The following is a 128727-nucleotide window of genomic DNA, read 5'->3' on the forward strand; positions in this document are numbered from 1 at the left end:
AGAAGAAGAAAAAAAATGAATAATGTACAGAACAAAAAATGTTATATTTAGATAAGAATTGAATCACTACGAAGTATATATATACATATACATATATTTATGGAACCTCCCAACCTTCTAAACGTAAGCGAGAAAGCGGTTGAAACGAACCATAACTTTATGATGATTATATTCTCAATTAAAATAAAATTACACAAAATCAATTGAAACATAAAATAACGGTTCCAGTATTCGATCGATGATCTGTCCGAAATGGGATGCTGTCAAATTGACAGTTCGTGTTGGTGATGTGCGTACGCTGTGTTTCATTTGCTTTCCTGTGTGTGATAAGAGCGTTTATCATAATCGGTGTAAGATAATCAGTAGTAATTATCACAATTAATAACATTGTTGGCATCCTTTTACGGTGTAGAAAAGTGATTGAATGAACAAAAGTGCGGGCGACATAACAATTAGTTATGTTGGAAGACAATAAAACGCGTGTGGTGATCGGTAAATCTGCAGCGGAATAAATACATCGAATGACGCGCGCATGATGGCTACCGCAAAATGGTGGTGTGAGGTACGGGTAAGCGAAATTTGGGTTTTGATAAATGTTTCATGTCTTCCTTGTGCGTGTGCTCTAGTAAGCTGGTAAGGAGGAAGAGAGAAAAAGCGGACAAACCGTATCGGGGGTGTTTACCATTTCAAATGATCGGTCGACTGATCGATTGAAACACTTCGCCAGTTGCAGTTCGCACACGCACGTACGTCGATATGATACGGCTTTATTAAATATTTATTTGCTTACTTTTTGTTTTGCAGCAAATACTTGCGGTGAGCAATGTTGTGCGGCTTAAAGCAAATCGAGACCCGGTCGGTAGTCGTGTCGGCTACTCGCAAATAGTGTGTTTACAGCGATCGTTGCTAGCACCCGTGCATCATCTAGATGAGTTCCGCAGGCCAAAAAACAAAGGTAAGGTACCTTTTACGGTTCCGAAGTTCGATATCCAAATATTGACTACTGTCTGGTTTCGTTCGGTTCTTGTGTTACGCAGCTCAGCACTAGTTCGCTCACTCGCACTGTCCGCTGCTACATCCCAAAAGCAGCAAAAAAACCCTCCACTCCATCCCGGGGCAGGTTCACACCACCCGGGATTACGCCTGAATTCCGAAACGTGTGAAGGCATCGGTGCTCTCGGGAGCGGACGTTCTCTACCACGCCTACACGCCGGGAAGGTTTTGGGCCTTCTAGCTGGCAGCGCGATCGGTGGTATGATGATGCCCGCGCGTCACGGTTTTTCGGGTCGGTCTGGGTAATGGCGAAACAAAGCACCATTAGTTGGCGCTTGGATACAAAAACTATCGGGCGTGTATGTGCAACGTGGTTTGCTGTTGCGTTCCCTCCAAAAAAAAAAAACAGTTCCGAGGCTCCTGTTTTTTTATTATTTGTTTAGTTTTTTTGAGTGCCTTTTACAACAAACTCCGCGTGGAGAAGGGTGCGCACATATCGAAACTTGTGCGTAACAAGCGTACGAACCCCCCCCCGGGGGCCTAGATCCTCGTGTGATCCTGCATATACAACTTCGATCGTCCATCAACCATTCTGTTTGCCGACGTCCATCAAAAGCGAGCCTGACCAGATCTCGAGGATCCTTCGGTTTTACAGTGGCAAACTTTTGTAGACTCATGCTGCTAAATAAGCGACCGGGGAGCGTCTAACCAACTATTCACAAAGCATTGCGAACTACAGCCGACACCCACACAGCCTGGTTTGGGGAGGGGAAGGGCCTGCTGACGGCAATGAAGCTGGTTGTTTAATTATGAGCAGCGAAGGGCTGTGCCATTTGCACATGAATAGTAAATAGGACCGGCTAAAGGAGCAAAAGGTTTCCCGGTGCAGCAGGAGCACAAGTCAGCCGATTTGTGATGTTGAGTGAGCCCTCGCAAAAAAGGCTGCATAATACAATGGAAATGCGTCCAGCGTCCGGTGTCCTGGAGGTTATCCTTTCGCGCTTGAACGTTATACTGACTGTCATCGATTAGTTTGTCCGTGGGTAGGAACTATTGTTCGGTTATAATTGGTGAACTGGACGTATTGAAGTGTTAGTCCCTAGTGATTTAGTAGTGACGTCGTTGTGTGAAGTGAAGTTGACCCAGGGAGTGTCCCTATTTGTGAGTCCATCTAGAAAACTGTACCAGATGGAGCGACACGATCCACGCCATTTCTACTACAATGAGGATATGCTCACGGTAAGTAAGCCACCTTAGTATCATGTCTGTACGTATCGTCAAAATAGGCTAAGAATTGAAAAGCAAAAATCAAAATTAATTATTTTAGTTGGCCCCACATAACTCCTTCCACGTGTAAGATGATATCGCCACCCAAGTAGTGGATTTTAGGTAGCACTATATTGTTGATGACTATTGCGTCAAATGACTTCCTGTGTGCGGTGGGGCTCGATCGCGCCCACCCTGATGGATTAGTGTGCGTGCTAATTGTTTCGCACTGCTGGACGCAAAACTTGACCGGGTGGTCCTTTGAATGACTCCAGATCTAGAGAAGATCACATCCACAAGAGAGAGAGAGGGGGGTCTGAACACATTATTTCCGGCCGTTGCACAGCGGAAGCAAGCTGATCTTGTTGAACAACGATCGGTTTTGCGCCGCTGCTTCAGTGCCAACTCCGTGTGGTCTCGGGGATGTGATTAATACTTCGTCATTGCTGTGTGGCACACATTTTTTCAAGTGTCACCAGCAATTCCGATTACGCTGCCTTTGGGGGGGCGGGTAGACGTGACGAGAGCAAAAAGGGAGATGAAGGTAAAAGGGGTTTATGATGAAAAAATCTCATCATTCCCATCACAACTTCGTGCAGTTATCAGCGAAAAATGAACAATTTGGCATTTTTCCTTCACTACCGAATGTAATCAGCGAGCAATAAGCGCACGCAGCAAGTGAAAATTAGTTGTACCATCTTACCAAACCCGCCCTTTCCTTCGGCCGGAACACGGTTCGGTGTCGGTCTCTCTCTCGGGTCTTTTGTCAGTCTCGTGTGGTGAACTCGCATCCCCGCACGACAAGCAAGCGTACCCAATTTCTTCCCCCCTCGCTGAACATCCAGCGGTCACAAAGACGACATCATCCCATCGTTTAGGTTTCAAATTGCGCGCTGCTTTATTTCGTTGTGTCCCCCCCCCCCCCGCTTTTTCCCTACGTTTGTTTTGAAATTTTTTTTCTTCCCCCGTTTCGTCCATTCAACGCACTGTTGAAAGCAACAACAACAACAAAAAACCACCCGGTGTGTGGGGTGTGGTGCACCACCTCTTGCCGTGGTGGTGCTCGTAAACATCACACTGCTCTCACATCGGAAAATGGGGAGATAAAAAATCCATAAAAATGAAAACCCGTGTACCGAATGAAATTAAATTCACTCCCAGTTTTTTTTTTGGTTGTTGTTGTTGCTGTTGTGTCGTTACTTCACGTCCATTTGCGCTGTTCACATCGCGCGCCATGATCGTAAAAAGGGAACTCGGTTAGTCGGCGAAGAAGTCCGGGTCGCGGGCACTATGCTGAGTTTGGTGAAAATTACTGGCAGCAAAAAAAAAATAAAATAAAACAGATAGCATCGTGATGGGCAGGGTAACGTTAGTGGTTGATGATTGGAAAAAGAAACAGATTGTTATCAACGGGTAAAAGCACTGTCATACAGGTTAGTAATCTGTGGTAGAGTTGCAATGAGCCCGAGCTATATGTTTTTTTTTGCAAAGAAAGGGGGTAAAGATGCAGTTAAGATACAGAAGTTTGAACTTATCTTAAGCAACGTTTCCGATTGCATCTTGCATCAACTGTGTGCAAATAAGTAGCACGTTCTGTATTTGCAAGATTGACATTCGATTGATGCTCTGTTCAGTCGGCTAAGCGTTGGGCCTATCAACGCATCAATCTAGCCTTTTTAACATCGAAAAACCTCGACCCCTTCCTTCACTTGCGGGGGGACGTGAAAAAAAACGGGGAAACAAAACAAAACCGAAAAAGAAGAGAGAGAGGTAAAAAAAATCAACACTAGTTACCGATTAGTTTTAACAGCAATTACACTCCGAAGCGATTGCTAGGCGTTGATTGAGCCGAAGATGGATGGCTTGATTAAACCCTCGGCACACGGGCATCCCGGGCATCCCATACCAAACGATAATGAGCGCTTAACATTGTAGGAACGTTGGGGGAACGAAAGAAAGTAAAATAAAATAAATTTATAAAAAAAACACACACACCCAGGCCGGCCTGGGCAGAGTGGCGTAAGTGCAAGTGCAAGTGCCTGCAGTGTGCCGACGTTTTTCATTCATATGCGCGGTGCAAATGTTTCCCACCCCCCCCCATCTTCCTCATCGGTTTACGACCTTCTCTTCCAATCTCTTCGTCACCACGACAAAAGCGTTTATGGTTTATTTTGTTTTACTTTATGTTGTGGAAAACATAACAATCATCCCGTCAGTATCACTATCATCAGCGTGATCATCATCATCATCAATAACATGATCGGCTCGGTATAATAATCAACATCTTCACTCGCCGCGCGCATCATTCAATAGGCTACAATTTCGACCGAAGTGACGAAATGAAAGTGATGATAAAAATTAAGTGGTTGCAGGCGAAACGGCTAAACGTTACCGGTATATGGCAGGCAAACCTGGTAGGCACACAGCAGCAGCAGCAGCAAGAACGGAAACAAAACAACAACAACAAAATGCAATAAATACAATAAAAAACACACACACACGCGCGCGCGCATACGCAAGAGGAAGGAAACACGTGGTGATCGCGTTTGCGTGTGCTGAACGACAAAAAAAAAAACGCTGTTTGCTGCATCACTAGTAAGCAGGTTGTTATGGGTTTCAGCCACGATCAGTTGAACTAATTTTAAAAGAAATATTAATTTAATTTTAATTTAACTACAATGCCTTTATAATGTGTGCCGGGGGCCGTACGACTTGTGGACGTGGTTGTTGCGGGGATGAACGCTTAAATGCGATATTATTAAACTCATCCTCCCCCCCGCAGCTAGTAGCTAACCGTAACGAATGGGTTTGGATAATTGTGTTTTTAATGTGTTTTTTTTCTGCTCCTTCTTGCCACTTCGTTTCATCTACGTTAACAGGATTCGATGTAGCTGATAAGGTGTACGCGGTTTTTCTTTGCCTGCTAACCTTATCCTCAGCGAAGTGGCTTCGTGGTGTGATTGGTAAATGCACCTGATCGTACCGCCGCCTAGGTATGCGGTTCAAATCTCACACGGAGAGAGAGCAGTGCGAGTGCGCGCGCGAGTTCTTTTCACTGCGTTAAAGTAAATGACACAGTATCAGAAGCTCTCTCCCTCTCCTCCGGGAGAGTTTTAATGAGGAGAGTTAAATTACAGGACAGGGAGAGTTTTAATGAAAACACACTCTTTTAAGCCTCTCATTATCATTGGGGACTTTCACGGCGGTTTGTTAAAAATGCAATATTTTCTGCATTCCAACTTTGAGTGAACTCGCAAAGACTAAGCTCTGCGAAAATTTTGTTTAACTCGCACGAAAAAAATTGCAATGAGTTCCTCCAGTCTTCATTGAGTGGTATATATTAGTTACTGTAATTGCAAAAATTGATGCAAAAATGATTTGAGCTCTTGCAAATATAATTTGAGTGCCAGACAGATGCCGTAGCCGCGTGCTTTCACAAACAATTGGGTGAAACTTTTCAACTTTGAAGTATAAACGATAAGGTTACTCATTATTAGCGCATTTATCAGTAACTACCTGTCAAAGATAATGCTCTTTTAAAAAAAACACAGAACATAAACCAAATTACGTTAGCCATTTTACCGAATGGTTAGAGAAACATTTGCGCCTTATCAACTGCAGCTCATCACCAGTTTGAGCAGCGAGAGGGGAAATACTTAATCCCATAGCAGTTGGCGCCGCACTAAGGCGCAAATCGGTTTCGTCCGATCGCGCGCGCACTTCATTTCTGCGTTATAAAATATCGATAGATCGATTGTTGAAGAAACACGGGTGCTACCAGTTACGGACCAATGGGGCCAAAAGTAACCGGGCCCGTCCCGAATGCCGCCTCGCACCACGATATGGGTTTAATGGATAGCCGGGCTTTTTTTTGTTTTGGAAGATCCGGCACCCGGGGGGAACGGGGTCGACCTCGGGGCGCGCGCGTCCCGGTAGCCAGGCTGCGCTGGTCGAAGGGGGGGGGGGGGGGGGGAAGGTGATGGTAGCTGCGCTTAAGTGGGTCCCAAAGTGCACGACGGCCAGGCAAATGGATCCCGATCCAAACGATCGATAGTGTGCGATTGCGATCTACTATTGGAAACGGGGCAGCTTCGGTGGGAGATGCTCCAAACTGATGCGATGTGGAGCAGCACTTAAACAGACTGCTGCGCCACCGTATGCCGACAGCAATTCCAAACCCATTGCTGCTTGCCACCAAAAAAAAATAAAAGAAGTTGCACGAATGGTAAAACTTTCATTAGAAAAGAAGAAAGAAACGAGCGCCAGCGTTTGGCGGTCCGCCGGGACCGGGGGTAAAAGAGTAGTCACGACTCGTATGCTCCGAACACGGTAAGCCCCGTAATTAGGATAGAAATGCGAACGGTGCGGCAGCGCCTTCTACGCCGCAACCTTACGAGTAGGATGGTCTTTGCTTCCCATCATGCCGCCTAAACGAGCATAAACCTAGCAGCAGCCAGCAACAGCTTCTTAGAGAGAGAGCTCGCGCGCGCGCGCGCAGTCCCTCTGTCCGCCTCTTTGCCAGCCGAGGTAAAGATGAAACGGTGGAAAAACTGCCAGTTCATCGTTGTGCCTCGGCACACGGGACCGGACCTAGGCAGCCCAGCTAGCAACGCTCCGTTCCCGTGTCCAAATATAAAAAAAAAATCCAAAATTCTCCCAAAACACGCTGGCCGGCTGGCCGAGAATTTCGGAGCATTGCAACGCCGTCAGGTTTGGCGCGCCGAAAGGACTACGGGTATGTGGCCGCAAACGTGTATAAAGGGGTCTTTCGGATCTAGGTCTAGCAAATTGATAAATAATTACAGGGCCTCCGGGGCCGGTGTGTACCTTCGGGTATGCCGGAGGGCGCCCGGTCCGATCGCGCTAGCGCCACGGTCGCGTCCGTACGGACCGACGAAACCGTAAGCCTTGATTTGCCGCCGGTTTGCTTTCTTCCGCTTTTCTTTCCCATCCTTTTCGGCCCGGTCCGGTGCTCGCGCGCACGCCCGTCCCGTCCAGGTTGATGCCCTTTTTCGCTAACCTGTCAAGTAAGTGCATGGTATCGGTGGTGTGTTTGTGGCCCTCACCGAATGCCGGTTTGCCCGCTTCGAATGGTAGTCGGGAACCGCCGAAACGAATAGCTTGGTCATCTACGGTCATCACCGGCATCCGAATGCCGCATCTAGGGTCCGGTTTTGCCCTGTTTCTGCCCCGGCGTGTATCGATGGTGTGCGCCGATCAATTTCTGAAGATTCATCGGATGAGATTACACGAGACGTAAGAGCCCTGAGCATTTCGAGGGTTACTCCCCCCCTCCCGGGGTTTTGCTTTCGCATATGCGTAATGGCCTTTATTGTGGCTATAAGATGCAGACGAAGCGATAGAGAAACCCGAGGGGAAGGTTGGCGTGTAAGGCGGGTTTGAAAAAAAAAACGGCCCTGTATAAAGCAGAAAGTCACACAAAAACCCTCTCATACACGGGGCTTGCTCTCTGGTAGCTTAACCTCCGAACTTTTCGACGCACCGCTTTCGTACCGCAAATAGTTGTCGAGTCATGCTCGGTAGTTGTCCTGCGGTCTGTTTTAACTCCATCTTTTGTGTGTGTATGGGTCGGATGCTGTGTTTACTTTACGCTCCTCTTTTCATCGCCTCGAACGCCACGAGATCCCACTTACGTCAGTCAGAGCAGGCAGAGTCGAAATGCGGGACCAAAGGCGCCAATGGGTATCCTGGCAATAAAGCAGCTTTGAAAGTGTATCCTACCATATTGGATGAGGAACTGAAGAAATTGGCAAAGAAACTGAAGAAATTGTTAAATACGTAATTGTATGGATGAGATAGTTATAAGATATTGCGATACCTACCAAAAGATGTCATTATGAGATTCTAGACATGTTGAAGATGTGTTAAGTCAACTCTGCCATACATTCTACAATGTCTTTTTATATCTGAGCTAGAGTTCTTACTTTTAAGTTTCAGAATTGGGAATTCTGGAATCTCCAGCTTGGTGTACATACTTGGACTTCTATAGAATTTCTATACTTGACGCTTTCATACCTGATTGGAGTGTTGTCTACAACTCTTGGTTGTTTTAGTATTATCTCTGAGGATTTCTAAAGTTCAGCAATAAACACCAAAGCACCTGTGACGACTCAACAAATCTTGAGTTTTGCTAGATATGTTAGGCATTTCACTGATGCATTCAATCGTTTCTCGACCGAAGACATAATTACGCTCCGGCTAATGTGTGCCCTCCGTCCACAAAGGTGCGGTCCGCTCAGCTTCGATTTAGCACAAGCAGAGCATGGTCGCGAAGTGGAACGCCGCCACCACGCACCAATCCAAATCACATCATACCTAAAACCAAAACAACAGGCAAAAAAAAAGGAAATGTTAGGAAAATGGCCAAAGTCAATGATGGCACGAAGCAAAACGGGACGGCACCGGTACATGGGGTCATTTTTGCGGTTCACCCGTTCCGATAAATGGCCACCAAAGCGCCGAAATGAAGAGGAGCTGCAATATCAGCAGTTTGATTAATGGTCCAAAAAACGAGCAAGCTCCGGGCGACGTCGGTAAGTTTCGGGACCCAGAAAAGCAAAAAAGCATGCTCTCATCCCGTACAGATATATGGGTGTGTGTGTGTGTATGTGCACTTTTTTTTCTTCTGCCTACCTCTCGTCAGATTTTCATCTACGGGACGTGTGTCTTTACTCTTTCTTTACCGTTTCCCTCTGTGATGTGTGTGCGCTTCGGTTTTGTGTTGTGTTGCGTCCCGGCTGCCAAAAGATGGATGGATGGTTTGGGCTTTTGTTTTTCCTCTTCCCTTTCGGCTCCTTTTTGGCCTTGATGGGGTCCCGGGAATAAGCGAAATCGGTTCGCTCTCCTCAAAACACAAAAAAAATACACCCTGACCTGGCAGTATGGCCGAACCATTCGGTGGAAAAGGGAAACCCATAACCGGCGACGGCCACGGACAGAAACATTTATTAAAGTAGATTGATGATGAGAATTGTTTTAATGTCTTGTGAACGATCTAATTTACTTCTGTCTGCCGAGTCTTTAACGCCGACGCCAACGCCGCAGACGACGATGACGAACGATTCCAGGATATTTGACGACGACTCACAGAGGGACGTTGAGAGCCAAGTGTGTGCGAGTGTGTGTGTGCGCATCGGGGAATGATTGAGTTTTTGATTTATTTCGCGTTAGAGCAACCTTTTGATGGTGCCGTACGTTTGTTTTTCCCTTGTTTGGGGGGAAACCACTTCTTGTTTTTTTTTTCGTGAAATTCCCAACACAAATGGATCCTGGCCGGAAAAATGGCCGTGAAAAATCTCGGTGAAGGAATCTTGATAAGTTTGAAGGCAATGATAAAGAAGATCTGTTTCCTTATTGTTATTCTTTTAGTCATTTGGAATCTTTTTCTTTACAGTGTTGGGGGATCACATAACAAGAGATGTGCAAATTTAGTAAGAGTGAAATAGTGCGTTGAAACGTCGTATTGAACGAGTTTCGTTCACTCGCTTTCTTTCGTATGAATTTCGCCTTTTAAAATTTTCGTATTTTTGGAATTTTTGTATTTTTTTCTATTTTTTTATTCTTTTTTCAATTTAAAACATTATTTGAGTGAAAAGAAACTTATTTCAACCAATTGACATTAAAATAAATCAATTTAATTTTTTTTGCAAAATTTCTCAAAAAATCGTAAGGGGTAAGCCTTATGAAATTTTCGAGCTGAAATTTTTTTTGAATTTTGTTTCTGATTTTTTATTCTTTTTTTAACTTAAAGCATTATTTGAGTGAAAAGAAACTTATTGCAACAAATTCGCATTAAAAATTATCACATTTAAAATTTTTGCTGAGTTGCAGAAAAAATGAGGAAAATTTTACAATTTTTCATACAGGGTATGGAACTTAGTTCCTCAAATAACTTCTGGCAGAGACATCTGAGGCCATGGCCGTCCAAGAAGAAAATGTAGCCATTGGTGCCATCTATCGACCACGGGTTGAAGATTGGCGATCCGTTAGATACCGACCGAGTTATAGGCAAAAGTTGGTGCAAAAATGAGGAAAATTTTACATTTTCTCAAACAGGGTAAGGAACTTGGTTTCTCGAATAACTTCTGGCACAGACATCTGAGGGCATGGCCGTCCAAGAAGAAAATGTAGCCATTGGTGCCATCTATCGACCACAGGTTAAAGATTGGCGATCCGTTAGATATAGATCGAGTTATAGGCAAAATTTGGTGCAAAAATGAGCCTTAGTAAATTTTCATTTTTTTGAATTTTTTGATTTTTTAATTATTTTTCACTCTTTTTTTTATTTGAAACATTACTTGAGTGAAAAGAAACTCATTGCAACCAATTGGCATTAAAATAAATCAATTTTATTTTTTTTGCAAAATTTCCCAAAAAAATCGTAAGGGGTAAGCCTTATGAAATTTTCGAGTTGAAATTTTTTTGAAAATTTATTTTCGATTTTTTATTTTTTTTTTAGTTTAAGGCATTATTTGAGTGAAAAGAAACTCATTGCAACTGATTGGGATTAAAATAAATCAATTTATAAAATTTTGCAAAATTACCCCAAAAAGAAGGTAAGGCCTATAGCCTTATGAAATTTTACATTACAATACATTACATTTGCGGATTCTCCCATCCGTTGGATGAAGTTGTCACAATCGATGGCACACGTTTAAGAACACTGAAGTCACCGTGAAGAACAACCAAAGTTAATCAATTTCCCTATCAAAAGAAACGACTCTGCTACTCTGCATGTTCGAGCTTCTGTAGCTCTTAATGTTGGCAGGGTTTAGTGTAATCTCCCTCCACAAGTCACCCGATCTATAGACACCGAATGCCACCCGCGATGTTCCGAACGGAAACGATATTGCAAAAAAAAAAACAGGAGGATGAAATAAGAACAAAATCTCTGCTCAGCATACAACAACAACAAAAAAAACCTACCACCGGGTGGAAGACCAATGATGTTGGGGCGTCGCCAGTCGAAGCCGCCCATTTTGTGCTACTTAATTTAATTATCTTTTATGTTTGAGCTGTATTAAAAACGAAGCGAATGGTAAACAACAACAACAACAGCAAAACTTACCGTCTTCTCAATCACGGTACCGCGTGGAAATGGGAGAATGCCTTTGAAGGACTTTCTAATAACTTCACCTAAAAGTATTTATGGTTACGTAATTATGGGATTTCGAGTACATTTAACCATCCTGATGTATTATTTGCTTACTATCAATAGAAGAATAAACCCTCAGTGGGAATAGGGAGGAAAGCATAAGGGAACTTCGCACACTTGCAACTATCAATTGGTCGTTTCGGTGACCGTTGGTAGCCACCGTTTTTCGGGTGGGTTTTAGGGTGGGTTAGGTTGAAATTATAATTTAGATTTACTGCAATGCCGTTACCCCTTGGGAGTTGTAATGAAATTTACTGCCATTTCACACTAATGAATTTGATAACGACTTCAAATCCGCAATTGACTTCCTCGAAGTGTCGGGACTCGGAAAAAAGGTACGAAACCATTGCCAGAGTCCCCTCATACCAGCGTTGTGTTTTGGGAAAATTGAAATGAAATTTTTATCTCATTACCGCTACCGTCGATGGTTGGTGAGGATTTTTGGGACGGAGTTCCCCACGCACCAGAGCCCTCCTGCCGGGCATCGTAAAGTACCCGTTGATAAGATGTACGCGGTTGTCTTTTAGTATGATTTCTACTGATATCCCTACCGCTTGGTAAGGGTTTTCGGGGGATAATGTTCGCGCCGAAAATCGATCGACTTGTACCAGCTTGTATATGTGTGTGTTTGTGTTTTTAGCAAGATGGTAATAAATTTAAAAATTACTCTCCATTTTAGACGCGCTAGAACGCGGAACCACACCCAGCAATTGATGGTGGAAAAATGTCGTACCAAAAATCACTGCACTCTGTGGCTTGCGTACGGTTGAGAACGCATGCGAAATGTGGCGACACCGATCGCCGGAAAAACCTCGCCAACCCCGGGTTAGGGGAGGGGGGAGGTGTGGGAGGCTAAGGATTGCTTTATTTATTTTAATGTAACAAATGAAAAGCAATAAATAAATCGCAAACCCGGGGGCGGTCTGTTTTGATCTCGGTCTTGGCCCCTTTGCGTTCTCCCTCTCGTCGTCGTTCGGCTTTTAAATTTTGTGCACCGTGCGTTTGGAGGGTTGCGTGAAATGGTGCGCAATGTGAGGGTTTTTATGTGGGGGGGGAGGTTTGGGAAAGGTTGGAAAAGAATGTGTATTTTTTCTTCTTGCCTTCCTTAACCTTTCCTAGGTTCGCTCGGCATCTCTCAAACGCGAAAAACCGCATATTGCACGATTGAGCTGGTACCGCCCTTTACTCGACGATGGCTCTTGTTTGATGAAGTTGATGAAGTGGGTGAAGGTGTGCGCTGAAGTGGTTGATAAATGGAGGGAGGAAAAAAAAACTGATGCAAGTTTTCCATCGCAACGATTCACACTACGCCTACGCCACGTTTCAGTGTTAACGTGGCAGTTTTGATAAGAGATATACTTAGATTTGATGAGATTAGTAGTACCGGTTGGTTGTAACGTCACGATGGGAAAATATTTCCCTTCGAAGCAGTTCCGGTGTTTCCACCATTTTATGAGTGGAAAAACACATTTAGCACGAACAAAAGCCATCAAAAGAGCAACATTTAGGGGGGGTTTGAAAGTATTGTAACGCCGGATTGGATTTTTCTTCATTACACTCGCGCATTTCCCGTTAACGTTTGCGTGACGTAATGAGATGAATCGGACATGGTTTTGTGGCCGGCAACCTTTTGCTTCTGGAACCACTTGACATCTGGCCATCTAAAGTAAAGGACTCCCCCCAACCCCCCAAAAACCCCGGTCCGTCAAACTTAACTGTTTGTTTTGCCCTTTTCAGGGGCTTCACATCTTGAAGTATCTTGAGTTGTAAGCGAAACGAATTGCAAAAGGAAATTGGAAAAATAGACGTAATAGCCTTACGACGAAGTTCCAAAAGCGATCCACGCTTCGTGATATTCGATTGATGAGACGTACGTTTCCGTTCGTTTTACGGAAGTGTAAAATCAATTTTCTGTATCATAAATCACAACAGCTACTTTCGCTTTTCAAGCGGTCTTATTCCATCTTCTGTACGGTTTTTGGTATGTGTCACCATATGTCACCATAACTTTGCGACGTCGGGTGCAAATGGTCGGAACAAATGGCTACTCCGAATGGCGCTAGTTTTGCATCGTCGCGAATAGCAAGTAACTAACCAAACACGGTACGGTAATATATTTTCCAAATAATCGTAAAGCACTGCTTGCGTACCGCAGTGTACCTGAACTGGTAGAGTGGTTGGGAGTTATCCAGGACGTCGAACATGTATATCCCGGTTTGCCGGAAGTGTATCGGATTTCCGAAACTCGCTTCATTCCGAGTGTGGATCTTGGATGTTGAGCTTCAGGAGGTCCCCCGGTCCATTACCCATTCAGTATGTTAGTGAAACATCCGCTCGGCAAGTCAAGTAGCTCGATCTCACGCAAGTAACACACACTCACCATATTCATGACATTGCAGGATATACATTTAGGCGTATAAATAACTCAACTTTCACCCCACGGTTCTAGTAGATTTTGCAATATCTTACACACAGAAAAGAGACGGGAAGGAAGATAAAGTAGAAGGACAATAACAACAACGAAAAAAAAGCGAATGATGGTTAGATAAAAAAGTACTCCGAAGCGGAAGTCATCAAATGCGTCCCGTACCAGGGGAGGGCTTCTGACCCGCTAATACCGGAAGTAATGCTTCCGTTTGTCACACCGAATCAAACCACGCACAAAAAAAAATAGCGACACAAAAATGCAGCAAGAAAGCGAGCCAGCAGACCGAGCGGAGGGATCTGGTTTGTGCAAAATAGGAGAAAAAAAAGTCGTAGTCAAACAAAAAGAACAACCAACAAAAAAAGAAGCGAAAGGGATTTCCCATTATTTCGCAACGAATCACCGGGTGGACGATGGAAACGATGTATCTGTTTTTCTTCCTCGTCCTTATTTGTGTCCAGCGTTCCCTTTAGCATTGCGTACCCATTGTTGGGTATATTGCGACAATTGTTGGAAACTGCTGCTACGGGCAGGGTTGGCAGACCCTGTTAAGTGTGTCCTTGTTAAGAAGACTGTTCGGTACTGGTTTTGTTGGGTTGTGTTTATGAGATTGGCAAACTACAAGACGTAAAGTGAAGCACTAGAAGGGAGGAAAAAAAATCTCACCAACATGATATGCCGGAAAGAGCATAAGAGGAAGGGTGGTGGTACCCTGAAGGGAGCGGAACGCGGGAAACGTCCGGAACGTTTGACAGCGTCATCTCCATTTGGCCGAAACCGTGAGCAGTGGGACTTCCGTGTGGGCAATAAAACAGCTGTATTAAAAAAAATACACACACACAAGCGAAACGTAAAAAAAAGTATAGAAAACTGGAAAGGAAAACTGCTAGGCGCTCATGTATCCCCGTGGAGTGCCAATCGTCCTGGTTAATGTTTTTTTTTTTCGTTGTTGCTTCTTTCGTTTTGTTACTCAGCCCAAAGGCTCGTGGCTTTTAGGATGCGGTACATTAGAATGTTGGTTGTGCTTTTCTTTATGTTTGCTTTCGGTTGTTTGCGTTTTGGGTACTGCTGGGACGTACAGAAGCAGTCATCCAATTTTTATGGTGAACACAATGAGGTTGTACTTACGGGGTGATATTTCTTTTTTTTACCATGGTTTAATAGCCAGCATGTCCGCTTGCTTGTCGGCGAAATGAAAGTGTTTTGCGTAGTTTTAATGGTTTTATGGATGGTTTTAGCGCTTGCATTCATTGTGGGGTAACGCAGACCCTTTGTCAGCGTTTATAGGCTTGCAGAGAAGAATGGGGAACCTTTAACGACAAGCGCATCTTTAAAAACGTTTAACATCATTAAGTGTCTTGATGATCTCTTATTAGCGCTGAGCGGATAGATTCATTTGAGGTGGGTGCTGGGCTGAAGAAGATGTATCAAGGTTTTGAAGATGGTTTACAATCAATTAAACATGACGAACTTTAAAAATTGTTTGGTTGAAGAAGCAGGAAGCAAAAGTTGAATGAGTCAAATAACTCATTCGATTTAGCTTCTATTAGTTAGAACTCAAGGTACTTGATTCAATCAGAACTCTTTTTGAGATGTTTAGCCGTAGTGAAGGGTTCAGATCAGGTGAGAGGGAATTCGTAATGGATTCACGTAATTTCGCTCTGGACTACTCCTGATTGATGGGGACTGCTTCGCCAACTTCAAATGCCACTGAAATGCACTGTACATCTGCAAAGTAACTGTTGGTGTTACTTCACAATGCTACAGAGTACTTCAAAAACTCCAAAAACATTGTAAGTAAACATACCACAGGGAGATCCTATTGCCAGGAATCTCAGTTTCCAAAGAATAACGAGGACTCTCTCCACTGGCTAATCTGATCGTATTGCTGTATATTGATTAGCATTATAGTGGATCGCCGATCATTCGGGTGCTTCTAAACTGAAGTTTCGGACTATTCGTTGCTACTCGAAATGAACTAGCTACTTGTTGGAACTCAAAGTACCTGACTCAATAGGAATTCTTTTAGTGATGTTTAGTGGAATGAAAATCAAGGGATCAGAACTGGTTGGAGGGAATTCCCTCTACTCCTGACTATTAGGGACTACTCCGGCAACTCCGGATTTTTGGAAACTGCGCTCTACATCTTCGAAGTCATAATTGGTGTATCTTCACAATCTCGGTTCTCTGTCTCGGCGATGAGGATACTATCCAAGATCTCAAACAGCGCATTGAGACTTTACGAACTTATCCACCAACACATTTTATTCTCCATAATGATCTCCTTGTATCTTAATTACTCAAAGTTTACTAATATACGGAGCGACTCCATCCCAAAATTTGCGGTACATTCAGCAGCTTTATACCGTACCGTGAATGGTTGCTGCAAGCGGATTATAACTGCGCAAAAAAAAAAACCAGCTTCCCAACAGCATCAGCTTAGCACCGACCAATCGGTTGATGGTTGTATAAATAAGCGCGTTTCTAGCTTATTCGTACGAACAGAAGCTACACCTTTTAAGCAGCACCGGTAGCACGAACCTGCAAATGCGTGCCGCTCTACAGAAAAAAAAGGAAAAACAAAAAATCCGCAAGTGTAATCATTAAAATGCTACCGCACGATCAAACTACAGCGTGTACTGCGTCCACTATACGAACGTGCTGAGTTTATAGGCCCTTCCACATAGATCGCAGCATACACGCAGACCCACATAGAGGCAGCCACATCGGATCAATGTATCTGGATCCCGTAATAAAAAGACTCGGCACAGCCCCGCGCAAACCGCGCACCGCGTCCAACCAAATACGATCCTGTACTGTTTTCTATCTCTTCCACGCACGCATTCACCCACGCCACTATCGAGCGAAGGGTTTTTTGCTGCTGTTGTTGTGTGCGCGTTTTTTATTTCGACTCGTTATTCGCTCCACTCCGCGTACCGGCATCGCGCAAAAAAGCTGGTTTGTTGAGGCACAATTAATTCAATCCGCAGCAATTGATTACCGGCCGTGTAATAGTCTGTAATCAGTTTCGGAGGATAATTTGCTCTCGTTTGCTGCTTACAACGCTGCGCGCGATGGTATACCCAGTTCACCTTCTGCGGTTGGCGCCTGGTACCTCCTGGTCCTCCCGCCTCCGCCTTTTCCGATCGTCTTTCCCCGGGTCTCCCTTCATCATCGGTAGCGCATGATCATGGTGCTCAGTGAGCACCCACACCCCGGGTGCAGCTGGCCGTACTGACGCGGGTGGACAGAAAAGACGTAGCATGTTTTTCTTTCATTTCGTTGCTTTTTTATTGGGCACCTAGAGCACCGTGCACAGCTTAGTGTGCTTGCTCTGCTGTGGGGATACCGCTAGATCCAACCAGCAGTTGGCAGTAAAATTGTCGGCTGTCGGCTAGTGTATATCACGGTGTGCGCGCACCGATCCCCTTAGATCCAAGGGGATCGCCGTCGACGGCGAATGGGCCATTTTCCAGGCGTTAGCTACCGCTGCCGAGTGACGTAAAGAATATTATAAATTGCTCTACAATCAATGGTACACGTTCGCGTGATTGCTGAAACGGTAGTTTCTTTCTTTTTTTCCTCCCCCCCGATGGAACGGTCCTATTTACGGATCGAATCTGTGATGCTTCGGCAGCACGCGTTCCATAACGTAGGGAAGGCGCGGTTCGGATTTTCCCTGAAGTGCCTGAAGGCTGCAATGGTCCAGCTGACTGTTTGCTGGAGGACGCTTCCAGGCAGGCGCTTCCTAGGCGGACGGTATCTGGATGGGCAACAGCAGCAACAAAATGGAGGAGACCAAGAAGAAGAAAAAAAGAAAATATCCCCCCATCGATAAAGCGGACCCGTGCATCTCTCGGAAGCGCAAAACGCGTCTCCGATCAGACCATAATCGGTGCCTCGTATTCGGGCTTATTTATTTAAATTCCATTCCCCGACCGTACCCGAGTAGCTCGCTCTCTCAGGTGTCGCTGGAACTCGGCTCCCGATAAGAGCCCCGGCCAGAAGCGGGCGACAGCACTTCTGATGCACTCGGGACGAAACGAAACAAATCAATTCACCTTCGCCACTACCCGCACCAACCAACGCGCCAAAGCTCCAACGGATAGCTTGGTAACGGATGCATTTCGTTTTTTTTCCCCCATTCTCCCCGCCGTTGGAACGACGGGTTGGAACCGATCGGTTCGCTCTTGTGTTAGTTTTCGCCGATTCCGCACGTTTCAGATGGAAGCGCACTCACCGGACGAATAGTAGTGACGTGCAAATGACTATTATCAGTGCCAGATAACGTGCAGGCTGTGGATCGCGAGAACACGGGCGTACGGACGTATACGCGGCCGGGACGAAAGCATCGACACACGTTACACCCGGTAGAAACTTCCAACCTGAAGCGAGCTATCTTCTCGCGCAGTACAAAATTAGCCCAGGTGCGCGCTGGGTATCCTGGAACGGGGGGAGACGGACGCGCCGGGGTTCGGATCGTCTCCGATTCCGATCAGGAGATTTTTTTCCCTCCTCCCCACATGTTCCGCACACGGGCATCGGTTGGTATGTTTGGGGGGGGGGGGGGGGGGGGGGGGGATGTATGAAATGTGCGCAACAACCTCTGGCTTGCAATAAAGTGGCAGATAATCGGCACCGATTATGTGGATGCCGGTTCGAGGTTTTAAGGTCCCTGGCATCTAGCCCCAGACTACGGCGAAGAAGAGATTGGGAAGAATCTCGTGGCGAGGGGGGGTTTAGGTAAAGAGGTACAACCGAAACGGAAGCTACGGTAGAAGTCTGAGCATTTGGTGGTTTGTTTCGGTCAGCGATACTTATCCGCGGGCACGCTTGTCGCTTGTTCCAGCAAACTTCAACCGCTTGCCAGCCCGTGACATGACATGCTCCGGACGGTCATCAGTTGGTATTGCCTATTGGGTGTACCAATAAGTACTCTACGTTTTACAAAAGTGTACACTATTTGGTACATTCCAAACAGGAATTGTTAGAAAATATCGTTCTTTGGATAATTTCTAACTTTTAGACCGTTTTTTTTGCCTACCCTCTGGGTTTTCTGGTCTTTGATTGGCGATTTCGTCTTAAGAGCCCTCCGCAGGCGCACCTTCTGATAGGTCGTTGAGACTAGTGATGGGTCATACGATTCATTTAATGGCTCGGCCCGGAGTCGGATGCAGCAGAATCGCAATCGACTCCGACCCGTGGGTGCAGCGGGTTCGAGTCGACCCGTAAATATAGGCAGATTTAGTAGTTTCGACCCGAACTCGCTGTAGAGTCGTTTGTGGTAGATTCCACCTACCGGAATCTCTGCACCTACTGAACCGACTGAACCTACTTCGACCCGAATCGGAGTCCCTTATGGTAGCTTGCACCTACGGGAATCGCTGCACCTACTGCACCTACTTGTATTTACGGGTCGATCCGAACCGGTTCGGGTCGCTTAGGGATGGCTCCGTCCCGGTAGGTTCGGATCGGTTCCAGCCCATCACTAGTTGGGACCTTATCGTCCAACCCCCGATTGTCGATACCCGAATAGGACCGATCGAAAAACCCGATTATCGATACCAAAGCGAAATATTCAATCGCGGAACATTAGTTCTGCTCTACATACGGTGGGACCAGAAGGACGTCATATATTAAGAGCTATTTTTCAGTAGTGAAAACTATCCGACCAATTGGAAAAAACAAGCACTTTCTAATGGACAATTCTCTGAAAAACACAATGTTATTCGCAGAAAGTCATGCTCTACGTACGGTGGGACCAAAAGGACGTCATATATTAAGAGCTATTTTTCAGTAGTGAAAACTATCCGACCAATTGAAAAAAAAACAAGTAATTTGTAATGGACAATTCTCTGAAAAAACACAATGTTATTCGCAGAAAGTCATGCTCTGCATACGGTGGGACCAGAAGGACGTCATATATTAAGAGCTAATTTTCAGTAGTGAAAACTATCCGACCAATTGGAAAAAAACAAGCACTTTCTAATGGACAATTCTCTGAAAAAAAAACACAATGTTCTTCATAATGAAGTCTCAAATATTAAAAAAACCACTTTAAACTTTCTTGTGCACCCCAAAATTAAGGAATTGTTTTCAGTTTCCATAAACAAAACTGCTTTCACTGGTGTTTATTTCCTTACTGTTACTTTTCTAGCGCGTTTGCTTTCTCGTTGTTGTCATGATTGTTCCCTTCATTTAAACACCGCGAGGGGTTAAAGGTTCGGGCTGCGAATTTCGTACACAGAACAGAGCAAACGGTTCTGGGTGAAAACGAAGAAAAACACACACACAGACACACACACATAAACACCCTTCGGAAAGTAAATGATGAGCCTGATTATAGTAATGAGAAGATTTAAAATCAATTTGTCAGTTTATTTAGTTCCCTCGGTTTTTATCTTCTTTGAGGCGAGGTTTCACCATTAGATCTGGTATCTGGTATTGGTTTTCCGATTCATACGATTCGTTGCCATACCTACGCGTATGCCAACATACGCTCTGCTGCCTTTAATGTTCTATCGTTCACCCTAAAATCATGCATCCACATAAAGGATGCGCGCGTGTGTGCCCCGATTTGTCAGGACGATCGCACAGCACAACGAGACAATGATGCCCGGCCGGCAGGGAACTTAGATTGCTGTTTGACTTTAAAATTTTTGGCACGTGAACGTACGGCGCTAATGAATTTCCATTCGTGAAAATCCATTCTTGCATATTTTTTTTCTTTTGTGGGTGGGTAAGGGGATGAAAGGATGAGAGCGAGGGGAGGAGGGCGGGAAGGAGGAGAAGAGGAAGGGAGGAGGTAATCGGTTACTATATAGGGAATTTTTCTGATTTTTCTTCCAAATTTTCATGCACATTACGGTGAGTGCGATGACACGTGGCGCTGTGTTTCCAACAAGGCGTCGCACGCGTGTGACGTTTGTGTTGCTGAAATTTGTCGCCATCGCCTCTCGCCCGTTGTGACCGCCGGTTGTTTTGTGTGTCAGGTCGCTGACGCTAATGTTCCGGGAGGGTGGTTTGGTAACCATTTGTGTTGACAGCAAATCTGTCCATGGTGCGTTCCACGGTTGGAACCATTTGTACCGATTGGGTGATGCAAATTTTGAAGGTTACCTTTGGTACGTCAAAACGACCTTACCTTAACGGAGCGTATGCGAATGTGGGGGTGAGGCAGAGAAATAAAACAAAAAAAGGTACCGTGAGGATGGAAAATGGTGAGTTAAGAAATGGCATGGCTACTTAAGTTAACGCGCAACACGCGGAAGATCTAGATCAAGCATCATTTGAAGTCGCCCGTCGACAATTGAACGCATCGGTTTGGCGCCATCGCAACCACACACTAATGGGACCATCACCAGTGCGGCAAAACGGTGAAACAGAAAGCATCAATGAAGCAGGTCTTTTTCAACAAAACAGGGGCCACGAAAAGGATATATCGATCGTACGGAATCGATAAGCCGGGGGAATCACTAAAGTGGCCTCCGGGCATCCCATTGGCATTAAGGGTGTGTCGGAGTGAGACAGAGCGAGAGAGAGAGAGAAAGAAAGATAGAGAGCAAACGACAACAAGCACAGAAATGGATGAAACTAGCCCTTTTTGCTTGGCCTTCTTTGCTTCTATGATGCGGACACCGCTAGAGATTGCGCTCTCAGTCTTCCAAACCCCCGATTGTGCCGCGTTCCGCCAGGCCGTAACGAAATAAAAGCGCAAAAAGGAGCGGTAGTTTGGAAAAGCGAGACCTGACTGTTCCTCAAAACTCCCCATTCACAGTGGAGAGGAAAAAAAAAGACGCACCTAAATTGGGCGAAAGAAAATGAATAATTGGGCGAAAAATTCATAAGCTAACTCGGTGCACAAACACACACCTGAGAGAAAGCCATGTACCGAGGGTCTGGAACCAAAGGAAAAACAAACATTACGGCTGTGGGATAGAAATTTTCAAAGAAAGCCACCCTTCGCACCCTCCGCGCCCCACGCACTTAAGCGGGAAAGCCGCCAATGGTGAATGTTGACCCAAAGGTTGCGGTCAGCCACCGGCACCCCGGCGGGGGGAGGGGGGGGGGCATGAGGGAAAAAGCGTCCACGAAACGGCGGCACAACCGCCGCGGTACCTTAACAAAAAACCGGTGAGCCTTGTAAAGCCTCTGCTGCCGCATCAACAATAGCCGCAAAATTGCCACAAATTAATTAGATTTAATCTAGTGAAATCAATCGAAGCACCTATCGCTGGCCCCTATTATTCCCTCCCCCCGCGTCCGTCTCTATCTTCCCCTCTTTTTTTCGCTTCTTCCCCTTCCTTTCCTCCCTTTTTCTCTCTCTCTCTCTTCTCTTCAACTCCCCCCCCCCCTCCCCCCCCCCTAACGCCCCATCAGTATACGTTGTAACCCAACAACCTTTAGCGCCTTGGTTGTTTTTCGCTTTTTGGAGCGTGGAGCTTCTACTTGCCGAATTTCGGAACAAAATGATGAAACCTGCCATGACGGAGCATGTTTCTTTTCCTCCGCTTCTTCTCATTTTGCTGCCTTTTTTTTTGCTTTCTACGCCATCGGGCAAAGGGCAGAAGTGGAAAGAAGTGAAACAGGGGGATGCGAATGATTTTCTCATTTTTTAAAGAGCCTTTACAAACGCTTCCGATGACGCAACGCTTCAAATGGCGTATAAGAAATTAATATGATCGTTAAAGAAATCAGCGGGTTTTGGTGGCAAACGCAATCGGGATGGGATAAAGAGTCAAGTGGTGTTTGGAACGGGAATACACAGGAGGGGTTTTTTTGTTGGGACGGAGAGGAAAAGAATTAAGTGAGTAAACAAGGTTAGAATTGTGAGACTAAAAAAAGCAACATATCTCGAAGTGATGCACTTGGGAGTATGTTAATAGTACATATCAGACTTTATACTTAGCTCAAGTATTGAAGTACTGAAGTCTGCAACTTTATATTTAGCTCAAGTATTGAAGTATTGAAGTTGTCTGTCGAAGTATACTTTACTGTTTGATTGGCTATCAATATCAGGATAACCTTTTAAGAGGGTTGACCTTACAGTTCATAATATTAAATTGAAAATAAGCAATGCAGATGAAGATAAACCTCGTTTATGTAAAGAAAGGCTATCGGATTGTATCGGTCGGTATACCTTTGAATTGGAACATTAACGCTATTAGTAGTCTCTCGCTTGGTCTCGTTTCATGGTCTCGTGTACAACACTCGCTCTAATACACTAAAGGTCATAAATCAAATCTTATCTTTGACCCATCTCAAGCTTCCATCTATATGGCTTCATTATATAGTATAACCTGTCACAGACACATCTATACTTGCAAGAGTATACTATTTTGAACGGAATGAATCAATAAAGATGAAGATAAATTGCACCAAAATTTAGTCAAGCTACCGTATTAAACTCCTTCTTTTTTAATGGAGAATTGACGTCAGAAAATTGAGTAAATGTAGGTCCCTTGGACTCGAGGTACTACGTTCAATCCAACACGCTGAAGGTCATGGATCAAATCTCATATCAGCTTGTTAACACATTATTAACAATTAATTTACGGAGCATCACACCACTACTAGCCTCGCAAAAATATTGCAATTGTCAATAAACTACTGTAAAAAGATTTTTGACTCATTTTTGCACCAAGTTTTGCCTATAACTCGGTCTGTATCCAACGGATCGCCAATCTTTATGGCATGGTCGATAGATGGCACCAATGGCTACATTTTCTTCTTGGACAGCCATGCCCTCAGATGTCTGTGCCAGAAGTTATTCGAGGAACCAAGTTCCTTACCCTGTTTGAGAAAATGTAAAATTTTCCTCATTTTTGCACCAAATTTTGCCTATAACTCGGTCGGTATCCAACGGATCGCCAATCTTTTACTTGTGGTCGATAGATGGCACCAATGGCTACATTTTCTTCTTGGACGGCCATGCCCTCAGATGTCTGTGCCAGAAGTTATTCGAGGAACCAAGTTCCTTACCCTGTTTGAGAAAATGTAAAATTTTCCTCATTTTTGCACCAAATTTTGCCTATAACTCGTTCGGTATCCAACGGATCGCCAATCTTTAACCTGTGGTCGATAGATGGCACCAATGGCTACATTTTCTTCTTGGACGGCCATGCCCTCAGATGTCTGTGCCAGAAGTTATTCGAGGAATCAAGTTCTTTACCCTGTTTGAGAAAATGTAAAATTTTCCTCATTTTTGAGCAATGTAGCAAAAATTTTAAATGTGATATATTTTGATGGGAATTTGTTGCAATAAGTTTCTTTTCACTTAAATAGTGCTTTAAAGTAAAAAAATAATAAAAAATCAGAAAAAAAATTTTTAAAAAATTTTCAACTCGAAAATTTCATAAGGGGTACCCCTTGCCATTTTTTTGAGAAATTTTGCAAAAAAAATTAAATTGATTTATTTTAATGCCAATTGGTTGCAATAAGTTTCTTTTCACTCATTTAATGCTTTAAATTAAAAAAAGAGTAAAAAATAATAAAAAATCACACATTTTCGTTCAACTCACTCTCACATTTTCGTTTCAACTCACGTATTTACTATTTTTGCGACTCACTTACATGGTTACACTATACCGGGTTTTTTATGACACCGAAACGAGTCTTTAAACGAGCTGACTCCTAATAACGACTCATTCACTCTGAGTTGACTCACTAAAAAGAGTTGTAATTCTCATCTGTAGTGTAAAGAGATACTAAATAATTAGTTTCTTTCCTGCTTTTGTCTTTAAAACGAAATTGAGTACACCTGTGCATATTCTTAATGATCACTGTGGTGCGTTATTAAGTGAGTACGTGTGAGTAAATTTTTTTTAACTTTAATCGATTTAAAATAAGGTAAAGAAAGTGTTTAGCAAGCCATTGAGCCCATTTTCAAATAATTCGTTCATCCACATTTTCTTCAATTCTCTTTCATTTCATACGTTATCCTTGTCTGGTGCACTCTTGGCACTGTTAACTGTTTGATCAAATGGTTTTTTTTATGTTGCTAAAGTAAATTATTCCCGCCGCTGCATTGCTTCTATCGCTTACCTTAAGGGTGATGGTAGCGTCCCGATTTTAACGATTAATCACGATCAAAATGGATTGAACACTGCCCAACGTACTGCGCACTCGGTGCGACACCGGGCTCGGTCAGGAGTCGCAAACGGTTTAGTTTGATAAGTTGCAGATGATTGTTTATCACGATGGAGCGGGGACGAAAAATCCCATCTTCAAACATGAAAATTAAACCAGCAAAAACCGAATCTCCGGTACGGAAGCGAGTAAGCGTTTGCGGAAAATCTTTTGATCACAAGTAGTTTCCTTTCTGTTTTTTTTGTTGCTCTTGCTTTTCTCATAACGTTGTGTACCGTTTGTTGTCTTTACCTTTTTCACCTTTGCCAATACCTTAACTTCACGTACGAAATCGGTAGTAAACGGAAAAGGCGAGCTTTGGGGCACAGAAAGGGCCAGAAAGGGGATGGAAAAGTTATTATCTTTTTTAATTATAATTATTATCAATAATAACAGGGTTGCAAGCAGCGCGCGATGCGTGGTGGTAATTTTTCCAATGTCCAACACCATTTACCTTTTAGGAACGTCAATCGTCAATAGTGCATATGTGTGACGGGTAGTAACGGGTGCATTGGGGGGGTTCCCATTTGTGGCACACCAGGACATGCAAACCGGGAGCTCGTGTTAGGGAACATGTCAAAACAGTGCAAAAACAAATTGTTCCATACTGATCGGGCGGAAACCCGGTGGCTTGGTAGGGATGAAATGGTGGAAAAACTCTGATTGAAACTTGTAAGCAATAATCTTGGCCAGGTCCTGTCGAAAGGGTGGAGCATAGGGGAAGGAGTTTTAATTGAGCTTTGAAGGTCGTTTAGGGTCTGCTTGTAAGCTGTTGTATTAGTTTTAGGTCACACGCTCTGCAATGCGCTCATCTCTTCATTACTGAGACCATTTTATTTGATCTCTGAATTTTAATAGCAACTATAGCTATGATATCGCTATGATAGACGAGCGACAATTGTTTGGATAGAATCGTGGATAATTAATAATATCACTTTTGACGAGTTGTTAGTACCAGAGTCATCCAGTCGAAACAGAGTACCTCAAACCTGTGTTTTAGCTCGAGCCTGATGAAAGGACTAAACTTGAGATGTGCCAAAGAACTCTAGTAACGAATTTGAAGTCAAAGTGTCGGAGATGGACATAAAGCCCACCCTGAATATAGAGACCTCGATACAGGTGTGATTTGACCCTCGGCTGGATGTACTGTCTAATCGTTCTTTATAGACTCCTTTATTCATAGAGATTTTAGAGACTATGGAGACCTTCAGGTCTCGTGGATTAGTGAATTTAAATTCCTGGAAACTCCTCCTTTGATTCAGTCAGGAGCTTGAGGACACCTTGTACACCTTGTTGTGCCTCCTGTCGTAATACGACTTCAGTTTCCTAATGACTACAGATGTCCATGGGTGACTTGAAGTAGTTTTGCCGAATGAGTCTTTGTATAAGACTGAGTCGGTGTGTGGAAGCAGGACATGTGGAGAAGGAGAATGAACCACGAGCTAGCTGAGCTGTTTGGCAGGGCAGATATCTTGAGGGTTGTCAAAACCGGAAGGATACGATGGTTGGGAATATCGAGGATGAGGATACCGGACTCATGCCCCACTAGGAAGGTGCTCTTCAGCGACGCTTTCGAAACGAGACGTAGAGGAGTACAGCCAGCTCGATGTTTGGATCAGGTGGAGTCGAACCTGTCGGAGATCGGATTCATAGGAGTGCAGCCCTAGGCCGAGTTTCCTGGAAACGAATTGACGACCTGACCATGTCTTCACGATATGCTGGGCCATGAGCAGGCCAAGAGAAAGGAAGATGAGACTGAGCAAGTTATTGAGCTGTAAGCTGTCAATTTCTCTCCTCAATCTTTTCCTAATATTCGGACGTTGGGTGAAAGAATTTTTAGCATATAATCTATAAAAACCTCAATAAAAGGAAAACTCTTTTTGTATACGTCTAGAACCTAACGTACTCTGTGTAGTGCCGTTGTGTAGCTCTATACTCAGGAGCCGATTAACTAGTTACCATAAAACATTGTATTCAAACTTACGTTAAGTTTTGAAAACTGGTCCAGGCAAGTTAGCAGACATCAGTTAGCGCACCGTCCAGTACCAGAAACCATTAAATAATGTTAATAGTCACATGGGCAAAGCTGTCATCATTGGCTTTGATAATGATGCGGCGCTGATGATGGGTTTGCTGAGTAAAAGCGTGACGGATGGTTTGCTGTAGTAGTACCGGCAGCGAACTATCATTACATCCACTGTTACAACTATTACAAATCGTAGCACGTGTTTTTTGGGGGGCAAGAAGGAAAACAAAAGTACTGAACCACCGAAAAAAAAAGCGGGAGAAAAAGGGGGCACTAAGAAAACGAATTTTAACGGACAGTGCAGTGACTTCTACCGTGTGCGGTCCACCGGTTGGTACCGGCTCGGTACAGGCTGATTGTCGGTATGCATCACATGATTATGATATTTAGATAAAGTAATTACACATTACAAAACAAACAATCGTTTCATAATGCTTCAACATGCCCCGCTACCGTTTCCATATACCTTTCGGCTCGTTCATTTACCACTTCGGAGGTTCGCAAAACGGTGCTCTGTGGCTCAAACCGCAGAAATGTAGGCATTTTTAATGATAGTTCGTTTTGAGGTTTCGTTTCGCCTGCTTTCGCCTTGGCCAACGAGACACCGGTTTAGAGAGACTCGTTGTGCATGAGAAGCTATAATGGTAAGCAACCGCGCACTTACTGCCTTCTAACCGACCGAGGTAATGATAGGACACCGATCGGAACATGTCACTTAGTAGCTGCATATGTATATAAAAACACACAAATACACATCTATATATGTATAAACATACAAGCGCAATGGAGGAATTGTTTGTTTTTTTTATTTGGTTCTTTTCCCCCCGCATCACGGAGCCTGGCTCTGAAGAAAGCATCATTTTGGCTGCTCCAGAAACAACATGGTGCCACCTGACAGTTATCGAGACGGAACCGAGCAAACTCCATGCACGACGGAACCATCATTTGTGGCCGTTTCAATGCAGGCACGCTAATTGTTCGCTGTTAGGGAACGTTGCAGAAAAATGCCATTTTTCCGCCCTTTTGCATAAATGCTGAATGCTGGATGGTGCAAAATTAGTTTGCTGTGGCGTAAATAAGCAACGGAAGATGTAAATGCACTGGAAGAGATGAAGTGAGACATTTCATTTCTAAATAGTCTATTAAACAATGAATATGTAAGGCCGGGTCGAGTTTTACGCCAGTTAACCGGACATTTAGTAATGGTCGAAGAAAAGGAGGAATGTCGGCAGATTCTTTGGGTTCTTTATGATTAGCTGGGTTTGACCATAAAATTATTAGAACAGTTTGGATAATGATACTATCTTTCTACTCTAGTGAGCATTGGAGTGGTTGGAGTTCTTGTCTTAAACCAAACCATTCCGTCCATCTGGATCTCTTGGGTGTATGGTATGTTCAGACCAGACCATCAAGTCCTCCTCCGTTTTCATACTTCTATACAAGTATTGGGGAATTATTGTATGAGTAATTGTTAGATTCAGCGATGCGTTTAGTACATTTACATCAGAAACATACGAAATTTCACTAATATTATTTGATACTAGCATTCTTCCTCTGCTTACTAACACATCCGCACTAATGACAGCTGCGGTTAATCTACTAAACAGCGAGCTGTCAAAAAAGGCAGGGTTACTTAACACTCTTACACGGCACACGTTGACACTTGTCTATCAATTAGCAGCCAAATACGGGCATGTTGCGAACCGGGAATGTGGAAAACTGTGCTCACACTTCACGATGACCATTTCCAGCTATGCAAACCGTAATTCGTAACCAATAATTTCGGCTCTCCGTCTTTCCCCGTGGCCCCAAACAGTTGCCCGGCACGGGGTTGCTTAACGTTGGTGGGGCTCGGTAACCATCATTAGCCGGTAACCATCGTTTTGTTACTACCGCACGGCAGAACGATTTGTTTCTGTTTTGCCGCTGCTTAGTGGCATTAGATAACGCAAATTATCGCCCGGCTGCAGTAGTAGTTTCACCATTCAACATTCTACTGCTGCCACAACCGGCCAACAAGAAACCGGTCTAATCGGTGCGCGCGGGCCAAAGCAGAGCACGGTGAGCGCGGGTGGTGCAGAAACGCTGGCACAAATGCACAGTGCAAATTTGCATTCCCGCTGAATAATGAATTCGATAAACATTCGCAAACTACCACTCTTGGCCACAATTGGACCGGCACAATCCATGGAATACCGGAACCCCTTGTTGTTATTTTTTTTTTGTTGCGTTATTGCGCGGTGTGATAAACCTGTCAATTACCTTCCTCACTATTACTGCCATGTCAATACTCTTCTCCGCCTTGGTGAAGGGGTTTTCTGCATCGACACTAGTTGGAACTTCTTCGGTATTTATCGAACAACGATCGGTCGGGACAAAACCAAACGGGCTGCGAATTGAAGACTGCATCGATTATCATCAAGCATTCTAGTTCCATAATTTTTTTTCTTGCTAAAATCGAATACAAAAAAAAATTATCACCCATCCCGTCCTTCTGTGGACTCCACTCCAGCGAAACGCACTACTATAAATTGTTCACAAAATGGCTGTTTTTTTCCACAACGCAGCACGAAATATATGACCAGCCAAAATATGCCGATTGCGATATCGATCATATGAATTATTTTTCGAATGCAACGAACCAGAGAGCGGAGCAATCGCACTCGCTCGCATCTGCTCCTCCCACACGAAACGAGGTCCACACGTGGGACACTGGTGCAGACATTTTTTCGTTTGTCCGGTTGTTTCGGTTCACATGATAAGAATTTTATCGCGATCGAGCCGCATATTTTTTTCTTGCAACGTGAATTAGAAGTCACGTGAGAGAAAGAGAAAGAAGAAAATAAAAATAATTCTTTTGCCAAAATGATTGTGATTATATGGCTCGCTTGTGCTGCCTTTCGGGGATAGTGTAACACAAGTATAGCAGGCAACAAAAAAAAAGCATCGCCACAAAATGGCAACCAATTCGTTTCCGTTTTGTGAGGAATTTTGTGAAGCCAGTTGAAGAAATATGACTCCATTCCTTCTCCCTTGCCCTCACTCACCGACTCAGTGGGCAAATGTCAACGAGCAAAAGGTGTGTTGAGAAGCGCTGGCTTAAAAGTGCACCAAAGATATGTATACGTTTGTGTAAAATAATCTCATCCTCAGTACGGCGGGATGTGTGAGTACACGTTCGCTATTTGCTTTGTAGTGAGATTTTTCTTCCCGGTTCTATTCGGATTGTCTCCCTCCCCTTCCCCCCTCCTTCCGCCTCTGCCTTATAACCATGAATCTCCTCACCCCTTTTTAAACACAACATACACACATTCAGAAGTGCATATGCAACTAAACGGGCAGGTGGGAAGATATGCGGTGCTTGATTTTTCTCAACTTTTCGACCAAAAACAAAACACAAAAAAAACAACTCTTTGTACAAACCTTTTGCAAAACGACCCAAACGAGCACATTTACTTCTAGTATTCGGAACACAGAGGGACAGGGACATGTGTGGGTGGGTGTGGAGCGGAAACGAATGAAAACTTGCGTAGACGGGCCGCTTCTGAGGCCCTGGCCCTCATGCTTTCCTTTCCCTCTTTCCCACCCTCACACAGAAATACACATACCCCCATGTGAAGTTGCACCGCGCACCAATTCACGAGCGCGAAATAGCCGGAAAGAAATGAAGGATATAAATTTAAAACAATATTTATATTTTTCGACTTGGCGCTAATTATAGGCTACGGGTGAAGCCATTTTTCATACACTCCGAAGAGTCGCCCGGAATCACCCGAAGATCCCGATACCGGAACCCCTACCTTTCCCGCACACACCTTACCTCACCCACCATTTGGTTTGGTGTCAGCGGGCAAACATTACAACAACAACAAAAAAATATATATTATACTTACTGAAGGGCATAAAAAAATAAGGAGTAAGGACTGTTGCGTTGCACAAACAACGTTCAATTGTGTTCCGAAATTCCGAAACATTCGCTCGCTTCAAGCCACAGCGCCCGGCTGAAAAGAAGGAAATAATTTTTTTCGTACCGCACCACGCGCGTCTATGGATTTCTTTTGGGCGCGGTTGGGGAGAGGGGTGAGCGAGGAAGGGAAGGGCTGTACATTTGAAATGCATGGTGCCAGACAATGCACATATATGCACCGTGCAGTTCGTGCAACCACTCCCTGGAAGAGGGAAAACTTAAACCAAAACAAAAAAACAAAACCACGCTCAGTAAGAGAAAAGATCACCCACCTTTACTCGTTGGTAAGAAGACAAGGGAAGGGGTTGAAGGAGTGAAGGGAAAGATGTGGTAAGGGAAGTTTTCGGTATTCGGTAGATGTATTCGATTACGACTCACGTTGCATTTCGATGGTCGGATCGTGTAGGGATTGCGTTAGGATAACGTCCAGATTGTTCCAAATCCGAAGGACTTAAAGTTTGGAGATTGTCGAATTTCTGACTATGTTTTTACAATAAATCTTCCAAACTATTTTTTCCATTATCGCCCTAGTTGGCGGTCAAGTCAGGAGGAACAAGACGAGGAACAAAAAATATATTGAAAGTATTAAATAAGAACTAAATAGATCCTTTTTTAAAGATAGACATCGTATATTTTAGTTCCAGGATTCTTCCAAAAAAAAACGAAAAATTACCATGCTTTACCCTCACAAAGTTATGTATGATGTATGAAGATTAATTTTTCTTCTTCTTCTTTATTTTCATGTTCCATCTCATTTCGCACATGCACCAACAATCCACAAAACCGGTATCCTGCTAAAAGGTGAGTCATTCCGCTTTGCTTACGCCATTTAAATAAGAATCATATAGTTGCTCAGTAATCGATCGCCTGCATGTATGCAATGTGTAGCATTTTCTTATAGCCGTGTTTTGCCCTACAGCAAAATGGCTGTAGTACGTAAAACAAATGGAAGTCGTCTACCTATTCTGACCAGCATGTACGCACAAGTACCGGTAACAAATTGCGTACGTGTGCACGTTGCGCTCAAACGATATCTCACTATTGTTTCCAACTTCCAGCTACTCCTAATTTTCCTTTTCCTATGATGCGTTTGTCGAAGCAGCTCGTAAGCAGTGTGTCAGCTAAAATGTCTTCCCTGCTTGCTTTTCCTGTTGTTTCGTTTTCCACAATCCACCCACAACGTATTTGGTGCCGTTCCCCCATCTCCTTCCTATCGCAGTCCCGTTCAAGTCGATTTCGTGTTCTCGTATTCGTTTCGTGAGTGTAGTTTTACTGTTTGCCCCTAGCTCCAGGGCGTGGTCCGGCTCATAAATCAGGACCGAAAGTGACTTCTCGAGCGGGGAAGTACAGGTCTACAAGGTCGTGCATTTGCTCCCTTTGGCCAGATTCACCCTCCAACACTCCGGCACTCCAACAACGCCATATACCATTAGCCACAACTGCTAATCTGTGGCAGTTGGTCCACGACTTTCACAGACGGGGAACTCTCACCTTCGTTCTGAATGTCCTGGCGGAGTTCAGGCAACTAAACCAAAACAAAACAGATAAAAAAAAAACAAACCTTCCAGTAACTCGTACTTGGCGATGAACTAGCAGGAGTTGTTGGTCAGTTCGGTAAAGTCATCCACTTTAAGCATGCATGATTACTCACGCACGCAACTCAAACTTGTGATTGGATGGTAAGAATTTCACCACCAAACCGCAACACACGGGGGAAAGAAAGCACTCGTCCTGAACCGTGCCGAGATATCTTAACCGGTCATCGGGAAAGTGTGTGTTTCCTAGTCGCAGATGGCAACTCGTAATCCGCTGCATGTCTTGACTCTCTCCCTTTTACCGGAAGTCCACCCACAGGAAACAAAGGGCAGTATTTATGTGTCGAGAGCTACGAACAGTTTGTGCGTAACAGTCCGTAGCTAATGAAGTGCCCCAATGAATTATCTCGCTTTCCACGGGCATTCCCAAAAGCCCCAGACATCTGTCCTGTCGGTTGGCAACAGGAGGGGGGCTAAGGGTGTTCTTGCCAAAGGCGCCACAGAATGGAAAGCATTCTGGTTTTGCTAGGGCATTGATTTAGTGAGCCGTTTCACGATATCGTATGGTGTGTGGTAGGGATGCGTTGCATACACTTAACCACGCTGAAGTTACTGATAAGTACTGTTCTCTTGCCCATATGTGGATGAAGACTCCTGGCCGATATCGAGACACTGTATCGTATCTCGGTAGCACTCTACCCTGAGCTTCAATGAATGTTTTGAGGTGCTTTTAAAAAGGATACACCGTAATTCGCACCAGTCCGGGTTGAGTGATTAACACTACCCTCCCCGTCATTCAGTGCGGGAAAGTCCATCCAAAAGTACGGAACACCGGTGGCAAATTCGCACGCTTGTAGTCTGGCACAAGTTCACACAAATAGCACAGTGCTAGTAGCGGTAGTGCACACTTGTTTGCCCCAAAAGCTAACCCTCTACTACATAGCTATAAAATCTGGATCCTATCCAAATTCGGGTTGCACGGGGGTACGCTACATACTTTGCCTAAAAACACCAAACTGATTATAGTGTTTAGCCGATTATTTTCCCCTTTTTTTGTATCACTCTCCGTTATCTGACGTGTTGTCCAGCTGTTACTCGATGGAATACCCTCTCCCTCCCCAGTTTCGAGCCTCTTTTCCCCCTTCCTTTCTTCCCCTGTGACATTCCCACACGGTGCGCCTAGTTGGTTCTCACACTCAACCTAGAGAAGGAAAAAGACGGCAAAATCCAGCATCCTAAGGCATTCCTCAAAACATAAAAACAGCTCCATACGCAAACAGTTCGCATAAAAATTAAGTGAGAGAAGAAAAAAATGCAAACCTTAGCCTTTATCCTTCTTTCCGTTACTTTCGGTTTTTTTTTATTTTGTTGAGGTTTTTTTTGTGTACCCCCACTACGGTGTTTAATAAGTTATTGAGCGTGCAGACGCTCAATGCTGGAAGCTGCCGCTAAATTATTACATTTTGTGTGCACCGTTGATGACCGGTTGTCAATAGCGGTGTTCGAATGTGAAAATTATAACACTTCTTTTCCCTCACCCTGTTCCGGGTTTTCTCTCCCATCTTTAAGCTGCTCTTCCCTCTCAGCTTCTGCGTAGCGACACGTGTGACGGAACACTTCGCTTTATTGCCCTTTGGTGATAATTAGTATTTGGTTTATGGAAGACGAAAAACAAAAACACAACCAAAAGGATTCTGCGTGTTGATGCTAAAGAGATGCAGTTGTTTTATCTTCTTGTTGTTACTTATATTTGAGAGTTCTCAGAGATCGGGAGGTTCTTAGTTCGTATTATGTTCCTTTTTTTGGATCGGCTTGACTCGTACGTAGTTACAGTGGGACACAACTAGTGTCTAACTTTGGAGATAGTAAGAATTGGGAAATTTAAATTTTCCTATACCAAATTCTTAAAGTACCCAGTTTGACATCTCACATATTTAAATACTTCTTAATTTTTTCTTGATGAATTCTATTTCAACTGTTTTCTAGATTAACATTTTACTGATACTCATTAAAATATTACAAAAAATGAGTAATTTTTTTAGATATTTTACTTTTTTTATTAGTCCCCAAACATTTGTGCTTATCTGTGGGGAGATTCATATATAACCAGCTCTGTTTCCTTGGATCATCGTTCTCATTACGCACTACATTCTGCGGTATAATTATAGACCCGAGCGATGAATCAATACTGGACACCGTCAAAGTCGGAAAGAAACGTAAAAGAGATCCCGAGGCACGGGCAAGAAAATCGGACGGATCTAAATCTGAAAATCCGAAAATCCGCTCCAAATCCAATGATGATGACGGCGGTGCATTACGAAAGCCACTAAATAAAAAAAATTAAAAAAAATAAAACACCAAATGGGAAGATGCCCTGTTGCATTTGTGAGAGGGCGGGTGTGCGCTTAGCTGCCAGAGGAAACCATTCGCGATATGATGGATTCGCGGAAAGAAATAGAAGAAGATGAAGAAAAAAGCAAGAAAAAAGGGGTAACGCATGGAATATTCGCTTTGTTTTCCACGAAACACTAATGGATTTAAATGCATGGCCTGCACCGATGAGTCTTCGTTTTTTCTGTTTTTTTCGCGTGCTCCGCATATCCTGCAACTTCAAAAGCATGGGGATCTGGAATAAAAAGCGAGAGAGAGATAGAGAGATAGATAGAGAGAGTTGGATTGTTAAGGGTACGCTAACTAAACTCCTTCCCAACTTCCCAGCTTTAACCTCATTCCACGGTTCAACTGGAGTGAAGTTTGTTTGTCGTGTTGTTTTTTTGGAAGTCCCAAAAATTAAGATAGACAGCACACCTTTTCCTTTTTCGCGTTACTAGACATACTTTGGCGATGTGAAGGGCTTTCTTATCGCGTGCAAAACAGCAGACAACACGAACAAAAAAAAATATATATACGTGCAAAGTCCTGGGGATGAAACCAGGAACAAATATCTACCGCGCAGACATGACACGCCGACCCTTTTCAAACGTACATGGCCGTATCTGCCAACTTCACTTTATTGAGACTATTTTTTTCCTCCCTGACTGGGTCCCTCAGACGTGTTGTGTCTGATCTTCCGGCTGATCGTGTTGGGTACTTGCTCACTAGGCTTCCCTTTATGTAGCTTCGGGATTTATTCTAGCAGTAACGCTCCAAACATAAGAACAATTACCCAAGGCATTCTTCCGCACACAGGTCCAGTCCGGACTAGCGTCACTCATTACCAAAAAACCCAATGCTGCATTCTATTAAAACATCATTAAAAGGTAATCGGTCCTTAGCACGGGTGACGTTCAACCTTCGACTTTCAAACTGGTTTAGCAGTGGATGTACTGCAGAACGATCATCTAGCTTCCAGCGATCGGTATTATAGCGTGGTTAGGGTTAGGATTAATTACCAACAAACGAGCGGAAGTGGACCCGATCAATTTCGGATCGAAAAGATATTAGGACGGCGGGTAAATGGTGATCCCGCCACATCGCTGGTAGCATGGAATACCCCACGGAAGGGTGATGCGATCGAACATTCCGCCTGAGATTTGTAGCACGGCGCCAGGAATGGTAGAATTGGGAGTTCTTTTGTTGTTTGTTGCGTTTGTTGGGAAAGGATTACCACGCAACGTAACACAACCCAACCCAACAATCATTGACGGTGCTGTAAAGGTGGTAGGGGGAGATAGAGAGACAGCGAAAGAGAGAACAAAATTAAATAGAGATTATAAGCTCATTATGGTGATCTTATTAGCACCATTATTCCAACCGTTCTAAGATTTCGTCTGACCGTCACCGTGGTCCGACGTCAAAGTAGGAGGAGATGAATGGATTTTTTCGGTCGTACCATTGCCTAACATCATTTCTTGGTGATCTTCAATCGGTTTGAAGGTGAGCATTTGATTGTCGAAAATCTTCAAAGGAAGATCACATGAAAGTACACGGATGTCATTTTGAGGTTCCTGCGTAGAATACAGTTGTGAATAGCTAAAAGATGAACTGGGTAAAGATTAATGTTAAAAGATTTTAAAGGCAAAAGAATCGGAAGTTAATGGCCATAACTAAGTGTTTAGAACCCTGTGGAGACTTCTTCGAGATTTTGTATGATGCCATTGTCATAGTATTGGGAGGTATTTAGGTGACTTCAGTTTCAGTTTTAAGGAGAGTTCCAATGAATATGAAACTAATATCGCAACTTAAATGGAAACGTTGTCTGAAGAGCCTAAGTTTGCCCATAACCCGGTAATACACTTCACAATTAAGTATATTAGACGTCAAGCCATTCGGAACTTGCATAGATCATCCTTCATACAACCGAGTTGATTGCGAAAAACCCTCAATATTTCTCAATATCAGGCATAAAACTGCATCATTCTGCCTCATCCCTTTAACACCAAGGTTTAAATGAAAATCTGGAACTTCTGGAAATGAACGATCGGTTGCAATTTCGGCGCCAAGAGCCTCGACATCTCGACAACGGCACCCAGTAACGAGAACAAATATTGGAAAACGTAGAACTAAACCAAAAGAATACACACCTTAAAAAAACGGGGCAGATCGTGAGAACTTTTAAATTAACTTTTACCTCATGCACTGTCCCTCCTCTTGCGCGTCTTCCTTTCGGCGCGTTACTCCCACCTCGCTGCGTATATCAGAGAGGGCCGATGGTAACCGTCGAGCATCCCTTCCGTCTTAAGGGCCTGGATGGGAAACGCGTCCACCTCGGCCATGTTCTTAAAACCGATTTACGCTGGTAGAAGCTGAGACTGTGCGGAAAGACGCTTTTCGGGTGGTTTCACTTTCGTTCGCGATGTTCGCGGTTCGATTCCGGGAAAATCTTGCCAAACCGTACACCCCGATAGCGATCGGATGTGAACATGTGGAGGAAGGGGAGGAAGGGATGAATAAAATGCGAGATGCATCCAAAGAGCGGGGAAGGGGTGGGAGGAGGAAAGATGGAGGAGGTTAACTTCAACTGGGGAAGAAAAATTGATTTGCTTTTAATAACATGGTTCGCGTTTCATTAGTCTTTGGTAGTTATCGGACTTAGAAGAAAATCAACACCGGGTTCAGGATGAAATGGAGCGATTTTTTTTTCGTGCCAAATGCAAGTTAATGCTGAAGAAACACAAAGGTGGAAGGTTAGAAAAGGTTAAAAAAGAACAATAAAAAAAGGAAAATTGATCAAAGGAAGTGTGAACGTTGTGTGTGTCCCATTAAGGAAGTAAAAAAAACAAAGGTGACCACCAAAAAGACATCTAAATGAAAGTTGCTTAGTTGATACGAAAAATGGAAAGGAAAATATATTTAAAACAAAAAAACCCATAAGCACATGAAACGAAATAATAAGCAATAAAATGCAGCAAAATGGGGGAAAAAAAACAAAATAAAAATGCGGCACGAAAATCGCACAACCATCGGAGCATAACAGACAGAGACCACAAACATACCAACACACACACATTCACGCACGCGCGCGCACACAACTCCACCTCATACTCCCCCTCTTCCTCACCCGTTCCTAATCGTGTATGGAAAAAGGATTCCGCTTAAAGGGCTGCACTTGCGAAATGCGAGCGAGATGAAATGAAATTAATAAATGCTGCACCTTGTAATTAAATCGCTTAGCAGCAGCATCGCAGCGGAAGAATCTGTGTTCGGGTTTATTTTTTTTTGCGTTCTGCCCCACTTACCTCCTTTCCGCCCTCCTTTTCCGCCCCCTTTCCTATCGTTACCCATCACTACTACGCATCCTTTTGCTTCTTTCATTCTGGTTTTTTTTGGGCTCGTACAAGATGAAAATGAAAGACGACTTTCAAGCACCGTCCCAAGTTTTCCTGCCCATCCTGCCGCAGTTGTATACTGCAGTAGTGCTTCGTTTTCCGACTGGTGTCTGGTGCTGTTGCTGTTCGTAAATGCGCATAACGCATTAAGCCACGCACATTTGCGAACCCTTCCTGCCGTTCGGCAGAGGCTGAGTGTTGTGTGTACGAGCGAAATTAGAATCGAAGTGAACTCAGTCAAGTATTTACCTTCTGTGTGTGCTTTTTTTTCTTTAAACATAATTTTTGTTTTGCAATTATGCACCGGTTTACAGACTTTTCGTATCCTTTTCCTTCTGCATTATCGATCTTGGTATGGAAAGGTTTCTCTAATCGAACACATGCAGCGGAAGGACCGGGATCGGGGTGACGGCAGCAAAGAGAAGAAAAAAAAATCGCATCTCAGAAGTCGTAAAACAAAAAAAAACCTACACTCGTTCAATCTTTCTCTCCGCCCGTTGAAGTTTCTTATCAATTAATTAAAATCTTTCCCCATTTTTTTGTTGCTGTTACTTGCTTTCGCTGTAAACACACGCACAGGCTTCTTTTTCCCCCCTATCGCGCTATCTTCTGTCGGCTGATTTTGGTTGCACTTGTGCACAGTTTGCTATCCATCGGTAGGAGGAAGAGGAGCTGTTTTTAATGGTGCAGTTTGGCATACCTACATCTACGCATATCGCTGATGGCCTTGCCGTAAGCATTGCGGGAATGGTTCGGCCGCCAGATCAATCGTACGATGTCGATCGGGATGAAGGGTTTTTTCGGATCAATCCGATCGCACCGTGAAGTGTTCATTAGCGAATGCTAATGGTGGTAAATGTTCTGCGCGGAAACTCACACACACACACAGGAACGAGTTTCTGGATTGGGAATGGATGACGTTTAATGTCTATTAAGAGTTGGAGTTCGCGTTTTATAGTACCTCAGATGGTGGTTTTATTATGTCGTAATGTAATCTCCTCCATTTTTTGGTCCATAAGAGATAATTAGAGTCTTCCTTTACAAGTTAATTTACAAATCTATTTCTTAACCACAAACAAAATAAAAAGTCTCACCCAAACTTTCTTGACTTGAATGTTGCATGTGTTGTTTAGCTGGTGGGACCACATAGGTATACTCTATTATGAGTTGTTGAAATCGGAACCCTAGAATGGCATTGATCAACGCAAAAAACTTTCTTGACTCGAATGTTGCATGTACTGTTTAGCTGGTGGGACCACTAGAGGTATACTCTATTATGAGTTGGTGCAATCCCAACCCTAAAATTTCCCTGATCAACGCAAAAAACTTTCTTGGCTCGAATGTTGCATGTGCTGTTTAGCTGGTGGGACCACTAGAGATATACTCTATTATGAGTTTTTGCAATCCCAACCCTAGAATGGTCCTGATCAACGCAAAAAACTTTCTTGACTCGAATGTTGCATGTGCTGTTTAGCTGGTGGGACCACATAGGTATACTCTATTATGATTTGTTGCAATCCCAACCCTAGAATTGCCCTGATCAACGCAAAAAACTTTCTTGACTCGAATGTAGCATGTGCTTTTTAGCAGGTGGGATCCACATAGGTATACTCTATTATGAGTTGTTGAAATCCCAACCCTGGAATTGCCCTGATCAACGCAAAAAACTTTTACCACCAAATACTGGTAACAGATGAGATGTGAAACAGACTGGAATGGAAGAAAGAAAATGGATTATTGAATATTCATTCTCACACCCGTTCAATTATTGCTTACCGTGGCACGGTGCTGATTTGAGCCGAACAAACCGAAAGTCTTAACGCTAACCACAACCACAAGGCAAATAAACGTTAGTCTTGTTCTCGTTTTTTTAATTTCAACCCTTCAAATCTTCCATACCCGCCAAAAAACCTGATTAGCAGCGCAACTGCATTGGCTGAATCAAATTAATACCTATTAATGGTTAGAAGCGAGCTAGCCGAAGGCAAGTAATCGGCACGATGCAATGAATGAAGGGTGTACTTTCTCACTTCTTCTTGGAGAAGTTTGGTGAGCAGAAAGGAAGGGCAAGAGGGAGTTAAGCATCGACGCTAATTGTTAGCTGTTTCGCTGTCTGCGCGCTTGTCTTCACAATTATGGATGAGTTTGATGCGCTTCCAAATATGCAAAATATAAACAACCGAGACCGTTGTGCCTTTCCCGGCCTGTTCGTTCAGGTGTGCTGTTGCGTGAAGCGGGAAGCTCTTCTTTATTAGTATTTCCATTTTATACCGATTTTCCCGGCGCCTTTTGTGTGTGTGTGTGGTGTTATCAGTAAGGGTTGGTGTGCAAAACATGATCGGTACATCTGCTCGAATCGGAGGCTACACACCGACATGAAGACATGAAGAAATGATCGATTGTCCCAATACACCACACCGGTTCGGTACGTTCGTTTGATGTGAGGAGGGTAGAACGGTTACAACAAAAAAAAAGTTGTAGGGCTCCACCTAGCTCGATGCGCTACTCGCTACATTTTATCTTCTCAGTCCAAAAATCGCTTCAAGCGATCGATACGCATACAGGAGGGCTGCTAATGATATTTTAAATGATCGTCAAATCGCTCGCTAACCCAGCACCGGCGACCGGAGTGGTATTAGGAGTTGAAATTGGTATTTATTTTGAAACCAAAGGGCGATCTAGCTCCGAGCGCGTTTCCCCAAGCTGTCCGGGATGAGGTTCGCTGTTTTTGTTTTTTTTTGAGTTTGATTTTTTTTTGGTTTTTGTTTTGCTTTTCGCTTCTCGCGAGTTTCCCACGGCCCGCACGTCAAGGACATGAGTCATACAGTGCCACTTCCCGGTCAACTGCGCGCACCAGGCAGGGATAAAATATGGCCAGCTCGAACGCACACGGGACCCACATCCTACCTCCACCTCCCTCCCCCCCTTTCTTCTCCTCTTCCACCACCCACCCGGCTTGCACATTGGTGCGCAGTCCGGTAAGTTTTCCACCCGCGGGCCCGCAGCAAAAGCGCCAGTGCCGGTCCGAGCTTTGCAATTGCTCGGCCCTGACATAGACTTATAGCATCTAAGTGGATTTAATAAATATGGGATCGCATTCGGTTAGCGATTCGCGTTGCACCGGTCCCTTGGCGGTCCCTTGCTCTTAACGTCGCACAAACGTGGTGTAATTTTCCTGTCAAATCGCCTGAATTTATGCGCCAGGAATGCATCGAGCGCGAGATATTTGCTTGCTATTATTGTTCTTACCTGTTTCGTACCTTTTGCTGCTACCTTCATCCCCTCAATCTTCGCCTTTAACTAGTGGACAGCTGTTTGTTGCTGTCCCTTCTTCACCGTTTGCCAAACCTCGTGCTGGTTCCCTTTTTTTTGCTGCACAACCCCGGCCCCGGGGACGGCTTATTGAATTGTCCCTATGAGTTTTGCCGGGTGAGCCTCGCGGAAGATGTCGTCGAATTGCGCGACCACAGGCCATGCGCACCGTATTCGTCGTGGGAAGAATGAATCAGAAATTTGTTTCTCCCGTGGGTATGCACATTCATTATTTGCCGGTATAAAATATGTCGGCTGTGCAGTTTAACCTTTACGGGGAAAAATTTACAAATTGGTTTGAAATGTTTTTTTTTTGTTTTTTTACGTTTATAGTATGTATTACTTAAAAATGTGGGTTAAGCCAACATGTAATTATTGACTATAATAAAAAAAACTTTTGTTTTGTTTTATTAGATATATTACACACTTGGATTTATGTCGTATATCTACTGAGCATTTTCAATTATAAAATAAAAAAGATTTTAATCACATCATATTTAACGCTGAACCAGAAAAAAGCCAGTTTTTGATCATATTTATTTGCATATTACATGTAGTAGTGAGTCCCGAGTCCCCGAACAGAAGAGAGCGACACTTTCGATCTGTCGCTCTCACATGCATCTGTCAAATACACGGATGCAGGACAGCGTTTATAGCTTGTGGTAGATTACTTAGTGTCCAGTTGGCATATAAATCCAACGGCGATCATTCTATCATCATCTTTTATTAAATGTCAAGCAAGATCAAGCATTTTACATACGGCAAGCTAATTTAGTTTCTCGAGTCTTCCGTAGGTTTAAACACTAAAAGCACGACTACCTTTATTTTCTCCAGGATCATCAGTTAGTGGCCATATCTACTAACCATCGGGAACTTGTCAAATATTACACAACTGTCAGTTTTGTTTACGTTTTGCTAAGATTTATCATGGTAGCTAACAAACAAATACTAACCTTAGGCAGATGCTATGAAATCGTTCCTCTTCGTTTTCGTGCTGTCTCGAACCATTTTACCTCGAAATTAAATTGATGAAATTATCCATTTGCGCTTGCCGTTGCCATGCATTATGCGCGAAAAACGAAACGGAACCACACACACTTCGGGGAAGATGCGTTTGGTGCTTCCGTCTTCGGTTAATTTCACCTGAAGCACGTCAAACGTCAACGTCTCACGATCGAAGCGGAACGTTAATCACGGAGAAATTTACAATCGATACGAAATGTGTGAAACACGTCCGTGGACCTCCCCAAAAAACATTCTCACACAGCCACGCACGAGATAGAGAGGCCGAATGGTTGGGAGGTTTTTTGGTCAAGACAAACAAAAAAAAAACACACACACACACAGAGAAAGAAAAGAAGAAAAAAAAACCTTCCGTTTTCCCGAATGTGTGCGCTAAGGTGTGCAAGTTTGCATCAAATTATTCAAATGTGCTCGTGTGTTCACATTTACATAATTATGGTCCATTTGAATAAATAAAAGATTCCGTTGAGATGGCAGCAGCACCAAACTGGAGGGAGGAAAACATGGGATGGGAAATCGGGCGGGCACCCATTCAACCTTACAGTTGGGAAAAGGTTTTTCACTCTTCATAGCCAAATCTCAGCGTGTTAGGAATGGCAAAAATAGCATCAACCATTAACTGGATGCCAACATGGTTCATGGGGAAGAGCGCGCGGCGGGTAGTCTAGGGTGCGTAAAACATGTGCAAAAAAGGGGGGAAACAACCAAAGCGCCGGGTAAGGTGTTACAGGGGCAGTTACACGATATATCCTTACAGCACATGCCGATGGCAAATTACCCCTCTTCAAAATTAATCGATCAAAACGATCGGCACACATCAAACGCTAATTGAAGCGTCATCGCTTGGCCCAGCTGTCAAAGCGATAAGTGTTATCGTGTTTATATGCGCGGATCGAAATGCCTGTGCCGCAGGGGTTTGCCATTTCGAAAGTCATCTGTTTTGTTTTGGTTTGTTGCGTTTTTGCGTGTTGTTGTGCCTGAACGATGAACATTTGGTACGTAACGGTGATGAAGATCGAGGTGTCCCACCATAATGCTACTGTGGTAAAAATGTATTTCATTTTCTGGTTACGTGGTAATGAAATGAAACAATAAAATAAATTTAGTTGTAAAAAGCAAAAAAGCAAACGCAACGCGAAATCGTGGTGAGTGTTGTTGTTTGTCTGTCGCTCTCTCGCGTTTCTTCTATTACACTGACATATAACCCACCCACCCGTGGATTTTTTTTCTTTCTTCTAAATATTCCACCACCTTTCCCTTCTCCCCTTTTTCTCCCCCCGTTCCATTAACTGCATGGTCACTTTTTTCCAGCAAGATAACAATCCCATTTCGAATTTCATTCTGACTTCGTGAACCATGCAATTGATCGTAGTGAAGAGGAAGAGAAGAAGAGGAAGATCGGTTGTTGGAGAAGGGGCTCCATTTTTTTATAACGGCCACACAAGCAGCCTAACCCTCCCCTTGCTTCCCACTTCCCCCAAAACCAAACCCTACACCAACGATTTAATTGAAGGACGATACGGGAATGAAGTTACAAACAAAACGAGAAATGGAATACCAAAAACTCGAATGAATTATTCAATCATGTACAATTATAAACAATTTGCTGGCCCCTCCATATTTTTTTTGTTGCTGTTCTCTCCCACTTTACCACCCCCATCCCCTCGGTCCCCTCCCCTCCCCCTTCCCATCCACCACCTTTTTCTCTATGTGCCGTCAACCGCTGCTCAACCCCAAAAACCCTGTCTTCTTCACCGCCATTGATTTCGTGCATTCATTGTTTTTATTATGATTTCGTCCATTGCGATCTTTCCTCCCCGCTTCCTCCCCTTCCTTCCCACCCCTTACTCCTCCATCATCCCTTTGATACATTGTTTTTAGTTTCTCTGTCTGTGTTTCTATGCCACAAATTTGTTTGCATTTCACGTGCTGTAGCTTTTATTGTCTTGCAGGATGCGCCGATTTATTGTACTGCGAGGGAACAGAATAATTTTAATGGTATGTTGTTGTGTTTTTTTTCAGCCAGCAAATAAGGAAAGCAAAATGCGTCCGAATAACGCTTTGTTGGTCACAATTTTTATTCATTGTATTTAGATTTAAACCACCTGAGTTGGTGATGGTGGAATCATTTAAGTTTCTACCCGCGATGTGTCATTTGTGTCATTTGTGTCGCGATCTGTCAAATTTCAACTCATTTTGACGTTTAACCAGTGCGAAGATGTGTCAAATATCTTCAATCCACTATACACACTAACACACACAGCCACACGCGTTGCCTTTCTTTCATCCAAACCCTGTTTTCTTTGTACCAACCCCCATTTGGCTTCAGATTGGCGTGATACTACGAGCATAAGGAATTTTTATTTTTCCCATCATTACTGAACCGTTTTCATTATTTAACAGCAACAACGATTAATGCAAACTATGACACGCAGGGTATGGGCCCCGAGGAAAGAATATCGAAGAAACGGGGGTTTGAAAAGGGGAAAGGTGACCGTTTCAAGGGAAATGGTGCTGAGATTTTAAACATTTGTTGCCACCGCCACGGGAACGGGTTTGTAGCTTGGGTAACGTGTCATTTAACTCAATTGTAACTTCATTTTCCTCCCAGTTTACAGCCGTCAAATCCGGCGGGGATGAGGGGGAGGAATGAGTTTTCCGTTTTCCTCACCGGAACGGTTCGTTCCGCACGTTCCAGGCCAGGTTCAAATCGATTCACACCGTTCATTATCATTTTATGGCTCTATTGTGATTTTCACCACTCGTAGCAACAACGGGGGGTAAAGGGTGTACTGGTGGGTGTACTTAAATTTTAAATTACACCTCTCACGATGTGGGACAAAACAGGACCATGGGGATGAGGGGGCAAAAGCATCGGGAAAACCCAGGGAAGTACCGGGTGAAATATTAAAACAAAAACGGATCTCACCTACGGAAGGAGGACGTTTTAGGACTAGCGAATAAAAAAAAATGGAAGCTCCCAAATTGAGGCCAACCGAGCTGACTTTTTGAAGTATAAAATAAATGCCGGACGGGTTACATAATGGTGCATTATCCTTTGGCCCCTAGTGTAAGCGTTGACAGCAAGGCAACCGGCAGTGTGCGTAAGTATACGTCTCTATACCGGCTTGTCATCGCAGAGACAGCAAAAAGGGGGTAAAAATAATAATAGTAATAATTGCCCATTTTGGGGATAATTTAAAAAAATCGAAGGTTTTGTTTTCGAACCATGCGTGTAGATTTTATAGCAAAAAAGAAGGACATAGAACAGTTCTGTTTTTCTTTTTTTTTACATTTCTCCGAAAAACAGACAAAATGCGCACGATATTCAATCCGAGGTCGGTTCAATATGCTCATTAAGTGGCGTTGTTTCAACGCGTGGGGTCTGGGTTTTTTTCTTTATCCGGGATAAATATTTAAATCTCAATCACCGGTTCTGACTCCCGGCGTTAGCGTTCGGTTGCGGGAAATTAAAATTTAATTTAATTCAATGCCTTTTCTTCTTTGCCCCGCGTACGGTTTGATGAATTTATACTTCGATTATTACTCAATAACCGTTGGTGTGAGTTGAAGCACAAGTAGAATATTCCTGAGACAGCATATTCAGTAATCATATAAATGATTTAAGTGTGTGCCACTATGTAAGGGCATTTTTCTTAGAAAATAGTTAAAGTTCACATAAGAAACTAAAACAACAATCGATTCTGAGCACTTTAAATAAAGCTACTTAGTAAAAAAACGCTTAAAAGCAAATATAGCAAATAGTTTATAGCATTACTTGTAAGGTCAAATTTTGAATAGTTATATTTATAGCAAAATGGCGGACGTTTGATGTTTTTTTATTATGAAGCAAATATTTTATAGCATTACTTTACAGGTCATATTTGGAATAGTATACATTTATAGCAAGATGGCGGACGTTTGAAGTTTCCAATCGCTTTCTGAAACAGACAAAACATTTTTAAAAAAATCCTTTAAAATATATGATTATATAAAAGTCGTGTTTAGGAGGTCATGTTTTTGTTAAACTAATATAACACCATGTTGAATATGTGCTATAATTCATCTGCCTTTTGAAGTATTTTTTTATTTTTCAAATAAATTCGAAGCATACAAACTCATTGCGTAAAGAAAAAAAAGCGTATTGCAACGCTTCGCGTGTGTTTTTTTTTGAGCATTGATGAAAGGATACACCAATGAGGACAACGACCAAGTGACGAAACAAATAACCAACCTTAAAAAATAACTGCTCTTAATAGGTAAAACTGCATAAAAGAAAACGGGAAGCTGTATGACGCGCCCCCTTCCGGTAAGGGTGCACATTATATCCTTTACCGGTGTGTAACCGGGACGTTTTACAAAAGCAACCGGAAACTGTTTTGCTTCCCCTGATGGTTTACGTTACGCTTTCCTTCCTGTTTATTGGATGCATTTGAAAAGAAATAAAATGCATATAAAAGCTCGAGGTGCACCTTTTCTTTTTTTTTGGTGAGGGGGGGGTATTAGTTTTCACTTTTTTGGGACAATGATGCAGCGCAGGTGATGTGCTATAAAGGACGATTTTTGTGAATGTTGCTCCAGTTAAACATCGATTATAGTTGGGGAAAGTCGTCACTGTATTGAAGGTCTTTTTTATATAATAATACTCAGATCAGATGATATCAGAATCGTGTCATTTGATATCATAAACTCATAATTGTAAAAATGTTTACTGCATTTGATGAAAGAACTTTAGTTTTTTTCCAAGAAATTATCCTAACAATTGCTAAGTGGCTTTATTCTTCCATGAAGCTGGACGCTGATTTGATATTATGTTTGCAGAAAAAAGGCTATAATATTATAGCAAATTTCGTCTAATCCCATGGATTAGTACCTTGTAAATAATGCTACATTCGGTCGGGATCATGATTGCACTGAAATGATAGCTTTTGTTGTTGTAAAATCATACAACAATAATGACTATCGTGTATCTTAGCACACAGGCGTATCCCTCAACAAGTGAATCGGGACTCGTCAAGCCGCTCCAATCAAATCCCATACTGGGGACGTTCGTTTTCTTTTCACTTTGATATGATTCAACCTTTATCACTAGAGATAGGGGGTAGGTGAACGAGTTTTCACAGCTTAAAACTTTTGCACAAAAGAATAATAGCGCTTGTTTGCTATAGCATTGCAGGGCAATTCGATATTGGCATCCCGACACTGTCTAAATATTTACAAAACGCCTTTGATGTCCGCTGACACACAGGCCTCGGTGTGCGTGTGTGTTTTTTGCTGAAGTGTGTGGGTGGGAAGTAGAAAAATCATCCCTTTTGTGTTGTTGGTTGACTACCATTATCACAACCCTCGGTATGCAACCCTTGCCTGGCTGGATAGGAAAATCCCTTCATTCCCGCTTTGACACTCGAAATCTGGCACAGATTGCGATGATTAGGTCGGGAAACGAGAAACGCAAAAAGTTTTCCCAACTGAAGCATTGATGACAGAGGGATGCTGGTGTTAATCAGCATGCTGTGAAAAACTTTTCCAATATTTCCACCCTTCCGGATCGTATCAGCAAGTAAGCTGATGGTTTTTTGATGTTTATTGCAATTTAGGCAGAATATTTGTCATTTGAAATCGATTGCAAACTGCTTCTTTCTTTATGTTCATTTGTCAATTCTTTCATTGCGGTGTCCTATTTTTTCAGGTTTAAGTAAATCAAATAATCTAAAAAAATGTGACTTAAAATTTGTTTTAACAATGGTTTTGCAGAAAAAATCCATTCGATGACGGAAAAAGAATCGATTGGACAACATTCCTATTATCTGTCAAACTTGACACATGGTTTTTGACTATTTGCCATAAAAAACACTAAAAACACTTCCACTATTATGGCAAGTTATTTTGCTATAATATGAAAGGGTAATTTATATGAGCAAAAAAGAATCAAATTTAATACCTTCTGCTATATACACCCATTAAGTGACCCTATTAGTACAGCTGTCACAGTTAATATTCCCAATGAACAAACAGTTAGTATTGACCAGCAATGTACGGTCACTTATCAGAGGTACTTAAAAGTCTTGGTACGAATTATCATGTCAAGATTCTTTATCATGAATTGGCTTTTTGATTAAATATATAATTTTCATTTCCTTGTCATTTTAAGCCTCATTTTCATCGTATTTCATTTCTTAAAAAGCAATAAACAAAGGAAACTCTTAAGCAATTTTTTGACAGCTCAAGGATATGTTTGATGCGGAACGTGTTAAAAAGGGAAATCAATTCCTAATGTTGACGTTGATGTGCTGGCAAAATTGTAGCAGGATACAACGTAAAAGCACACACGCGGAAAAAAAAGGCGGCCAGCAAAATCAAACAAGGACCTTTCACCAAAAGATTTCATCTTGCTGCTAGTTTCGTGATTGAACTCTTGTGCGTTTGTGTTTGTTGTTTTTTTTGCTTGATTTTTGTTTTAAACGCATCCCCCCCCCCACCCCTGGGTAACAGAAACGCGCATATGCGCGCCTGGTCTGAATTGAAACCGATTCCGGTAGCCTAACGGCCCAAAATGTATAATGATTATATTTGTAAAAATTAGTCAATAGACAAGCTCTACCGGCGCTCCCTGTCGTTTTCGTTGTGAGAAGGGTGCGATCGGTTTTTTTCGTACGGTTAGAAAGGAAATGTGAAAAACCCAGTAGGGGTAGAAAAATGTTCGATACAATTTTCCACACACACACACACACACACGCGTGCGTACATCTTCATACAGCCACAGCGATATACGCACACAAACTTGCCATTCTTTTTTTCCAATTGGCGCACGGTACGGGAAAAGTGGGCGTACCCATTGCTGCTAGTGGACGGCATGATGCCGTAGAAAAATCCCCTTAGGGAAAGTGGGCGGTACCGTATGCACTGCGCGTACAGTTTTCCCCTTCCACGCGCAAAAAGGCTGCGCGCGTTCGGTCTCGTTCGCACCGCACAGTGCATCGTGCTCTGGCGTTAGCCGCAGCGCAGCCATCAAAAGGGCGCTCTCGTGTGTGTGCGCGCACACTATAGTGTTGTCCCTTTCGCCGCACGGCTGGCATGGGTTTTGCGGATGTTTTTGATGGCTGTGGGTGCTGAGCTCGGCTCTGTGCTCCAGTTTGACAACTGCCGGCGATTCTCGGAGACGCACAGCGTGTCGTGTCTCTCATCGACGCAGATCGCAGCTAAAGGGCGCAGCGTGTTACACAGCGGTACGATAAACCCAAAAATCCCCTTTACCTTTACCATACCTACGGCTCCATTTTGGAATGTGCATTTAGCGAAGATCCCCTTACAGCGTCCCTTGTGTGAGTTTTTCGGTGTGTATGTGTTGGTGTATGTGTGTGTGTGTGCATGTAAAAGTTACGGCGGAAGGGATTGTTAGGAACGATAGGATAACATAGCATACAAGCAGTAGTAGCAGTAGCAGTAGTAGTAGTAGTAGAAGCTATAGTGAAGAACACAAGTTCGACTTCAGGCAATGTGTGCGTGATCCCCCACTCTGTCCCCCCCCCACCCCCTCCGTAATTCACACAAACCCTTTCGGCGCGTTCCACCACACGTACACAAAGCACCTTTTTTCCAATGGTAGCGAGGGAGTGGGACCCTATTCATCATCGAAACAAGTTATTCAAAAAACTACCTTCCCCGTTTGAGGGCTGCCAGCGAGCGTGTTGTTCCCGAGGGCCCTAAATACCGCAAACATATCGCGCTAGCGCACGTTCCGTTCGGCATATTCGCTCTCGGTGCTGTTGCCTCTGAACTGCAGGATAGGTTGGTCGTTTGCTTTAAAGGCTAACATTTTGTACTGTGTACACGTGTGTGCATGTGTGTGTGTGTGTGTGCTATGTAGAATTAAAAGTTTGTGGAGTATTTCATTTTGATCGGCAACTTGAAACAGATTAGTTTAGAAATAGGACCGCATGCCGGGTGAACAGAGGTTAAGGTTGTTATAGTCGCCGCTCATATATATAGCTACCGTAGTTACCGAAGCGAGTGTCCTTTCTCAGTAGATGATGTGATGTGAAGTTATTTTACTTACGCACCTCTACACGCATACACACGCGCACATACATCAATTCAGCCCAAGTACGCACCCGCGTGTGTGTCCGCTTTAGGACAACTTTAGATCAAAACGGTTCTTCAATCAAACAGAAAGCAACTATCTCGCATGTTTGTAGAGAGATGTCCTTCCAGTAATAGAGAGAAAGAGAGAAAAACACCTACAGTCCAGAGAACGCCAAATGCCCAGTGTGTGTTCTACCTTTTGTGCCCCTGTCACTAATGAAGATGTTCAATTTCAGCTCCAATCTTATAGACGTCTAGGGTCTAGGGAGGTCCTCCAAAAAAAATAAAGGCTATATAAAGCCCCGCTAAGCTTTTCCGGCTGTGCGTTCATGTGCAAATGTGTGATAGCAGTGCAGTTTAGCTAAGAAAAATGACACTTGGTGTGTTAATAGCAACGCAACAGGAAACGATTTGCGCCCGAAACAATCTACCAGCGCAGAAAGCACGGTCCGGTTACTAGTGAAGCTCCGAGCAAAGCGCGCAAAACAATTACGCCAAACGCACCACGCACCAGAGAGTGAGGTAGAGGTGTACGCGGGTGGGTGTTTTTATATTCTTTCGGTGACCGTCACATATCCCCCAAAAAGGAAGTGGTGTACCGTCTTCAATCAAATCAACGACCATATTGGCGACTACTTCGATCAAACCATACTCTATTATCCCAGCGTAATCTGTGAGTCTGTCTCCCGTGTGAGAGTGTGTGTGTGCGCGCTCGTTTTGTGTATATCCGTGTGTGTGTGTTTGTGTGTAGTGCGAAACACGCACGAGAGTTGTGGAGAACGGTAGAGATTCGTCTTCGATCCGCCCGTCAGGTGCTGCCGCCATCACAACGGACCATCCGAGGGGAGCCGGCTTCGATCCCGTGTTCAGCATGTTGACCGACATGAGCCCATCGGCCGGGGCTCAGTTCTACAGCACCCAGATACCGGCCATGGGCATGAACATCACGAACATTACCACCCACATGCAGAAACCATCGGTAAGTCGGCTTTGTCTTCGACGTAACGACGAACTTTGCGGAGTATCGCTGATGTGTATTGCTAGGGGACATAGAGTCTAAGTTGCCGATCTCGAATATCTTGAGGTTTTGGAGGTTAGGCTCAGTATAGTGCATCAGTCAAGGGAAGGTCCAAGAATCTGAATCAAATTTCTTTTTAAATAGAAAAGAACGATGTGTTGTTAGTAATTAATAATCCAACAGAAAGGTGTTCTTCGCTGCCTTAAAAAGACAAAAAGTGTCATCTTCTGCTATATCCTGTGAAGAACTTCCCATTTACTCCATTACCCGAAAAAGGGGGAAAAATAGCACCAACTCTAACGACTTCCTGTCCGCACAAAGTGACTTCTGTGTGCCACCGTCATCAACTGCGTATCGCTCAACACCATCGCTTGCTTGTCGACAACTTCCCTAACAGATAGGCCCGGTCCGATAAGCCGGTCACAACCGCGGACAAGGTCGTCAGCGTTAGTGAAAACCCCGCGCGTTTGTTCTAGGCCCTGGTCGCGCTACTTCTTACTGCTTTATCTTTGCGTGCGTGTCTGTGTGTCTATAAGTCTGTTGCGTTTAAAAATATATCAAACCATCATTAGCCGACCTGGGTACAGGCCGGATCGGGCCGATCGGATGGTTGGATAAGGCGCAACACAAACGCGCCAGCCGACGCGGTTTCGCTTCACACTCGCGAGGTGACGCACACGAGACTATGGTTTCCTTTTTTTTGGGCAAACACATTAACTGTATTAGCTGTCATCCCACGATGACACTATCGCATCGACACGATCATGAACCTGTAAATGAGGTTGTAAACGATAACGAGGATGCCGGAGCGAATCGTAATCTAATACAACAAACTATTTCGTTGCTTTCTGGTAGAAATGATTTCTTTGTCACCTGAAGTGACTACTGGAAGCTCTAATACGGTTCGGTTTAAAGCCGTTGATATCATGTTGAAGATTTTAATCTGGTAGAGTTAAAATCATATCTAGAGTCTTTTGGAATAAAAAGGGTATTCGCCGAGATACATCCAGAATTCTTCGCAATTTCTGGTTCTTACTCAAAAGCATGTTAATTCTGTTCTAAACTTACATTTGTGAATTGAAGATCTCCAGCAAGATGATCCGGACAGGGTTTTCAACTTCAACAGTCAAAGTCCGAGGGATGTCTAGAAGATGCTCTAACTGAACTAAAATGTTTTAAGATACATCAGGAATTCTTCAAACTTTCTGGATCTTCTTCAAATTTGCAAAGCTGTAAATGATCAGTAAGTTGAGAAATCTTGCGAAGAATTTTACATCTATCTCAGTAGATTCTAGCACAATTTGAACAGAAACCAGAAATCCTCCAGACCTTACCAGTTGAACTCGCAAACTATAAAATAGTAAGAACAAGCGCAAGAATAAGACCAAGAACAAGGTCAAACACGAGAAAAGGCTTCTTACCAAAAAATTCTCCTCCATCATGCTCAAGCCTGCACAAAAATAACAAAAATGTAGAACGCACCTTATTCTCGTGTTGCTGTGGTTACCGCTCTGCCAGCAGTAATTGAAATAATTACCGATGGAACAGGCGCAACTAAGGGGAAAGCACAGCACCAGATCGTGGAACAAAGCAAGCAAATTGTCATCGTTCACACAATTACGGTGTGGCGTGGAGTTTTTGATCTATATTTTCTCCATCCATGTTTCCACTTCATCAGCGTTAAAAGCGGGATCCCGCTTCTTTAGCGGCTTATCGGTTTTATCCTTCGGTAAATCCTCTTGACCCGTTTGCGTTCATAACGTGTTGCTTCCTTTTTTTGTTTTGTTTCTTTTTTCCTTTTACTTCAGTTATGTGTTTGGTTTTGGGTTTTGTCGAGGAAAGGTTATAGAAGAATTACCTTTTTTGTTCATTTTCTAGCCTTAGTGAAGAATGGACAAAAAGCCAACGGGAGAGAGGATTTTTCAGGATTGACGAGATTAGCTGAATGTTACTTTTTCTATTCCTTTTTTTCCGGTGTGTGTGTGTATGTATGATGTTATTGTTTTGTTGGTTGGCTTTCCCTTACCCATGGAGGCTGGCTATTTGCCGCGTGTGCGTAAGGAAAGCATTTCGAGTACAGTTCGAACCGTGCACGATCACCCGCTGACGTTCTGCGCAGCAGGACATGCAGCAATGTTGTCTTATTTTTCATTCGTCGCTCTGTGCGACGAACCGAAATGTGCAAATCCTAAATAGCGAAGAGAGCAACGAATACCCCACGAATAGCCCAAGGAACGTTCCCAGGAACGCACGGCAAACCGGCACGGCTAATCTATTTAGCTCAGCTTTATTTCGCAGCAGTGAAGTGGTTGGGACAACCTGGGAGTCAACATTTGTAACATTTGTAGGGATGAAAAGCTGAAGAGGAAAAAAAAGGTGAAAATGAGCTGACAAAATAGCAACCAAAGGCAACACTGGGAATGAGTGCGTTTATTTAGAGCAAATACGGTACAATCCATAGAAAAGTGTTTCCAAGTACAAAATAGAGGTGAAGAAGTGTGTAAAAGTGCATAGTTATGATCCGTACAGGTATTGTATGGATAAACCTGTAACATTTTGAACACAAGCTTACTACTTTACTTGAACAAAAGAGTTGGAAAGTTAAGGGCGTAGTACACTGCAAGGTGATTGATATGAACTTACACTATATCTCTTTTATATATCTTTTTTTATATATCTTTATCTTTTATATATCTTTTTATTATTTTTTACATCTCGAATAAAACTTTTATATCTTCATCCAGTTGAGAATCCATCTTTATAAAAAAAGGAAAACGCTACGAGGAGACTCACTTATTTTTTCCTTCCTTCCGAGGCTTCCTACAATGCTGGAATGGAATAAATCAGCAGTAACTCTGTGACATACCGGCAACAAGAAAAACCCAAACCACCAAGAACCATATCTCATCTCACCGCACGAAGTATTGAATTTATTCAATCCTCGCAAGCATATTGCTCACTTTGATTTTCCTCCTCGTTCTCTGCTTGTTCGGTTGCTTGGGAATGCTAAATGTCGCTAAAAATATGCCCGCACGCTGTGTGCGCCCGGCGGTGCCGTTTTTTTTGCTCGTGTTCACTGATTTGTCACATCCTAGACGTACGAGCGGGTTTGTGCTGAGCATTAGCCGTTTCAGCAAAATAATCAGACAGAACGTCGCAATCTTGAAAAGGGTGATACGGATGGGCAGAACGTATAAGAGATGCTACCCCCCCAAAAAAAAGCTATTTAAACGGGCGCGCCCGATTGTGAATTTTTGCGTGCGCGAGCCGACGGTGTATATTTGATTTTGACTGATTTTTTGTGGTTGCTTTGCATTCTCCTTGGTTCCAGCATCTTTGGCCGGGCGAACGGTATTGATGTCTTCGAGTGTTGTGCTTTTTACGGAGCATGCTCTGGAATGGAATGTTTTGCATATGTTCCATTGACAAATTGAAACCCGCGGATCATCGACACGCGGCTCGCGTTGATTGATTGTTATTTGGTGTGGAAGAAGTGTATTTGCCGTTGTGTCCTGACAGAAGAATTTACTGAGCACCCGCGCGACAAATTTAGATCATGAAGATTTACAACTAAACAACTTCTCAATTGTACTGTAATTAAAAGTCACCTCATGAGATTTTGAGGAGGTTAGAGTTGGGATGTCGATCTTAAGGCATATCTCCACTTATAGAAGCCGAATAGCTGAAGGTCTCTTCAGTAACTTCGCGGGTAATTCTCTTTTTAGACGAAAGTTTCTATTGCCCGAAAGCTTTTGAAAAAAAAAGATTCTCCAGAGATCCTAAATTCTAGCCATCGTCCAAATTTTCTTCATTCTGGTCAATGAAATTTTACCGTCTTAAAATAGATTACCAAACAGATTGGATTTGTAAATTTCGGTAGCAACATTCGCGGTCCCGGCTACACATGGTTACACAATTCACACCGGGAATGAATTCTCTGGAACATTCTCGTACGTCTCTCGCGTACATAGCACGGCTCACGTTTACCGAGAAACGGATGGTCGAGAGTACACCTGAAGAGTCCGCCCCGAACCCATGGGGGTCACCATGGGCATTTGAAATCAGAATAAAATTTTTAAAAACGGGTACACTCCATTTCCAATTCCAACGCTCCCCGGTTCAGCGGGGTTGACCTAGCAGCCGGGGGGGGTTTTGGTTTTGTGCTGCGCGGAACAAGTATCGGTGTATCCATAATGCATACGTTCCTCAGGGACAGCTGCCGGTAATCAACATGCGACGGACAGCAATTGCTTCTTCGGCAAACAAACAACCCCTATCCTGCCACCGTTCCGAAACCTTAGGGCCGGACATAAGTGGGGCGGGAGTACGATCAGCACCTAATCAGCTGCATCGATTTGGACGATTGACTTTCGACGACTGCCGCCTCCTCCCGCCCACTCCTCCCCCCGACCACGCTTAAGGTTGTCAAACATACCACGCATGCGGTGCAAGATACACGACGAGCGAAAACGCAAGTTTTGTGCGGGAAATATGAGTTTATAGAAATCAAATGAAATCACCATAGAAAGGATAATAACGTCTTCGATCAGAGGGCTGCATGCGATTTGAATTTGAAATGATTGCCAATGACCTGGTGTTTCTAGAATGTTTCTGGATGACGTTGGTACACCAACGAACCGAAGATGTGTGTTTCAGTGCTGGAGCGAATGTTTCGCCGTGGGTTCTCGGTCTTTCCAAGGTCTGGCACTGCTGACGCCAACCGTATAATAAGAGCTACCAAACGGTCAGTTTCGTTGGACGTACCCAGTGCATCCACACCTGATCCGTTTGGCGAAAAAAAAACGGGAGATGTTCCGTAAAGGTGACGTAGAGTGAAGCTCCATTCTCCCTAGTAACCCAGTTAACGTATCTCACTGCGTATCTCAGACACCATTATGGGATCCTTCTCCAGCATGGTTACAGTAAACTCAGCTGTTAGTCTTCCCATAGGGTTCCTGCTCAACAAACAATCGCACAGAGGCATAAAACAGAGGGTTAAAACCCCGCTCAAAACCGTTCTAAACTATGGCCAGTGATTTATTGTGTATTAATCGATTTGACGTGACGCGTTTACCCGGTACCCAAGGTTTACGAACAATGAACTTCTACCAGTCCGCCACAAATTGAAACCGATCGCAATTCTTCCCGAATTCGTTTCGCCTACTTGAGAGGGGTACGCAAAGCATTCGGTGCGCAAAAAAAAAGGGTGTCCGACCACCTAGACAAATGAGGGAAATTGAGAATCTTCACAAACGGCAGTGAAAGGAAAAAGAAATAATAATAATAAAACCCCGAATCATCACCCTTGGCCACACCGTTGGAGAATGCGTGAAATCGGGTGGAAAATTTAAACTCCAAAAGATACGGCAAGAAGAACGTAGACAACGTACGCACGCACGCTACATTCTAGTGCCGCGGAATGGTTACGGACGCACACAGTGTGGATTTTACCAATTTCACGGCTAATTATGATGCGCCTCGTTTCGCTTAGGTCTAGTACCGGTCCGAAACCGTCTCGAGCGTAAGAAAATGGGCAAGCGAAGCCGGGCATCTGTTTGAAGTGTACGTGAAATTTTTTGGGAAATTTTACACCCAAACTAGACAAACCCTTGGCGCACCCTGCCTAAACCTGCTAATGGCTATGATTAATGGAATGTACGGTTGGTATCGCCTTTTTGCAAAGCCGACGCCACGCAAGGTCCTGGTAGATCGGAGTGTGTAGCGTGGTGCGGGACAAGCTAGAAGGGAAGGAAAGGAAATAGTCGGCATCAAAAAAGGTTTGCAGGACATTTTGTGTTTGAAGCATGAAAAACTTTAACCGCTGCGTTGATAGGTACACGAAGCGATTATGATGGCTAAGTACTGTTGACATTTCAGTTTGACAGTTGAAGTGTGGATGTAGTAATAATTTACTAAAATCCGTTACTTACACTTAGATTACTATATTGATGTTTAACAATGGTTTCTGTTTTTGTTTACATCTAACACCTGACACCTGTCAAAGTGTGACAGTTCAGTTTTGGAGTGTTTCTTTTCAGTGACATTTGCGTGACATTTGCTTAACGCTTAACGCTTTTTACGCATACACTTACTACTTTCATTCCACAAATGTCACACTTCTTTCGCCTCTTCTGCCCCCCCATTTCTAACCACACTTTTTCATAGTAAAAGGCGAACCCATTCAACATTTGCAGCTTTGCCGCGTCGTGTGAGGTGTTGTGGGTTTGCCCTTTTTTTATTCACTCTACAACATAAGCGCACCACTCTCCTTTCCTTTCCCACCCTATCCACTGTCCACCGTTCTTACTAGTTTAGCGAGGCCGGAGGTACAATCAATTTGAATAAAATTCAAATCACGTATCACACGCTGTCCACGCTCTAGGCGAGTACCGAAACCAAAATAATAAGACCAGAAAAAAAGGACAAAAACAAAAAGAAACAAACGCGATATAACAACAAAAAAAACAACACACATTTATATATAAAAACCGAAAGAAAAACCGCTCGGAAAACCGGTGCGGCAGCCATTAATTATAAATTATTCACGATTTATTATTAATCCCATCCGTGCATCCGGGGCTGGGCAAGCTATCGCGATAGGTGCCCGCGAGTGCATGCTGCACCATTCACATTTACCTTGTGTGGTTGCCCTTTCCACCCCCACCCGATCCACCTACTACCCCACATGGTGCTCCGGTGCTTTTGGTGCTTCGTAAAGCGTCCCGAACGGTGGGTTTGTGGGTTTGGTGTTGCAAATTTTCCGCGATGCAAGAGAGTGTTGGACTTCATTTTGTGTGTGCTAGTAGTCGTGGGTTTTGTTTCTGTGTGTGTGTGTGCTGTTTTTTTTTTATTCTGGCCAAGGCCATCCTATCAAGGCGTTACTTCGCTTTGTCTCCAAAACGGGCCCGCAAGGGTGGCTCGCGCACTGGCAGCCTCGGCATATATAAACATAATCTTGGACAAGATCACGGTACATACGGATACGGTCACAAATCGACGGCTCACACGGGCACTGATTTATTATCTCTTTACATCAATCCCTCCCTTTCCACCCTCCTTCTTCCTCTTCTTCTTTTTACTTCCCTTCATACTCTTTCTTATTTATGCGCGTTTTTATAATCCGATGCTTATCTAGCTTCATGCGTTTTGCAAAAGGGAAATGCGACCGAAAAACAGTCCCAGCCACAAGACAAACATTTTCCTTAGCCCAAAGTGAAAAGGTTTCACAAGAGAGCAAAAATAATAAAAAATAAAATAAAATCCTCCACTCCAACACTTATCGAACCGGGCACGATCGACGATGTACCCCGACGTGCTGGAATCGCAACAAAAAAAAAAAAAGAAAAGAAAAAACCATCCGGTGCACCATAATGCACCATTGCACCAAAAGCAACGTTCTCGTCAAACGTTCGACATTCCATCGCGCGCGATCTGTCTGCGCGCGGCCGCATAATTTATGCTCCAAACCATTTTCTCTCTTCGTCTTCCAAAAAAAAAGCAAAAATAAAAAAATCCTCAATTTTTTGCATGTTTGCATGCTGCTGCAGATTGAAGCAACACAACAACACAAATGAAAAAAAAGCAAAAAAAAACCCATACCAACCCGCCGGCGGCCAGTGCAGGGGTGTTGTCGTTTTGCAGCAATATGCAGATATTTACCGTAACAAAACAAAAATTCGACACGTATCGAAAACCGGGCAAAACGAGCAAGGCCATGACGCATCGAATCGGCTAAAGTGTGTGGAAATGTTTCGAAACGGCACTGGGCCCCGCAATATAGAGTCGGGTGGGGAAAATAACGCCAGAAAACTAAAGAGGAATAGAAAAAGCAACGAAATAAAAAAGACAAAAATAACACTAAAGTAATAAAAAACAAAAGAAAAGCAATTGAAATTTTATGCTCAGTTTTTTTGTTGCCTTTTTGACTCATCGAGGGAGTGGATTTTTTGTTGTTTTTCTTTCGGATCATCATGCTCGAAGGGATTGATGAAATCACAACAGCTCATATACTGGCACGCGAAAGCGCAACAAACCAATTTTCCCTGTTTTTTTTGGTTGTTGGTGGCTTTCCCAGCATGAACTGTGTACGGATCCAAACTGTTAGGTGTCGCGGTGTGCTATTGATTTGATTATTCTGTGTTGATTAGCGCACGACACCACCACCTAACTGTGTGTTTGTTTTCTCCCGCTTTATATAGGGCACACGGTCCCTGGATCTCGATCTCGAAAACACAACTGTTGCCAAAACTGCACTTTGTGCACGCGTTACAAACGAAAATCAAAACGAAAAAAAAATCGAGCTCAACAAATGACTCCCAGCAGGATGTCCCAGGCTTGTTCCGAGGCACAGCTGGATCACTTTGGCGCCCCGACCCCACCCCGGGAAAACGCTGCGTGGTGCGCAGCGTGGTGTGCAAAGTGTCAGTGCATCCGTTTTGATCCTGCTGGGCGCCCGGTGCCACTGTTGGAGATTTTTACGAGCAAACCGTTGATCTTTTTTTGGTCGGGGTTTTTTTTTGTTACTATACTGCTTGTCCCTCTCGAGGATGCTGCCACCGTGTGTCTCTCTATTTCCTTATTTGTGTACCGGGTGAACGTGTGTTACAGATTGGTTTCAGTTTCCATCGGTACCATCGGTTCAAACTCTTCAAAAACCCTTCATACAAGTGTGAACGGGGACCGCCAACCGTGTGGTGGGATTCTTTTTTTTTTCTTCGTTATTGCCCGTTGTCAGGCAACTTTCCGGCGGGGGAAGGGGAAAAAGCAAGTGGAAAAGCCGCAACAATCGATGTTTGCGACACCAGAAGCTGCGACAACCAACTGTGCGCCGGCTAAATGTCAAGCATCGCGTGAATCATTAGCGGTAATGTGGTGGCGATGTGAAAAACGTGTTATTTATAGCGTGCGTTCTTCACCCCCCCCCCCCCCCCCCCACAGTTTTTGTCCCTCACTCGGATCCCATCACGTTTTTGTCCATGTTTCCTTTCTTACAGTTTCATTATTATGATTATCACTGTTTTTATTTGGTGCGGTTATACTGCGAACTCGAGTGCTCGACAAAGAAAGAGAAAAAGAAAACAAACGATAGACAAATGCGGGATGAAATTAATTCTACTACTTAATTCTATAGCATTGGTAGTTTGATTGACCACCAGCGCCGACTCTTCCTACCCCCGGGCCCAAAATGGCCGCAAAAGCCTGACTGGAAGCTGTACATGTGTACAACCTTCAACCCGGTAAGCTCTTAATTGTCCAACTCCTCTCCTCTCCTTCCGTACATACGTCAGACCTCCCCCGCCCTTCTTCTCCACCGTGTTGCATCCGTGTTGTTGGCAATCGGGAATCAATTATGAGTACCCTGGATTCCTGGAAGCCAAATGTCATTAGTGACAACTCGATCGACAAAGAGAAGATTTTTCCAACCCCGGCCAATGGCCATGGGAAAAATCGTTTGGAAGGTAAATAAATGGACCGTTCGTTGTGGGTAGGGAAGCGAACAGATTTCAAGCTATTATCGTCTTTCGAAACACGCGATCCCAACCGCTAGCAAACGGTTTTTGGTGCGATCGCCACAGTACCAGTCCATGGCAAGGATCGGAAACACTACATTGTTTCGTACACAAACAGGGCACACAACCTGCCCGACAACGGGCACGCTGGTAATGAGCTCTGGTTTCTTTAAAATGTAAGAAAGCTGTACCGTCTGGTGGAAAGAAAGAAAGACTAAAAAAAACACACACAGACGCAAGGCCAAAACCGCACGCTTATCAGCTTGACGGTTACGGATCGCCTGCTTTGACTGTTTGTGTGGTGCCGTGACCAGGATATTGGACACGCCACGCAACGGAACGTACGGAGGTTGGCTCGTTTGTCTTGGCGCGCACCTCCGGGACTCTACGGGACTGTAATGATTGAGTTTTCTTTTGCACTTCCTACCTCCCTACCATTCACACCCGTACCCCTATTCTCCCTTCCCCTCTCTCCCCAGCAAGGGTGCGACCTCACGCACAAAAAAAGAAACGCATGACACGCACCACCTTCGACCGGTTGCATCGCCGTAGCGGCCGAGTGGCGTGTGGCGTGCAGTATACAAGAACATCCGTCAACCGAGCGGGCAGCTTCCAACCGATTCACGCATCGCTAGCAAATGGCAAGCTACTACCGGGCCCGTTTGCCATCCAGCAAAGTTCGATCCGTTCGATGATGATGCATTCATTCCGTTCTCGAACGCGCTCAACTTTGTTGCAGAATCTCGGCCAGAAACATTGTTTCGATGGGTTTGGGTCCCGAATGATTGTAGCATTGCCGGGGGCACTATTTCCGAACAGGGCTTCATTACACACGCAAACCAACCAACCATTGGTGGCTATTTATTTTGCGTTTCCGATGGCTTTGCACCGGCACCGGGAGGAAAATTGCTATAGCCGGCGAGCAGGGCTCAAAAAACCGCTTCCAGTGTTAGTGGCTAATGATCCGTTTGCCTGGACCTCAGATCACCAGCGACACACTCGGCACTGGGGGACGTCTGTCAAATGGTAATTTTGCTACAATCACATCTTCGCTCATCTGTCTCACTGTGTCCGATGAAGGATGAGACCTCTTTTTTGTGAAAAAAGGGAAATATTGCCTATTAGCAGAAGTAATGGAATAGAATTTATTTCATGCACACCGATACATTGTGATGGTCTTGTTATTTTTACCAAGGAAGTGATTAATCAACCTAGTGTAAACTGGTACAGGACAGACAACAATCGAGTGCTACTTGATTAGCTCACGAAGAAGCATTTAGTACGGGTATGAATACGTTTCCCTTCCAGCGAGATAACAAAACCATTAAACTGCTCCAAAGCAGGATTTCAAGGCGCGGTAAATGTCTAAGTCACGAATCGGGCATCAGTGATAAAATAGAAGTGATTATCGTGTTCATCAACCTTTTTTTTTACTGAACAGGTTTGGTTTGAATGGCGCACAAGTTTTAGGATGCTTAGTACCACAACCATAGCGATAAACAAAGTCGTGCATAAACTGTTTCTCCACTGAACAGAAATACATCAGTACTATTTTGAGATTACTCATGCTATATTGAGATTAGATAAAGATCGTCCATAAATGTCTCGATACTCAACAGAGACACAAGACGAATATCTGTAAAATACTCCAATAACTCGAACTACAGAATTAATTCTTCAAAACATTCTCCAAAAAATCACATTCTTGAGGACCTCAACAAAAGTAATACTTCAAAAGATCGTCCATAAAAGTCTGGACACTCAACAGAGACACATGACGAATACCTGGAGAGCACTCCAATAACTAGAACTACAGAATTAATTCGTCAAACCATTCTCCAAAAACTCACAGTCTTGGGGACCTCAACAAAAGTAATGCTGCAAAAGATCATCCAAAAAAGTCTCGAAGCTGAACAGAGACACATGACGAATATCTGTAGAGTACTCAAATAACTAGAACTAGGGCACTAATGCTGGAGAACATTCTCCAAAAACTCTTGGGGACCTCAACAAAAGTAATGCTGCAAAAGATCGTCCAAAAATGACTCCAAACTCTACAGAAACACGTGACGAATATCTGGAGAGCACTGCAATAACTAAAGCATCAGATCTCACATTTCAAACCATTCTTCAAATATCAACACAAACTAGACTGTAGCATCAACTTTATTTGCTGTGACGCTTTGGTCTACAATAATGAGACACATTCGAATAAGTCATCAGTTTCCGAAACATGCTGAGTGAGTTCTCTATGGTGGTCAATTAATCGTATGCAGTTCCTCTTCCCTACTTTACCATTCAGTTTTCTCGCGTGTTAAGCAATCAAATGCTAGCGATAGAAGGCTTGCCGAAACAAAACCACAAAAAAAAATACAGTCAAATTTTGAGCAAAAAAAACCTATAAAGCAAAGCGAACAGCCAACACTCAACTTCATGCTTGTTCGGCTCATGCAAATGCTAATCGATCGAACCCGGTGAAGGTACGGGGAGGCATAATAACGAAGCCGCGTATAGCGTCCCTTTTGCAGCGCGTATACATATCTGTACACCATCGATCCATCGATCTAATGGGTGTGTGCGATAGGAGGGAAGGATGGGGAGGCGGAGGGTAGGCACGCTAATGCAAACGCGAATGAAATACAAGTCAATCGATCGAGTTTGGAGCTTTTTTTTTTGTCTTCCTCGATGTTCTTCCTTTCACCCGGGGTTTACACCGGGAAGGGCTAGGGACTGAGATCGTAAGAAATCCCGGAGCGCCAGCGCCAAAAGAACTTAGCAAACAACAGTACCAACAACAGCAACACCGAAAAGAAAGAACTGGCAAAATTTAATGTACCAACAAAGTGTGTGAAAGAGAGCGAAAAGCGGAGAGAGGGAGAGAGAGCAAGAGAGTGAAGTAAAGGAAGTGAGGATGTGGGGGAGTTGACCGAGCGGCGAAAGAATACATAAATTTGAAACCCTCAAGACAACATAATTATAGAGCATCGTTAATATGGGTTTAAGTAATAGTGTGCGGGTGAATAGTGCGGCTGAGCGAGAATGGATAAAGAAGAGGGTGGAGGAGATAGGGGGTGAATGGGTAAAGGTCGGAGAGATGATGCTAGAGCTAGTGAGGAATAGCGAGAAAGGCCACAAAGAAGCAAGGTGAAACCAGGATCTCGTGGGGTCGTAAACGGAGAATAGAGAGCGTGCGTAAGTGTGTCCGAAACGTGAAACGACAATCGATTCGCTGATGAAAGCGCCGAAAAAGGCGCCCCCATCGTTTCGATCCCCTTCACCAGAAACGGTCTCCCCTCCGCCCTCCCCTCCCACCCTTCTTCTTCTCTTCTAAACAAAGGCCGAGCGAAAGCATTTCAAATGTATGCCGCCCTCGCCCTCGTACGCGGTGACCGGTAGCCAGCCGCATCCATCAGACCGTCTAATTCTTATCGGTCGGACTGCTCGAGCTACATTTTAATAAGTAGGTGATGTGGGAGGTTGGGAGGTGGGGTAGTAGAAAGGCAACTGTTTGGTTTGGTGTGCAACCTTTCCCCCAATGTGCTGGAATACGGTTGAGGCGTGCAATTTTTCCAGACCCCTGAAGACCCGCAAGCCTTAAAACAAATAAAACTCTCCCTTCCCTACCCCCTCCCCCATTTTCCCCCTTCCATCAACACACGCTACACACATTCGTACAGGACGTGCAAGTCATTCTCCACTTCCAATCCAGGATTCACCTCAATAAAACAATCTCCCACCCCCTCTCCACCGGCTCCCTTTTCTCTCTTCACCGTGCGCGTCACACGCAGAAAGAAAAAGGGGTTTTCGGGGGTGTTGCATTGAAGGGAAGCGTCCAGCGTAAAAACAGCCAAAAGCCATTAGCGATCACTTCGGGTGAACGGCGGTTCCTGTTAGAGGAAGCGGGTTGGAAAAGTCGATGGGGGAAAAGCCTACCAGTAGGCAAATGGATCCTTAACTACTGACACAGACATTGTGTGTGCGAGAAAACCTCAAATTGGTTCAATTTTAGGTTTTTTGGTGCTAATAAATACATCAAGAACAGATGCGCACCGCCAACAGCTCCCGAAAAAAAGGGACAGTTTCGGTTGTGCTATGGTTAGGCGAGATACGAAGGAAGGAAAGGAACCAATGGAGATGGTATGATTATTTCTTATCGATTTTCCAACCACGTGTGCAGCAGGGAAGTGCGTGTACGTGTGTTTGAAATTAGCGTGGTTTTATTGAAATAATTTTCAGTGAGCGGGTATCTTCCCACACCTTTCCGGGTACCGGGGAATGAAGTTTTCAACACCGAAAGTCGTTAAATTGAATCCACTTACCCGTGTGCGGTTTCCAATTAAGTTTGTACATGGGGTTTCGGATGTGGAACGAGCTGTATGAGGGGAGCATAAGACTGGTGGAGTGATGAGTGCAAGGGCGCCCAAAAGGTAAACAAAAATGTGTCTCGTGTGAAATTGCTACTTATTTACGTGTAAATTTTAGTGGTTTCTTCAGTATCTTGTTTATTAAACCTCGGGAACTCCGTATCTTTTGATCGCCAAGCCCGGCGGAATTTGCTGATACTTAACTGATTTCTGCAAGAACTCAGAAATGAGAAGTAGAGACACTTTTCATGCGCGCTCAATACTCAGCAAAACGCTCTCAAGAGTTTTTTTCAGTTTTTTCTCCAGAGAACTATAAATCTTTGAACTATGAGAAACCTATGCGAGTTATTGAGTTTTGAAAAATTGTCACTCAAAGCGAACACGGTAACTCACGTATGAAAAAGCTATATGAGTGAGTGAAAAAATTCTCAGTATCCGTGATCCATCAACTAACTCAAATGAAGTAGTACAAGATCTTCCAAGGTTTCCAAGGTTTCAAGGTTTGTCCAAAGTGCCCAAGGTTTCAAACTATTTCTTGAGGAATTGTAAAGTTTTTTTATGATGCTGTAGATAAATAAACTATTCTTTGAACCACTATCGCGCCAGACACATACTCTCAACTTTTAGAGTTGAGTAGCATCGAGGGTTTTTGAAAAAAGTTATCCCTATCTTCACCCTCTCCATCTGCTCTTCACACGCGGACGACTCCAGGTCAAAAGCATATCTATGGGTAATTAGGGTAAATCAGACATGAACTTCAAAAGTTTTACTACCATAAACAAATTAAACACTCCCTTAGCCAACGGGTGTGATGGGGTCTCTCGATGGGGTGAAACAAAGCGGCAAACTTTAAACGATAAAAAGAAGACAAGAGATTCGTATATTTTCATACATTTTGTTGATTTTTTTTGTTTGGTGTTGTTGTCGTACTTTCGCTACAACTTTTTCGCCTAACGTAAAGCCGCAACACCCAGTCACAAAATGCCCGAAAGGGATGGGAACCCTCATAGAACCCCGGCGCCAGTCAGCGGGTGATTAATGCATCGTTCGCAGTAAAAGAAATTAATTGTTAAAAGATCAAGAAAAGGCCCCCCAACAGACAGCAGAGCTGAAATGTGTGCTGCTTTTGGAGTTTTTTTGCTGGCGGTCTTGCCGCAAATAATAATGGCGGGTTCGTTTTATTGTTTTTTTTTTGCTCCACCGCACGTCAATCTGCACCCCGGCTTGATGGCTTTTGCAGAGCATCCAAGGGGGATAGGGATGGTTGGTTCGTGGAATGGGCCGGACTCTTGTTTATATGCACTGCCGCAAACCTCGTAAACAGCCCAATTTTGTAGCACAATTCTTTGAAGCAGTTTTGGGAAGGTTACATTTTTGGGCGATACATTGGTGGCGTTTATTGAGGAGTTCCTCTCTCGGTTGTCTATTTGTGTGAACTCTAACGCAAACGTCAAGATCTTGTTTTCTTTTGGGTTTGGGATAAGCAAAAAAAGTTAGAACATTAGTTTTGTTTGATAAAGACGTCAATTATTGAAGCTTTAGCTTCTGGACCCTGCCCCAAATCTATCTGAGCTAAGTAGTTGCATCAGATCACTAAGCACATATCCTTTTAAGCACAACCAAAAGGTCTGTCTGGCTTTGCTGGACATCGGCACAAGTTTTTCGGTGGCAAAAACCGTTGCTCAAAACGTTTGCAATCGCTCCAAAACCGGCAACGATGTAGATTACGGACCGGATCGGTTAAACCAGTTCGAGCGGTAGTAAAGCGTACGCCAAGTGCGCAAGAAAACGGTACCGGTGGTGTGGGCTCCAAGAGCAAATTGCACGGTTTAACGAGCGATCGAGGACCGTTGAAGGTTGTACCTCTTCCTCTTCGGTGCGCGGCGATCTCGCCCAGGGTACCATTTTCGATCGGCACGGTTCACAACCCAGGCCCCGTATTGCCCCGTGGTACGCGCTTAATCGCATTGATTGATCGGTTGTTTTGATAATGTTTCCTGGCGTCGTTTCCCTAACGGCTGAGCTGTAAACGAAAAAAAAATGGGCACCAACAAGCTTCTGCGCTTCGACGTGTTGCTCGTTACACGCACGGTGCTGGTTTGTCCGCTGCATTAGGGCCGGCCTAAGTTCATGTTCCTGCGCAATACATCGTTAGGCTACAGATGCCGAAAGCGAGGAAAGGGGGAGGGTTGGGAGAGGGAGGGTGATATCCATGAAAACGGTATGCAACAGCAAGTGACATGGGGAGTGATGCTGTTGAAGAGTTGACGGAAAAAACACTAAACTAATGCCTAGCTAAACTAACGCCAAGATCTCGTGGATGGCGCTATGGGGAGTTGTATTGTTTTAATGAAGAGCGAAATTAATTAATTGACCGATTGTGTAGATTCAACGAGCGCGACGATTATGGCTTACTAAATCGCACACATGAAGAGCTGCGAAACAGATTGTGGGAAGATGATAGGGATGTTTTTGTGATGATAAATTCTTGGAGAATACCCAAAGGTACTAAGGATAGTTGGTGGAATCTTCGCAACGGAACAACTTATTGGAACGATTGTTTCGTCCATTGCTTTTAGCAGTTAAGACGATTAATATCAATGCTTTTCCAATGTCCTCAATGTTCAAGACATCCTAGTTATTGGAAAGATAGATTAGAAAGATCTGATAAAAGGAGATCATGGGATATTTTAGGTATCTTCGCATGGTGGCATACATGTCTGACGAATCATTTTGAAATGTTGTACAACAACTGTCACCAACGATTACTGATGCCGATACTGGAACTCAAGGAGATACTCTCGTTTAAAAAAAAGGATTCCTTGATGTAATGTCCCTCTATTGACTGCGACGCAACTTGACGCTAACCTTTAACATTCTTTCCGCGACCCTTCGACCCTTAACGCTTGTATGTGTGTGTGTGTGTGTGCTTTGAAAGATCGGCCCTTCGGCCATATACCTACCCCAACAACTTACCCCCTTCTTCTCTCTCTTTTGCTAAACATCCACCACCCCTCCCCTGATCTCCCCCACATCTTCTTCACTGTCCTTCAAGGCTAACTACATACCCAGAACCGGGAGTTGACTAGTGCGCACTGTTCCGCCTTTATCTCACCGTGTGTTGCTCACGTTTGAATATCATACCTTTTATCTACATGTTGCAATCTAGCAAATCGTTTGCCTGGCGTGCGGCGGCAGGGTTTTTTAATCGTCGTCGCTCTGCACAATTCGATCCCTTTCGAACCCGCGCATCTACCAAACCATTCCGAAACCTTACCTTCGCTCGTTGCACACTCGTTCGTCGCGTCCGCTAATGCAATTATCGCTCATATTAATATTCTCATCCACCTTCTAGCGATTTACCATTTTTGCAATTAGAAATACATTCATCATTCGTCACAGGGGTCTCTCGATAGCACGATAGGTAGTACGCTTTATGGTATGGGCAGCAGCCGGGACCGGCGCATCGGGGGTTGGACCGGTTTGACGGGTTGTGTTGCCATTGCCCCAGCAACTCTGCTCACGTCGTATCACCATTTGTCTCCCTTCGCTTTTCCCTTTTCCCATCCCGTCGCAGGCGCGGGCGAATCTTGTACGGAGCGGATAAACAAGGCGTTTGCACCATTCAACCTGGCCCTCCGGTAATCTTCGGCGATTGATGTGTAATGGGGCCCGGTTCGGTTTTGCTAGTACGTAGACCGTGTGTTTGTGTTTGTAACTGTTTGAAGAAGAATTCCAACGTGACCATTTGAACGACTCAAAACGTGCCCCGATACAATATGGGATCTGCAGTCTTCCATTCCAAAAAAAAAAACGGATCAGCACAGTTTCAATGTATCGCTATATTCCCAAAAACATTTCTGAAACGCGTCTGGTCGTGAAGGGTTCCTTGGTTAACACATTCCAAGGTAGATATTCTTAGCTTCTTCCTCAAGAAAAAAGGAAGCAATTAAATCAATTTCTTTTCGTCATCAATTTCCTTCGGGATGGTGTCAAAATTTGATAAATTTCTCGTCTCCAAAACAAACGCACGGACCAAGTCGGAAAGGGGTCGCCATACCCTGCCGTTGGCACGGTGTTTATTATGAATGTTTGTGGAGTCTTCGGTCCGCTACACATCTTCCAGCTTCTCGTGCGTTCGGATCAATTTTCTCTCGCACACAGCGTTTGGCTTTATAATGTCGGTGATGATTTTAAAACCTTCCATCATTGTGGTCCCACTGATTGGGTGCGACGGTTTGGTTAGACCGTTTAGTTTTACGACCTTTGGAAGCTGTAAATGAGTTTGCTCGTCCCAGTGTGGCTCCGTCCGAACCGTCGTTTCAACGATCCCGAACGAAATGAGACCCAAATAAACCAAATTGGACCATAAAAATCGAATACCTGCCGGCCACCCCCGCCACTATGCGCGGACCCCCATCGCATTAACCGGCGTTGCCATGGATCCTTTAATAGTGCCGCGAAGACGGTACACAAAGAAGGAAAAACACACACATACACACACACACACAAAACCAAACAAAGTGCTTCAGAATCCTGGCCCGTCGAGAAGGACCACGAGAAGAAACAAAGGCGCCCCAGCAGTACCTCAAAAGCAAACGAACCTCAAAATTCTTCCTTGGCACGTTTTGGGCAGGAATGGAAAATCAAAACAAAAACATAAGAGAGAGATAGAGAGAGAACGAAAAAAAAAATCCACACGAAATCCCCATAAACTCATCTCATTGCTGACCGAACGTTTTTTGAGCACGCAGCGCGGCACGCAGACAGGCCAGAGGTTTTGTGGGTACGCGCAAGGAAGACGCCCGTCCGCTGATCACGGGGAGCCCATTAAATCACCTGTTTTCGGATGGGTTCAGATCGGGCACAGTCATGCCATAGGTTTTTGGGGGTTTTTGGTATATAAAACAAAGACCCGCTCCTTGACGCCGCGACTCCGGGCAAGGAAGTTGTGAATTAAGCCCGTCGTCGGAAACGAATTATAATCAGCCGACGAATTATGATGGACGGCCCAGCGCCGGCTCTTCGGGTCTCACGGTTACAGTGGTAAAGCTTGATGCTCCCGCCTTTACCAGTGCCCCGTCACTCTGGTTGAAAATCGAAAACAAAACCAAGCAAACAGCAAAAAGATTTCTTGAAAAAAAAATGTATATCCAAAAACCATGTACGAGAACTTGAATATCCTTTTCTTGCGATCTTAATAGTGATCCCGACGATCGCCCGGGAAAGTTCGCGCAGGGTAAATCTTCGTTGCAAAATAAATAATGTACAAAAACCATATTTCCCGTGGCCGGTAATAGGAAGAAAAACTAGGATAAGTGTCATACATTACGATTCTAAATATATTTTTTACGTCAACGAAATGTCATACCTTTCTCACACTTATTTCAATGGTTTCTTTGCTCTTTTCTTTTTGTTCTCATTTTGCCACCCCATTTTCTCGCCCTCTGTACAGGAACATCCGGGATTGCGGGGAACACCGCTAGCAATGCTGGCGGCACAGTGCAACAAACTGTCCAGCAAGTCGCCACCGCCGCTAGCGGATGCGGCCGTCGGTAAAGGGTTTCACCCTTGGAAGAAGAGCCCAATCTCGTCCGGTCCACACTCACCCTCGAACACACAGTCGGTCGGGCTGGGCGGTGGTAACGGTTCCGGTTCAGGTGTTAGTAGTGGCGGTGGCAACGGCGGCGGCGGAGGCGGTGGAGGACTTGGAGGAAATTCTGTACTGCAGTCATCGCTCGGGCGACTCTCGTCATCCGGCAGCTCGTCCACAATCAGCCCAATGGCGAATCTCACGACCAGGTAAGAGAACGCATCCCATCTAGCCTTTTTGGTGCCGCTTAGTATTTATTAAGGTACTGGTACATGGCCCGCAAAACTTTATGCGCAAACTCAAATTATTGAAAACTTTACGTCTAAAAGATATCGGTTCGTTTAACCGCGTGGATTTCTCATAAACGCCCGAAAATCTTCTATCATTTTATGTTGGTGTAAACTTACTGTCATTTCTCTGCATAAACAAATCGTGCTGTTTAGTAATTTTATGAGTTCTATCTCTCCGGGAGTTTACAACCGAATGTCAAAATGTTTGCGGTTGACGATTTCAGCCCGACGAGCTAAACTTCTTTTCGACGTAAAGTTTGCAGCTGTCTCCATTTTCAACGGCAAACTTTTTGACTTCAAGGATCGTGTACCAATGCCTTTAGTGTTTTAATGAGTGTGTGTTTATGTGTGCATGTGTAAACAAAAGTTTCAAATATCAAGTGCTGTTGGAGTGTATCGTACCTTAAAGTTGGAAACCTTTAATCTTAAGACGATACCGGCCAAACTAACTAGTCAGTATCGAGCGATGCATTAAAACTAGATTGTATCATGCGGAAGGAATTGTTTGATTCTGTACGAAACTTGTTGGCTGTCGGAACAATGCTTTGTGTGCGTCTGTAGTGCAGCTAATCGAAGATTTGATTAAGAAAAGCAATCTAAATATTAATTCACAGGCTAAGTTTGCTTCCCAGTTGGAAAGTTGGAATCAGGCAAGTTTCAAATATTAAAATGCATACAGAGAATCTAGTTGAAGGTATGATAGAACCCTTTGACAGGCCTGGTCGATTAGTAGATTTAAATTACATCTTAATGAGCGAACGAGACACAGAGAGAGAGAGTTAGTGACAGCTAGTAGTAACGTTAGACAGAAGGTTTGACAGTTGTCATCTTGTTTTGTTTACAATAGTATATTCACGGTAACTCTTATGCATACTGTTATCTGTCAAACTAATAGTACGTTTCGCCTAGAAAATTTGTAATGAAATGTGTTCACATTCTCTGTATAGAGTAGTTTGATCGCTTGTTTATACTGCGCACACACTGGCACACGCACAAGTATGTTAAATTATTTCGCATTTTCTCTTTTCTTGTTCTTCTTATCACTCTCTCTTTCTATTTCTTTCTTTTTCTCCCACTCGACGAACCGCCCTATAAATGTGTACAAAATGGTTTGTTTTGTTGTATGTTTTTTTTTTGGCATTTCCGTACGCATGTACATGTGTCACCGTTACATACCATGCTCCTTATCGGTTATATCTCCCCCTCCCCCCTTCCCTCCCTTCCTCCTATCCTTCCAACATGGTTCACCACCCTTTACACATTGGTTGTGTTTTGCGATCCAGTGATCTGTACTTTTCCGGTGCATCCGGATCACCGGGTGGGTGTGGTGCGGATAACGCCCATCACACCCTGCAGCACGCACTAGGGGCGGCGGCGGCAGGCAAGGTAGGTGGCGATGGTGGCGGACCGGGGCAGGCAAGCTCAACGGCGGCTGCGGCCGCCGCTGCCGCTGCCCAGCTCGGGTCCGTTTACGGTCGCCACCCGTACGACTGGCATCCGTTCAACGCGGTCGGCAAGCCGGACGCGAACGGGCTGGGCGGCAACGGGGGCCACGGGACGCCGACCGGCTGGTGGGACATGCATGGGGCGGCCGGTAGTTGGCTCGACATCGGCACTAGTGCCGCCGGTATGCACGCGGCGACCATGGCCAACTATGCCGCGTCGGCGGCGGCCGCCTCGGTGAGCGGTTCCGAGCATTACGCCTCCACCCTGACGCACGCGTCTCTCACCAACACCGCACACCTGCTCGGCTCCGGCCAGCATCTGCTGCAGGATAGTTGCTATAAGAGCATGCTCCAGCCGGGCGGCGTCGGCGTGAGTGTCGGCCAGTCGGCCGCCGGCGTCGGCGTGGGCGGGTTCGGGCTGGGTCCGCATGCGGGAGGTTCGCCGGCACCGCCACCGAGCGCCCCGCAGGCACCGTCGCCGCGCAGTCAGCGGCGCTACTCCGGCCGGGCGACCTGCGACTGCCCCAACTGTCAGGAGGCCGAGCGGCTCGGGCCCGCCGGCGTGCACCTGCGCAAGAAGAACATCCACAGCTGCCACATACCCGGTTGCGGCAAAGTGTACGGGAAGACGAGCCACCTGAAGGCGCACCTCCGGTGGCATACCGGCGAGCGGCCGTTCGTCTGCAACTGGCTGTTCTGCGGCAAGCGCTTCACGCGCTCCGACGAGCTGCAGCGGCATCTGCGCACGCACACAGGTGAGAAACGATTTGCTTGCCCCGTCTGTAACAAACGATTCATGCGAAGTGATCATTTAGCCAAACACGTCAAAACCCACAACGGCGGTGCTAGCGGTGCGGGCGGTAGCGGCGGCGGTGGTGGCGGTGGTGGTGGTGGTGGTGGCGGCGGCAATGGTGGTGGAGGTGGAAGTGCTGGAGCAGGATCTGGAACTGGAAGTGGCGGCGGTGGAAGCGGTACCGGTGGAGGAGCGGGAGGCACTAGCTCGTCCGGGCCAAATGGTAACAGTGGCAACGGAGCTGCCAGCGGTGGCAGCGGCTCTAGTGCCAGCAGCGGCAACAGTTCATCCGGTACGAACGGTGGTGGGGGCGGCGGCGGAGGTAGCGGCGGTGGTGGTGGCAGCGAAGGCACCAAGAAGGGGACTACCTCACAAGCGCAGCAACCGATGGACGCACACTGCAGCGACTCGGAGGAGGGCGGCGTGACAGGTGGGTCGGTGCCAGATCACCTGCACGGTGGTCCGCTCGGTGGCCTGTCGGCGCCTCATGGCGTGATGGGAGGCGGTCCGCCCGGCATGCTGGGTGGCGCGTCCTGCCATTCGATGGGCTCCCCGGGACTTTCCCACCCCCAGCAACAGCAGCAGCACCATCAGCAGCAGCCAGGCTCCGGCACGCATCACCATCACCCGCATTCGCATCATCCGCATCACTCACATCATCATCATCAGCAGCAGCAGCAACAGCAACATCATCACCATCATCATCAGCAGCAGCAGCACCACGCGCACACGCCCAGCCCGGGCCTGGAGCACGTCAACCAGCAGCAGATGGATGTGAAACCGGGCATTGTCTGAGGCACGGTGCAGGCCGACCTGCTCGCACTGTTCGGACAGCGTACCGACATCGTCAGAGCAGCAGATTGGATCTAATCGTTAGGCTAGACCAGACCACTGTGACTGTGCCCATCTGCAGGCGCGTCCAAAATCGCAAGTATTGTTGCTTCTGGACGATCCCAATCCATACTCGATCCGTCAACGCGAGCGTATACACTTCGACCTTCGTATACTAATCGAGTACTAGCTTAATGTCTGTAGGAAATAGTGCATTTTTCTTCCTTCCTTCTACTTAGAACATCTTGCCGGCTGGACGCATCTGATCTAGCGTACGTGAAGCGTACTGCAGCGTAAAGAAGGTGAAGAAATGACGTCTACAAAAGCGAAGACATAAAATATGAACCATAAATATGTTTACCTAACTTAAACAAACAAACACACACGTACATATAAATTGTTATTTTATCCTCGTAATTATAATTCGCTTTTTCTTCAATCGTTTCGTCTCGTCATGGCTCTTCGAGTTGTAAGATGAAGCAAAATCAAAAAAAATATTAAATGATCCAAAATATATGTCAAACTTTGGACATACCATCGCACACGCTAGAGCGCGCGTGTATGTGTGCTGTAAGGGTATCACTGACAGGGTAGCTTTAGTAACTGTACAGCTGTGGAGTTCGTGGAGTACTATTTCACGTATGACCACAAACATCCTGGATGTTAGTGCAAGGTTTACGATAAATCGTTATGTTTCTAGACCATACCGGAATGAGATAAAACACCGAACAATGTATCGAATACACTGTTGAGCGTGTACACGTAACACTTAAGCAGGCGAAGGGATATTATATATTGTATGCTAAAAACATTCAAAAAAAAAATCACATTAACTGCAAAACAGCGACGAACCGTGTCCACATGTGTGCTGGGTGTAAAAGTGAACTAAAACGGGAGAAAGTTATTGGTTACTAATTTAACTATAATCTCACTGATTAATGTAAGTCTTGTTAAAAAAAAACGGGGATGTATCACATCCAACCAAACTGCAACAAGGCGGACGAGCGTGGCCAGATATGGGCTCAGATGGAGATGTGTGAGAAGCTGAAAATAGGGTAATATAGCAACCGTGTCGAAAGCGAAGCAGAGCGAACGTTTTGAACATGGGCAGACTAAGCATGAAGAAATTGCGAAATCAACTTTAGGCAAACAAGTTTAGGAGAAAGGTCGTCGGGCAACGAAAATTGACAAAAAAAGGCTAAAAAACGGTCTTTCGTTAGGCGAAAGGCATTCAAATACATGTATGGAATAATTGAATCCTAAAATGTAACATACAAAATTTGACAAAACACTCTACAAATTAAGAAACATTCATGCAAAACAAACAAACAAAAATGTAAAAACTTATGCACCTTTATCGAACATTCAGGCCCCCTTTTAGGTGGATGGTTTGTAGCAGAATCTCGCTATTGATGAATGAACGGCGTGAATCGATAGATGTGTTCAAGCACAGAAGGATATTGCAAAACAAAACAATAGGAACGAACTATTTCTATCTTTCGTCACACTTTGTTGCGACGGTAAGATTGGTATAATTTTTATTATTAGTAGTAACTATTTTATTACCATTATTATTATTATTATTACCCTCCATTGATCCTGTATCTCCCCCTTTTTGTTCTCGGCCCCCCCAAACCCCCCTCCCTTCCCACCCGTTTTTCGTAATTAATTAGGATGAACTAAACAATTTTCGTACGAAATGAATACATGCAAGCAAAACAAAACTATTGATGGATCGTAAATATACACCTTATGACACACCCAGTTCGTTTAGCGTTTTTGTTTCCACTCGTGTCTATGGTGCTTAATATCACTTAGCAGTGTTTAGTAATCCGCATACGGTTGCGCTTTACTTGACACTTCAATCCGGTTAAGTATACGTACCTATTGACAAGTAATGGTTTCCGTGGAACTATTTATCACTTATGAAAAGTTTTATTCGAAAGATCTTTTTTTTTATTTTCGTACCACCACTATTGCAAAAGTCGCCGCACGTCGCCGTGAGTATTATCTACTTGTCAATGGTAAATCTCCATTTTAATAACGAAACCTATCCGCTTTCATAAAGATGTACTACTGATGCGAGGCATGATCAGCTCGCACGGTACACTTCATCAATCTTACCGGCCATTATAAACCGTATGGAGCATTATTATTTACCCACGAATCAATGCTTGGCTGCGCCAGTTGATGAGCTAATTGCTGGTAGACGCACGTATAATCAATTACTTCCCTAATTGCCTTTGATTAACGCTGTGCGGCTACTTTTTCGTGCCGAGTTTCGTCGGCGTTCGGGCCCCGGCTTCCTTCCATCGGAATCGGAATCGGCATCAAACATTGTGCGACGTACATTTTTGTTGGATTTTTCGTGCGTTTTCTATCATTGTGTTGCGCGTTTATTCTGACGCTGTTGTGCCTGGTGATGAGAATTTCTTTTCCAAAGCAGTTTAGTTTGTTTCATTATCATTTGCTAGCTTCATTTTATGCAAATGCTTACTCTTTGACGTCCTATTTCAAGTGGAATACTCAGTGTATGTGTTTGACAAGCAATGAAGAATGATCATACGGAAATGTTTAACCGGTTTTTGGGCAAAAACTTCCAACTCCCGTAACGCGTACGAAGACACACTCACACACACAATCATCATAGCTCATTATTATCTTCCCATAAACCGAGATAAGCAGATGTGACAGATGTGCTACTGACACCGAAACTAAGTGACAAACGTTAGAACTGTCACGACACTCGCAAAAGGTGAACAAAGCGGCCGCGGCTTTGCCTTACATTGTTTTCCCGCCGGCTTCCTTAAAAACCGGTGCGTGTTGCTTTAGCCGCAATAACATCAAACACTGTTGCGCTGTTTTTCTGCATACTTCCTGTCCTCGGCGCATCGTGTTTGACATATCCCGTCACCATAAAATAAACTTCATCCGCATAGCGGCATCTCTTTATCGCTTTACGGTTTCGGTGTGCCCGTCTCGGTGGTAAAGAAGGCAACGTGTTAGCCACATTCCGTACGGTGCCACGGCACGGGCGCGGGCGAAAAATGCGAGAACGCAACTATCCGCACCACGGGTGGTGACGTGTTGGCCGACGTGTCAAAAACTAATAAATTAAGTGCAGTGTGGTGTGAATGCGGCAACATTATAATCACCGTCCCCTTCGTCGGCGGGTTTTCGGTGGAAATTGGGTGCGGAGCCTGCGGTTTAGCGTCAATGAATCCGTGGAATGATAAAAATCTTTCTCCCAGTCCGCTTTCCTTTTCCCCGGTTTTTGGTGTGCGCCCGTTCCCCGCGGTAAAGGACCGATCGACGCAGTTGTTGTTCGACGCTTGTTTCCGCACGCCTCGGTCGGTACGGAACGCGCACAGGAAAAGAACTCTTTCCACTCATCTCATGCCAGTGAAGCGTGCGTATGTATGTGGCGACTTTTAGTGGGAAAACACGCACACGAAATGAGCATAATAGAAACCTCTTCGAGCGAATAGATACCTTCCCTCCCCACCCTTTGTCGTTTGCCGTTTTTCATTAGCTTCATCTTAACCTCGAGCCTTGTGCGTCTTTCGCGCGTGTCGGTACCGTATTATCTTCCCTAAACTAACCAAACAATTTGGTTTCATGTTGTCGAAAACCGATGCCGGCAACATGGGGCATCCCACCCCCATTCCCACCCCCTACAGTGGGCTATGAAAGGCAAGAACTAAAAAAAGGGGTGTGGATTGTGGCCTATAACACCAGGACAAACGACCGATCCCGAATCATTAATCAATCAGCCGCTTTAGAGTCTCTGAAGTTGATGGCTCGTGGTTGTTTCAAGTTTGTTTTCTTTTGTTTGTTACCTCGACACTAAACGCTTAGCAATTGTTGCGTTTGAGAATGCGATTCCAGAAAATTTTTAGAAAAAAAGAATAAAAAAACTAAAACTTATACAAAAATTCCAAAAATTTGAAAATTTCATATCGCTCATTTTTGCACCAACTTTTGCCTATAACTCGGTCGGAATCCAACGGATTGTCAATCTTTAACCTGTGGTCGATAGATGGCATCAATGGCTACATTTTCTTCTTGCACGGCCATGCCCTCAGATGTCTGTGCCAGAAGTTATTCGTGGAACCAAGTTCCTTACCTTGTTTGAGAAAATGTAAAATTTTCCTCCTTTTTGAGCAATTTAGCAAAAATTTTAAATGTTATATATTTTGATGGGAATTTGTTGCAATAAGTTTCTTTTCACTTAAATAGTGCTTTAAATTAAAAAAAGAATAAACAATCAGAAAAAAATTTCAAAAAAATTTTCCACTCGAAAATTTCATAAGGGGTACCCCTTGCCATTTTTTTGAGAAATTTTGCAAAAAAATTGAAATTGATTTATTTTAATGCCAATTTGTTGCAATAAGTTTCTTTACACTCAAATAATGTTTTAAATTGAAAAAAGAATAAAAAATTAGGAAAAATTAAAAAAAATTTAAAAATTTTCTAAGGCTATAGCCTTATCTTTTTTTAGGAAATTTAGCAAAATTTATAATGCGAAATAGGTTTTATTAGTGTACTCTTTAGTGGTGCTGTGCAGGGTTTGCCAGGGCAGTTCAAAGTGTTGGCTAATTGGATGTATGTGTGTTTAAATAAATATTTTGTTGTGCTTAACTAGATTGCAAAGGAAAAAGTCTTCACTTCACTTCACTACTGGAAATTAATTTCAATTTTACTTAATAACCATTTAATGCCGAGTTCCGTCGAACCTGTAATTCTGTTCCAAATAGGGTTAACTTTTCAACCCTAGTTCCAATACATAAATTGGCTTTCCATACCGTTCAAAATGTTCTTGCTAAGTAACAATAATATGCCATAAACATATCTCGCATTCTACAATCAAAACAGTACATTGATGCAAATCGCAATCAAGATTTAGAAAGAAGAAATTAAAGTCACATTTTTCGCACGATTATGCTAATTTTTGAAACGAGCATCCCTTAAAATCATTCGTCCATTTTATTTCGATTGGCCACGTGGGATTTGGTTGGAGGCATGAAACCAAAACCTACTCACTTTCTCTCTCCTTTCATCCCCTGCCGATTGGGAGCTGCTGAACAATGTTTTTCGTATACCCTCGGCCGGTACACCATTGCCAACAATCGTGCCATAGTACAAGGGGGAAAAAACACCGGAACAGACTTGATTGAAAAATCTGTGATAGATAATACGAGCAGCATATTGACGGGTGGATTCCCTGCCACAGTAGGCATAGGCCGAGGGGCAATTGTGAACAATCAGCAACCAGACCCTTTACGGTAACGTTTTGCCCAAGCTCGTTAACGTCGCGAAGCAAACGAACCTCTCGAGATGCCGTGTTGATTTCATTACGGTCGGAGGGTGTTGCTCGTTGAGGATTATTCAATAATGCCGCTAATGCACCGAAGTAACTCACGGTAAAAGCCGATGACTTCTCGACACGGGCACCAAAACCGCAAAACGGCGAACACTATGGGGGGGGAGATTTATCGTGGAAACTCCGCATCCTTCAGTGCGGTTGCGAAGGTTTCTTTATGGATGAAGCGATTTACGCTCGAATAACAGTGGTTTTTGGGTGGAAGATGGCTTTCTACTGCGGAATCGTACACGTTATCCTTTAAGCTGTGTTTTGATTTTTTTTTTATGTACAAGAAAAAAAAACCGGGCGAATGGGCTTTAAACGTGAAACAGCACAAGTATTCCATTTTTCTGCTACGTGCTCGTCAAAATCAGCGATCTGTGGCAAATTGGGAAATTATGCAAATTTTTGGGTGGTTTTAGTTGAGCTTACTTCACCAGAAGGTTGGGTGGAAATTCGATTAGGCAGTGGTTTTAGTACGCGTGTACTTGACAGTGTGCTTATGGAGTGCATTAATGTGGGAAATGTTATTTGTCACCATTAGACAGCTAGAGTTTTCAATTAGCTTTGCTGAAGATTTAAGATTCCTGCATTTCTCCCCCAAAAAGCTTTCCAAGAAGACGGACTAGGAAGACTTAACAGGCTGCTCCGTCCGGGGTTATTGCATAGCTTTGGGCTTTTTATGGATGACATTCGCATCTCTTGCACAACAGTGGGTTCATTATTATTGATACCACGATTGTCTAAAATCCTTTCGGGCTTTTTGTGGACCAAGACATACGATGTGAATGTCACTAGCGTATGCGTGGATATAGATTGTCTTCTAGAAATAGGAGAAATGGATAATTGAAGAATATTGGTAGTTTAGTTTCTTGAGAGTTTCAATTCTATGATCTCCTGACAATGGGATAAGTGGATGTTGATTCCTTGGGAAGCATATCTTATATATACCTTGGGGATATTTCTCCAGATGCCGTTGTACGAAATCTGAGCATGGGACCTCTTTAATTTTAAAGTTAATTTCTCCTATCTCAATCTCCTTTCCACGACCAAACTTTATTAGACCAATCAGAACAAAGGCACAAAACAAACACAAATTTGCCCGTATTAGATGTCTTTGTTGTTTACAGATTCTTCTCTAATTCCAACTTTTCATACCTTCCTTCCGTGGATGAGTTCTCTTTCTTTATTTACCTTACCATGTGTCCCTCGCTGGATCTGCAATCGACTACGGCTTCCCCACAAACACCTTGCTTTATTTAACATTATCTCTCCATTTTTACCCACCATTTGCCCATCATCCTCATCCCGTGTGCCGGTCTGCTTACCGTTGGAGCTTACATGTAGCTTCCATTGAATGAGGCGGAAACATTAAATATTTATGACACGAATTGCAGCCCATGCGGAACTGCCCCCGGGTTCTGTCTGTCCCGTGGCGTTGGAGCGTTTGTGGTTTTTTCCCTGTTTTACTTGCTTTACAATCGACGTTCACAAAATAGCACAAATTAAAAAGGCATGCGATTTTGCATTTTCATCTTCACCGCGTTTCGAGTAGCATTGCATAGGAAGCGAGTTTTACAACGTGTTTTTTAAACAGCGTTACAAGTACCGATAGCGCGTTGATTTGATTTATTTGTTTTGTTTGTCTTTTTCACGCACAAAAAAAACACATGTGGGAAAGAAAATTTTTCATTTGTAACTGGAGGAGCATTTAAATTAAATGAAGTAGAAGAAAATGAGAGCTCGGGTAAATGGAGTCTTCGCAGCAGGGAGCACATTTCAATAACATTTAAATTGAAAAAAAATATTACTTCCCATGGAACTCTTTGAGTGACTACTGGATGAGTGACCAATGAATACTCGCTTACTAAGCTACTAAATTGAACTGAGCAATAAGACGTTTAGCTCAATTTGTCTCTCTCTCTTCTTGGCTTAACGACCTCTAAGCTCACGCTTACTAGTTCTTTCTTACTAGACTTATTTTTATTTCGTAGCTGTTTGACCAAACCCAAACTTTCCAAAACTAAAACCTCCAATAAAATGTTTATTTTAATGCCATATTTCAAATTTGTTCTTCATCATCGTAAATAAATGTATCTCTTTTTACGATAATTCGTGACGAGTCTATTACCCTTTTTGCTATTGTCCGCGTTGTATTTCTAATCTTTAAATCTCAAAGGTAGTATTACCGGCTCAAGGAAGACAAAAAAAGGGGATAGAAAGGAAAAAAACATCCCGACAAACAATGGGCACCGATCTGTCAGACGAATTGGAAAATGTGACACGCGTCAAACCGGCGTCAATAAATAATAGAACGACTAATTTAAACAGTGTCAGTTCGATTGCGCTCGGTTCAGGCTCGGTTTGTTTTTTTGTTACGATGATTGAAAGCATTCAAATTCGTCGGTGACAAATACCGATTCGGATCGTTTGTTATTGTTGCCATTAAAATGATATTGTAAACCGTACGCTGGACAGGACACAAAGGCAACTTGATTTCTTGCCGTCTTGCTCGTCCCATGCCACCTTCCCGGGCTCCCGGCACGTGCGCGTGAAGCGGCTGTAAAATTAGTTGAGCTGTAAACTAAATCCCTTTTGCTTCACCGTGCTTTGATCTTTTGCCCACGATATCTTATCGCGAGTGACAGCGCGTTAGTCACCTCTACTGGCGATATAATGGGCGAACAATTTTACTTACAGAACCTGTTTAGAACGCTGTGTTTAGTTTGTTGGATCTCGTCTTTTATTTGCGTTTTCCTTTTTTCAATTTTCCTACATTAGCCAGACCATTTTTCCAGCAAAGGCAAATTATGCATCAAGCCGTGCATTGTTTCGCTTTGTGTTACAGTGAAATTAAGGGCAACAAAAATTCAACACCCCACCTGGTACGACTTCTCATCCGAACCGTCGCATGCAAAAGATTGTATTAAAACGTAGCAAATAAATTTAAATATAAATGAGCAGCTTTTTGCTCGCAATGGGATTTGCACGCACTTTTCCGCCTTTTTTTGCTTTATTGCTAGTTTTTACGAACGAATCGTACGCGTGTATGGATAGTCGTATCGCGTGTACACATTTGGCCTAGACAAGACGACGATTACCAAAGCGCATACGTTCGAAAATAATGCATTTTTTTGATGTTGTTGTTGTGGGGGGTGTGCTGTAAGGAAAAATCCCGTACACGTCCGGTGGAAATCGGGGAAACTTTTCCGTCTTGCGTGTGCCTTTTCGCCGTCCCGTATCGGGGAGTGGGAGGTAAGACGCATTAATTAATTCAGTGAGCAATCATCAATCAGCTACCAAAATTAAAGGAAAAGAAAGAAGAAAAAAAAAACACACACAAGAGCATACATTTTTCATGCACGAGAAGATCACGATGAGCTGATGATTAAAATTGAATAATGAGCTCAAATAATAATAAAGCAACTACAAAAAAGAGGGTTGATGTATGCAGAAACGATTGCTAATCAAAAAAAAATATGCTCCACTTGATAACGCAAACAAAGTTGAGAACGCCTGCTGTTGGATTGTTACAAAAGTGTTTATTCAGTTAAGAAACTACAATTTGATTAACAACCGAACAATCATAAATCTTGTCCGCCCGCCTCTAGCTTGTGCTGTGATTGTGTGTCGTGTGAAGCGTGTGTTTTGTTAAAATTTTGACAAACAATTTTAATGTCCACCATAAACGCATCAATATTTACCCGTTCGCTGTCTCGTTTGTGGAAGATTTATTGCTGAGGCAGGCACACTTTTACGGCACTCATTAAAGAAATATATCTTGCTACGGTAAGTCTCCCGCATTGGGTACTGGATGTGTTTTTGGGAAAAAGGGTAACAAAACTGGATCGTAAATCACCACCAGCGCCACCACTATTCGGAACCGGTCGTAGGGTGTGCTGTCTCTTGGAATCGGGTTTGATTGTGTCTATTGATTTACGATCAGTACCGATACGAAAAGAAAACTGCAGTAACTTTACAAATAATTTGTCTATTTTTTCACTAATCAACATCAGCTCTAGAAGCAGCAACAAGAAGTTGATTGATTTATATCTTTTCTTGCAGGTAAGGCCTTATGAAATTTTTAAATTTTTATATTTTTTTAATTTTTTTTAATATGTTTCATTGTATTTTTCATTTAAAGCCTTATTTGAGTGAAAAGAAACTCATTTCAACCAATTGGCATTAAAATAAATCAATTTAAATTTTTTTGCAAAATTTCCCAAAACAATCGTAAGGGGTAAGCCTTATGAAATTTTCGAGTTGAAATTTTTTTGAAAATTTTTTTTCGAATTTTATTATTTATCTTATTTAAAGCATTATTTGAGCGAAAAGAAACATATTGCAACAGATTCGCCTTAAAATATATCACATTTATAAATTTTGCTAAATTGCTCAAAAAGGAGGGAAATTTTACATTTTCTCAAACAGGGTAAGGAACTTGGTTCCTCGATTAACTTCTGGCACAGACATCTGAGGGCATAGCCGTCCAAGAAGAAAATGTAGCCATTGGTGCCATATATCGACCACAGGTTGAAGATTGGCGATCCGTTGACATCTGAGGGCATCGCCGTACACGAAGAAAATGTAGCCATTGGTGCCATCTATCGACCACAGGTTGAAGATTGGCGATCCGTTGGATACCGATCGAGTTATAGGCAAAAGTTGGTGCAAAAATGAAGAAAATTTTACATTTTCTCAAACAGGGTAAGGAACTTGGTTCCTCGAATAACTTCTGGCACAGACATCTGAGGGCATGGCAGTCCAAGAAGAAAATGTAGCCATTGGTGCCATCTATCGACCACAGGTTAAAGATTGGCGATCCGTTAGATATAGATCGAGTTATAGGCAAAACTTGGTGCAAGACTGAGGAAAATTTTATATTTTCTCAAACAGGGTAAGGAACTTGGTTCCTCGATTAACTTCTGGCACAGGCATCTGAGGGCATAGCCGTACAAGAAGAAAATGTAGCCATTGGTGCCATCTATCGATCACAGGTTAAAGATTGGCGATCCGTTGGATACCGACCGAGTTATAGGCAAAAGTTGGTGCAAAAATGAGGAAAATTTTACATTTTCTCAAACAGGGTAAGGAACTTGGTTCCTCGAATAACTTCTGGCACAGACATCTCAGGGCATGGCCGTCCAAGAAGAAAATGTAGCCATTGGTGCCATCTATCGACCACAGGTTAAAGATTGGCGATCCGTTAGATATAGATCGAGTTATAGGCAAAAGTTGGTGCAAAAATGAGCAAAATTTTCATTTTTTTTTTTTGAATTTTTTGATTTTTTTATTATTTTTCACTCTTTTTTTTATTTCAAGCATTATTTGAGTGAAAAGAAACTCATTGCAACCCATTGGCATTAATATAAAACAAATTTATTTTTTTTGCAAAACTTCTCAAAAAAAATGGCCCTTATGAAATTTTCGAGTTGAAATTTTTTTGAAATTTTTTTTTCGATTTTTTAATATTTATCTTATTTAAAGCATTATTTGAGTGAAAAGAAACATATTGCAACAAATTCGCCTTAAAATATATCACATTTATAAATTTTGCTAAATTGCTCAAAAATGAGGAAAATTTTACATTTTCTCAAACAAGGTAAGGAACTTGGTTCCTCGAATAACTTCTGGCACAGACATCTGAGGGCATAGCCGTACAAGAAGAAAATGTAGCCATTGGTGCCATCTATCGACCACAGGTTAAAGATTGGCGATCCGTTGGATACCGACCGAGTTATAGGCAAAAGTTGGTGCAAAAATGAGGAAAATTTTACATTTTCTCAAACAGGGTAAGGAACTTGGTTCCTCGAATAACTTCTGGCACAGACATCTGAGGGCATGGCCGTCCAAGAAGAAAATGTAGCCATTGGTGCCATCTATCGACCACAGGTTAAAGATTGGCGATCCGTTAGATATAGATCGAGTTATAGGCAAAAGTTGGTGCAAAAATGAGCAAAATTTTCATTTTTTTTTTAATTTTTTGATTTTTTTATAATTTTTCACTCTTTTTTTTATTTCAAGCATTATTTGAGTGAAAAGAAACTCATTGCAACCCATTGGCATTAATATAAAACAAATTTATTTTTTTTGCAAAATTTCTCAAAAAAATGGCAAGGGGTACCCCTTATGAAATTTTCGAGTTGAAATTTTTTTGAAAATTTTTTTTCGATTTTTTATTATTTATCTTATTTAAAGCATTATTTGAGTGAAAAGAAACATATTGCAACCAATTCGCCTTAAAATATATCACATTTATAAATTTTGCTAAATTGCTCAAAAATGAGGAAAATTTTACATTTTCTCAAACAGGGTAAGGAACTTGGTTCCTCGATTAACTTCTGGCACAGACATCTGAGGGCATAGCCGTCCAAGAAGAAAATGTAGCCATTGGTGCCATCTATCGATCACAGGTTAAAGATTGGCGATCCGTTGGATACCGACCGAGTTATAGGCAAAAGTTGGTGCAAAAATGAGAAAAATTTTACATTTTCTCAAACAGGGTAAGGAACTTGGTTCCTCGAATAACTTCTGGCACAGACATCTGAGGGCATGGCCGTCCAAGAAGAAAATGTAGCCATTGGTGCCATCTATCGACCACAGGTTAAAGATTGGCGATCCGTTAGATATAGATCGAGTTATAGGCAAAAGTTGGTGCAAAAATGAGCAAAATTTTCATTTTTTTTTTGAATTTTTTGATTTTTTTATTATTTTTCACTCTTTTTTTATTTCAAGCATTATTTGAGTGAAAAGAAACTCATTGCAACCCATTGGCATTAATATAAAACAAATTCATTTTTTTTGCAAAATTTCTCAAAAAAATGGCAAGGGGTACCCCTTATGAAATTTTCGAGTTGAAATTTTTTTGAAAATTTTTTTTCGATTTTTTATTATTTATCTTATTTAAAGCATTATTTGAGTGAAAAGAAACATATTGCAACAAATTCGCCTTAAAATATATCACATTTATAAATTTTGCTAAATTGCTCAAAAATGAGGAAAATTTTACATTTTCTCAAACAGGGTAAGGAACTTGGTTCCTCGATTAACTTCTGGCACAGACATCTGAGGGCATAGCCGTACAAGAAGAAAATGTAGCCATTGGTGCCATCTATCGACCACAGGTTAAAGATTGGCGATCCGTTGGATACCGACCGAGTTATAGGCAAAAGTTGGTGCAAAAATGAGGAAAATTTTACATTTTCTCAAACAGGGTAAGGAACTTGGTTCCTCGAATAACGTCTGGCACAGACATCTGAGGGCATGGCCGTCCAAGAAGAAAATGTAGCCATTGGTGCCATCTATCGACCACAGGTTAAAGATTGGCGATCCGTTTGATATAGATCGAGTTATAGGCAAAAGTTGGTGCAAAAATGAGCAAAATTTTCATTTTTTTTTTAATTTTTTGATTTTTTTAATATTTTTCACTCTTTTTTTTATTTCAAGCATTATTTGAGTGAAAAGAAACTCATTGCAACTCATTGGCATTAATATAAAACAAATTCATTTTTTTTGAAAAATTTCTCAAAAAAATGGCAAGGGGTACCCCTTATGAAATTTTCGAGTTGAAATTTTTTTGAATTTTTTTTTTCAATTTTATATTATTTATCTTATTTAAAGCATTATTTGAGTGAAAAGAAACATATTGCAACAAATTCGCCTTAAAATATATCACATTTATAAATTTTGCTAAATTGCTCAAAAATGAGGAAAATTTTACATTTTCTCAAACAGGGTAAGGAACTTGGTTCCTCGATTAACTTCTGGCACAGACATCTGAGGGCATAGCCGTCCAAGAAGAAAATGTAGCCATTGGTGCCATCTATCGACCACAGGTTAAAGATTGGCGATCCGTTGGATACCGACCGAGTTATAGGCAAAAGTTGGTGCAAAAATGAGGAAAATTTTACATTTTCTCAAACAGGGTAAGGAACTTGGTTCCTCGAATAACGTCTGGCACAGACATCTGAGGGCATGGCCGTCCAAGAAGAAAATGTAGCCATTGGTGCCATCTATCGACCACAGGTTAAAGATTGGCGATCCGTTTGATATAGATCGAGTTATAGGCAAAAGTTGGTGCAAAAATGAGCAAAATTTTCATTTTTTTTTAAATTTTTTGATTTTTTTATTATTTTTCACTCTTTTTTTTATTTCAAGCATTATTTGAGTGAAAAGAAACTCATTGCAACCCATTGGCATTAATATAAAACAAATTTATTTTTTTTGCAAAATTTCTCAAAAAAATGGCAAGGGGTACCCCTTATGAAATTTTCGAGTTGAAATTTTTTTGAAAATTTTTTTTTCGATTTTTTATTATTTATCTTATTTAAAGCATTATTCGAGTGAAAAGAAACATATTGCAACAAATTCGCCTTAAAATATATCACATTTATAAATTTTGCTAAATTGCTCAAAAATGAGGAAAATTTTACATTTTCTCAAACAGGGTAAGGAACTTGGTTCCTCGAATAACTTCTGGCACAGACATCTGAGGGCATAGCCGTACAAGAAGAAAATGTAGCCATTGGTGCCATCTATCGACCACAGGTTAAAGATTGGCGATCCGTTAGATATAGATCGAGTTATAGGCAAAAGTTGGTGCAAAAATGAGCAAAATTTTCATTTTTTTTTGAATTTTTTGATTTTTTTATTATTTTTCACTCTTTTTTTTATTTCAAGCATTATTTGAGTGAAAAGAAACTCATTGCAACCCATTGGCATTAATATAAAACAAATTTATTTTTTTTGAAAAATTTCTCAAAAAAATGGCAAGGGGTACCCCTTATGAAATTTTCGAGTTGAAATTTTTTTGAAATTTTTTTTTCAATTTTATATTATTTATCTTATTTAAAGCATTATTTGAGTGAAAAGAAACATATTGCAACAAATTCGCCTTAAAATATATCACATTTATAAATTTTGCTAAATTGCTCAAAAATGAGGAAAATTTTACATTTTCTCAAACAGGGTAAGGAACTTGGTTCCTCGAATAACTTCTGGCACAGACATCTGAGGGCATAGCCGTACAAGAAGAAAATGTAGCCATTGGTGCCATCTATCGACCACAGGTTAAAGATTGGCGATCCGTTGGATACCGACCGAGTTATAGGCAAAAGTTGGTGCAAAAATGAGGAAAATTTTACATTTTCTCAAACAGGGTAAGGAACTTGGTTCCTCGAATAACGTCTGGCACAGACATCTGAGGGCATGGCCGTCCCAGAAGAAAATGTAGCCATTGGTGCCATCTATCGACCACAGGTTAAAGATTGGCGATCCGTTTGATATAGATCGAGTTATAGGCAAAAGTTGGTGCAAAAATGAGCAAAATTTTCATTTTTTTTGTTGAATTTTTTGATTTTTTTATTATTTTTCACTCTTTTTTTTTATTTCAAGCATTATTTGAGTGAAAAGAAACTCATTGCAACCCATTGGCGTTAATATAAAACAAATTTATTTTTTTTGAAAAATTTCTCAAAAAAATGGCAAGGGGTACCCCTTATGAAATTTTCGAGTTGAAATTTGTTTGAAATTTTTTGTTCAATTTTATATAATTTATCTTATTTAAAGCATTATTTGAGTGAAAAGAAACATATTGCAACAAATTCGCCTTAAAATATATCACATTTATAAATTTTGCTAAATTGCTCAAAAATGAGGAAAATTTTACATTTTCTCAAACAGGGTAAGGAACTTGGTTCCTCGAATAACTTCTGGCACAGACATCTGAGGGCATAGCCGTACAAGAAGAAAATGTAGCCATTGGTGCCATCTATCGACCACAGGTTAAAGATTGGCGATCCGTTAGATATAGATCGAGTTATAGGCAAAACTTGGTGCAAGACTGAGGAAAATTTTATATTTTCTCAAACAGGGTAAGGAACTTGGTTCCTCGAATAACTTCTGGCACAGGCATCTGAGGGCATAGCCGTACAAGAAGAAAATGTAGCCATTGGTGCCATCTATCGATCACAGGTTAAAGATTGGCGATCCGTTGGATACCGACCGAGTTATAGGCAAAAGTTGGTGCAAAAATGAGGAAAATTTTACATTTTCTCAAACAGGGTAAGGAACTTGGTTCCTCGAATAACTTCTGGCACAGACATCTGAGGGCATGGCCGTCCAAGAAGAAAATGTAGCCATTGGTGCCATCTATCGACCACAGGTTAAAGATTGGCGATCCGTTAGATATAGATCGAGTTATAGGCAAAAGTTGGTGCAAAAATGAGCAAAATTTTCATTTTTTTTTTTGAATTTTTTGATTTTTTTATTATTTTTCACTCTTTTTTTTATTTCAAGCATTATTTGAGTGAAAAGAAACTCATTGCAACCCATTGGCATTAATATAAAACAAATTTATTTTTTTTGCAAAACTTCTCAAAAAAAATGGCAAGGGGTACCCCTTATGAAATTTTCGAGTTGAAATTTTTTTGAAATTTTTTTTTCGATTTTTTAATATTTATCTTATTTAAAGCATTATTTGAGTGAAAAGAAACATATTGCAACAAATTCGCCTTAAAATATATCACATTTATAAATTTTGCTAAATTGCTCAAAAATGAGGAAAATTTTACATTTTCTCAAACAAGGTAAGGAACTTGGTTCCTCGAATAACTTCTGGCACAGACATCTGAGGGCATAGCCGTACAAGAAGAAAATGTAGCCATTGGTGCCATCTATCGACCACAGGTTAAAGATTGGCGATCCGTTGGATACCGACCGAGTTATAGGCAAAAGTTGGTGCAAAAATGAGGAAAATTTTACATTTTCTCAAACAGGGTAAGGAACTTGGTTCCTCGAATAACTTCTGGCACAGACATCTGAGGGCATGGCCGTCCAAGAAGAAAATGTAGCCATTGGTGCCATCTATCGACCACAGGTTAAAGATTGGCGATCCGTTAGATATAGATCGAGTTATAGGCAAAAGTTGGTGCAAAAATGAGCAAAATTTTCATTTTTTTTTAATTTTTTGATTTTTTTATAATTTTTCACTCTTTTTTTTATTTCAAGCATTATTTGAGTGAAAAGAAACTCATTGCAACCCATTGGCATTAATATAAAACAAATTTATTTTTTTTGCAAAATTTCTCAAAAAAATGGCAAGGGGTACCCCTTATGAAATTTTCGAGTTGAAATTTTTTTGAAAATTTTTTTTCGATTTTTTATTATTTATCTTATTTAAAGCATTATTTGAGTGAAAAGAAACATATTGCAACCAATTCGCCTTAAAATATATCACATTTATAAATTTTGCTAAATTGCTCAAAAATGAGGAAAATTTTACATTTTCTCAAACAGGGTAAGGAACTTGGTTCCTCGATTAACTTCTGGCACAGACATCTGAGGGCATAGCCGTCCAAGAAGAAAATGTAGCCATTGGTGCCATCTATCGATCACAGGTTAAAGATTGGCGATCCGTTGGATACCGACCGAGTTATAGGCAAAAGTTGGTGCAAAAATGAGAAAAATTTTACATTTTCTCAAACAGGGTAAGGAACTTGGTTCCTCGAATAACTTCTGGCACAGACATCTGAGGGCATGGCCGTCCAAGAAGAAAATGTAGCCATTGGTGCCATCTATCGACCACAGGTTAAAGATTGGCGATCCGTTAGATATAGATCGAGTTATAGGCAAAAGTTGGTGCAAAAATGAGCAAAATTTTCATTTTTTTTTTGAATTTTTTGATTTTTTTATTATTTTTCACTCTTTTTTTATTTCAAGCATTATTTGAGTGAAAAGAAACTCATTGCAACCCATTGGCATTAATATAAAACAAATTTATTTTTTTTGCAAAATTTCTCAAAAAAATGGCAAGGGGTACCCCTTATGAAATTTTCGAGTTGAAATTTTTTTGAATTTTTTTTTCAATTTTATATTATTTATCTTATTTAAAGCATTATTTGAGTGAAAAGAAACATATTGCAACAAATTCGCCTTAAAATATATCACATTTATAAATTTTGCTAAATTGCTCAAAAATGAGGAAAATTTTACATTTTCTCAAACAGGGTAAGGAACTTGGTTCCTCGATTAACTTCTGGCACAGACATCTGAGGGCATAGCCGTCCAAGAAGAAAATGTAGCCATTGGTGCCATCTATCGACCACAGGTTAAAGATTGGCGATCCGTTGGATACCGACCGAGTTATAGGCAAAAGTTGGTGCAAAAATGAGGAAAATTTTACATTTTCTCAAACAGGGTAAGGAACTTGGTTCCTCGAATAACGTCTGGCACAGACATCTGAGGGCATGGCCGTCCAAGAAGAAAATGTAGCCATTGGTGCCATCTATCGACCACAGGTTAAAGATTGGCGATCCGTTTGATATAGATCGAGTTATAGACAAAAGTTGGTGCAAAAATGAGCAAAATTTTCATTTTTTTTTAAATTTTTTGATTTTTTTATTATTTTTCACTCTTTTTTTTATTTCAAGCATTATTTGAGTGAAAAGAAACTCATTGCAACCCATTGGCATTAATATAAAACAAATTTATTTTTTTTGCAAAATTTCTCAAAAAAATGGCAAGGGGTACCCCTTATGAAATTTTCGAGTTGAAATTTTTTTGAAAATTTTTTTTCGATTTTTTATTATTTATCTTATTTAAAGCATTATTCGAGTGAAAAGAAACATATTGCAACAAATTCGCCTTAAAATATATCACATTTATAAATTTTGCTAAATTGCTCAAAAATGAGGAAAATTTTACATTTTCTCAAACAGGGTAAGGAACTTGGTTCCTCGAATAACTTCTGGCACAGACATCTGAGGGCATAGCCGTACAAGAAGAAAATGTAGCCATTGGTGCCATCTATCGACCACAGGTTAAAGATTGGCGATCCGTTAGATATAGATCGAGTTATAGGCAAAAGTTGGTGCAAAAATGAGCAAAATTTTCATTTTTTTTTTGAATTTTTTGATTTTTTTATTATTTTTCACTCTTTTTTTTATTTCAAGCATTATTTGAGTGAAAAGAAACTCATTGCAACCCATTGGCATTAATATAAAACAAATTTATTTTTTTTGAAAAATTTCTCACAAAAATGGCAAGGGGTACCCCTTATGAAATTTTCGAGTTGAAATTTTTTTGAAATTTTTTTTTCAATTTTATATTATTTATCTTATTTAAAGCATTATTTGAGTGAAAAGAAACATATTGCAACAAATTCGCCTTAAAATATATCACATTTATAAATTTTGCTAAATTGCTCAAAAATGAGGAAAATTTTACATTTTCTCAAACAGGGTAAGGAACTTGGTTCCTCGAATAACTTCTGGCACAGACATCTGAGGGCATAGCCGTACAAGAAGAAAATGTAGCCATTGGTGCCATCTATCGACCACAGGTTAAAGATTGGCGATCCGTTGGATACCGACCGAGTTATAGGCAAAAGTTGGTGCAAAAATGAGGAAAATTTTACATTTTCTCAAACAGGGTAAGGAACTTGGTTCCTCGAATAACGTCTGGCACAGACATCTGAGGGCATGGCCGTCCCAGAAGAAAATGTAGCCATTGGTGCCATCTATCGACCACAGGTTAAAGATTGGCGATCCGTTTGATATAGATCGAGTTATAGGCAAAAGTTGGTGCAAAAATGAGCAAAATTTTCATTTTTTTTGTTGAATTTTTTGATTTTTTTATTATTTTTCACTCTTTTTTTTTATTTCAAGCATTATTTGAGTGAAAAGAAACTCATTGCAACCCATTGGCGTTAATATAAAACAAATTTATTTTTTTTGAAAAATTTCTCAAAAAAATGGCAAGGGGTACCCCTTATGAAATTTTCGAGTTGAAATTTTTTTGAAATTTTTTGTTCAATTTTATATAATTTATCTTATTTAAAGCATTATTTGAGTGAAAAGAAACATATTGCAACAAATTCGCCTTAAAATATATCACATTTATAAATTTTGCTAAATTGCTCAAAAATGAGGAAAATTTTACATTTTCTCAAACAGGGTAAGGAACTTGGTTCCTCGAATAACTTCTGGCACAGACATCTGAGGGCATAGCCGTACAAGAAGAAAATGTAGCCATTGGTGCCATCTATCGACCACAGGTTAAAGATTGGCGATCCGTTGGATACCGACCGAGTTATAGGCAAAAGTTGGTGCAAAAATGAGGAAAATTTTACATTTTCTCAAACAGGGTAAGGAACTTGGTTCCTCGAATAACGTCTGGCACAGACATCTGAGGGCATGGCCGTCCAAGAAGAAAATGTAGCCATTGGTGCCATCTATCGACCACAGGTTAAAGATTGGCGATCCGTTTGATATAGATCGAGTTATAGGCAAAAGTTGGTGCAAAAATGAGCAAAATTTTCATTTTTTTTTTGAATTTTTTGATTTTTTTATTATTTTTCACTCTTTTTTTTATTTCAAGCATTATTTGAGTGAAAAGAAACTCATTGCAACCCATTGGCATTAATATAAAACAAATTTATTTTTTTTGAAAAATTTCTCAAAAAAATGGCAAGGGGTACCCCTTATGAAATTTTCGAGTTGAAATTTTTTTGAAAATTTTTTTTCGATTTTTTATTATTTATCTTATTTAAAGCATTATTTGAGTGAAAAGAAACATATTGCAACAAATTCGCCTTAAAATATATCACATTTATAAATTTTGCTAAATTGCTCAAAAATGAGGAAAATTTTACATTTTCTCAAACAGGGTAAGGAACTTGGTTCCTCGAATAACTTCTGGCACAGACATCTGAGGGCATAGCCGTACAAGAAGAAAATGTAGCCATTGGTGCCATCTATCGACCACAGGTTAAAGATTGGCGATCCGTTGGATACCGACCGAGTTATAGGCAAAAGTTGGTGCAAAAATGAGGAAAATTTTACATTTTCTCAAACAGGGTAAGGAACTTGGTTCCTCGAATAACGTCTGGCACAGACATCTGAGGGCATGGCCGTCCAAGAAGAAAATGTAGCCATTGGTGCCATCTATCGACCACAGGTTAAAGATTGGCGATCCGTTAGATGTAGATCGAGTTATAGGCAAAAGTTGGTGCAAAAATGAGCAAAATTTTCATTTTTTTTTTAATTTTTTGATTTTTTTATTATTTTTCACTCTTTTTTTTATTTCAAGCATTATTTGAGTGAAAAGAAACTCATTGCAACCCATTGGCATTAATATAAAACAAATTTATTTTTTTTGCAAAATTTCTCAAAAAAATGGCAAGGGGTACCCTTTATGAAATTTTCGAGTTGAAATTTTTTTGAAAATTTTTTTTCGATTTTTTATTATTTATCTTATTTAAAGCATTATTCGAGTGAAAAGAAACATATTGCAACAAATTCGCCTTAAAATATATCACATTTATAAATTTTGCTAAATTGCTCAAAAATGAGGAAAATTTTACATTTTCTCAAACAGGGTAAGGAACTTGGTTCCTCGAATAACTTCTGGCACAGACATCTGAGGGCATAGCCGTACAAGAAGAAAATGTAGCCATTGGTGCCATCTATTGACCACAGGTTAAAGATTGGCGATCCGTTGGATACCGACCGAGTTATAGGCAAAAGTTGGTGCAAAAATGAGGAAAATTTTACATTTTCTCAAACAGGGTAAGGAACTTGGTTCCTCGAATAACTTCTGGCACAGACATCTGAGGGCATGGCCGTCCCAGAAGAAAATGTAGCCATTGGTGCCATCTATCGACCACAGGTTAAAGATTGGCGATCCGTTAGATATAGATTGAGTTATAGGCAAAAGTTGGTGCAAAAATGAGCAAAATTTTCATTTTTTTTTTTTTAATTTTTTGATTTTTTTGTTATTTTTCACTCTTTTTTTTATTTCAAGCATTATTTGAGTGAAAAGAAACTCATTGCAACCCATTGGCATTAATATAAAACAAATTTATTTTTTTTGAAAAATTTCTCAAAAAAATGGCAAGGGGTACCCCTTATGAAATTTTCGAGTTGAAATTTTTTTGAAAATTTTTTTTCGATTTTTTATTATTTATCTTATTTAAAGCATTATTTGAGTGAAAAGAAACATATTGCAACAAATTCGCCTTAAAATATATCACATTTATAAATTTTGCTAAATTGCTCAAAAATGAGGAAAATTTTACATTTTCTCAAACAAGGTAAGGAACTTGGTTCCTCGAATAACTTCTGGCACAGACATCTGAGGGCATAGCCGTACAAGAAGAAAATGTAGCCATTGGTGCCATCTATCGACCACAGGTTAAAGATTGGCGATCCGTTGGATACCGACCGAGTTATAGGCAAAAGTTGGTGCAAAAATGAGGAAAATTTTACATTTTCTCAAACAGGGTAAGGAACTTGGTTCCTCGAATAACGTCTGGCACAGACATCTGAGGGCATGGCCGTCCAAGAAGAAAATGTAGCCATTGGTGCCATCTATCGACCACAGGTTAAAGATTGGCGATCCGTTAGATATAGATCGAGTTATAGGCAAAACTTGGTGCAAAAATGAGCAAAATTTTCATTTTTTTTTTGAATTTTTTGATTTTTTTATTATTTTTCACTCTTTTTTTTTATTTCAAGCATTATTTGAGCGAAAAGAAACTCATTGCAACCCATTGGCATTAATATAAAACAAATTTATTTTTTTTGCAAAATTTCTCAAAAAAATGGCAAGGGGTACCCCTTATGAAATTTTCGAGTAGAAATTTTTTTGAAAATTTTTTTTCGATTTTTTATTATTTATCTTATTTAAAGCATTATTTGAGTGAAAAGAAACATATTGCAACAAATTCGCCTTAAAATATATCACATTTATAAATTTTGCTAAATTGCTCAAAAATGAGGAAAATTTTACATTTTCTCAAACAGGGTAAGGAACTTGGTTCCTCGATTAACTTCTGGCACAGACATCTGAGGGCATAGCCGTCCAAGAAGAAAATGTAGCCATTGGTGCCATCTATCGACCACAGGTTAAAGATTGGCGATCCGTTGGATACCGACCGAGTTATAGGCAAAAGTTGGTGCAAAAATGAGGAAAATTTTACATTTTCTCAAACAGGGTAAGGAACTTGGTTCCTCAAATAACGTCTGGCACAGACATCTGAGGGCATGGCCGTCCAAGAAGAAAATGTAGCCATTGGTGCCATCTATCGACCACAGGTTAAAGATTGGCGATCCGTTTGATATAGATCGAGTAATAGGCAAAAGTTGGTGCAAAAATGAGCAAAATTTTCATTTTTTTTTTTAATTTTTTGATTTTTTTATTATTTTTCACTCTTTTTTTTATTTCAAGCATTATTTGAGTGAAAAGAAACTCATTGCAACCCATTGGCATTAATATAAAACAAATTTATTTTTTTTGAAAAATTTCTCAAAAAAATGGCAAGGGGTACCCCTTATGAAATTTTCGAGTTGAAATTTTTTTGAAAATTTTTTTTCGATTTTTTATTATTTATCTTATTTAAAGCATTATTTGAGTGAAAAGAAACATATTGCAACAAATTCGCCTTAAAATATATCACATTTATAAATTTTGCTAAATTGCTCAAAAATGAGGAAAATTTTACATTTTCTCAAACAAGGTAAGGAACTTGGTTCCTCGAATAACTTCTGGCACAGACATCTGAGGGCATAGCCGTACAAGAAGAAAATGTAGCCATTGGTGCCATCTATCGACCACAGGTTAAAGATTGGCGATCCGTTGGATACCGACCGAGTTATAGGCAAAAGTTGGTGCAAAAATGAGGAAAATTTTACATTTTCTCAAACAGGGTAAGGAACTTGGTTCCTCAAATAACGTCTGGCACAGACATCTGAGGGCATGGCCGTCCAAGAAGAAAATGTAGCCATTGGTGCCATCTATCGACCACAGGTTAAAGATTGGCGATCCGTTTGATATAGATCGAGTAATAGGCAAAAGTTGGTGCAAAAATGAGCAAAATTTTCATTTTTTTTTAATTTTTTGATTTTTTTATTATTTTTCACTCTTTTTTTTATTTCAAGCATTATTTGAGTGAAAAGAAACTCATTGCAACCCATTGGCATTAATATAAAACAAATTCATTTTTTTTGAAAAATTTCTCAAAAAAATGGCAAGGGGTACCCCTTATGAAACTTTCGAGTTGAAATTTTTTTGAAAATTTTTTTTCGATTTTTTATTATTTATCTTATTTAAAGCATTATTTGAGTGAAAAGAAACATATTGCAACAAATTCGCCTTAAAATATATCACATTTATAAATTTTGCTAAATTGCTCAAAAATGAGGAAAATTTTACATTTTCTCAAACAAGGTAAGGAACTTGGTTCCTCGAATAACTTCTGGCACAGACATCTGAGGGCATAGCCGTACAAGAAGAAAATGTAGCCATTGGTGCCATCTATCGACCACAGGTTAAAGATTGGCGATCCGTTGGATACCGACCGAGTTATAGGCAAAAGTTGGTGCAAAAATAAGGAAAATTTTACATTTTCTCAAACATAGTAAGGAACTTGGTTCCTCAAATAACGTCTGGCACAGACATCTGAGGGCATGGCCGTCCAAGAAGAAAATGTAGCCATTGGTGCCATCTATCGACCACAGGTTAAAGATTGGCGATCCGTTTGATATAGATCGAGTTATAGGCAAAAGTTGGTGCAAAAATGAGCAAAATTTTCATTTTTTTTTAAATTTTTTGATTTTTTTATTATTTTTCACTCTTTTTTTTATTTCAAGCATTATTTGAGTGAAAAGAAACTCATTGCAACCCATTGGCATTAATATAAAACAAATTTATTTTTTTTGCAAAATTTCTCAAAAAAATGGCAAGGGGTACCCCTTATGAAATTTTCGAGTTGAAATTTTTTTGAAATTTTTTTTTCAATTTTATATTATTTATCTTATTTAAAGCATTATTTGAGTGAAAAGAAACATATTGCAACAAATTCGCCTTAAAATATATCACATTTATAAATTTTGCTAAATTGCTCAAAAATGAGGAAAATTTTACATTTTCTCAAACAGGGTAAGGAACTTGGTTCCTCGAATAACTTCTGGCACAGACATCTGAGGGCATAGCCGTACAAGAAGAAAATGTAGCCATTGGTGCCATCTATCGACCACAGGTTAAAGATTGGCGATCCGTTGGATACCGACCGAGTTATAGGCAAAAGTTGGTGCAAAAATGAGGAAAATTTTACATTTTCTCAAACAGGGTAAGGAACTTGGTTCCTCGAATAACGTCTGGCACAGACATCTGAGGGCATGGCCGTCCAAGAAGAAAATGTAGCCATTGGTGCCATCTATCGACCACAGGTTAAAGATTGGCGATCCGTTAGATATAGATCGAGTTATAGGCAAAAGTTGGTGCAAAAATGAGCAAAATTTTCATTTTTTTTTTAATTTTTTGATTTTTTTATTATTTTTCACTCTTTTTTTTATTTCAAGCATTATTTGAGTGAAAAGAAACTCATTGCAACCCATTGGCATTAATATAAAACAAATTCATTTTTTTTGAAAAATTTCTCAAAAAAATGGCAAGGGGTACCCCTTATGAAATTTTCGAGTTGAAATTTTTTTGAAATTTTTTTTCGATTTTTTATTATTTATCTTATTTAAAGCATTATTTGAGTGAAAAGAAACATATTGCAACAAATTCGCCTTAAAATATATCACATTTATAAATTTTGCTAAATTGCTCAAAAATGAGGAAAATTTTACATTTTCTCAAACAGGGTAAGGAACTTGGTTCCTCGATTAACTTCTGGCACAGACATCTGAGGGCATAGCCGTCCAAGAAGAAAATGTAGCCATTGGTGCCATCTATCGACCACAGGTTAAAGATTGGCGATCCGTTGGATACCGACCGAGTTATAGGCAAAAGTTGGTGCAAAAATGAGGAAAATTTTACATTTTCTCAAACAGGGTAAGGAACTTGGTTCCTCGAATAACTTCTGGCACAGACATCTGAGGGCATGGCCGTCCAAGAAGAAAATGTAGCCATTGGTGCCATCTATCGACCACAGGTTAAAGATTGGCGATCCGTTAGATATAGATCGAGTTATAGGCAAAAGTTGGTGCAAAAATGAGCAAAATTTTCATTTTTTTTTTAATTTTTTGATTTTTTTATTATTTTTCACTCTTTTTTTTTATTTCAAGCATTATTTGAGTGAAAAGAAACTCATTGCAACCCATTGGCATTAATATAAAACAAATTTATTTTTTTTGAAAAATTTCTCAAAAAAATGGCAAGGGGTACCCCTTATGAAATTTTCGAGTTGAAATTTTTTTGAAAATTTTTTTTCGATTTTTTATTATTTATCTTATTTAAAGCATTATTTGAGTGAAAAGAAACATATTGCAACAAATTCGCCTTAAAATATATCACATTTATAAATTTTGCTAAATTGCTCAAAAATGAGGAAAATTTTACATTTTCTCAAACAAGGTAAGGAACTTGGTTCCTCGAATAACTTCTGGCACAGACATCTGAGGGCATAGCCGTACAAGAAGAAAATGTAGCCATTGGTGCCATCTATCGACCACAGGTTAAAGATTGGCGATCCGTTGGATACCGACCGAGTTATAGGCAAAAGTTGGTGCAAAAATGAGGAAAATTTTACATTTTCTCAAACAGGGTAAGGAACTTGGTTCCTCGAATAACGGCTGGCACAGACATCTGAGGGCATGGCCGTCCAAGAAGAAAATGTAGCCATTGGTGCCATCTATCGACCACAGGTTAAAGATTGGCGATCCGTTAGATATAGATCGAGTTATATGCAAAACTTGGTGCAAAAATGAGCAAAATTTTCATTTTTTTTTGAATTTTTTGATTTTTTTATTATTTTTCACTCTTTTTTTTATTTCAAGCATTATTTGAGCGAAAAGAAACTCATTGCAACCCATTGGCATTAATATAAAACAAATTTATTTTTTTTGCAAAATTTCTCAAAAAAATGGCAAGGGGTACCCCTTATGAAATTTTCGAGTAGAAATTTTTTTGAAAATTTTTTTTCGATTTTTTATTATTTATCTTATTTAAAGCATTATTTGAGTGAAAAGAAACATATTGCAACAAATTCGCCTTAAAATATATCACATTTATAAATTTTGCTAAATTGCTCAAAAATGAGGAAAATTTTACATTTTCTCAAACAGGGTAAGGAACTTGGTTCCTCGATTAACTTATGGCACAGACATCTGAGGGCATAGCCGTCCAAGAAGAAAATGTAGCCATTGGTGCCATCTATCGACCACAGGTTAAAGATTGGCGATCCGTTGGATACCGACCGAGTTATAGGCAAAAGTTGGTGCAAAAATGAGGAAAATTTTACATTTTCTCAAACAAGGTAAGGAACTTGGTTCCTCGAATAACTTCTGGCACAGACATCTGAGGGCATGGCCGTCCAAGAAGAAAATGTAGCCATTGGTGCCATCTATCGATCACAGGTTAAAGATTGGCGATCCGTTGGATACCGACCGAGTTATAGGCAAAAGTTGGTGCAAAAATGAGCAAAATTTTCATTTTTTTTTTTATTTTTTGATTTTTTTATTATTTTTCACTCTTTTTTTTATTTCAAGCATTATTTGAGTGAAAAGAAACTCATTGCAACCCATTGGCATTAATATAAAACAAATTTATTTTTTTTGCAAAATTTCTCAAAAAAATGGCAAGGGGTACCCCTTATGAAATTTTCGAGTAGAAATTTTTTTGAAAATTTTTTTTCGATTTTTTATTATTTATCTTATTTAAAGCATTATTTGAGTGAAAAGAAACATATTGCAACAAATTCGCCTTAAAATATATCACATTTATAAATTTTGCTAAATTGCTCAAAAATGAGGAAAATTTTACATTTTCTCAAACAGGGTAAGGAACTTGGTTCCTCGATTAACTTATGGCACAGACATCTGAGGGCATAGCCGTCCAAGAAGAAAATGTAGCCATTGGTGCCATCTATCGACCACAGGTTAAAGATTGGCGATCCGTTGGATACCGACCGAGTTATAGGCAAAAGTTGGTGCAAAAATGAGGAAAATTTTACATTTTCTCAAACAAGGTAAGGAACTTGGTTCCTCGAATAACTTCTGGCACAGACATCTGAGGGCATAGCCGTCCAAGAAGAAAATGTAGCCATTGGTGCCATCTATCGACCACAGGTTAAAGATTGGCGATCCGTTGGATACCGACCGAGTTATAGGCAAAAGTTGGTGCAAAAATGAGGAAAATTTTACATTTTCTCAAACAGGGTAAGGAACTTGGTTCCTCGAATAACTTCTGGCACAGACATCTGAGGGCATGGCCGTCCAAGAAGAAAATGTAGCCATTGGTGCCATCTATCGACCACAGGTTAAAGATTGGCGATCCGTTAGATATAGATCGAGTTATAGGCAAAAGTTGCTGCGAAAATGAGCAAAATTTTCATTTTTTTTTTAATTTTTTGATTTTTTTTATTATTTTTCACTCTTTTTTTTATTTCAAGCATTATTTGAGTGAAAAGAAACTCATTGCAACCCATTGGCATTAATATAAAACAAATTTATTTTTTTTGCAAAATTTCTCAAAAAAATGGCAAGGGGTACCCCTTATGAAATTTTCGAGTAGAAATTTTTTTGAAAATTTTTTTTCGTTTTTTTTATTTTTTATCTTATTTAAAGCATTATTTGAGTGAAAAGAAACATATTGCAACAAATTCGCCTTAAAATATATCACATTTATAAATTTTGCTAAATTGCTCAAAAATGAGGAAAATTTTACATTTTCTCAAACAAGGTAAGGAACTTGGTTCCTCGAATAACTTCTGGCACAGACATCTGAGGGCATAGCCGTCCAAGAAGAAAATGTAGCCATTGGTGCCATCTATCGACCACAGGTTAAAGATTGGCGATCCGTTGGATACCGACCGAGTTATAGGCAAAAGTTGGTGCAAAAATGAGGAAAATTTTACATTTTCTCAAACAGGGTAAGGAACTTGGTTCCTCGAATAACGTCTGGCACAGACATCTGAGGGCATGGCCGTCCAAGAAGAAAATGTAGCCATTGGTGCCATCTATCGACCACAGGTTAAAGATTGGCGATCCGTTAGATATAGATCGAGTTATAGGCAAAACTTGGTGCAAAAATGAGCCTTAGTAAATTTTCATTTTTTTGAATTTTTTGATTTTTTTATTATTTTTCACTCTTTTTTTTAGTTTAAACATTATTTAAGTGAAAAGAAACTCATTGCAACCAATTAAATAAAAATGGCATTAAAATAAATCAATTTTTTTTTGTTGCAAAATTTCTCAAAAAAATGGCAAGGGGTACCCCTTATGAAATTTTCGAGTAGAAATTTTTTTGAATTTTTTTTTTCGATTTTTTATTATTTATCTTATTTAAAGCATTATTTGAGTGAAAAGAAGCTTATTGCATTCGGTTGGCATTAAAATAAATCAATTTTTAATATTTTGAAAATTACTCCAAAAAATTAAGGCTACAGCCTTTTGAAATTTTCAAATTTTTAAAATGTTTTTATTTTTTTATATTTTTTATAACGACGGCTGGAAAATGAATTATAGAAGAAGGTTTATTGAATGAAAATGATGAGATAGACAAGCTGTTCGAACTTTGCAATAAATTATCGCATTTTTTGCATAATAAAGTGATCAGTTCAGCAATTGGCGCTAAGTAAAGTGTTGTCGGTTGCATTCAACTGACCAGGAAAAAATATTCTACTCAGCAAAACTCCACACCATTTGTTAGATGCAAGGGGAAAACAAAACAACACCCCAAATCTATCCGTATGGCGACCACAGCAAGGATGCGGTTAAACCGGTGGCAAATAAAAGGATTTACCCTCGTTTAATTTTTCCCCTGTTCGCCTAACTAGCTATTGCATGTAAAACCACCTTCGAACCAAAGACAAATAATGTAACTTGTGCAACAGGGCAAGACGGAAAAAAAGGAAAACAAAAGCAAACCGAACACAGATGGAACTCATCCAACCAACCTCCGACCGGGTCATATGGTCTGGGAGCAGAGTGTGCCTGGAAAGTGGTGTGGTTTTTACCCGACCAAACTAATGCAATTGAATGCAAAATGCTAATAACAACAACAACAAAAAACGAATCGAAAAACGTTTTCACCTCTCAGGTGCGGACTGTACCAACCATTCCAAACCACTTTTCCCCGTTGATAGCAGATGACAGCAGAAAGTCGATCATAATCGTTTTCGAAATATCATCATTGTTTCCTTCCATCCTTTGCCCGATCGATGTCGGCCAACTGTCTCTGGCGAATCCCCCCACCGGTGGACCAGGACCAACCAGTGGTATCGTTAGCGCTTCCACTATTGTACTGCCGCTTTACCGTCAATTGTCTTGCGACGCACACGGAGAATGCATTGGGGCGCAACAAAGCTGCTGCTGCTGCTGCTGGTGTCGCTGCAATAATGCACGTAATTGCATTTAATTAGCTGCAACAGGAGTCGATTGTGACGGAATCGAAAAAGCAAACAAAAAAGGAAGTAAAATAGTGCGTGTGATGCTAGTGCTTTTAATTGAATCCTTTCTCAGTTTTTTTGTCTTTCCTTGTAGAGTGGATCAGGGCTGTCAAACCAAGGAATGCTCTAGGAGGTTTAGGTAAGGAATTTTGTAAAATTATAGGATTTTAATGTTTTTTTTTTGCTTCTTAAGATCGGCCTTATCAAGTCAGTCCTTGCCTGCGGAGGACGGATCGGATGAGATCTGGTCCGTGGTCCTGTCGTCCGGAACCGGCGTCGTTTATCACATAAGCCATGGAAATAAAATGTATTTCCTTCATTAATTTCAAGTTTATTCTTGAAAAATAAATGATCATTTAGTTTTGTTAAGAACTGTTCTTGTATAAGCGTTCGTCTTCTCAAATCTACGTCACACCTTCTCCTTTCTTGTATGAGTTCTTCTTCTTATGAGTATTCTTTTTTCTCTCTCTCTCTTGCAGTTGTCATACACACAATAGCCGTTTTTCCGATGTACCCGTCGATCATTCAATATTCTGAATAATACCGCAGGAGACAACAACCCTCCAGGAAAAGGATATCTAAGGATGTACAAACATTAACGGTGCGGTTTATAATAGCAGATTAGCTACAGCAATCGAGATGGGTATGTGTATTTTTTTTTGTGTTCTCAAAGTTCCTTGCGATATTTGTTCTTTCCTTGGTTTTCTGAAGTTGCTACATAAAAGATCCTTTCTGCACTCGATATGCCTTGCCCCCGGAACGAAATTGATCACGCACGCAGCTGATAGATCACTTGATTTCCGTACAATACGCTCCGGTGTAAGCTGTCAGTGCATCGGATTCACATTTGAACACCGTACGGCTATAATCGATAATAGACATCTGCACACAAATTGTTGCACAATAAAACCGATCGGTTGCTTCCGTCCGTGGGGAAATATACCAATTCGGTGCAATAAAATTAACACGAACGAACAACAAACGAACAACAAACGGCGCATTACAACACAACTAAACACACAAAACTCATCTATCATCAAACATCAGGGCTGCCAAAGATAGAGAAAGGGGAACGAAAAAAACAACAGAGAAACAACAGAGAAGGGAGTGGAAGCGAGGGGAAAAGGGATACAGAAACTACAAATCCGTAAAGTTATAAAAGATGAAAGCAAAATTGTGTCGTAAATTAATAATCACACACAGAAACATACAGCCACACGAACCTTTCGTCTTTTCTAAGCGGCATGAAAATGCGGTAGAATGGGCGTGAAATGGTGACCCGTCCCGAACAAGGCGGAAGAGGGCGGGAAATGGGCTAACGCGAACAAAAGTGGAAAGGTGGGAAGTAAGTTAAAGGCATGACTCTCAACTTTTCGGTACACCAAGCACCTCAATGCTGGTGTGCCGTGGTTCTGAAGCGCGTGGCATAGAAGAAGCTTGCTCTACGGACAGTGGTCGGCAAGTCTTTTTAGCCCACGATAGCAGAATACTGGTTGTGGAGATAAGAATATTTACAAACTTCAGGTCATTAAAGTTCTACCCAACTTCAATATCTCTTAAATACTCTCATCGTCCGGGATTGAGCATCTTCAAGAAGATTAGTTATTATATTGTACGTAATTATAATTTAACTACATTAAAGTCTCTCTAAGATGCACACCGACGGGACTGTCATCTTAAGGAGATCTCCAGCTTAGAGTATTAAACAAGTCATAAACTGACGTTAACTCAACTCTGTTTGAGAATGCCATCTTGGAGAGGTTTTGCATCTTAAAGAGACATAAATTATATGGAAAACGATAGTCAAAAATGTTCATATTAGAGAAACTTTCTTCCTATTTCAATGTATTTCATTTTGAACGATTTAAATATCTCACAGACGACTTACTTATCTCTCAACTTTTCTTTTCTTTTACTTCTCAGGAACGACCAGCCCGTCTTCGCTCAGGGTCGAGCATGTCCACACGGCCAAGTCTCCAACTCGCTTCCAGGAAACTCAGTCCGGGGCTGCAGTCCTCCATCCACGGCTGCATCCGATCTCCGACTGGTTCGACTCCACCTGATCCAGCCAACGAGCTTGCTGTGCTCCGACGACGTCTCGTGCCGAACGGGTCGCTGACGAACACCTTCCTGGTGGGGCATGGGTCCGGCATCCTCATCACGTGCCCCAGCCATCCTGTCCTTCCGGCATTGGCCACCATCAGGATATCTGATATCACACCGCCAAAGATAGTGCTCAACACCTGCCGATCGAACATAGCGAGTGCATTGGCATCCTCCGTTAGCAGAGTCCACTACTCGTACCCGTAAACGACTACCGGACGTATCAGTGTGCGATATATCGTACACTTCGTGTGTTGCTGGAGCCTTCTGACTAGCCTTGGACCAGCCCGTATTGAGACATAGTTTTACCACGTAGCCAGATACTCCGTGCTTGCTGTGGGGAACGTTCCGGATGGGATTTGATACCCGGTCCTGTCCGCGTGGACCGGCGTCGTATATGAACTCTTCTTTAGGCAACAGGGTTGCGCCACCGGGCGCATGAAATATTTCATTAAATATATGTACCTCTGTTTTTAGGTAATAACTTAAGTATTAATTATTGCACAAGTATGCAAAGTATTTGAAAAAGACGCAGAATTGAAATCTACACATATCATTTAGACAATGTGTTCGCCTATCATTTGAGGTTTTCAAGAAAATCGCAAAAAAAGCAATTTTTGAAATATTTCATTTTGGTATTTTGGTTATAACTGTAATACTAATTATCCGACCAGTATGCAAAAACTATGTAACAACGCAGAATTGAATTCTACACAAATCATGTGAACATTAGGTTTGTCTATCTCTTCAGGATTTCAAGTAATTCGCGAAAAAAGCAAATTTTGAAATATTTCACTTCGGTCTTTTGTTAATAACTTTAGTACTAATGATCGGACAAGTATGTAAATCACATGTAACGATGCAAAATTGAATTTCTTACAAATCATGTGAACATTGTTGATATCTATCTCTTCAGGTTTTCAAGAAAATCACAAAGAAGGAAACTTTTGAAATATTTCACTTAGGTTTTTTATTTATAACTATAGTACTAATGATCGTACAAGTATGCAAAAAACATACAAAGATGCAGAATTGAATTCTACACAAATCATCTAGACATTGTGTTCGCCTATCTCTTTTGGTTTCCAAGTAAATCGCTAAATAAAGAAACTTTTGAAATATTTCAATTCCGTTTTTTGGTTATAACTTTAATACTAATGATCCGAAAAGCATGCAAAAAATATACAAAGATGCAGAATGAAATTCTACACAAATCATGTGAACATTGTTGTTGGCCATCTCTTCAGGATTTCGAGTAATTCGCAAATAAAGCAAATTTTGAAATATTTCACTTCGGTTTTTTGTTAATAACTTTAGTACTAATGATCGGACGGGTAAGTAAAACACATCCAAAGACGCAGAATGAAATTCTACACAAATCATCCGAACATTGTAGTTGGCTATCTCTTCAGGATTTCGAGTAATTCGCAAATAAAGAAAATTTTGAAATATTTCATGAAATATTTCAAAAAAGTCAAAAGTGTCAGAGAAAAAATGAAACTTTTCATGAAATATTTCAAAGATGAAAAGTTTCACAGAAAAAATGAAACATTTCATGAAATATTTCATAAATTTTCATGCCAACTTGTTAACGAGGAGTCAAGGAGTCTAAAACAGTTGAAGTTGGGGCGAAAAACCAAAAAAAAAAAAGCAAAAAAAAAATTGGGTCCACGAACCGACGAAAATGTGAAAAATCAAAGTGAAAAAATACGCTTCAAAATTTCAAAATCTGGTACCATCGATTAGAAAAAAGCAAAAAAAAAATTGGGCTCACGAACCGACAAAAATCTGAAAATCCAAAGTGTAAAAATACGTTTTGGTTTTTGAAGTGCTACCTCCTCGCCTGGTATGCTCTCCTGTTACTTCAAACCATTTCGCCTGGTAGTTTTCGAAATCCAAAAGTACCCAAAAGTATCGAAAAAGTACCAGTTGCAGCAACCAAGTAACAGGAGAGCATACCAGGCGAGGAGGTAGCACTTCAAAAACCAAAACGTATTTTTACACTTCGATTTTTCAGATTTTCGTCGGTTCGTGGGCCCAATTTTTTTTTTGCTTTTTTCTAATCGATGGTACCAGATTTTCATATTTTGGAGCGTATTTTTTCACTTTGATTTTTCACATTTTCGTCGGTTCGTGGGCCCAATTTTTTTTCAATATTTTTTTTTTTTGGTTTTTCACCGTCGCACCCCCTCCTGCACCTGTTTGAGGCCCCCTAGACCCCAAACTTGAACTGTTTTAGACTCCTTGACTCCTCATTAATCAGTTGGCACGAAAATTGGTGAAATATTTCATGAAAAATTTCATGAAATATTTCATGAAATGTTTCATTTTTTCTGTGAAACTTTTCATCTTTGAAATATTTCATGAAAAGTTTCATTTTTTCTCTGACACTTTTGACTTTTTTGAAATATTTCATGAAATATTTCAAAATTTTCTTTATTTGCGAATTACTCGAAATCCTGAAGAGATAGCCAACTACAATGTTCGGATGATTTGTGTAGAATTTCATTCTGCGTCTTTGGATGTGTTTTACTTACCCGTCCGATCATTAGTACTAAAGTTATTAACAAAAAACCGAAGTGAAATATTTCAAAATTTGCTTTATTTGCGAATTACTCGAAATCCTGAAGAGATGGCCAACAACAATGTTCACATGATTTGTGTAGAATTTCATTCTGCATCTTTGTATATTTTTTGCATGCTTTTCGGATCATTAGTATTAAAGTTATAACCAAAAAACGGAATTGAAATATTTCAAAAGTTTCTTTATTTAGCGATTTACTTGGAAACCAAAAGAGATAGGCGAACACAATGTCTAGATGATTTGTGTAGAATTGAATTCTGCATCTTTGTATATTTTTTGCATGCTTTTCGGATCATTAGTATTAAAGTTATAACCAATAAACGGAATTGAAATATTTCATAAGTTTCTTTATTTAGCGATTAACTTGGAAACCTGAAGAGATAGCCAACTACAATGTCTAGATGGTTTGTGTAGAATTCAATTCTGCATCTTTGTGTATTTCTTGCATACTTGTCCGATCATTAGTACTAAAGTTATTAAGAAAAAACCGAAGTGAAATATTTCAAAGTTTTCTTTATTTGAGAATTACTCGAAACCCTGAAGAGATAGCTTACTACAATGTTTGGATGACTTGTGTAGAATTTGATTCTGCATCTTTGTATGTGTTTCGCATACATGTCTGATCATTAGTACTAAAGTTATTAACAAAAAACTGAAGTGAAATATTTCAAAGTTTTCTTTATTTGCGAATTACTCGAAACCCTGAAGAGATAGCTTACTACAATGTTCGGATGATTTGTGTAGAATTTGATTCTGCATCTTTGTATGTGTTTTGCATACATGTCTGATCATTAGTACTAAAGTTATTAACAAAAAACTGAAGTGAAATATTTCAAAGTTTTCTTTATTTGCAAATTACTTGGAATCCTTAAGAGATAGACAAACACAATGTTCGCATGATTTTTGTAAAATTTGATTCCGCATCTTTGTATATTTTTTGCATGCTTTTCGGATCATTAGTATTAAAGTTATAACCAATAAACGGAATTGAAATATTTCAAAAGTTTCTTTATTTAGCGATTTACTTGGAAACCAAAAGAGATAGGCGAACACATTGATTGACACATTGATGATTTGTGTAGAATTCAATTCTGCATCTTTGTGTATTTTTTGCATACTTGTCCGATCAACAGTACTAAAGTTATGACCAAAAAACGCAGTCATATATTTTTCATGAAACGTTTCAATTTTATTTAATTTTGTGATTTACTTTAAAACCTGAAGAGTTAGACAACATAATGTTTCCAAAATTTGTGTAGAATTCAATTCTGCGTCGTTGCATGTGTTTGACATACTTGTCCGATCATTAGTACTAAAGATATAACCAATAAACGGAGGTATATATTTTTCATGAAGTATTTCAAATATATTTTAATTTGTGATTTACTTGAAAACCTGAAGAGATATGCGACTGAGTGTAACGGAAAGTACAAGTTTTCGTGAGAATTAATTATAGAAAAATAAATACGGAGGTGTTCAGTTCTTTTGTAACTCATTGTATCAGTTTACGTAAGGTCAAATGTACAAGATTATGAATATTTGCAGATAAATAAATCAGATGTTGATCAGCTCGGACCACAAAGTTTGTTCACCACTGACGTTAGGGAGGTGTAACGTGCTCCAGACATCTATACCAGCCATGTCGGTCGTCCGTTGTTCTACGAGCAGTTTTTTTTTCGGAAGGAAAAAACATCCATTTTAATCTTACCGTCGATGGGTCCGTTCCGTTTTAAAAACTGACCGATTCATGCTTATTGTTCGTTGTGCTATACGTGTGCCTATAGACACATCCTTCTGGGCGTCTATTTTGTTCTTCCTTTTCGGGGTACGGCAAACAGCGGCGGCAAACATACCTGAGAAGCCGAACCGTACACCATGGAACAGGAACATAAATCATGGAAGAAAAAAGCTGCTCGTAGCAGTAAAATTACGTCGTACATGCATGCGTATTGTCCTGCTCGCCAGTTCCATTGTGGTGGTCAGATTCACCGTTCTACCGCGTGTACTGATATCTTGTAATTGTCACCCATTTGGTACCCGTGTCCTGGAATCGATAAATCACCGTTTCGATTGAATGTACCTTGGTTTTTTGTTGTTGTTTTGTTACTTAGCTTCAATCAGCATTCTTCTAGCCAAACCCACCGGAAGGGTGGGTTCGGTTTTGCGGTTTTTGGTTGGGATTCGCGTGCAATGTAATATTCATTCGTCGCCCTTATGTCAGGTTGACATCGAGCCGAGAACTGTCCCAGCTGCTAAGATGGAGGAGCGGGAGAGTGCGATCTCCCTGTGGCAAGGATGTACAGCTCGGTTGGAGTGCATTACAAAGCAATCAAACCGTTCCAAACAGCAGCAGCAGCAGCATTCAAATCAAATATGTGTTCCATTTGATGTGATGCGCCTACTGTCCCAACAATCGAGTAGTACGGTGTCCAGTCGCAATCTGATAAATTTTACAAAACGTCACGTTCCCAGACCATGTACTCGGCAAAATTGTAGTACGTGGTTTTTGGGGGGACGAGGGAAAGAAGAGTACGTTCAGGTCAATTATATTTGCATGTGTGTGTGTGTGTATGAAAGCGGCAAGACTAATCATGACTCTGACGTTATAATGATACAAGTACCTTCTCCCACCTCACACTCAACTGCTTCGTCGCACCAGAGCACACCAGCTATCACCAGAGTTCCCGCGTATTGTTCGGACAGAAATAGCACCAGTGTCGCTCCCTGGTACCAGTGCCGTCGGTAGTACGGGTGACTTCAACTCACCAAAATGCAACAATTCCACCGCGTTGTGCACAAAGTACTACTTTAAATGAAGACAGCCAACTGCGTACGTCACTTGTCCACCGTTGGGCAACCGATTCGCAACCTATAATCAGCCCAGCTAATGACCGTCGAACCGGAAACCGAACTCCGATGTCGATGGACGTACCTAGCGCCCCGTTGTCCTTAGCCACCTTGACACGCCCGTTGTCCGATTTATGGAAATGAACAGAACGCATTCATTCATGGTACAGGAAAAAAGACCTTTGTCTCCAAAGTATGTGGCGTTTACAGTTGACAATTGGGTTTCTTCTGTGTAGTTGCTACGTCTTGCTGGTTTCAGTAGCAAATGTTTGTAGGAGAGATATTAATCGTGATCACCTCCTGAACATCTACGATACGTAGATACCTACGAAAGACTAACGCGAATAGCGAAGAATTGATCTGGTAAGGCTAATCGATACATCAGCTGCTAAGAATTACCTTCAACCCAACATCTGGCAGTATATCTGGACCCCCTTTGGTCTGCTTAGTATTACCAATCGAGATGAGAACTCCGATTAGACGACTTTATAGATAGATTATTGGTTATAACCTCATTAGCTATTGTTGTGCTCAGTGATCAGTCACGGTGATCGGTCAAATACGAGACTCTTAAGAACATGGAAATGTTGTTGAAGATCACATTTATCATCGATTCTTTTCCGACGAAAAACGGGGTAAACAGTAGCTATATAGACCCTTAGCTCTCTTATCCACATTACAGTCTCAACTACGACATTTATTGAACAGTAGATTAATGAATACTAGCAAAGACTATCACCTTAGTAGTCTTATGAAATTTTTCACGTTTTTCGATTTTTTTTATTTGTTTACAATTTTTTATTCTTTTTTTCTATTTAAAGCATCATTTGAGTGAAAAGAAACTTATTGCAACCAATTGGCATTAAAATAAATCAAATTAAATTTTTTTGCAAAATTTCTCAAAAAAATGGCAAGGGGTACCCCTTATGAAATTTTCGAGTTGAAATTTTTTTGAAAATTTTTTTTCGATTTTTTATTATTTATCTTATTTAAAGCATTATTTGAGTGAAAAGAAACATATTGCAACAAATTCCCATTAAAATATATCACATTTATAAATTTTGCTAAATTGTGCAGAAACAGGGTAAGGAACTTGGTTCCCTGAATAACTTCTGGCACAGACATCTGACGGTATGGCCGTCTAAGAAGAAAATGTAGCCATTGGTGCCATCTATCGACCACAAGTTAAAGATTGGCGATTCGTTGGAAACCGACCGAGTTATAGGCAAAACTTGGTGCAAAAATGACCGTTATGAAATTTTCTAATTGTTCTAATTTTTTTATTTTTTTCAAATTTCTTATTTTTTTTTATTTAAAACATTATTTGAGTGAAAAGAAACACATTGCAACCAATTGGCATTAAAATAAAGCAATTTATTTTTTTTTGCAAAATTTCTCAAAAAAATGGCAAGGGGTAAGCCTTATGAAATTTTCGAGTTGAAATTTTTTTGAAATTTTTTTTTTCGATTTTTTATTATTTATCTTATTTAAAGCATTATTTGAGTGAAAAGAAACTTATTGCAACAAATTTTCATTAAAATATATCACATTTATAAATGTTTATACTCAAAAAAACTAAAGCTAGGAGAAAGATGAATTTAAACCTCAAATTATAGAGCAATAAATTTGAGCTACAAGAAAAAAATATTGAGCATCACACAGATGACTTCAGATGCGAATGATAGTAATGCAACGCAATAGTCTGTGCTGGGTCAGTAAAAAAAACAGAAAATACCCCGTCAAATTCGCTATCCAATAAATTATGCATACCGCCAAACAACAGCATAAAGGGATGGCTGACAACTGATACTATACCTAAGCCAATGGTCATTGTCATTGGCTGTGATGAGCTACAATCATTCTCGTCGGTACAATAACAGTCCAGTACCGCCTTTCAAACACAGCCCCAAAAAACCGGACCGATGATGTTTCCCGTTCCGAACGACTAGAACTACCGGTGAATGAATGATCGATCGAGAGAGAGAGAGAGAAGAGAAGAAGAAAAAAATACTTTTAGAAAAGCTCTGGGAAAAGAACTGATAGAAGGTCTCCCCCCGAAAAAAAAGATGTTTCTCCTAGGGTGTGGAGGTGTTTCGTCCAAAAAACCGCGTAATAACCGATCCACTTTCGGTTGCATTCATCCCATCAATTGTTCAACCGATTGCAGCTATAACTGCCGTACGGTTACCTACTCAATCATATCTGGGAAACTTGGGAAATGGGTTTTTTTGTTGTTGCTGTTGCCGTACTACTGTCCGTTTCTTTCACCATCCCGAATAGGACCGCCTGCAGCTGTTGGATGCTGATTTTGTGCACACACCGTAATTGTAGTGGACCCATAACTCCGGAACGGAAGGAAGTTGGTTTGATGCTTTCGGAATGAACTATTTCGTAAATGGTATATTTCTACCCGTTTTTGCAATTCGGTTTTGCCGATCGGGCAGTAGCAACTGGGCAAATCAACAGTCGCCACCAACAGTGCAGTGGATAACGATCGGTGGAGGTTAACAAGGAGCGAGTAGTGTGAAGAGCTGCTCGAGGATTGTCATAACAATGGGCGACACAGCGCAAATTGCTCTTATTCAAATCAGGGCATCCGTACGTCCGTACCATCTGCTGGGGTCTTCCCCAGGAACTCTTCAGGCATTCTGAAGAGGATGGGAATTATTGTCACCAGCCGGCACCCGTTTGCCAGCCTATAGTGAATTGATATTTTGTTTGATGTTCATGTCCTACTGGGTACTGCTAGTGATTGGGGAACAAAAAAAAGATGTCCAACTCCCTCTCCCCCCCTTCCCTTCCCCTCCTCCTCCTAGTAGACACCCGAAGGGAGTGAACCATAAATTACCATAAACATCCAGCATGCTTGTTCACCGATTTGCTCTTTTATGAATGCGTTGCTGTGGAAAATGAAAAATTGATTGTTCGTTCGGAAAATTGCCAGCTCTTGCCACTGTTGGGAAGGATGAATTGGCAGCAGGTTATTGTTGGGTTTGGTTGGAAAATTTTTTTTTGGAAGAGGGAAATCATCCAGAGCGATATGGAGCACTGCCACAAAATTGTAATAGACGACTACAGTTGGTGACCAAGCGGTAGCACACCTTACTGACCTGATAGAGTACGTTTGGCACGTTTTCAAAAACACTAACATTACGGTAGAAACTGTTCAATGCATAAGAAAAAAAAATAGTATTTTTTACATCATCGGATGGCCCATCAATGGACTATGCCGTTGTGGTTTACGTCCTCAACAAAACGCAACGACGTGGAACATTTGTTCATTCGTAAAGGCAAAAAAACGGAAAGAAATACACACATAATAAAGTGTGCGTGGAGTGCATTTCTTTTAACCGTCCCTCAAACTGTTACTGCCCGTCACTCGAGCTAATGACATTTTAATGAATACCTAACGAGTCGCATCTAACTGCAATCTTTCCGCAAACATAAAAGGGTCTATCAAACATCAACAACAAAAAAACAGTACAATGTGTCATGTTGCGCTAAGTACTGGTCGTAGAGCTGAAGTGTTTTTTGTTCCACCATACTTTGTTGTACTTTTGCTTGGACAAAGTTTTCCATTCGGCAAAAAGGATAGGGAATCCTTTTAGTTGTCTATTTACAGGTGTGCATAAATCACAGCGAGTTAGTTATATGTTTTTTTTTATTGGACATTTTTCACAACATTTCAAAATGGCATCCATTCTAGTTGTCACGCATGATGTGCACTGAGAAGGAGGACAAGTGTGCGTAAAGCATGAAAAAAACACAAATAAAAATCAACCGTAACCGCATCCACCAGAAAACAAACGGATGTTGCTGTGGACAAATATTATTATTACCTCCAGTTTCGGATGTAGCTTCTCTTTTTTTTGGTATATTTTTGGGGGTTTTACGAAGGAAGTGGCAGTTTGCTGTTGCTTACAAAACTTACCTTAGTAGGCGCAAATTGGCCCGGTTCCGGTAGTTTGCGAGACGGGTTACATTAACCACCAGTAGACAGTTTACACCATTGTGTTTTTTTTTCTTCTTCAACGTCCAACGTCGCCTCAAGTGTCACCCCGTTCGAATTTTCGTATCGGATAGCTGACCTTCATCATGCTGCTAGATAATGATGGCTAGGGACCGTAATCAAACACCATCGCAAGCGTGTGCGCGCGCCGCCGCCCTGCACTGCGAGAGAAGCCTAATTAAAAGCTAATTAATAGGATCATCGGGAGCAAAAAAAAAGAAAGGGCTGCCGTTGTGCCGATGCTCCAGTTACGGGTGCACGCCTAGGACCTAAGATTCGTTCGTTGCGCCTAATCGACAAAGCATCTGGGATGCGTGTGATGTTTTGTTTTGGGGTTATGCGTTTATTATTATGTTGTATTTTTGCTCTTCTTTTAATCAACGATGCATGATGTTGCAGACAATAAGGAATCGGTTTTTGAGCTTGTTTTGTCTATTATTAAAAAAAGAGTTGCAACACATGTAAAAGTAAGCAGTTGCGTAACATCTGTCAAACGAGTGGGTGTCAAATCAAACTGCGTATCCTGGTCACGGCACCAACCGGTTTCAGTAGCGTTATGTCGCTTCTGACGAAGCGGACGAAGAAACAACGTTACAGGTAGTAACGTATGTAACAGATGCTAACCCTATCTTACCTGTAAGGATGTTAAAAGATTCGTCGTGATCCTGTTTTATTGTTTTGAATCGTTTTTGGTATAAAAAGTGACATGTGTCAACTCAATTTCTTAGTCAAGTTGTTCTATTTTTGAAAAGCTTTTGTTTCACAAAGCTAGTTGAAATGGTCGTTACACCACCTTTCCTTTATGTTCCTTTACTTTCCCGCATGCTTTTGCATCCATAATTCCGGTACGAGCGTAGAGTGACTGGACAAACCGCGGAAGATGGTCCAAAACGGTCAGCAAATGTATAACTCTATTTCTCCTTTTTTTCCCAGGATGCAGTACGCACCCGCGAACCATTTCTTCCCTTCATTTTCATTTGTTCCACTCCTACTCCAACTCCATTGGGCCACATTTGGAAAATCTATTGTTAGTGTCCGGGCAGGCAGCAGAGCAAACACGCCCCCTCCCGGAGTGTGGTACCCCAAAAGGAAAAAAGGAAACCCGGGTGTAATTATCTTAATTTGTAAAATATTGAAATTTATCGTCGAAAAACCAGACCGCGGAACAAAAAATAACCTTTAAACAACAAGAAAAAAAATCTAAAAAAAAAGAGCAAACCACAAATGGACTCGGGAGATACGGAAAAGGGTGCTTCCATCGCCCCTTATTTCATCCTCCTACACCAGAAACCGATCGGAACTTGCCGGGAAGACGGGTGCCGGGAAAACGGGGGGGTGCCAAACATCGAAACGGTCGCTACCCGCCAAAACACGAACAAAAACCCTGGAGCGGAAGTCGGCGCAAGACAATCGGTGTGCGGCAATCGGTATGAATGTTTCGTTTTTGTTTTATTTCGAACGACTGTTTTCCGCTGTACAACGCGGGGCCACACGGCGAGAAAAGGCCATAGACACAAAAATAAGAGATAAAGATTTATTACTTTAATTATACGTAAAATGATCTTCTAGGTTTTCGGCTAAACATCCATCGGCCCAGGAACCGATGGGCTCGATTTCCGGGTGTTAGCCATGGTAAGAAGGCTCTATTCTATGTCCCAAACCTTAGCTAACCATACTTTTTTGGGTGAGCAGATTTTTTGTTTTAGCACATCGAACGGGTCGGGTTGGAATTAATTTGCTGTCCGACCGGACCTAAGGCAGAATCCGGTACTTGAGGCAGTGTAGTGAAACAATTGAAGTAAATCATCAATCCAAATACCGGTTGCTGCTTAACTATAAGAAGTCTCATTGATGTCTAGTGTTGCTAACAGTAAGTAACCCCTTTTCCCCCGGGCGGGCGCAGAACGGTGTTTCGGTGCGAGCTGGAATGGCGGCGGTGAAATATTAGCCCTCTTCAATTTTCGCTAATGATGGCGTTAAATGTCATCCTAAGATTACTGCCAATTACTGCCTAAAACGTTGGTCAAACGTACAACGATATCGGGTATCGTTATCATTTTTAACTGGCTGTTACTTTAATGTGGTAACGTAACGCTACATGTTCGCGCCTTTCGGTTAGGCAATTTGCACAACACATTAGGGGACGAATGAAGTCAAAGGATTTGTCTTATTTCTTAATGAGCTGGCTTGGTCCTTTAGCCCAAAGGAGGAATTTAAGTTTTAAAGCTGTAACGTTTGTAATTAAAAATAAATCTCTCTATTTCTTACACAGACGAAGCAACTGTAAAATTCTTCATTTTTCTGGATATTCGTTTTTTGTGGCAGTTCTATAAATAACTGACGAAAAAGGTAGGTTTATTATTTGTTTACATAGAGTTCTTTTATAATTCCATAATATAATAATGTACATACGCTGAAAGCACCTTAAGAGAGATGGACAGAAAAAAAACATCTTTGGCAACAGGCTTTTACTACACAAAAGAACACACAAAATATACAACCGAGCGCTTTCTCCCTGTCGCTCTTGAAAACAGATTACACTTATCCACAACATAATCCAGTCAAATTATCGGATTATCGGATCGCCTCAACAACCGAAATAATCGTCATCGTATTGTACACGCCAGCAGCGATGAATGATGATCCTGCGAGAACCATCGACATTTCCCACCGTAGCTTTTCCGTAGCGCAAATAATCCCCGTTTTGCAAAGCGGTACCCCCCGTCAAGTACACATTTATTATCCTGTCATTTGTCATATTCGCTTTTCTGCCATGTTATGCTCGCTGCCACACAAGACATAAACTTCGGTTCGATGTGTCCCAGCGAAAATCCCGGGGTGCAGTGACAACTGATGATGGACGGAAATGCATACCGAACGAGCACACTCTGCCGACAACCGTTTTAGCGCAATGCACACCAGTGTCGGACAACCCGTCGGAAGATGAACCAATCCAACAAAGAAGGGGGATTGCACGGTACGCAAACTATTGGTAGGTTGGTGAATTTAAAAAGAGGTGTGCAAAAAAAACGGTGAAATACACATGGAAAAATAATAAAATCGTGAAAATGTGTGACGCACCAACAGCATCCCAAAAGGAACGCCTTCCAGCGCCAGTATTCGGAAGCAAAAAAGGGACGTGGAAGGGAAGGAGGAGAAGATGGAGGAGGGAGAGGGAGTGAAAAACTTTTACCACCAACAAGCTTTTCCGATTGGAGTGTGGTTGCACATTGTCGAGCGAGTTTAAGTTGAAAGGCAGACTCGAATCCTTGTTGATTGCATTGTTTTACATCGAGCTAACCGTTCGTTTCGCTGTACCGTGTCTACTTCAAACAGCATGTTATGAACTTGAAAGCATGTAAGCTATTATTATGATGACGATATCTGCTCCGAGCTGCCTCGATGCTTCTACTATTAATATACTGCCTCTTTAATGTGCCTTAAATGATATTTTATTCTAAAAATGTTTCTAAAAACCTTGGTAATTGTACTCAAATGTATTGGACACAGTGGCACGCGCTAACGGCTCCCGGGGGGAAAAATATTTTTCTCCAGCTGTAAACGCACATTCCATACCGTTCCGATCCCTTCGATGGTTGTTAGGGGCGGGGAAATGGTAACAATATACCTTTAGGGCAGATTGAAAAGAGGCACAACAACCAACATCATCCTGTTTGACGAATCTGGTTAATACGGGAAGATACTCGAGGGAGAAGAAAACGCTCCGTACCAGAAATGCAAGTTGATTAGTTATTAATCATAATTAATCATGGTCAGATATTTGTTCTAAGTTCATGAGTTTTGCCAGTCCCAGTATATCCCAGTCAATGTACTCCAAAGGATCGAAGAAGAGACTCGATTGAAACCAGGATTCAAAGACGATCAAAGGAATAAAACGTTCTGAATAGCAAATATAAATGAAACATGATAGCGAGTGTACTAAAGCCTGTATTGACATCGATATAGAGTATTATGTCAAACGGTGCTCAGTGTGGAGAGATTACTTACTAAGAACACATGGATGGTTAAGACTAGCGTTCCATTACCTAAACAAAAGACACTCAGAAATCCCTGAGCTTCTGTGCTAAGGCTTCTCTAACAAAGGTCTCTCTCTCTTCTTGGTTTAACGACCTCTAAGGTCAAGGCTACTAGACTTATTTTTCCAACATTTCTAGATAGGTAGTCCTCGCTAAAGGAGAACGGTCCGAATGGGATTTGATACCCGGTCCTATCATGTGGAGTCGAAAGTAAACGAAGATATAAAGTAACGAAGATATCTGGACTAATGCATGAAGAAACTCTTGCTGAAACATTCCAAACTTTTTAGTATGTTTATCAGTATACATCAATCGACGATTAAGACTAGACCTCCTCTACTGTCTTGGACATCTTCCCAAGCCTTTCCATATCGTTAATAGATTCAACAATATATAGTACTAATGATCTCTATCTCATAAGCACAAACAATGTTCTGGATTGATTTATAGACGACTTTTCAAAGTTTTCATCAAGGAGTCTCAGATGGCAATTTTATCTGAGAATATCAAGGAACTCTGGAAGGGTTAAGAGTTGCATCTCTATCATAATTGTGGCTTACGTTGTTGGTCATTCTTCTGTATAGAGATCAGTAGAAATAGAATTCCCAACGAATATGTCATCTCTAGGTATTCCAACTCAAGTTCAACTCAACTTCATATGACCCGGATGTAACCATTCTTACCTCCATATCTTGGATCATCTCCCCAAGAATAGACCAAATATTTATGCACACCGTTTTAGTACTCTATGCGCCTTTTAAGAATAAAGTAACCATGTAAATGTAGGAAGCCTTGTGGAACAAAAACAACTCCACACAACAAAAAAACATAGTACTGCCAGAAGCTAGAAGTAGCCGATAGAAGCTTTACAGGGCGGGCGGCTTTCCCACCATTTCAAAACAGAATACACCAATCCAACGGGAACCAGCCCAAAAACCCAAAGCCTCTCCACCGGAGCCCCTTTTTCGTTCGGTAAGTAAAGACGGCAGCGCCCAATAATAGACGCACAGTGTTACGGCCCCCTTGGGTCGCCTACGGTCTCATCAAATTGGGAATAAGGCTTCCACCGGCGCCACCGGTATGATTCGGCGGCAAATTTTCAAATAACCCAATCCCTCCCCTCCATTCCTTTAGATGCTTCGCCACTATCCACTGTCTGCAACTGGGCTACTCTTTTTTTTCACGCTCACATCACTGTAACACCGTCATCACTCCGTGGTCGCAGGATCCCACGCAATTATTATTTACGCAGCCTATGGAAATGGGCTGGTTGGGGTGGAGCAGAGAGAGAGAGAGAGGGAGGCTGGAACGGGGATGCGAAAGAGAAGAAGGTTGCAGCGATTTTCGTCGCATCACTGCCACCGCTCGTTCGGCTTTCCTTTTCCCCTCGTTCCCCCTCCCCCCGGAGAGTCTTTTTTGTTTGCGCGCTCAAGCTTCTTTTTTTGGTGAGTAAATTATTCTGCTGCTCACGTTCTGATCTGCCTAACGATCGGTCCGGTCCTAGCTCTAGCCGGTCCCGGTAACCGAATGGGAACGCTCCAAATTGTAGCGGTCCGGGTGACGCACACACGGACGGTGTGGGCCGTTGAAGAGCAAACCCTCCCCATTACCTTCCTTACGACCCTTACAAGACTCACCCCGCTCGTTGGTTGTGTTGATTCCCCACGGGACAAGGGAAACTAGGTTTCCACCAGCAGGAAAAAAAAACGAACTCTAATTTTCACTCATCAACATTTTCTCAATTTCACCCGACGCCGCCAACTGCCAAAAAAAAAAAGAAAAGAAAAAAAAATCGAAGATGGGCCCCCCATTTCGTGCCGTTTTCCCTTGCATATTTTCCCAAAATTATTATTATTGTTGGTGGGTTGTTGTTTTTCTTCTTTTTTTTTATATATTATTCGGAAGATTTTCTAGCTCTAGTAGTGGGGTAGTAGCAGCAGTAGCGCGCAACCTTAACAGAGCGTTTTCAGGCCGCGGGATCTTTTAGCCCCGACATACGCATACGCGCCGACACCGACCGAGGGTGATTTGCGTTTTGGTCGATCGATTTGGTTCGATTCTTTCACCCTCCCCCCCGGGGCCTGGGATGGCTGGGACTAAGCCCGATGGGCGCGATGATGAGGTTGGAGACTTTCATCCGGCGGCTCCAAAGGCATTCATTATACCGTGTAGCTGGAGCCAGAGTTAAGCATTTTTCCCGTCCATCTTCTGCTGCCCATGACTGTCCATGGCTAGATCAATGGCTAACAAAATTCATAATTCCACTCGGTTTTGTGGCTCGAAATGGAACGGGGAGTTTTTGGGGGGGGTGAGGTGTGGTTGGAGCAGCATTGGTCCGAAACGGCCACCAGAATTACTGTCGAATCATTCCGTTCACCTGCGGGGTGCACGATCGGGGCTGCGCATTGTTTACTGTTGCCAACCCTTAACTGGAACCCGGGAAGGGTAAAAACTTGCTCCGAACCAGGGTTTAATGGCAACGAACTATTAGAAAATTCTAATCCAAGAAAATCTGCCCAAAATTGCTTCAAATATATGTCCTGGTGGATAAATGGTAACCGATCTTCAACTCGAAGAAAAAAGAAAGAAAGATGCAGCTACCCTATCACAAACGCACAACCCATGCGGAGGATGCGATTGAAGAATGAAAAAATAAAGCAACGTACACACACACACACACCTACAGTATCTATCGATCGATGATTGAGCACCCCGAATCGATTATCGGGCACGGCTTGTAAGAAAAACCCCCATTAATGATGACCCAAGGGGCCATTAATGGCTTTAGGCAGGGTTTATTTTCGTTTAATATATTTTTTTTATCGGTGTTGTTGTCGTTTTGTCGGGGTTTTTGTTTGCTTTCGGTCATGAATATGCACATATCTGATACATTTTCGTCGGGGGCAAACACCGTATCCCTGTTCGCCCTATCAGGCGAAGAGCAAGAAAAGTCAACCAGCCAAAAAGGATATCGAAACCCCCGAAAGGGGAACCCCCGCAGGGCTAGGGCGGTAAAAGTATTGCTTTTTCTTAAATAAGGGTGATAAAATTGATAGTTGGCGCCAGGTTCCCTTTTTCCTGTTGGCTCATCTCCGGTCGGCAAATCCCGCTTTTGCTCAATTACAATCGAAATTTCTGTCGGGCTTTTAATAATTATGTTTTTCACAAAGTTTCGCAACTGAATTAGCGAAGAATGTTGATGACGAACTGTGAATCCGTTACTGCTAATTCTATTGTAAGGGATCATTTTTTTAAATATTGTTTTATACCAAGATTTGAATAAGCTTTCTGTTGAAAATTTAAATCTGAAATATATGGCTACTACTAAGTTTGCTATAAAAATGTCAAATCGACTTTTGTCGACTAAATGTCATTCGCATTACAAAAACAAAACAACAACGACAAACAACAACAACACAAACAACGAAAACAAACACGCCGCTTGGGAAAAAGGAGGAGGGGCTAACGCGTTGTTATGCTGCGTGTGGAAAAATGGGAAAATGTAGTAGGGGAGGACGTGAAATGACCGAAAAACGTTGCAATAAACATAGTGTGTGTACGGTTTTTTTATAATGCTTTGTTTTTGTTTCGTTAACGTAATACATTTGTTGTTTTTATCAAACTGTATTAACTGGAATTGTGAATACTATTATAGAATTAAAATAAGAATAACTCGTTTAATAACATAATTGCATAATTTGCAATAATTTGCATAAAACAACATCGTTTCTGTCTAAAACTCGATTCAAAATGGCTGCACACATACTAACAGGCGCGGACGGTTTTACAATTTGGAATGGAAAATAGCTTTTCCACATTATCCTGCGTAACGTAATGACTCTAAATATGTTGAACGTGTTTTGCTACATTACACGATAAGCGCTAAAAGCACAGAAACAAAAACCAATATGGCGGCGTGTCATTTAGTATTGAACTGTTGACGAGCAAAAGGTAGATAAAATGTTAAATGCTATCACTGTTATTTGTGCATTAAAATGCGTGTCTAGCGTTGTGTCATTGTGGCAGAAAGTATGCACCGAGAAGCGTTTCGGTTTTATTTTATATGACACTAGCACAGCGTGAAACAACACAAAGTGGGTTCCTATTTACCGTGAGGAATCTCTCCTACAGCTGGTAAAACTCAAACAGTGCCGTGTTTATTGGTGTTGAGTCGTAAAAGCTATCTACAAACAAAACCCGCAATGACAAATCGCTACTCCTTCACGCTTCTTTGCGTGTCTCTTGCACGCTGTTAATCTCGCTTTACCGTGAGTTATGACACATGTCAAATCTGAAGTTTAAAAAGCAAATACTCAGAAGAAAATGCCCGGTTACGCCCCCCGGTGGCAATGGAGTCTGCATGTCGTTAGTAAGATTGTTGTGTGCACATCTTCACGGTCTGCACATTAAGCGCGCGAAGTAACCATAAAGCCCGAAATTGCGAAATCACCCATTTTACGACCGACCGAACCGGTCCTTGCGTTGCGAACATTGTTTGAGACGTAGTTGCCGCCGAAGAAAGACATCAAAACGGCCGTCACATGTTTTGGGTGCCGATATGTTTCTCCACCCGTTTAGGTTCGTACGGTACGGGCAAGCACGTGCGTCCACTCCAGATGCGTTCCCAGTGCTGCACGGGCAAGGGTAAGGAAAGCCACCAGAAGTCACGCTGTGACTCTTTTGCTTCCCGAACCCCGAAGAAGGCCTGTAGGCCACCGCCTATTTGGACGGCCCCCTTTGTACAACCCCCTGATTAGACTCCAGCAGTCCGCTTCTGACTACAATATCAGCAAGCGAAGAGGATAACAGCAAACGCAAAAAAAACAACATAATAAAGTCCACCGTCACCCATAATTGTTGCCCAATATGTGGGCAAAACCGTTGAAATGGGTGCACACGCTCCTGCCGGAAGCATCTCTAGTGCCGGAGTGCAAAATTTTTCTTCTGCAAAAGGCATGAAAAGAGAAACCGGCGTGGTGCGTTTTGCTATAACTTCGAGGCAGGAGGTCCGTCGAAAGGGCACACCGCCGCTGGGTGGATGGGAAAAAAAGGTTTCTGACGCAGCACCTGCCTAAAGTGCGCCCAAAAAATGGGCAAATCCTTTTTTTGAACTTCCGATTCAGCGGGAACCACGTACGGCGATAGTTCGACGGATTGCACCCAAGAGTTAAACTTGCTGTGCCATTTTTCGGAGGTCCATATCGTTCATATGGACCTCAGGTTTTGCTTTAACGGTTTTTTTGTGTTGAGCAACGTTTATAATAAATTCGCGTAAACGGCTATGATAAATGAAGTTGTTGATACTGAAACACTAACAACACTAACTTTAGAATCGCGTGCACAGTTTAGTAAATGTCAAATCTGCATTACTGGTTATATATGCGCGGGTTGAGGAGTTGAGGAGTTGCTCCCATTGCAAAGCTTCCGGAGTGATAAGATATTGGGTTCAATGCAATAGTATATTTATACTCGCTATATAGATGAAGAGTTCTTGTTTTCTTTTTTTTAATTCCTTTACTTTCGTATTCTGAAAGCTCACTATTTCATGTCGAAATGATAACAGAGGCAAAAAATATAAATAAGAATCTTAAGAGCATTCCTGTTTACAGTCCTTTTAGTAGTCTATTAGAGCAGTTGCGTCGTCCTTCTCGGACAATAGTAAGCACCGAAGCCTGCAAAACGAAGGATCTCATTAGTACGAAAAGCAGCAAAAGGACCATAGCCTTTCGCTCGATGAGATATCGTTTTTTGTTTTTTTTTTGGTTAAATGTTTTCGAGCGATAAATCAGTCTGGTCGGAAGGTGCCCCGGTATCCCGGGGGCTGTAAGACGACCCAATTTTCCCCGCAGCAGACCGATGACAGATGAACCGAGGATGCTGGCGCCAGTGGACATGACCACACGCTGCCCAAAAAAAAAAACAAGGGAAAACCGATATCGACCGATTATTGATGCGCACCAGCAAATGTAACCGAAAGCCCCCGGGGGCCGTAAAGCCAACGGAATCGGGGAAAACGGGGCAACCATTCCGGCCGGCTTGGTTCAAACGATCTGAACAAATTTTTAATTGACCGGAACTAAAATAATCCTCAAGCGGGATCGCAAAAAAAAATACACAAGACAAGGAACGACACAGACACTAAATGGAGCTTTGTGAGAAAGGGTCTACGTCGGTGTGACCAAACGGCAAACTCTTGGAAATAGAATGCGAGAGAGAGCTCAACTCGGGAAAGGATCTGGACCCAACCGAACCGAACAGCCCGGAAAAAAGGTCAAACCTTCGGGGTGAATGATTTATCGGATTGTGCTTTTGTTGTGTACGGGGTGTACGAAATTTCTTTCTCGTGCGGTGTTTGGCGCTGTGAATCGCGACAGCTCGATTTGTACCAAGGCGAGAACCGTAACCGTAGCGTTGTTCTTGTCGCCTAAGCAGGTGCTAACCTCGGAACCTTCATCTCGGATAACACAACACGGCATTTGTGGATGGTAGGTTTTTTTCGGATGTCAAGATGCTATTCAAATTTGGCACACAACCACATCGCTGCGACCGGTGATGGGCGTATGAGTTTGAGACGTTACTCCAAAAAAAAAAGCAACATACGGTAACACTTCTGGATATTAAGCAAATGGAGACAAAAGAGTAGCTGGTAACTTAGGTAAGTTGTCAAGCACTCAATGGACAGTTGACATGCGTTTCCGGCTTTCTTTTCGGAGACTTCCGCACAGGTAAAGAGATCTGTTTTCAGCTGAGCAGTGTCTGTATATTTTGTTTTCGAAGCAGATTTAATTCTCCTCAAGGTTGAAGAAAAGATCACGTGGATAAACAAATCCACAAACTAGTAGCGAAACGTCAAACCTCTTAGTGTTTGATTACGCCTAAATTTAGGCAATAGTTTAGCATCGACGGTGATCTATTAATTATAGTAAGCTTGTAGTACCTATATTCAAAATGACAAAATAAGAAGGGACAAAGAATAATAAATAATAAGCAAAGAAAACTGTGAAATTTCATGTCTGATATCTTGTTTATCACGTAAGAATTAAATCCTTTCCGTATGCGTCGTGACAAAATTTAAATTTAAACAATGAGAACTCAATGACAGCTATTAAACCAGCTACTAAGCTGTAAAACTGTCCAGTTGTCATTCTTCATTCCATCTAATTGGGCTTTACACATAGAACTGCACGAGATCACTGCAAAATTTAACTACCATCGTATTCTGAACGGTTTGGTGGGCGTCGTTCCGCGGCACACTCAACCAATTTGTCAACGGCAGTGCAAACCAAGGTTCACCGTATTCCTTCCAGCACCCATCAGCAGAAACCCTCACCCTCTAGACGCACTCGAACAAATCGAAAGCGAATCTGACACACAAATATATCGATAAGTATCGGCAACATTCATTCAACAATACAAAACGGTGAACCAATTTTGCTACGGCGTCCTTCACGGCCGGCTCATTTTACCTTCCGCCCAGGGTTTTGCAGAACTAACGAATGGCCCATGAATATAATTTAGTCCTGGGGCACCGTGTGTGCGCCGGATCCGCCTTCGGTATCCGCCCTCCTACTCCACCCCTATGCTTCGATACGGAAACGGGACCCATTTGCGCCCTTCTTGAAGATCCTCACGGTTCGGGGTGTTTCATTTCTTTCCATTTTTTTTTGTTGTCTAAAACCAGTGCAGCTTTACACCGGTCTATTATATGCGTTTAGCCTCCTTCTGCGACCCTTTTTTTCCCCCGGGTTCTGTTTCGGTTCTGTTGGTTTGTTGTTCAATTGCATACTATTACGGACATTACTCTGGCAGGACCTTTCGCGTCTCCTTCTGGTCAGGGATCAGGGTCGCCCAGGGATGTGGTGCACCGGCTCGCGTTGATCCTTTCGGCGTTATTTTTTCGGGCGATGGACGCTGCAGGCCGAGCGCCGTACGATGCAGCCGCCCTGAAGCTGGTAACGCCACAGCCCTTAGGCGGCATTTTCATTTTATATTAATAGTTTTTTTTTGCTCTTCGCCTTGCTTTTCCCCGGCCTTGCTTTCATTCATTCGCACCCAAGCTTCCCGCTTTTTGGGTGCTTTATTAATAGACTTCCGACAAAATGAAGAGAAACGAAAGAAGAAAAAAAACTAGAAAACGCAGCATAAAGCGACACGGTACGGAACGGTGCGCCAACCAGAAATACATTATCACATCTGTCACTTAATTATATGGTTTCACGCATTGCAGCCGCTACTCTCGGCTATAACGGCTTGACGGAGCCTGTGGAACTATGAATGGGTGCTCCTAGTTAGGTTAGCTGTCTACAAAACGCACACGGACACCAAGCTAACGTAGTAACTCTTTCTTCTCTTTCCTTCCTCAGTACGGTTGGCATTCGTTTTGCTCTTGTTAAAAATTATAATTTTAGGACCGAATCCTCAAATCCGGCTATTAAAATGACTAATTTATTATGTTTAAGCATAACCTGGTTCATAAGCACTATTTTTGATTAATTTCTAAACGTTTCGGACAGGATGATGATAGTTGGAGAATTGTTCATGCGCTACTTAGAACACATTGACACTACAGACGCATTAGCGCCTAAATTTAGGCAACGCATTATTGCTAATATTCATCAAACAATTGGTTTTCTTTTTTTTTGTTTCCTCTTTCATGCGCATTTCAATGTCACTGGCTTGTCATTGCTGCCTTTTTAGTGCATTTGACAGATCGTTATGATACTGTTTGACGGTGATTGATTTGATTTGAGCTGCGCTACCTGTGATCCTTTTTTTTTTGCACATTTCAGTAGAGAAAAAACACATCAAGCTTTCGATGTTCTCAAAAACCTTCAGGTATTTTTTTGGTT

The 128727-nt window shown here is 41.7% G+C and overlaps 1 protein-coding gene and 1 long non-coding RNA gene across 6 annotated transcripts; both read left to right on the forward strand.

Moving 5' to 3' along the window:
- The first annotated feature begins 253 nt into the window (after positions 1-253).
- On the forward strand, positions 254-76306 carry LOC125762641 (transcription factor Sp9-like). Of its 5 annotated transcripts, none has more exons than XM_049425024.1 (5): positions 254-562; positions 805-2232; positions 71046-71392; positions 72757-73673; positions 73734-76306. In XM_049425024.1, exons 2-5 carry the CDS (start codon positions 2182-2184, stop codon positions 74504-74506), a joined length of 2088 nt encoding a protein of 695 aa, XP_049280981.1. In that variant the 5' UTR covers positions 254-562; positions 805-2181; the 3' UTR covers positions 74507-76306. The 5 variants fall into 5 exon arrangements, with proteins under 5 accessions (XP_049280981.1, XP_049280951.1, XP_049280943.1 ...); XM_049424994.1 differs by lacking the exons at positions 254-562; positions 805-2232 and adding exons at positions 49686-49843; positions 50936-51678; XM_049424986.1 differs by lacking the exons at positions 254-562; positions 805-2232 and adding exons at positions 49850-50405; positions 50936-51678.
- A 26821-nt stretch (positions 76307-103127) lies between these two features.
- LOC125763239 (uncharacterized) lies at positions 103128-106931 on the forward strand. Its single transcript, XR_007418332.1, has 3 exons — positions 103128-103853; positions 104116-104437; positions 104778-106931. It is a non-coding gene; the product is annotated as an uncharacterized LOC125763239 (long non-coding RNA).
- The last annotated feature ends 21796 nt before the right edge of the window (positions 106932-128727 follow it).

This window comes from Anopheles funestus, chromosome X (assembly GCF_943734845.2).
Source record: "Anopheles funestus chromosome X, idAnoFuneDA-416_04, whole genome shotgun sequence".
Taxonomy (NCBI): Eukaryota; Metazoa; Arthropoda; class Insecta; order Diptera; family Culicidae; genus Anopheles; species Anopheles funestus.

Bases quoted from the DNA above. Each gene is read 5' to 3' on its own strand.
- LOC125762641 (XM_049424994.1), top strand. From the start codon at position 51,571: ATGTTGACCGACATGAGCCCATCGGCCGGGGCTCAGTTCTACAGCACC. The intron at 51,679-71,045 runs GTAAGTCGGCTT...CCCTCTGTACAG, and splicing joins CCCACATGCAGAAACCATCG to GAACATCCGGGATTGCGGGG. The intron at 73,674-73,733 runs GTGAGAAACGAT...GTGATCATTTAG, and splicing joins GCATCTGCGCACGCACACAG to CCAAACACGTCAAAACCCAC.